The sequence below is a fragment of the Nuphar pumila genome, chromosome 8 (genome assembly GCF_984573655.1).
Source record: "Nuphar pumila chromosome 8, dmNupPumi1.hap1.1, whole genome shotgun sequence".
NCBI lineage: Eukaryota > Viridiplantae > Streptophyta > Magnoliopsida > Nymphaeales > Nymphaeaceae > Nuphar > Nuphar pumila.
The window spans coordinates 35,341,222-35,485,400 of record NC_143256.1 but is presented as its reverse complement, the minus strand read 5'-3'; the positions used below and the strand labels follow the sequence as shown (position 1 = coordinate 35,485,400).

The 144,179-nt window shown below is 36.7% G+C and overlaps 1 protein-coding gene and 1 long non-coding RNA gene across 2 annotated transcripts; both read left to right on the top strand.

The window, feature by feature from the left end:
- Positions 1-33,927: 33,927 nt before the first annotated feature.
- LOC149829895 (2-isopropylmalate synthase 1, chloroplastic-like) lies at positions 33,928-88,895 on the top strand. The gene is made up of 13 exons (XM_090016149.1): positions 33,928-34,594; positions 35,543-35,756; positions 35,855-35,935; positions 38,219-38,311; positions 38,399-38,485; positions 39,182-39,282; positions 66,332-66,365; positions 66,483-66,557; positions 71,003-71,086; positions 71,164-71,298; positions 75,500-75,645; positions 75,727-75,857; positions 88,646-88,895. The coding sequence occupies exons 1-12, from the start codon at positions 33,972-33,974 to the stop codon at positions 75,851-75,853; spliced, it is 1,800 nt and encodes a 599-aa protein (XP_089872275.1). The 5' UTR covers positions 33,928-33,971; the 3' UTR covers positions 75,854-75,857; positions 88,646-88,895.
- LOC149829896 (uncharacterized) lies at positions 50,978-53,293 on the top strand. The gene is made up of 2 exons (XR_016433604.1): positions 50,978-51,125; positions 52,296-53,293. It is a non-coding gene; the product is annotated as an uncharacterized LOC149829896 (long non-coding RNA).
- Positions 88,896-144,179: the final 55,284 nt, after the last annotated feature.

Below are 144,179 nucleotides of genomic sequence, written 5' to 3'. Positions count from 1 at the left end.
TGTCAAATCCATTAACGTTTTATTCTTTCGTTCTGCTATATCGTTCTATTATGGTGTATAAGGCATAGTTGTATAAGGAGTTATATTATTATCAATGCAGAAGGTCTTAGACTCATCAGAGTTATATTCACCTCCTCTATCAGATCTAATAATTTAGATTTTTCTTCCTAGTAATCATTCAACTTCATGTTTATATGTCTTAAACTTTTCTAGAGCTTTAGATTTATTAGAAATTAGGTATATGTATCCATTCCTTGAGTAATCATTTATAAATGTGACACAATATAATTCATTTTCATGTGTTTATACGATTAAAGGTCTATAAATATTTGTGTGCACAAAAACTAGCAAGTCACATGACCTACTTCCCTTAAGAAAAGGTTTTCTAGTCATTTCAAATTCTACATTTTTAAGAGAATGTAACAATTTCATGCAAATTATTCTTTTTATTTTATTGACATTTACATGCCCTAACCCTAAATGCTATAAATATGCATCGACATTAAATGCACAATCAATATAACTAGAAATATTTATTGTATTATTTGTAGAAGTTACATTAAGACGAAAAAGACCATGGTCAGCATCATAGCGACCCTTGAGCTTTATTTTTTCATCTCTCCCAATAGTGACTTTGTCACCCCAAAAGCGGATTTTGATGGCCTTTTTAGCAAAATCTCTCACTGCGAAAAGATTCATTCTAATGAAAGGTACATAAAGTATATTCGTTAGTAGGAGACTTGTCTCTTCTACCTGAAGCCTGTAGGTCCCTATCCCGACCACATCACTATAAGTGTCATTTCTTATATACACCTTATGATCTCCAGGCTTCAACTCTTCCAACTCCACAAGTCCTTCATTTATCTTAGATACATGTCATGCCACCCGTGAATTAATCCACCACCCTGGGAGATCACTATCTGCGATCAATGATTCAGACACAGTGCATACTAATTTTCGTTCTCCGTTTACTTGATTTCCTGCATTCTCTTTATTGATTTTATTTGAACAATTATTCTTAAAATGCCCAACTTTTTCATAAGAGAAACATGCTCCCCTGGTTGCAGTCTTAGAGTTTTTTGTTTGCACTAGACGCTTCTTCTTGAATTTATTCTTCTTAATTTTTTTGAAAAATGTACCTTTAGGCTTAAACTTGTGAGAGGTTGCAGGGAGGGATTCTTTAGGTATTCATAACTTCTTATTTTTTATCTTTTGGCATGTGCTCTTGCTCAAGAGCTAATCGTAGAGAAAACTTAGTTAGATTAAAACTTTTATGGTTTAATCTCATGGCAATCGACACAAATTTCCACGTTGGAGGAAGGTTTTTTACTATGGTGGAGATTTGCATGCACTCGAGAATATCATTTTTTGTTATGGCTAAGTTCTTAGCCATTACCAATATTCGATTTACATGATCGACCACATTGTCTGACTCTTTCATCATGCAAGAGTTGTACTGCTCCAGAAAAAGTTGAATGTGGGTCTCTGAAGTCATATCATATTTTTTTTTTACTTCTTCCATCATTCTCTTCGCAATGTCAAAGTCTTCAAACACTCAGATGAGGTCATCTTGCATAAATGTTAGAATAGTTGCTTAAGCAAGTTGATCATCTTCAATGAACTTGTTATAAGTTTTCTTCTCTTCTTCAATCGATTTATCAGTTAGTAAAGATTTCACATTGTTCAAAACCTATAGGGTCTTGTCATATGTCAATACCTATTCTATTTTTCTTCTCCACATTTTAAAATTTGTCCCATTGAGTTTTTTTGTTTTGGATAACACAACCCTGACTATTCGATTTGCCATATTTCTAATTATAAATAAATATTAGAATTAATAAAGTTTTTTCAATTAATATTTATAAATATAACGAATTTTGATCATTCTAAACTAGTTTAGCATGCAATATGGTCTTTTAAGTATGCAAGAAATTTACAAAAAATGTTAAATTTAAGCACTATTTAACAAAAATAAGTAGTAGGTGGTTTTATGAAACTCAAAACCACTTTTATGCAATTTTAGAAAGTAATATGAGAGGTTCTGTGTAAACAAAAATCATAGAAACCTGTTTCTACAACTTTCTAAGTTAAATGGAAAGTTTGAACCATTTTCTGCAATATCAAAAAAGTTCAGAGACCCTGTTATGCAAAAACTCAATAAAGCAAAATACTTTCTCAAATTTCTGAGTTAATTAGAAAATATAAACTACTTTTCTACAATTTTCAAAAAGACAGAACCCTTTCTGAGCAAAAACAAAAACAGAAACCTAAAAAAGGAAAGTTGTTTAAGTTAAACAGAAATGAAAGGAACCACTTTTATGCAATTTCAAAAAAGTTAGTATGCTATTTTCTGTTTTTTCAAGAAAACCAACCATTTTTTTGAATTTTCAAGGAATTCTTGGTTTAAACTGATTTTTTTATGTAAAAGGGTTTATATGTTAAAACGAAAGGGGGAAACCCCATTAGGGTTCTCCTTTTCGTTTTGTTTTGTTTTGTTTTGAGAAAAGAAGGAACCCGCCCGTGGAGCGACACTGGTTTTTTGTCAAGGGTCCTTCCGGCGAAATCCTCCAGCCTGTCCGATGACGCTCAGGTAAGCAGTACCTTTTCCCCCTTCTCCCTCTTCTTTTCTCTATTTTTTTTTTTATTTTTATGTTTGTCTGTCGCTGTAGGCAAAAAATCAACGTCGGTCTGACGACTGCACATCGCACTTGATGGCACTCGGCTATCAGCCAGTGGCAGGACGTCGCACCAGACTGGGTGACTGGTGGTCGCCGCACGATCTCTGAAGGCCTCCACCGGTAAGGGTTTGAAGGCTGGAGAAAATCTGGCCTTTGTCTGCTGTTGCAGGCGGTTGATCCGTCAGCACCTCCTATCAACGACGTCCCGACAACACCCACGGTGGCTAATCCGACCTCCGATCAAAAGGGTGAACGATTTTTTTTTTGTACTGAGATCACTGAGAAATCTGGTGGTCTGACGCACATAGAGAGAAGTTCAGAATGCTCGGGCCACCACCAGTGTCTGATCACCACCGGTGGTGGTTTTCCTTTCCTCTTTCTAGAAAAAATAAAAAAACCCAAAGAGGCCCGAACCCTCTTCTTATTTATTTTATTTTATTTTACGTAAATCGAGAATGCTTGGTCCGTCGATTTGCCTAAATCAAAAAATATGCACTGACCTCTTATTTTGATTTTTTTTTTATGCATTTTTTCTGGCGATGAGTCGCTGCTGTTACGGGTGTTTGATTTCTATGTAACACGCCTGCATGCATAGGCTGCTTCTGGTACTGTCAGGAATCTTTCAAACCAACTCTAATACTAATGTCAGAAACAGGTACACGGATGCAGAATTTGCAATGGGATGAAAATGTAGTTGTTACGCTCGAAATCGTGTCCACATTCTCAACTCGTTCACAAGTCTGAATGTCTTTAGTAACCGTAACTAATTACGGTTACTAATTATGAATGCTTGTATAATTTCTTGTATTTTGTATTTTCTTAATACCCTTTTCACTGCATTTATAGTCGTGAAGGGTACTGGTTTTGGGATACACTCTGGAAGAAATTTCTTCGTCCACTCAGGAGACACCTATATTGAATTTGAACATTGTGACTGTTGGATGGGTCGGGTCTAATTGGAAGTTTATCAATTTAGATAGTTTGGTTAATTAAAATTAAGAAATCCTCATTTATGTCAGATGAGAGTTCCATGTGGTTAAACAATTCATTTGGGAGAATCATTCTATCGATTTCAGTTGTTTTCGAATTTTCAATTATTTTTCTAGAATTTTTCAGTCTTTCTTAGATAATCATAGTGGTATCTGTGGTTGGGCAGACCACCGAGGTGGTATCCCATGTGTACTGTGTGAAGCTGAACGCCGAGGATCTAATCCCTCTGCCACATGGGGGCGCTGTTGTTCTGGTAGGGGTCCGCCTAACCCCAGCTTGCCTTTCGTAAAAAAAAACTGTGGTTGGGCAGATTTTCCTGCAAATCCTGTTTTGAGTTTGCATCAGTTTGATATCAGAGCCTCTGTGGTTGGGCAGATTTTCCTGCAAATCCTGTTTTGAGTTTGCATCAGTTTGATATCAGAGCCTCACCCCTTGTTGATCACAATGATGCACACTTCCAGGAGCAATCTTGCTGAAAGTATGAAAGCGCGTAGAAAACATGCAAAAACCTACAAGAACGAGATGGATGAGAAACTACCGATCTAGAACAAAAGTTCAATACCATTCATTTTTTTTTTATGTTTGTTTAGCCATTGCCAATGCGATTCATTTTCTCAATTGCATGATTGTTTGAATCTCATGAGATGTTACCAAAAATGTATAGTTTGTGCATGTCTCATTGGTAGGTGGGATTCACAGCCAGAGATTCACCTGGTAGTTTCTTATTTGCAAGTTAGAGGAAAAAATATCCTAGCATGTGCCTGATGTGATTGACGGGTGGAACTGATGCCAGTATTGGATCCATCCTTCAATCTCGCCATGACCCAGTTTGTGTTGTCAAAATGGGGCATGTCAGGGACGGTCAAATTCATGGCCTCTCGAGCGTGACCACTATATATTCGAGCTCCTTTCACTTGTCAAAGTGTGATTCGCGTGATGCACCCACCAGATTGTTCAGTTCTCGCAGCACCGGGCAAGTAGAAAGCCAAGCAAGCCCCGGCAAGCAATTTGATGATTGTTCAATTGTATAAATCTGATACATTTTTGTGTGATTCATGTGCCCAAAACCTGAAATGCCAGTGCTAGACAACTACCCAATTGAGATGTGTTAGGTCCTGCGGTAACGTGAAAGAATAAGACCCCAAATTGGGTGCCTTCTTATCATGACGGACATTGCCTACGCTCTTTTTTTCTTTTTTTTTCTGAGAGTCAAGCTAGGGTTAGGCGAACCCCTACCAGTGTATTACTATATCCAAAATTGTTCTACAAGTGAGAGCATTTAGAAAAAAACAACAATTGGGGACGAGTCCTAAGGCTGGTCTTTCCAACAATATTCAAGAGAAGTATTTGCCATTGTAGATAACATATAGGCAATCTTGTATTCCTGCCTTAATGGCATAACTCACCTGCAGTCTTTGAAACGTGTTCAATGCTACTAAAATGTTAGGGAGAACAAGACTCGACCAACCTCTGCTTTCAATAGAGGTGACTTGAATCAGGTCCATACATGAGGATTCTAAAACTATCCAGGAGCTTGCATGTAGAATCAAATGTTGCTGCTTTTACTCTGTTCTGTTTGCTGGATTTGCAATAATTTCATCAGTTGAAGTAGGTAAACTTATCTCCTATGGTGCATCATGGGCCCCATTCTGTACTATTAGATGTTTATTCAATGTGCATCAGTAATGCTACCTTCTTTCTGCTCTTGATGTATCCTAATCAGTAGTTGCTACATGTACATATGTTTAATAAGCCGCTGTTATTAATCATTGCTTGCTTAATTGTTATTTTTTTGCATGCTTGATCTTAGCATACCTATGTGCAACACAGGAAAATAAAAAGTTGACTTTGGATGTGGATCACTTTCTGCTAAATTTCCAAACTCCTAAAACTCTTTTCTGGAAGCTTTGTTCTTGTTCATTATTATATGTGAAACATTTGGACTGCCTGGTCGTTTCTAAATGCTTCACATCATATGTAAAAGATGCTGCCTCTTTTTATAATTAATTGCTCTTCAACTTGGTGAAGATTAGCATTTCAGATGAAATATAATTAAAGCTATCCAAATTTATCTGAATATCATATGTTGCTGAATAGATTTGCTCTGTAAATTTGGTGGTGTTCTTAGTGGTTACACAATTGAGGCCACAAATGAATCTGTTTTATACTTCGTTCCCTGAAAGTTGTGAATCTCAAGTTTTCACTGACACACTTTTAATTATCTACAGGCATTACCTTTGTTGGCATCTCCTTTTAGAAAAATATTTCTGCTTTTGTCTATTAGGTAACTGATACTGTATCATATCTCGATTGAGATTAACCTCTGTTTTGGTCATGTACCAATAGTTTATATATATATATATATATATATCATGAAACGTTTCAGTGAGTTTATTTTTTCTTGCAGAGTTCTTCAATATGGAAATAAATAAATGCATACGTATTAAGTTCATCAATGGCTCAGTGGTAGAGTGCGATCAACTGTTAACTGACTGGTCGTAGGTTCAAATCCTACTTGGAGAGATTTATTGATTGACATATATATATAACTTAGTTATTAACATATATTCTTATATATTTTAAATTTTTTAAGCAAATGATCACTAGTGACAGCTAATGCCATTGCTGATACTAAAAATGTGTTTTTGAAGAGAATGATCATTAGTGACGGCTATAACCATCACTGTAGGTCTTCGCTTGAGATGGAAGTAACCGTCTCTAGAGTTTTATTTAGTGATGGCTTGACCTGTCACTAAAGCATTTAGTGACAGATATTGGGGCTTTTAGTGACAGATCCTGGGGCCTTTAGCAACGTAAAAGCCTGTTACTAAAAGTCCATTTTTGTTGTAGTGTACCGTGAAAATTCATGAATAATTTTCTTTGTAGCATTGATAGTTTCTTGGGGAAGAAAGGAAGAAAGACATCCAACAGATCAGAAAATTTATCCATACCATAGTAACGATTGAGAAGTCATTACCTTGTAATTACCATCATAATTTCCTTATTTTGTCTTGTAGTTGGGAAAAGTTACGAGTTACCCACCAAGAGGCTGTTCGATTGCTTGGAAAAAATATGTTAAAGGAAAACCTGTGCCTCAATTCACGTTTTGTAAATTCAAACAAGCTTGAGACAAATTCTTCTTAGCAAAGTTGTTAGCTTAGACTTTAGGTCACCTTTTACGAGGAAAAAAATGCCAAAACGTGACGAGGTCCCACTTTTTAATCTCTAAAAAAAAGGGTGTTCTTGTCTACTCTTTTCAAAATGCTTTTCATTCTTTAAACGACACTTGTACAGTTTCATCAAAGAAGACAAATGTTGGCAAACATTACATGGAGAAGGAAAACATACCATAAGCTGCCATCTTTGGTCGAAAGGTACACCTTGGTTTCACTCATCAAGCAACCATGCCTTTTTATTATATAGGAAAAAAGAGTGGGGTCAGAGGTATGACATTTATGCATGTGAACTATTTACATAACCCCCTCCCCCACTTCTTCTTATCGTTTAGTGTGCCTTGTGTGAAACTGGGTCACCTCGGGTTGAAACCGATCCAAAACGTTAACAACAAACTCATACTAATGACCAAATCCCCTACTTGGCAGACAAGTGGTACTAACAAAAAAATAATAATTTGATAAATTGATTCCTTAAGTCAATTGACAGATGGAGGCTAAAATATGTCTTTATGCATTCTCTTCAAAGTGCATTTCACTTTTTAAACCAAATGTCCAAATTTATTCCTTACCTACAAGGCCAACTTATAGTAAGGACAAAATAATTTGCAGCCCTGATCCAAATCTTCCAACACGAGGATCCAGCCCGTAATCGTATCCTTTTGCTGCCCTAATCCAAATCGAGCCAGAATTGAAGAAGGGGCTTATTATTTATGACATGGATTAAATCAAAGTATGCTACATATGATTGGACGGGTCAAAATCAATTTCAAGCCGATTCGTTTTACATTTTTTTCCTCTTAAAAAACCATTAGAGCTTATCTATTGTCACTTTTTAGGGCTATGAATTGATTGGGCTTGTGTTTGGCATGTGCCTCAAATTGAACTCTATTTTTTGGGGTAACGAGTCGGGCAGCCAACCGCAGTTCGGCCTTAATAGGTCGATGCTTGGCATGGTTTTCAGACTTGAACTCGACGGCACAAAAGCTTAAGTCGAATCAGGCCAGCCTCAATCAGGGGAGGGTGTTGTGTGTTTTCCCCCGAAGATGCATTGTTTGCTACAGTGCGTGTTCGGGGGTCCGAATGAGTGCCACATATATAAGTACATGGGGCTTGTATCCCTGTGTGTGTTGGCATCACTTAGCATCGGAGTCTGATGCGATTGCAAAGACTTAAGTACCCTTTCTTGCTATTTTCGTCATAAAACAATAGTTCAAAAAAAGGACAAAAATGTCCTCCATAAAAAAAATGATGGTTCGACAAAAGGATAAAAATATCCTTCATCCAGAAAATCGAGGATGATGTTAACTCTTCAAAGTCCAAACATTTCATTTGCACCATCGGCGGTAACAGGAGCTCCCTTTGACGACACACTCTTTATCGTCATCTGTTATCGCTGAAGCAGCCTTTGCCATCGTCTCGAGCCCAGGTTCTCGCCTAGGTTTTTCGCTTGTGTTACAACACATTGTCGCCTTCTCGTTCCTGCCTTGTGTTACAAAACATTTTCGGGTTCGTTCCTACCCCATGGAGATAACTATAAATCGATTGATTGGTTTGATCATCGGTGAGCGTCATAGGGGCATTTGTCAGCCATCTCTTTTTATGGTCTTCTCTTCTTTTTCGTTGTCGTTAGGTAGTATGGAAGAAATCAATGACGCACAAACATTCCAACAAGTGTCATTAAGGCGTCGTGAGTACCTTTTCATGTCATAATGCTATTGTTGAAAAATGTATGTCGTCGTGAGTGCCATTAAGGCATTGTTTTGTTATTGCAGGTGGATCTTGTCCTTTCGACAGTTGGAAAATGAAAGATATTTGTAAGACGTTGGGACATGTTGACAAGAATGCTTGTTTACAGATGAGAGGAAGGGCCTCTACCCCATCCGGTATCATCCATTCACTCAGTATATGCAATGTATTGCAAATTGCGGTTGCAGTAACATACTACCAATTTGTGAGATATTGTTTTGTTTGTTAATATCGATTTATAAGTTATTATGTTGATTTTTCGTATTGATTTGTAATATATTTTGTGATATGTATATTTATTTATAAGATATTATGTATTTTGTAGTGTCGATTTGTAAGCCATTATGTTGAATTTTCATATCGATTTATAATATAATTTGCGATATGTATATCGATTTGTAAGATATTATGTATTTTGTAGTATCGATTTATAAGCTATTATGTTGAATTTCTGTATCAATTTATAATATAATTTGTGATATGTATATATATTTGTAAGATATTATGTGTTTTGTAGTGTCGATTTGTAAGCTATTATACTGAATTATTGTATCGATTCATAAGACAATGTGTTTTCTAATATCGATTTGCAAGATATTTGTAGAAAGAATTTTAAAATGTGTGTGCGGAAATACACTGTTGCATACTTGCGATGATGATTTTCGTATTCAAATCGCTGCACATTTAGCGATTTCTATTGAAATTGCTTCACAATATCGTAGATATAATTAAATTGTTGTCACGTGAATCACTATCATCAATACACATATACGACAAATCGTTTCTTTTATTGGCATGGTAAGTAACAACTTGATGCATAGTATAAGCAAATAACAAATCGTTGTTGCTTTTATACTGTGATTTATCATTTTTTTTACTTGCTTAACCTTATCGGTATCCGTTGTTATATACATCTTAAATAAATCGTAGTAAACGTATGTGCTGGCTAACGCAAAATGATATCTTGCTTATGACAGTGATGAGCTTATCATCTGGTTGCAATGAAGATGATCTATCTCAATCATTGGAAAGTTATGGAGAAGTAAACATATATACTAATGACGCACCTCAAGAAGTGAACATGTGCACTAATGATGTACATGATAAGAAGGGTTCATGCATTGGATTCACTATTGACTTGAATGTTCCAGGAGAAGAAATGTAATTTGATAATAAGGTACACAATCATGACAATACACTTGATAAAGGTGCGGGCACTGAGAATATACATGATAGTACACTTTACTCTGTTCTTGTAGAAGGAATGCAGTTTAATAATGAGGAAGTTGCATACAAATTTTACAGTGATTATGCCTTAAAACTTGGCTTTAGTGTTAGAAGATATTCTTGATCAAAAAATGCATAGGGTGTCATGGTGAGAAAGACATATATTTGTTCTAAGAAAGGTTAGAAGAAGTCAAGTGGAAATTCAACAAGGAGCAAGCGAGATTAAAGATGTGGATGTCCAGCAAGAATGGTGTTAAGAAGACGTTCGAAAGGGATATATGTAGTTCATACTTTAATCAGTGATCACAACCATGATTTAGTTGCTTCATTTATGACTCCTATGTTAAGGTCACAACGTAAAGTAACTGAAGTGCATGCTGTAATTACTAAAATAGCTGATAGCTTTGGCATTGCACCAAGGAAGACATATAATTTATGCGTGCACATAAATGGTGGTCGCGAGAATGTGTCATTCACACCTATGGATCTAAGAAACCACTTGAGAAGTAAGATGACAGATAACACGAAGAATGGAGAAATATGTTCTTTGGTTGATTACTTACAAAAGAAATCAAACATTGACACTGATTTTTTTAGCGCAATGCAAGTGGATGAAGATGGATATGCTGTGAATATATTTTGGGAAGATTCAAAGTCAAGAGTAAATTATGAATGCTTCAATGATGTATTTATTTTTTATACGACAGTGAAGATTAATATTGAACAATGGTCATTTGCGCAGCTTGTTGGAGTGAACCATCACTCATAGAGTTGTATATTAGGTGATACTTTTTTGTATCATCACACCAAGGAAAGGTTTGAGTGGTTGTTCAGAGTATTTACACATGCAATGAATAGGAAGCAACCTGAAGCTATACTTGCAGATGGTGATCACGCAATTGCGGCTGCAGTGTCTCATGTATGGTCAGATGCACATCATTGCTTTTGTTTGTGGCATATCTTTTAAAATGCAGCAAAGAATATAGGACAAATATTTAATTAGAAGATAGGGTTTGACAAAAAGTTTATAAGGTGTGTACTTGAGAGCGTAGATGAGGTCACCTTTATGTCTAATTGGAATGCAATGATTCAGATATACGACTTTGAAGATTGTCTGTGGTTATAAAATTTATATGCAGAAAAAAAAAAAGTGGTCATTGGATATGGAAGATAATACTTTTGTGCTGGTATGATAAGCATACAAAGAGCTGAATCTATGCATGCCACACTGAAGAAAACTTTGTATTCATGTTTAACAATGTTTTGCTTCATGGAACAATATGAATTTTTTATAGACGGTCTTAGACAAAATGAGCTTGAACAAGATGTGAAATACTTTAATACACGCCTTGTAACTTTGGGCATGAAAATATTGATGTGACCTGCAGATTTGTATACACTAACTGTATTTGAATGAATTAAGAAGGAGGTTATACAGGTCATGAATTGCAACATAAAAGAATGTGTGTAAATCGAAAATATGCACCAATACCACATTATATGGGACAACGAAGAGCATCCGAAAAGGTAAGAAGCACATGTCACGTACAATGTTGACAACAGAACAATTGAATGTACATGCAAAATATATGAATTCAAAGGTATTTTATATCGCCATGCATTAAAGGCACTTAATTAAGAGAAGATACAAGAAATACCTGAGTCATATTTAATGCGAAGATGGACAAGACAAGCAAAGATTGAACTACTGGATACAGATAATGTCAGTCAATCTAGTGTTGATGAGAAGTGCCACATAACCTCCCGTTACCAACAATTGTGTAGGTCACTTATGCATGTTACAGATTTGGCATCGAAAAGTGAAGAAGCCTATGTATGTATGAGAAAATTATCAAGGAAGTTACTTGAAAACGTGCACTTAATTCACCATCAGTCTGTTGCAACTCATGAAGGCCAGTCCAACAATATGGGAGCGAACATCGGAGGTGAAAATTATGCTTTTCTTGACACTCATGAGAAGTTGCGCTGAAGCGTAAACATCATCTTTAATAAGTCAGCAATGAACATTGTTGATTATGATGGAAAAATTCACCTAGCAAAGGGTATCAAAACAAAACTTGCATCTGATCTCAGTTGTCGAAGGACAAAGGATGCACTAGAATTGGTTGGCAAGAAAATGTCTAAGAAACAACCAACCTCTAAGCAAAAGTAGCCAAGTTATTCAGATGAATAGTTATTTAATACATTATATTGCTTCACATGTAAATTGCATTACATGCAGCTTATCAATATCTAACTTGTATAATTTTTAACTTGCAGCAACACCCTACAGATGTGCACTACAACGTTATAACCTTCAATCCTCTCGGCCAGTTTTTTCAGAAGCATAGCTTCAGTTTTATAAGTCTTTTGGTATGTAATCAATGTTGGGAGGATGTTTGCATTTCTTATGAAACTTAATGTAGTGTCTTATATTGTTCTGTTTCATGATAGGCTCAGATCAATTCAAAATTGAGCTATGGAACATAGGAATTGCGTGTGAATTTTGTTTAAGTCTTACCATAAAGTTAGTTGTTATGCCTCTTTGCATGACCCAATTTTTACATTGTCGTATTTGTTAAGAGTTTAACAAAACAAGAGTTAAATATGCTTATACACTAGATGGTCTTATTAAGAAAAGAGTTTTTGGATGAAGCCATTTTCATGAATCGTGAGCCAAAAAAATAGAATTGTTAATATTTATGTGGATCATCGTTCATGAAATTGGCTTCATCCAAAAAGCTATGGAACATAGGAATGGCATGTGAATTCTGTTTAGTAAAGTATCTTTCACATGTATAAATTGTTGTAATATGTATCATTCACATGTATAACTTTTTGTCTCATCTAGCCTACAGAGCTACAATTTTGATACCGTAGGTAAATCGTCATTGCTCAGTGCTTATACAATTAGTGAAAATCGTTGTCTCATCTCGCCTTCACATATACAAATCATTATATATATACTGTAGTTTAATCGTTGAGCAAAAATCATACTTCATAGTTAAAAAAATATCTGCCTAATCTTTGATATACTTCATGACAAATATGCTACAGTTGTGCAACCTGTTAACAAGAATGCTTGTTTACATATGCGAGGAAGGGCCTCTACCCCATCTAGTATCTTCCATTCACTCAGTATATGCAATGTATTGCAAATCACGGTTGTAGTAACATACTACCGATTTGTGAGATATTGTTCTGTTTGTTAATATCAAATTGTAAGTTATTATGTTGAATTTTCGTATCTATTTATAATATATTTTCCCATATGCATATCAATTTGTAAGATATTATGTGTTTTATAGTGTCAATTTGTAAGTTACTATACTGAATTTCTGTATCGATTTATAATATATTATGTGATATGTATATCAATTTGTAAGATATTATATGTTTTCTAGTATCGATTTGTAAGATGTTATATCATGTAGTGTCCTATCGCGATCTACACAATGACGTCTATGTCGGCCATAACTGGATGAAAATCACAATGTGCATGAGTACAAATCATGATAAAATTGCACAGACAAATCATTGTCTCATCTAACCTTCCAATATACACATCGTTGTATAACCCAATCCAATCACTACCCCACCTAAACCCATAATTACAAATCGACGTGAAATTAACCAAAAAAAAATTGAGGTAAATTCAAAGTGATTTATATCATGATACCGATTTACGTTTTATACAGAAACAATATTTTAGTAACAATTGCAAATCGTTGAGTAACTTTAAAACTACAAATTGATGTGATTTACAACCGCAATCATTTATGAAAAAACTTAGTCTTTTTTTACCTGACCACAATGATTGGGCTTAGATAAAATACATGATCATCATCATAAAAAAAACAAATATCATCACCAATAGGTAATTATCAGGACATCTAATTGTATTTATAAAGTAACTGCGACAACGATATGCCTTTGTTTGTTTATGTGAATGATATCGATGTGTAATATACTCATAATGGTTTGCAACTATTACTTAAATCGATTTGTATTTTACTAAGTCTAAACATCGTGTCAATTTGTATACACGTGCATAAAACCCTGCAAAATGTAAAACCCTAATATAGATCTATATATAAAATCCTACCCGACCCAACCCGTTGTTCAGGTCTAAAACCCTAATCTATTTAACCTTTCTTCCTCTTTTCTGCGGCAACGCAGCTTCTTCTTCTTCTTTTTTGTCCTCTGCCTTCATCTTCTTCTTCTCATTCTTCTTCTTCTTGTATTTTTCTTTTCTTTTTGTCTTTTGTGTTCCTTCTACATGTGCTTGATAGATGGGGTTTGATGCTAATAATGTAGTTGTTTCACGTCGTGAGGAAAGATTTGTATAATCTTTGATGATGATTATGGTGGTTATCTTTTGTGTATACATCGATATATTTATAACACATACGACTGTGGCGTATTTGTCATGAAGTATATTGAAGCTTACACATAATATAACGACCATAATCATCTTCAATCGTTGCCGCCATACCGAAGCAAGCACATATATTTTGCATTATAGCAAGGGGGGTGATGTTGAGGTCCATCTATTTGATCTATTCTTACTGTCGAACCCTTCATTGTTCGCAAATCATACTTCATAGTTGGAAAAATATCATCCTAATCTTCGATATACTTCATGATAAATACGTACAAGCGATTTATCATGTAGCCCATCAGCTCCTTCAAGGGGATTGTGCCTGAGCTGAAGTTTATGAAACATATTCTCAAGAGTGCACCATTGCTAGAGTCTCTAAGAATCAACCTCAGTCCGAGGAAAATTGTGCAGTGGGTTGTCATTACTAATGAGCTCATTTTCTTGGAGAGGATGTATCCTCAGCTGCACATAGAATCGCTTGCAGTAGAAAATGAACTCGATGATGAACGATATATATGTGGGTTTCATATTGGTGATGATATATGTTTTCTTTGATGATGATGGTCATGTATTGTATCTAAGCCAATCCATTGGTCATGATGTATTGTAACTAAAAACTAATATTTTTTGTCTATGAATGTAGTTGTAAATCATGTGGATTTGTAGTTACGAAGTTACGATGAGAACAATATGTCTTTATTTGTCTTTGTGAACAAAATTGATTTGTATTTAAGAAGTTAACTTGATTTATATTGTTAAAGTAAAACCCAAATTCCTTACCTAAAACCTAAACCCCAAACCCCAAACCCCAAAACCTAAACCCTAGACCCTAGACCCTTAACCCTAAACCTTCAACCCCAATCGCTCGTAAAAGTAATTAGGAAATATCGTTGACATAGCCCATAAAAGCAAATTGCGATAGCACGTAGCCTTCATACGTCATTGTGTAAATCGCGATGGTACATGTCGTTCACTTAGATAAAACTCAATATCTAAAAGACAGACGTTATTGTGTAAATCATGTTGGTATAACAATTTACACAATAGTGTTTATGTCGACCACAACTGGATGAAAATTATACTATTCATGAGTATAAATCACGGTAAAAGTGCATAGTCAATGTTTGTGCAAATTGTTTCAGTCATTTATCAATGTTTGTGCAAATCATTTCAGCCTTATAAAAATGCTTGTTCGATTTTAATTTACGAAGGCCGATTATTACAATGATTTGTTCAGTGACATTTATGTGTTACACTGATTAAAATAGATTTATACACTTATATAATGTCACATTACAAAAAAAAAAACTCATTTCCACTGTACACAATGCTAATCGCTTTTACGATTTTCATTTACGAAAGGCGAACATAACAGTGATTTGCCTTTACTACAAATAACAGTCCAACTTATTGGCATGTTTAGTAAAATTGAAATTTTATTTATTTCAACCCAGAGAGATTTACATAATTTGTATACATAGTCTTACAGAATTTATATACAAAATTTGGTTATACAGTCTTTAAAATCTATTAGAAGTTGATGTATATCATATTACACCCGAGGGAGGTCGTGTCGTTCGTTGCCTTTTAGATATTCTTGTCGATTGAGTTTTTTTCTCTTTCGCAAATAAAAACTCTGTCAATTTTTTGCATAGTTCTGTGCAGAATGTAGGTATATCATCCTGCAATAAAAATGTAATGTGACACCAATATATAAATTGAGTCCCCAATAATACAGGATAATAAAGAGCATACAATGTCAAAATCAAGTTCTCGTACATTGTATATTGCTTCAATATACTTCATTACAAATATGCCACAATTAACACCATTATTTTATAAAGGAGTATTGTGTGTTGAGCAAAACCTCAACTCGCTAATATCGACACCCAAAATGTCTTTGATGAATCCCACCCGTGGTTAATGCACAAACAAGTAAATTTTTGGCCACCATACTTGATATGATACCCTTATAGATGAAAACTTATCAAATGCAAAATGTCATGATGTACACCAGTATGAAAGTCCAATGAGTTGTAGCACCATATTCATTTTTTTCGTAAATCTATCACCTATAAGACCCAATGATGAGCATTTTGCGAAAGTGTAGGAATCAATATATGCAAATTGACAAAATATTTTACAAATCGATAGTACAAATCGTGTTAAGAAAGTTATTCCTTAACCTTAGACAAAAGGTTTCTTTACTTACCTTTTCACTTGACCAAAAGTCTCTGCAGTGATCATCGTTACTCCAGTATGGTAGTCTATCTTGAAATCCAATGGAGTATGGCAATCGGCAGACGAAACTCTGTTGAACGAAACAGTGATAATAGTAAGGTTAAAACACGAAGCAACAAGAGTAAATCAAAAAAGAAAATAAATAGAGAACTGATATACCGTGAAATAAAAGGTGATGATGCGTCTAGTATTGGTTGTTGTGCTGCTTTGAATATACATGACAAAATCAGATATAGTCTGTTTGCAACAAATATGCACGTGTTAACACACATAGCCATGATATACGTAATATATAACTGATAGTGATTTCATACATACAAAATTACTGATAGTATTTTCTTCTACAAATTCATTTTGCAGCCATTTGATGTTGTCTTGGAGCTCTTTATTGAGTTTTTGGGCACCACTTTTTATGGATGTTCCACTGACATTGTCAGAATATTCAAGAAACGATATTAAAATTCTTTTCTACAGTACACAACACAAATTGAATATACACCATAAAAGAGATAAATTTTGAAGAAACTCATCGCGAGGTTTAGACAATATACGCCTGGTTCGCCATCGTTGGTCATGTCATCATCTCCTTCCTTGTCTCCTTCCTCAACATTGATACCCCCTTTGCGATGAAGCAGGTTATATGCTCGATTCACGAACACATCGTTTATAAAGGAAATATCGGTTCAATTGTTCCTTGTTCACGAAGCAAAGCTAAGTAACACCATCCTCAACTTGTGCGACATGTCATTCATATATAAAGGAAATATCATTTTACATACCGCCAGTTTTCAAAAAGTGCGAGTAAATAAATTATATTGCGCATTAATTAAATTAAAAATGTCATTTTATCTGCCTTTTATAAAACTAGTCAACACGATAGGACGTATCAAGCAAATCGTGAAAGCACGTATCGTTACAGTGAAATTAATTTGCAACTAAGTCTCGATTTATAGTTTACTAAGTCTAAACATCGTATCGATTTATTTATTATTTTTCTAAACATATCGTTCACATTGACAAAGATCATAACAACAAATCGCAATAGAACAAATCATTTACATTACCAATAAACATTGTGTCGATTTGTTTTTTCTTCCTCTTTTTTGTCTTTTAGCAGTCATTGTAAATCACGATAGGAAAATCGTTAACGTAGATAAAGCTCGTCAAAGCAAATCGTGATAGGACAAATCGTTGCACTGAAATCGATTTACAACTGTGACTTAAATCAGTATCAAGTTGTAAATCGATTTATATTTATGAAATAACCTCGATTTTTACTTTATCTATTCTAAACATCGTCTCGATTTTTTTATTATTTTAGTTTTTTGCCTTTTATTAATCAGTCATTTTGTAAATCGTGGTAGGATATATCGTTCACATAGACAAAGCTCATCAACCCTAAACCCCAATTCGTAAAACATAAAACCCTAATCCCTAAACCCTAAACCTAAATCTTAAAACCTAAAACCTAAACCCTAAACCCCAATCCCTAAAACATAAAACCCAAAAACCTAAATACTAAACCTAAACCCTAAACCCTAAACCCTAAACTCCAATCCCTAAAACATAAAACCCCAAATCCTAACCTCCCTAAACCCTAAACCCTAAACTCCAATCCCTAAAACATAAAGCCCTAAATCCTAACCCCCCTAAACCCTAAACCCTAAACCCCAATCCCTAAACCTAAACCCTAAACCTTAAACCTCAATCCCAAGACCCTAAACACTAAACCCCAATTCCTAAACCCTAAAACTAAATCCTAAAACCTAAAACCTAAACCCTAAACCCTAAACCCCTAAAACCCTAAACCTAAATCCTAAAACCTAAACCTTTAACTCTATACCTAAACCCTAAACCGCAAACCCCAAACCCTGAATCCTAAACCATAGAGTCTAAACCCCTAAGATCCTAAAGCCTAATCACGATTATGCATATGATGTTTGTTTTCTTTGATGATAATGGTCATGTATTATATTTAAACCAAACTATTGGTCATGATGTATTGTAACTAAATACTCATATATTTTGTAAATGAATGTGGTTGTAAATCACGTCAATTTATAGTTATGAAGTTATTGCGACAACGATATGTCTTTGTTTATCTTTGTGAACGATGTCGATTTGTATTTATGAAATTACGTCGATTTGTATTTATGAAGTTACCTCGATTTTTATTTATGAAGTTACCTCAAATTATAGTTTACTAAGTCTAAACATCGTGTCGATTTGTTTATTGTTTTTTCTTTTCGCCTTTTATAAATTAGTCATTGTGTAAATTGCGATATGACATATCGTTCACGTAGAAGATGCTCGTAAAAGCAAATTGTGATAGGACAACAAACCCTAATCCCGATTCTTACTAATATATCATTATTATGTAAATCGTGATTTTTATTTATGAGTGTTAAACATGAGATGACAATTTATAATAACGGGTTCTTACTAATATAGCATTGTGTAAATCGCGTTAGGACATCGTTCACATTGACAAAGCTCGCAAATACAAATCGCGATAGAATAAATCATTTCTGCTTTATGTTTGTTGTTGTACAGATCATGATAGAGCACCTTCTATATAATAGTGATAGTGATTTACAACTTTTACTTAAATATTTATAGCAAGTTGTAAATTGATTTATACTTTACTAAATCTAAACATCGTGTTGATTTGTGTACACGTGGGTAAAACTCTATTCTATGTAAAACCCTAATATATATATGTGTAAAACCCGACCCGACCCATTGTCCACGTCTAAAACCCTAATCTATTTAACCTCTCTTCCTCTTTTCTGTGGCAATGCATCTTCGTCTTCTTTTTTATCCACCGTCTTCTTCTTCTTCATCTCCTTCTTCTTCTTCTTTGTATTTTTCTTTCTTCTTTATTCTTCTGTGTTCCTTCTACCTGTGCTTGATAGATGGGGTTTGATGCTGATAACATACTTGTTTCACGTCGTGAGGAAAGATTTGTATAATCTTCAATGATGATTATGGTTGTTATCTTTTATGTATACATCGATATATTCATGACACGTACGACTATGACATATTTGTCGTGAAGTATATTGAAGCTTATGCAGAATATAACGACCATAATAATCTTCAATCATTGTCGCCATACTAGAGTAACCACATATATTATGCATGATAGACAGGGGGTGATGCTGATGTCCATCTATTTGATCTATTCCAACTATCAGTCCCTCCATTTTTCGTAAACCATACTTTGCATTTGGAAAAATATTTGCCTAATCTTCGATATACTTCATGACAAAATGGTACAATGGGAGTATCCTCAGCTGCACATAGAATCATTTTTAGCTCATTTTCTTGGAGAGAATGTATCTGCAACTGCACATAAAATCATTTTACACCAGAAAATGAACTCAATGATGAACGATATGGATGTTTTGGTGATCTCTTCTGTAAAAATTAGAGTCTCTAAAAGATAGATATGCGTTTGACGAAAATATCCTCTCATAAGTAGCTTTTCATGATGTTTTATATCTAAATACTCATTTGTTTTGATTGTTCTATGTGGGCTTCTATCTGGGATGATAATTTGAGAACTTTTGGAATCATTTGATTGAGTGTTAAATTCCCCCCTAGCTAATGATAAATGCATGACCTAAAAGACCATTTGCTTTTGCAGTACATTCCTTCAGCCTTTGCAAGTCGTATCAAGTTAAATAAATGTGCTAATGTGTGATCATCGGAAAATTTTTCCTCTCGTAATATTATCTCTCTTCCTTCTCTAACATTTGTTTTCCTCCTTTTTGAAGGGAGAAGAATAAAAAGATAGAAAAGAAAGAGAGAAGAGAGAAAAAAGAAAGAGAAAGAGAAAGAGAAAGAGAAGAGGAACTATTTTGCGCGGTCTCACTTGACCTTGATTTGAAAAATATTTAGAAATTTAACTCGCCTTCGTTTTGAAATATTGCGGGAAAAATGGAGAGACGGGATTCGCTCGGCGGTACGAGGTTCGACCGTTCCTGGCGCCTTTACCAGGGGTGATCGAACCAAGGATCGAATCTATGCCTTTTGCTTTCCCTAAACATAATCTAAGAATTTATTCTAACTCTAAATGCACAAAGAATCATACTTGTGCAATGCAAGGATGTATGCTCTTTTTGAAAATTTGATTTGGAAATTTCCAAGTATTCTGAGATGAACTTGATAAGAGAGTGAAGAAATGATTGAATTTTGACTTTAGAACTTGAGATAGATCATAGAAGTTCCAAGTTTTTGAAGTAAATCAGAAAAAATCTTGACTTAGAGAAAGAATGATTTGAAGCTTTGAAATGAAAGGAAAATGGAATTTCAAATTCAGAAATGGATTTTGAATGGATTTAGAAGAAGAAGATGAAGTTTTTAAAGTGATATTGAATTTGAATCTTAGAATGAACCTGGGAAAATCAAATGGTATTTAAGAATGGAAATGGATTTAAGAGATTCAGATTAGATCCGAAAATGGAATTGAAATCTAGAATTGGAATTGGATTCCGGATCCTAAACAGAATGTGATCCGAGATTTTAGAATCCAAGACAGACTTGGGTTCTGGATCCTAAAATGGAGTTGGATTTGAAGTCTAAGATCAAAACTAGAATTAGATTCTGGATCCTAAGATGAATTTGGATCTGAAGTCTGAGATCCAATGTAGAGTTGGATTCTGGATCCTAAGGTGGATTTGGATCTGAAGTCTGAGATCCAAGGTGAAATTGGATTCTGGATCCTATAAGGAAATTGGATCTGAGAATCAAGACGGAATTGAATTCTGGATCCTAAAATGGGTTTGAATCTGAGTCTAAGATCCAATGTGAAGTTGGATTTTGGATTTAGAATCCTAAATGGGAGTTGGATCCAAAAATTGGAATCCAAGGTGTAATTTGGATCTAACTTTTGGAATTCCAGACTTGACTTGAGAAAATGAATTTCAAAGTCAAATTAGACTTTGATTTTTTTGAAGCTTTGAATTTGAATTTTATGAATAGCATTTGATCTGAGAAATGAAGAAAAGAATTACTTGAATTTATGAAAAAGAATTTTGAAAATATGATATAATCCTATCCTAAATGATGAATGAATTTAAAGAATTTGAATTGGATGCTTGAAAAGCTATTCCATTCTTTAACTGAATTAAAACAAGATTGAAGATATAATACATTCTTGACTATGGTCATTGAATGTATTATATAATAATCTATATTTAAATTCAGGTGAAGAATGAAACACATTTGGGGCTTTTATAGAATTTAAAATGAAATTAACTCTCAATATACCCTGACTATGGCCATTGGTATATATTTTTAGTTAATTTTAAGTTAAACTCTAATAAAAGAAGAAAATATTTAAGGAAAAACATGATGAATTTTGAAAACGGATCCAGTGTGGATCCAGTATTATTTTATAAAAGATAAAAACACTAAGCCTTGTTTATATCCTGACTATGGCCATTGATGTAAATCATCAACTTAGGATTAATTTACCTCTTATGAAATGGAGCACGTGCCATTCGTGTTTCACCATTTGTGTAGTTTTGAAAGTAAAAGAAAAAAAATGTCTTGAATCAAGTGATTCTTGAAGATATATACATGCTCATGCATTTTATTCTAAGACAAAGAATGTAAATTTTTCATTGTCTCTAACTATTACAATACATGAAATTGAATTTAAGAGCACAAGAGTTTCAAATTAGAAATGAACATTTCTATGCATTTCCTGCAAGAAGAGGGGGGCATGGTTAGCATATAATCAATGACATAAAAAATGAAAACTCCTAATAGATGTATATGAAAAGTGGATATGATGCCTTAAACTTTATTAGGAAATGATTTAAAATATATGTACAAAGTCTTGATTTTGTAGGAGAGCACAAACCAGAGTGTACTTTTGTGCACTAAATGATGATGGGCTCGCTGATAATCAATGTATTAAAAAAAAAATATCAGGCTGAATGCAAGAGATGGCTAACAGTTGGCAGGCATATGTTGTGCCTAATACTGGAACTAGATATGCATGCATATTATGGTAGTAATGCTGATGAGGGCTGAGGATGTTTACTTATAATGCTTTCAAGTATATGCCTCTTATATATATATATATATATATATATATATATATATATATATAAGGTAAATTTGACTGATGAAATATTCACTAAAATGATGTATTCAAGTTGGTTTACACACAGAGCCTGTATAAGGAGCCTTAGGTAACTAAAAAAAAGGAAACTGGACATCTTAAATATATACCTGTTGTTTTTGTGTTATTTGGAATATATGTAGTACAGACTAAATACTGCATATGGGGTTCACATAAAAGAGGCCCAGAGGCATAGACAGTGGCAACTAAATGAAGATACAATATTTTTGACTGTGAAAACAGGTTGGCCAAGTAGTTTGTGACATATGGTTGCATGCTTATGAAGGTGAAACGATGGTGGAATTGGATGTTTGTGAATGATGGGGAGTTACAGCAATGCCAGGCATCGCTATAGGTGTTAGGATTATTGCAGCAATGCCAAGCATTGCCATAAATGCCTACAACAATGCAACACTTGCTGCAAATATTTACAGCAATGTGTTGTATTGCTGGGAAGGTCGTGGGATGAAGTGCAATATGTGGGTAAGTGGTGGCTATGGGAGCTGTCAACATAAGAAAAATGCATGGTATGCAGAGCATATGAGGTTTTTGCACATAGTGAGCAGAGGCTCGGTTGTAGGTGGTGCACAACAGTAGGGGTTATTGATGTTGATGGTGTTGTTTGTAGGAAAACACAGCAAAGGTAAGTGATACAGGCAAAAACAAATGGGGATTTGTTATGAACAACATACTGTTATGGCACTTGGTATGATCATGAAAACATGATGAATCGCAACAATGGTGATGTGAAAGTGGCTGTAGGAAATTACAGCAACTGTCGGGGATATGAATGGTGGGTGGTTAACATTGAAAAATGGCAAACAAATGAATGTCGAGCCATCTGGGTGATGTGGATGACCAGCACCTCTATGGATGCTTGAGCAAAATGGATGTAATATAAGCATGTGCATAGTGGATATAGGTATGCACGGACTATGTGATGTGCATAATACATATATGTATATATATATATACATATATATATATATGTATATATAGATATACTGAGGCAGCATATAAAAGTATTAAGTAAGTATAGTTGTGCAGCAAGAAATATGGACAAAACAATGGCAGAGGTGAATGAGAGTTATATTGATACACTACAAACTGATATCCTATTAATGCCCATGCTTGAACAAGGATAGGTAAATAAATGTGTAAACACAGCTAGGCCGTGCATCTTGCTTAGGGTAGCAGACCACACTAACACCTGATGTTAGTGTACCTCTTTCCAATGTGAAGCACCTAGCTCTTTCAGAAAACTTACCTCAAATGACTGCTCATCAATACTAATTATTTATAACTACTGCTTCAAGCAGGCATTACTAAAAAAAAAAAGGAAAAGAATAAGTAATAGAAAAATAAAGAAAGACGAAATATAAAGAAATGGGTGAAAGCATGGTGGTCATAATCAGCATAATAATTCTGTGAAAGTACCTGGACCAAAGAACACAACATTGTCTCCTTTTTCAGTTTCATTGGAGCTGGTTATCTCTTTTATCAGAGATTTCATCCCCTTTTAAATGCCTCAAGCAGTAAAAAAAAAAATCTTTTGATTTCGGGAATTCCTTAGTAATGAGCATTGACACCAAAAAAAAAAAAAAAGAAAGAAAGAAAAGAGCACTAGAGTTACCTTCAGAATACACCGTGCTTGGTACCCAATGCTCCTACCAGGCTATCAACAGGGAAATATCCATAATTAGTTACCATGAATTCAATGAGAGATGTTAACAATACTAGCACAGACGAATCTCTGACAACTGATTGACAACAGACATTTCTCCAGCCAATGTCTGCAATATGGCTTTATGATTCAGCACTTGGTCGATGATGATTACTCGCTAGATGTAGCAGCTTCAGCACTACTTCTGTGTTTTGACATTAAAATGGGAGGGCAAGGGTCCTCTATTGTTTTGGAGGAGCCGTGACTCATAATGGCAATTGCTGTATTAATTCTTCTGCTATGCAAGGAATAATGTATGATCACCCGATGTATATTACACAATCATGAACATTATCAACTCTTAGATACTTTAACCAAAACATCAATAAGTAAAATGCCACAAGAGGATATACAGGATATGAAATGCAGCAAAAGACAAGACAGATAGCATATACATCCAAAAAAAAGAAAAGAAATATGTATTAATCAGAATGACATTGGTGAGTGGATGATCTCTAAGAATCCTAAGTTAAGTGAATGGTTATGGCTCTGGAGCCGAGGGGATGAAGGGACTTACCTTTCTGAAGGGTTCTTGCTGCTGAGTTAACACAGAAGTGGTTACTCTGCTAACCCGCATTTCTGCTTGTGATGATAAATAAACCATAAATGACCTTTATCGAGGTTTGATCATGCAGAGATTGAAATTTCCAACTCATGTTCAAACCAATAAGCCAATATTGAGAAATTGATTCAACACTCAAGGAAAAGTTATGTTGTACCTAAGTACGAACCTGTGAGATGACATGAATTGGAGGAAAACCGAGGCATGGATTTACACGCATAAGTGAACACAGACCCACAAGGTAACGATTACCATGCCATGGCGAAACATCTCAGATTGGATGTTCATGGGCGAAATAGGATAAAGGGTAGGAACCTGTGAATGAGTGACCAATGTGTCTGGTAGTGAATCAAGGGAGACTTGCAATCAGCAAGACGATCCTAACTGTAAATTGGGAGAGCCTCAGCCATCGTGGGCGTCTTAACAGCAATGATGCTGACGGGGCAGCGATGAAACAAGGCAAGATGTTATTAATAAGATGTTAAAGAAAAAAATGAATGCAGAGAATCAAACACCAAGAGAGATGATTATAATACAAAACAAGAAATCAAAGTTTAAAAGAAAAAGGCAAGGTATAGACAAGCAAATCGATAGTTGACAAGAAGAATCGAAAGAGAAAGATTTAAAACAAAACAGACCTAAATTAGAATGTTATAAGATGGAAGTAGGGATCAAGAAACCTTAAACAGATCGATGAGAATGTTGCTAAATCAAGGTTTTAGGTAGATTATCTCTAGCGACGGAGGTAGGGTAATGAATTATAACCAATAAATAATAAAAATAAAAGAAATAACAAATGTTGGATGTTAAACGAACTGAAGAGAACAATATGTGCAACACAGAAAAAGGTGTTGGAATCTAGGATTCTGTTGATATAGCACGTAGGTAGACCACTGTTGCCATAGGCAACACGATCTTACCTGTGGTGCCTTCAAATGGGGTGATGAATATGAAGATTAACGAAATCAAAGACAACAGATAAGTCATAAAAGGGAAAGAAAGAAAAGAAAAAAAAAAATGACGAAAGCTAACATTATCAGATGAAATTAAAATAGAAGATAGAATCGATGTTTATCGGATTTGTTGATCGAAGCAGGAGCTTTGGCTTACTTGTGATTCTCGGCTTATGAGATCACCCTTCAGTCAACAGGGAAGAAGTTTGTGGCTTATGATCCAGGATTGAGACTCCCGATTTGCGAGATTCCAACTGAAGAGGGAGTGGCGTCCCTCTGTGGGCTGTTATAGCATGAGATCTACCCTTTTCTTCAGCCAACTGGGAGAATATACAGAAGAAGGAGGCAAAGGGGAAGGAAGAAGGCAGAGAAAAAAAAAAGGGGAAGAAGGGAAAATGAGAAGCGTGAAGAAGTTGTGGAGGGGTGAAGACGGTGCCCTTGAAGGTTTGCCTCTGCCGGTTCTTAAAGGAGAAGAAGAAGAATCCCGAAAGGCTTCGGTTGTAGATGGGTGGAGGAGAGAGAAGTTGTTGCAGATTAGTGGTCGAGAAAGGGGGTGGTTGATCCGATGGGTGAAGAAGAGAGAGGGTTTGAGGAGAGGAGACATGGAGGAGTGCGGCTGAGGGTTTCGAGAGTGAAAGCGAGGGGCATGAGAGAGGCGTTGTCCTCCTCATTTGAAAACCCTAAAAGAAGTTTTACAATGCCCCCCCCCCTTTATTTTTAAGATTTTACCAAGAGGGGGGGTTTAACAAAATTTTGCTAAAAGAGTGTTTTTCATGAAACTCGATTTTCAAAAGATGCCTTTTAAAGGCTATTTTTCCGATTTTCTCATTTTTTTTTCTTTTCTCGAAATTTTCTACACATATATTTTTTTTTAGAGTAAAACTCTAGAATGAGAGATTAAACTATTTTTGGATTTTTTTGAGAAATATGTACAAAAAGAGGGGTTTTCTGAGAATTCGGGCTTTTAACTTTGAAATTTTTCTTGGAAAAGGGATTTGGATCCGATTTGGATCAAAACTGGGTCATAGATAAGACTTTGAGTCCGAATTCTAACGAATTCAAGGAATGAATGAAATTTTTGGTTAGAAATTTACCTGGTTATTCAGAAGGCGGAGGTCAGGGGCAAAGAAGGAATTTTTGGATTTTTTGGAAAATTTGGGGTGTTCACATAATGTCACCTTAAACCACCATACAGACAACCCTTGTCATGTGAAAGTGCACACTGAAGATGGTGTCATGTTTCTCAATAATGGTTGGCCAACATTTGTCGCATGTCATTCCTTACAATTTGGAATTTTTTTGGTGTTCAAGTATAATTATAATTTGGGTTTTGATGTTAAGATATTTGCTATAAGTGGATGTCAAAGGGCAACTGCCTATCTTGGTATACGTCTATGCATGGGAAAAGTCAAGCAGCTCTTATACGTTAGGAGGAACACATGAGCACAAGTTTATGCATAATCAAGAGGTACAAATGTGCTGCAAAAAAAACTTGCAAAGAGATAAGGACTTCCATTGGTAGATAGATTTGCCTTCTATCATTTTCAGTGACTAGCGAAGGCTACTCAGTAAACTCAAGGTGCTAGTCGTGTGGGTTGCATCTTCTTTGCTTGTTGCAATCCAAACCTTCGATATACTTCAGTTCTGCCTGAAAGCAAGTTGGATTTCATGCGCACCTAGATTGCACTCGAAGCACATAACTATTTGGACGTAGGGATGATGTTGATGATGATATATGTTTTCTTTAATGATGTTGGTCATGTATTGTAACTAAATACTCATATATGTTGTAAATGAATGTGGTTGTAATGTATCATTGAAGTTAACTCGATTTATAGTTTACTAAGTTTAAACATCATATTGATTTATTTTTTATTTTTCCTTTTCGCCTTTTATGAATCAAGCATAGTGTAAATCGCGATAAGACATGTTCACATATACAAAGATCGTAAAATTAATTCATAAGAGGACAATCAGTATCAAGCAAATTGCTATAACAAGTATCGTTACAGTGGAATCGATTTGCTACTATTTCAGGATTTGTAGTTTATTAAGTCTAAACATCGCGTCGATTTGTTTATTGTTTTTCTTTTCTGCCTTTTATGAATTAGTCATTATGTAAATCGCGAAGAACATATCATTCACATAGACATAGCTCATAAAAGCAAATTAATAGAGAAAAAATATTATTATATTATGATACTTAAAGAATTGTGGTTCTAAGTAGATTTGTATTTATTCGCCCTTTATGAGTCAGTATAAATCACGATAAGATAAATTGTTGTACATATAATGTATTTGAATCATTATACCAGATAATGTCCCAGAACGATTTACATAATGACGTCTGTATCTTCGAAGTTAACTCGATTTGTTCTTTACTAACTCTAAACATTGTGTCAATTTGTGTAAATCATGGTGGAACGTATCGTTCGCTTAGACAGAGCTCGTAAAGGCAAATCGTAATGGGATATTCAAACATATTTGGTTTGATTATTTAATGGGTTTTGGTACCATGGCTGCACAGATCGTGATGTAGCAAAATGCGATAATACATAGTATATATATATATAAATTGTTTTATCCTTTTATTAATGTTTTTATAAATCACGATATGAAGAATGCTCATAAAAGCAATTCATAATTTACGCAGTACACAACGCTAAATGCTTCTTCAATTTTTTTTTATGAAGGTCGAACATTACAGTGATTTATTTAGTGGCAATTGTGTGTTACGCTTATTAAAAAAAGAATTATATATTTATAGAATTTCACTTTACAAAAAAGAATTATAGAATTACAACAAAAAATTATAAAATTATAATAAATAAATATCGGATAAAAAAATTATATAATGTTTATTCAGTGGCACTTGATGACTCAAATGGACTTTGACAGACAAATAGTCTCTTTCTTTTTCTTGGTGGATTATCTTTCCTCGGTGGCCTATTGGTTCCTGCGATCTTATAAAATCCACTAGTAATCAGTACTACCAATGACCACATTTGTCTCTTCAAATTTCTCACCTACTTCCGTAACTTATTATTCTCCCTCTCCAGCATCTCAAACCTTGTGGCATAGTCTATATTCTTTTTTGTGAGTTGTATTTGCTCCAAATCGTGTACTGCAACCGAGGAAATCGTTGTTGTAGCCAGAGGGACACAATGGACATGTTTTCTATGTTGGGAGAGGACGTGATGGGGGATAGGAGGGATGCATGGGTTCCCAACATTTCCACACTTCTTATTCTCAATCCTCAGATTTCGACGCATGGGTTCCCAATAATTCTTGAAATAGTTGGGGTCATATTGTTGTTCTTTATAATCATACGTTATGGCACACACACCTCTTTTGTTTCAGCTATTCAATTGTTCTATGAAGCGATAATGCCAATTCACATTCCTGGCCCCACCAGTTTTCATCTTCATTCTCACTTCCGCAGTCTGCTTTGGGGTAGACTGTCCCAAGCCAACTTGTAGAAAAACTCGACTACCATGTTGGAACTCGGCTTCATAATTGCTAAACAGTCAAATAACGCAAGCAGACAATCTTGCAGCATGAGCAACAATCTCTTGGTCATCGTTCTCCCCATCTTCATACAGTCTCCATATAACTGATACATTGGAGATTATGGTTTAAGTATAGACATAATTATTCATGCTAATGAATGATAAATATTAAAATCATTTATAATAATGAGTGGTAAATATATTACGGTTGTTACTAATGAGAGCTTTATGTTAAAATGATTTACACTAATGAATGCTACATATTACAACGATTTACAAGAACGAATGCTAAATGCTAAAAAGATAACACTTTGTACTAATGAAAAAATAATCCTGCAGTGATCATTACTTAAGAAAGCTAACGATTACAATGATTTACACGTGATAATGATTTGTACTAAGGAATACAAAATTTTGCAATGATCATTACTTAAGAATGCTAATGATTACAACGATTTACACTAATGAAAGTTAAATGCTAAAGCGATAACGTTTTATACCAAGGAATATAAAATCCTGCAACGATCATTACTTAAGAATGTTAATAATTACAACGATTTATACTAGTGAAAGTTAAATGCTAAAGCGATAACGATTTATACTAAAGAATACAAAATTCTGCAATGATCACTACTTAAGAATGCTAACGATTAAAATGATTTACACTAACAAATGTTAAATGCTAAAGAGATAACGATTTGTATTAAAGAATACAAAATCCTACAATGATCATTACTTAAGAATGATAAACATTAGAACGATTTGTACTAACAGAGTGAAAATCCTGCAACGATGATTACTTAAGAATGTTGAACATTTCAACGATTTATACTAATAAATGATAAATGCTGAAACAATTGTAAACGATTTAAAATCATTTACCTCATTTAATTGCAAACCATCTAAAATGAACTTAGCATTATCTTGCTTTACATTTATTTTAGCCCACCGATCGATCTTTGAAAACTCACAAATCGCATGGCCACACTGAGGACGCAATGCGACAATATGTTCCCACAACCAGGCTTACAAAATTATATATATTAGTAAGACTATAACCTTCAACTATCTTAGTTTACAACTACAAAATATGTAAAAAATAATTACCTAGACAAATAGCCAAAACCCTGCGACGGTTTTTATACCATTACTCGCACGGTAAAGTTGATTGTACAAGTGTGTGAGCATAGAAACACCCCATGTAAAGTTGTCAACTTTATCTAAGTCTTTTAAGAATTACAGTCACAAGTAACTTATTCTCGAACCAGACAAATCAGAAAATAAAGTAAGTCCAAAAAAATAAAGACAAAAACCATAAAACTCTTGGTCAACTCTTTCAGATGCACATGTAGCGGACCGACCTTCCCATTTATTGCGGAAAGAATAAACTTTCATCGACGTGGAATTGCTTCCACCATAAATACATTGCCTCTATTCCTCCATCGATATTCCTAGTAAGGTCATGCATTTGTCCCTTGCGGTATAGTTTGAATCCCGTAATAGGACAACAATTCCATAACACTTAAGGTCCGTAATCCGTGACATATCTTCTAGGGTTATGGTGGTCTCAAAAGAATCAAACTGGAATGTGTTGGTCTTATTATTCTACTTATTTATCACGTGGGTCATGGTATTGCAATACGTTTCAAAAGAATATTGATCCAGAAGGTCGCCGAAGTGCATATTTCGCAATCGATCATTCTGATATTCACTCACCTGTTCATACCACGACAGAACTACAAGGCACTGACACCGCCCTCTAAGCTTTTCACCTGATTCTCTATTTCTCTTGTGACCTCCCTGTAACACAAAATAGCATATTATTCATATCAAATCAAAATTAGTCTCACTTATACTTCTACACGTCGATGTACACAGTAATCACTATAAATAATAATCGTTGCACACTCGCTATGCATAGTAAGCGCTATCACAATAATCGTTATACATAATCATACCTATAATAGTAAATCCTTTACAGTAATCACTATCATAATAAATCGTTCATAGTAATCCATATCATAGTAATCGCTATACATAATCATACCTATAACAGTAAATCGTCCATAGTAATCGCTAACATAGTAATTGTTATATATAATAATTGCTATACATAGTAATCACTATCACATTAATCGCTATACATAATAATAACTCTTACAGTAAATCATGATAGACAGGATCAATTTACGTACCTTGGTCACACTTTTCTCCTCTTCATCCCCTCCCACTATTCTCTAACGTTCTTCTTCCTTCCTTTACTCATTTAGTTTCCTACTTTACTTTTCAATTACTTCCTTCCTTTCGATTTCTTTCTCTTCATCCTCTTGCTTCTTCCTTTCCTTTCCTTCTCTTCATCCTTCTGCTTCTTTCTTTCCCTTTTTTTCTCTTCCTCTTCTTGCTTTTTCCTTTCCCTTTCCTTCTCTTCCTCCTCATGTTTCTTCCTTTCTCTTTTCTTATCTTTCTCGTCCTCCTTCTCCTTCTTTTGCCTTTTTTTCTCTTTCTCGTCCTCCTTCTCCTTCCTTTGCATTTCCTTATCTTCCTCGTCCTCCTTTTCCTTCCTTCGCCTTTCCTTCTCTTCCTCGTCCTGATATTTCTTCATTTGCCTTTCCTCTTTCATATTCATCATTTGCCTTTCCCCCCTCCTTATTCTTTCTTTGCTTTTCCCTTTCCTCCTCCTTCCTTTGCCTTTCCCTCTCCCTCTCCTCCTCCTTCATTTGCCTTTGCTTTTCATTCTCCTCCTCCTTCTTCTTTTGCTTTTCATTCTCTTCATCATTCTTTTTATTGAGTGATTGTTCTTTCTCATGCTTCCTTTGATCTCCAGCCTCAATATCTGATGGATATTGCTATGCATAATACAATTCCAACGCTTTGTCCCTTTCTTTATCATTCTCAATCTTCATTATATTTTGGTACCCTTCATAACGCTCATATAGATGAGAATAACAGATCATTTCATTAAGTTTCATGAAATCGAACGACAGGAGATTTCTTGTTTGACGAGCTTTAGACATTACTAACCTACACAACACATAAATTTAACTGCATCATTATATGTTACAACTGCCTCCCCAAGTATATAATATTACAAATTATCCAATTCATTAAACAATCACCAATATTATAAATCGTCGCGATATTTGACTTCATAAGTAAACATCATTATAAGATTTAACAAACTTAAGTACAAATCAAGGTAACTTCATAAATACACATCGCTACTGCTTTAAATGTATAAATCGTTGTTGTTTCAAACTTACAAATCGTTATAGAAATAACAACCTTCATAAGTATGTATCGCTGTAACGTTTGGGTTTCATGCATAAACATTGATGTACGGTTTATCAAACTTAAGTACAAATCGTGGTAATTTCATTAAATCGTTACTACTTCAAACATATAAATTGTTGCTGCTTCATAACAAATCGTGCTAACTGTTTTCCGATGCCGAGATTGTGGATAGGTACAAATCGATTTATTTGAGTATGAAAATATGTGTTATTTAGCATGAATAGTACAACCAGTTGTAAGATTTAGCATTCAGATTTACAAATTGATTTATTTGCATAACGAAACCTTAAAAAACTCACTGAAATGATACGAGATTTGATAATCCGATAGTGAAAGAGAAACACCAAAAAGGTAGACGCAACCAATGGTAGCACCATGCTGCCATTGCGAAATCGTTGTCTAAAGGATGCTCCGGCGACAGCAGACGACGACAAAGGGTGCTTCGATGGTAACAGACGAAGGCAAAGGTTGCTCCGACGACAGCAGACAACGACAAAGGATGCTTCGATAACAACAGACGATGACAAAAGGTGCTCCAGTGAAAGCAGTCGATGGCAAATGAACGTCCGGTGGCAGCAGATGATGACAAATAGTGCGTCATCAAAGGGAGCTCCTGTTACAACAGATGATGCAAAAGTTTACTGTTTAGGGCGAAAACAGAACATTTGGACTTTGAAGAATTAACATCATTATCGAACAAACGTTTCACTTTTATAGATGAAGGATCTTGAACCGCCATTTCACTTTTCTAGATAGAGGATATTTTTGTCTTTTTCTCGAACCGTCATTTCTTGACAGAAATGGCGAGAAATGGTAGTTAAGTCTTTGCAACCCCATCAGACTTCGATGCTAAGTAATGCTGACACACACGGGTATACGAGCCCCACAAACTTATATACATCGCACTCATTCGGATCCCAAATATGCACCGTAGCAAACCGTGCATCTTTGAGGAGAACATATAACCCGCTTAACTCAATCAGGTCGTATTTTTATTTTTATTATTTTTTCTTGTACTTTTACCAAAAACATGGAGAAAAATGAAACTTTTCAAATTTTCACAAGAAAAGGGACGACGTTTTTTATTTACGGTTTTAAACGTTTGTAACCAGCAAAACTTGAGATTCCACTGTCAATTCAATCTGGGTTAGATCCAGATCTAAGATTTGATCGGAAAAGTGGAGTTCCATCCACCCACCGGATCCGTTGTCAATCTGGGTTAGATCCATATCCGAATCCAAGACCGGATCATCACTCACTGCCCCGGTCCCCTTCCCTCTCGCGATAAGTACGAAGCTCTCCAACTCAGTGCGGCCGCCAAGAGTGAGAGGGCAGCACCACTGTTTCGGTGCTCTCCCATGGCTTCCTTAACTCTAAACCCTAATTTGGCCCTCTCCTCTGGGCCCCACCGCGTCTCGAGAACCCTAAACCGGCCGCTCCCGGCCGTTTCCGTCCGTCCGAGGACCGTCCGCTGCTCCGCCAGACCCTCCCGGTCGGAGTACATCCCGTCGAGGATCCCGGACCCCAACTACGTCCGCATCTTCGACACGACCCTCCGCGACGGGGAGCAGTCGCCGGGCGCCACCATGACCAGCAAGGAGAAGCTCGACATCGCCCGGCAGCTTGCCCGCCTCGGCGTCGACATCATCGAAGCCGGCTTCCCGATCGCCTCCAAGGACGACTTCGACGCCGTCCGCACCATCGCCCGCAACGTCGGCAACGCCGTCGACGACGACGGCTACGTCCCCGTCGTCTGCGGCCTGGCGCGCTGCAACCGCGCCGACATCGACGCCTCCTGGGATGCCGTCCGCCACGCCCTCCGCCCCCGCGTCCATGTGTTCATCGCGACGAGCGACATCCACCTTCAGCACAAGCTCAAGAAGACGAGGGAGGAGGTGGTGGAGATCGCCAGGGAGATGGTCGCTTACGCGCGGAGCCTCGGGTGCGAGGACGTCGAGTTTAGCCCTGAAGATGCCGGCAGGTAATTGCTTTCTTCCTCCCTCCCTTCTTTCCGCCCTTTTTTTTTCTTGTTTTTTTTTTTGCTGGGTCATTGTTGGTGCATTTGTCACTTTTTCCATAATCATTTCCTAAAACTTTTTGATTTGGTGTTTTCTTTTCGGTCATGGTCTATTTTTATGATATTAGTTACTCAATGTCCGAGAATTCTCATTTATTTCTTAGACTGTTATTTTCGAAAGCCTACATCCCCCTTCGCCCCAAATCTTGTCTGGGAAACTGTTATCCAACACTATTTTCTGGTTCTGTTGTGTTGTTTCTATCATTTTCTTTTCCCTACTGTTTAAAATTGTTTTCTATTCTCATGTTTACGACGCATGTGTTTACTGGATTTTTAACAAACTTTTTTTGCCTTGGTCATGATGAATGTAGCTTGGCTGAATGTTTAAGATAATGAGTCAACAACTGTTAAATTATTTGCCAAAAAGATTTTTCCTTTTCAGGAGATTTACAAGACAAATATTTTTACTAGGCATTTGAGTTGAGACTATCTTTTCGCTCATTATTTTCTAAGCAATGGTTCCTTTTGTTGATTTTGTCCATATAAAGTTCCAGTGCTACTGTTAAAAATAATGTTTTGTTTGCTAGTTTCTTATGGAATTCATGCACACTGTTAAAAGTAATGTTTTCTTTGCTAGCCTTTTATGGAATTCATGCACTCATAAGAAAACTTCTAATGTGTGTGTGTACGTGCGTATGTGTGCCTGTGCGTGAGTGCGAGCATGGGCATGGGCATGGGCATGGGCATGGGCATGGGCATGGGCATGGGCATGGGCATGGGTCTGTGCATGTGTGTACGTGTAAGACATGAGAATTGAGAGTACTTGACAAATCGTGCTGTATATTTTGAGGCTTCCTAAGGAGATTTCTTTTCCCCTTATCCAATGTCATTGATTTTTTTTTTTTTGGTCAGGTCTGATAGGGCATTTCTTTACCTTGTTCTTGGAGAAGTTATCAAGGCTGGAGCTACTACCCTTAATATCCCTGACACAGTTGGTTACACCTTACCCAATGAATTTGGAAAACTGATCTCCGATATTAAAAACAACACCCCTGGCATCGAAAATGCGATTATTTCTACCCATTGCCAAAATGATCTTGGCCTCTCGACTGCAAACACTTTAGCGGTACGGTGTTTCTGTAGTTGCTAGAGCAGAATCTCTAATATGTTGTGAAACTTTAGACTGCTGTTTGTGAACTCATAGCTTGAGTAATCCAAATCTAGGGTGCTTATGCTGGAGCACGGCAATTAGAGGTTACTATCAATGGGATTGGTGAACGAGCTGGAAATGCTTCACTTGAAGAGGTGGGTTTCAATCATATATGTCTGCACAGACCCACACGTGCACACAGTTTGAGTTCTGGATTTGTTTGGTTGCATTTAAAACAAAACTTGGTTGATAACGGATGGATATACTCATTGCTAACACAATATGGCATTTATGAGGCTTGACAGGCATGTGTATATCTCCAGTTTTTATGTGAATATAATTTTCATCTTTATATTTAGGTTCTTTGCATACTCTTTGATAGTTTCTTAATCACTTTTGAACTTAAGGGTGCGTTTGTATGTCAAAGAAACCAAATCCTCATGGAAAGTAAGTCTACAGGGACCTTAGTTCCTCTCATTTCCTTTATGCGACGATCATAAATACCTTGTTTGTCATATAAAGAGAAAATTGGCATGGATCAACTTTCTAGCATTTGCATGTGCACCAAAAAATATACTATGCAACACAGACCCTTCTAGAAGGCCAATGCACCCGTGTTGCACTTTCATCCTTGCTGGCTCTCATACATATATTGTGTGTATGTGTATGTACATATTTATGTATATACTATGAATAAAACTGGACTTGGTTAAGGTTAACTGAGTCCAGTTTAAGAGAGAAATGGACCCCGGTGCAATTAATTGCACGTGACAGTATGGAAGCTGTGTCCAAGTGTCGCACCTGCACAGATGTGAGTGCGAGACACAGCCCCACACCTAGGTTTTTTGAAACAGCCGTGTTGCACCTTACGCACCCACACTCACACCTGCATCCGCACCCGCACCCACACTTATGTGACATAGTCTTACACATTTGGATTCAAAATTGGATCGTTAAACATCCAAATCCAACTCACGTGTGCATGGATCCAGTCACTATGTACTACATGAGCAATAAATCCAAATCCAACATGGACGAATGTTGTATCTCAACAACATTGCATGCCACCGAATTGGCTGACTATTGCACCAAGCACACAAGCAGTTAGCCCAACTGCTAGTAGTGGCCAGCCCAAGTAGAGGAGCATTTCTCAGATAGTCAAACTCATTTGTGATATCAGAAATCTAATAAAAGCTCAGCAATAACTGGATTCAATTGCTATCCCAATTGATTTTGCCTACATATAACATGCTTTCAACCATATCTGAGATACAAGGTGATTCTACAAAATATTAAAATTATTTAGCAAATAAATCTACGCTCCATTGTTGCTAAGATTTCTTGCTTATCTTCACCCTTCACTTCACCATCTATTATACCTCAACATGAGAATCACTGACCACAAAAAAAGCTAGCAAAGCCCCAAAGTCATCATTCCATCATCTTCACAAGCCAGGGGACGAAGAATGCCAACAAGTTACAACAAAGTCTCAAAACCAACAAAACCTCACAACACCAAATCAGGATAACTGACAACAAAATACCCATGAGGAAAAAAAAAGAAAAAAAGGATCCACGAACCCACCTTCCAAATTGCAACAATCACTCCAAATATCCCAGAAAATGCTAATATCTCAAACACCTAATTGTGTATTCTCTATGCCAGCAATAGATCCCTAGAAATGTCATGCCCTAGATGGAACATCTTTGTCGATTCCTTGACAGATTTCTGGATTGTTGGAATCAGTGGCCACTACTTTGAAGGAAACCTTCAGTTCCCTCGCAGGTAGATGCTTCTTTATTTCTTCATCTGCCTTTTTTCTTCCTAGCATACCCATTCTCGGTGGAGACATACTTCAAATTAACACTGCCTTTTTAAGACCACCACTCATAGGATTTCCTGATTGGGTTCTTTGTCTGCTTTGACTCTCATGAAGTCAAGAGATATTTCTCTAAGCTTAGTAGCATGCCTCTATTGATGCAAAAAAGAGGGTTTGAAGGGAGAAAAAGAGGAAAAGGAAGGGACGAAATGAGCAGGCTTGTCCCAATTAGAGGGGGAACATCATGCACGATTCATTTCCAGACAGGGGTGGTTGGAAAGTGAGTTTGTGCTAAATGGGCCTTTTATAGAACGACATCCTCACATGAAGTGAAGATCTCATTTCTTATGTTTGCATGGTGTTATGAAAAATACACGTTTTCTGTTGTTTATGTATTTTCTGTGACATACAAACACACCCTCAGTATTCTATAAGAGAAAATATGCTGATATTACAAAGATGTAAGGAGTGATTTCTTTATTGTTTTCTTCTTTCGACAATGAGGTTCTATTTGCGACCCATGAACTATCATGGATGTGTCGGATACGTTTTTTGCTTAAATGCTTCTAAGATTTTTTTGACCGCTACATTTTTAATCTATGCTTTCTTTGTCCTTAGGTGGTCATGGCTATAAGATGCCGTGGTAAAGAACAATTGGGAGGACTTTATACTGGAATCAACACTAGATACATCACCATGGCTAGCAAGATGGTATGTGGTAATGGAAGTTAAAAGTGAATTATCATTTCAATGATCCATATGGCATGATTATTGATGTTATTTTTGATTTTGCTGTAGGTTGCACAGTATTCTGGTCTGTCAGTTCAACCGCATAAGGCCATTGTGGGGGCCAATGCTTTTGCTCATGAAAGTGGTATCCACCAGGCATGTGTACAATCCTTCTATATATTTCCTTCACTGGTTTACACTTTACACTGAGGCCCACTTTGTCCTAAAGTTCTTAATGTTTCATTTTTTATTATTGAAGAACATCTCTTATTCAATTGAGTTTTAGGTGTTGAATTAATCTGAAATCTCTGGCTTTATCATGAATGGTAATCTTTGTTATCATTGTTCTAGAAATGGATACTAGCTTGCTGCGTAGTGTCAGATTTTTCTTTGCAAAGTAGTTTTAATCACCAACTCGGGCATGTTTACCCTTATATTCAATGCTTCACCTAATGTATTTTTATTTATGAACATATGCTCCTAAATTTTTCACCCTTCTTTATGTGATCGGTGAATGATCCTTTCGTCTATAAAAGATATTTTTTGATAATCTATCTCTACAATATTTTGCATCAGATGTTCCAAACTGGGATTTTTTTTGTCATTTGCGACTTGCACTTGTAGACTAGCTGATGCTGGGTTTTCAACTTGTACATGATAAATAATTGAACTTGTTAGGGTTCAGAGTTGACTCTCTCTTCCTCTCTCTCACACACAGAAAAGAAAAAAATAGAAAAAATCAATAGTTTGTCGCTTATATTCTTTGCTGCTGTTCATTGGTTATACTTGAACTTGGTGGAACGTGTGTTCCTTGCAAAGGAGGATCCTCATTAACTTTTTTGCATGTTATAGGATGGAATGCTTAAGTTCAAAGGCACATATGAAATCATGTCCCCAGAAGATATTGGATTGTCTCGCTCTGACGATTCTGGTATTGTGCTAGGGAAGCTTAGGTATGATGGATATTTTTTTCAAGTCTTATTGAATTGGGGACCTATATATGGTGAACTATATAATGTGGATACTTATATGAATGTCCCATACCCACATCTCACCGGATCAACATGGGTACTGTTACTGGGTACTTCTGGTTATGGGTTGATTGGATTATGGACCTAAACCAACCTATTTTATCCAATTTATGATATTGTCAACTTGTGGTGAATGCACAGGAAAACATATCTAATGTTAAATATATATTTATTGATGATTAATTGTCAGTTAACTATATATCTTTGACATGTTTGTGATTTTTAGTTCATGATTAATATTCTATAACTTCATATATATAAGATTTTGTAAGGTTTAGCATAATCGTGCTGTTTTATGTGTTTGTATGTACTCATATGCATAGTTTTTTTTTTTATGATGATGAACCCTCGCCAAGAACCAGGTCACTTAATGGGCCCGCCCCCCTGCAAGGTAGACCGTGGGTGGGGTCATCGGCACCCAAGCCCTTACACAGCCCTCAAGTTAAAGGCATCCGCAGACCCGGTGGGAGTTGAACCTGGGATGAAGGAGCACCTTCTCCCCAAGCACACTGCCACTCGGGCGGGTGTTGTACTCGTATACATAGTTGTACCCTCATACGTTTTATAAATTTTTGTATCATAAGTTCATAACCTTCGAACCCTGCATCTGCAATCATACCTACTTGACATAAATGATGAACGACTCTGTAATATACTGCAAATTATTATGATTTCATATCCTCTTTTGTCTGTTTGCTTTTTTATTGGTTTTTAACAACTTTACACCTTTATTCTGGGGAGGGGTATGTCTTGTATCTTTTGTTTAACAAGTTGTGTTGCCACAATGTTTGTCATAGTTTATGCTAATAAAGTGCTATATTCTTAGTTCTTAGATATGTAGTTCTTTGCATGTGTATTTTCTTTTCTCTGTATAATCGTTGGTGCATATAAATTCAACTAGGATGTGAGTGTTCAGAAGATATTGTTTGTTGCATAGTCACAAATATCACTTATATATTGAAGATGTCATAATTCTTATGCAATATATTTAATGGTTGATATTATGATCAAAAGATGCAATATTTAAAAAAAATCATCTATTTTAAAAATATTTCATTTTTAACGTGATAATTAACACATTAAAAACAATCTTTTACAATTTTTTGTATAAGTTATATGTTTATATATGTGTGTGTGCGTGTGTGTGTGTGTGTGTGTGTGTGTGTGTTATATTTTACCAAGACAAACCAGACTTTTGAAAATATCTTGAGATTTCCTGTAGTGAATTTATTTTGAGACCAAGATTTGTGGCTTCGGTGTGTTTCAACAAGTTTTGTAAAGATCCGAAACAACGAGTATTTGAAGTTCTGTTACTTTCCCTAGATGAGGTTTGCAACAAGCTTGGTTTCTGTTTAGAGTTTTAACATTCTTCACGTTGGTGGATGATTAGGTCAAATGTGAAACAGTGAACCTAGAGATTGGCAATGGGTCAGATGTGGGTTGGATCATGTTTACTCAATGGCCGTATTTATTTTGCTAAACTTATTCTATATTTGGGTCCAGGTCCTATTCATAATTTATCACATGTACATTGGATCAATTAAACCAGGTCAAGCATGGATAAATACAAGTCCATTCTAGTGTCATTATATAGGAAAAAGAAAAATAGAGTAATTCTGACATGAGTCCAACTTGGATACAGTTGACACATGATAACAATGTGGATTTTGATCTTACAAGATCTGGCCAAGCATGTACACAGTTTGAGAAAAGAGTGCCCATATTAGACAAGTATAGTTAACGCCCTGGCCTGATTCAGCAAGCCCACATCTTTATTAGAGCAGGGAATCTCACTAAACTCTTTCCCAGGAAAGCGACTCTCATAGACATGATTTTTAAGTCCTAAATTGAAGTACAAAATGCAAGGCTTGTCTCTTGCCGTTTGTAGGTATGAGACCCTTACTTTTATAAATTACATGCAGATTGATATCGAGTTATGCGTGCATATGTAGGAGTGGTGAGGCCATAACCCAGTCAAAACAGCCTGTCTATGTGCACGAGCTGGGCTGGGGGCTCAAAACTTTAGGCCAGAGTCCAAAATGCTATCTTAGGTCCGGCCACAGTCTGCTCGCGGGCCACCAGGCTCAATGCTCAGCCCTACGAAGGATACTTCTCCCTGTTGTGAGAGCTTTTACAAACTTTTTCTTGCCTAACTGCTCGCTAGGCCAAGAATGCCTTGGTTGGTATCATATAATTTGTTAACAATATGCACATATGCTTCACAAGTGTTCTTTCTGTTAAAAGCTTGGAAAGTTGCCACCAATTTGTATAACTTACGAAGTATGGAAGTTGTATATTGTAGCACTAAAACTCAACAGTATGCATGTGAGTGGTGCAAGACACCCGAACCTCTTGGTGCGCACAAGGGCAATGACGGGCGTGGTAGATGGCGTCACGCCCTGCGTGGTGGTGGACTCTTGCAATGAAGTGCAGGAAGTGCTTCATAGTGTCCACAGCCTATGGAGAAGGCACTTCCCACACCACATTGGAAGGTGCAGCTTGGTGGAGATAAGCATAGGGGCATGCTTGCTTGGCATTCTTGGGACTAGGTATCGGATCGGTTGCATGCAACTGGCGACTCGGGTGAGTCAACTCGATCACTCGGGCGAGTCATAGTTTTTTATTTAATTTATTAAAATTAGTAACCAATATATAATGTATAATTTAAAATTTAGAAGATTAACATATAAGTGTGATTTATTATATATATCATGAATATAACTTAAAAAATTAGATAAAGGTGTACATAGTGACAAATATCGAAGATATTTTCAAAATATTGTAAAAAAGCATGATATGTTTGTTCACTATTTTAAATTATAAAATAGTGCAGTATTTGCATATATCATGATATCTTTGATAAAATGTAAAGATCACATTTTAATCACGATATTTATGTTTTAAACATGAAAGTTTCAAAAATGTAGAAAGTTAATGGCATGAGAGTTATTTAAGATGCATTAGAATAATCTCATTTTAGTAAAATCTACCTTTATTCTATTATTAAAATTAATATTATCATTCAGTTTATTACCCTCTCTCTCTCTCTCTTCCCCATTGAATGCCTAATAAATTATTCTCTCATCCACAAACTACCAAAACCAAAAATAGAAAACAATTTTTAAAAAATCCACTGTTGGAAAGTGCTTAGACTAGAAAAAACTTCAAATACCTTCATTTAGTAGGTTGATTTTAAACAAAAAGAACAAGACTTGGCCGAGTCAATGATAAAATCGGCCTAGTCTTGGTTGACTCACTCAAGTCAAATTATTAACTAGGTCGAGTTTGGTTCAAACCAAATCATACAACTTTCTTGAATCTGTTAGGGACCGATCCGAGTCAACTTGGGCGGGTCACGAGTTGACTCGTCGAGTTTGGCAACTGGCAAGGCTACACTGCTTTTGGACAACACTTGGCACCAATGAGACCCATGCACTATAGGTATTGCAGGGATAGAGGGCAAACAACTGTTGGAAGCGCATACATTGCTCAACAAGAAGCATAATACAATCATGTCGCATAGGTGCCCTGCACATCTTGCACAAGCACCACATACTCATTGCATGAACACTGCTTATGATGCAGGTGATGCATGCATGACACACAAGATGGTCAATCCCAAAATTGCGTTCACTAGCAATTTCACGTGCATAGGCAGTTTGAACATGCCCGAGAAGCCCTTGGTGGCAGCAATTGCTAGGTAGAGCATTTTAGGTTGAATTGCTTGGTGGTGGTGTTGTCAGAGTTAGATATTTCTTATGTCACCCAGAAATCGATGTTGGGACAAGGGACAAGTTAAACCAAGGTTGTAAGTATCGTATCGTTACCCGTATTGGTCAGGCCTAAAGTAACACCGTATCATATCATGTTGTATTGTAAGTGTATCATAAATTTTTAATAAAAAATTTCCAAAAAATCCAAAATAATCAAGAAAAATTAGCAAAAATTCTAAAAAAATCATATCACATAAAACAATGATGAATTGCACAAAATACAACCATAAAATTACATATGAAACATTTGTCTCTATGAGTTGCATAAGACATCATCAAATATCAACTATCTCACAAGAACAATGCAAAATATTAAATATCTTGCAATTAAGAACATGCCACTAGACTCATACTTCTATATTACATAAACAAAAATATTATGACAATAGTTGCACTCGATTTTCAATCGGTTTTCACTCATTACTTGAGTTCCCCATTGCCATGCAAAATCATCTTATGCCATCTTCGTTGGAGTGTGGAGCATGATTTCTACCTTTATATAAATCTTTAATTTTTGCGGATCCAACTTCGTGGTAAATTGGTGGGCGGTTATAAGGGGGTATCGCTGTATGAGGCATTTTTTTTAGAGTAGCTTTGTAATTTTACTCATAATAAAGTTTTTTTTTACCTTAACCCATTTTCTTTAGTGGAAAAATGTTGAAAATGCACTTTTTTTTACCGTAACCCATTTCTTTGAGTGAAAAAACAATGAAAATACACTTCTAATGGCCTCTAGACAAATGGAGAAGTCGGCCTTCAAAAGGTATTTAAACCCCAAAATAAAAAAAGAAAACTTTTGGCTTTTTTAAAGTCCACCGACTATATCGTACGATACGACACGATACAAGGGTGTATCATACGATACACCCAATACCTGTACGATACACACTCGTATCGTGCTACATGTGTGTATCGTATCGTAAAACCCAAAAGTAACGATATGTATCGTACTATATTGTACTATATGATACTTACAACATTGAATTAAAACATTAGAAACTAATACAAATACACATATCGTGCATATATTCAATAAAAAATAGGTTATAAAACCAGTTAATAGACATATTTGAAGTTTATTAGTTTTGATCAATGTAACACGAACACTCCATTTGTGGTGCCGTACCTGTGTCGACAAGGGTACCGCTAACAGAAGCAATTGTGGGTATCCCACGGATCGGGTTCCGCACTACGTCTGGTCAAATCCAAAAAAACCCCACCCGTGTTGGTTTTTTTAAAGAACCGTCTGACTCCCTCTCTCTCTCGGCTCTCTCTGCCCTAACCCCCCCGACTTCCTCTCTCTCTCTCGACTCTCTTTGCCTTCGCAGCGCCGCCTCTCTCAGCCCCTTGCAGTGTCACTCAACCCCTCACAGCACCGCTGCACCCTTCGCAACGTCGCCTCTCTCAGCCCCTCACAACGTCACCCTCTCTGCGCAACTCAGGTACTCCTCTCGTCTCTGATCCCTCTCGACTCGCCTCTCGCTTCTCTCATCTCTATCTCCCTCTCGACAAAGACCATATTCTTATCAACGGATTCTCCCTCATGTAGAAAGGGGTTACTGTTGATGATGTTCTAGACAGTAATCATCCACACTTCTCAAACACTTAATGAATTTCTAAACAGAGACCATATTCCTATCAACAGATTGTTGCTCATGTAGAGAGGGGTTACTGTTGATGATGTTTATGAATTTGTGTGACAAAATGTGTGAGGGTTATATGGGGTAATATTTTCTCTATGTTTCACATGATTACTGGCACAAAAGTGCTTTCATTAAGTGTTTAATCTAGCCACCACTTGTCTCTTTTATTTTTCTATTTAAACTATACCACTTGTCTCTTTTATTTTTCTGTTTAAACTAAGCTTTTGTCTCAGCAATGCTTTAAACCTTTATAAGAAAATTATCTATCTGAATATAATTGTTTCTTAAATGTTAATTTGTTAGTTGTAGTTATAGCTTTACTTGTTATTGAATTTTGATTTTTTGAATAAAAGTTGTTAGCTTGTTCATGTTGTCTTGTTAGAATAATAGATTTTGATTTTTGGAATTTATTTTGTATTTATGTAATATATAATATATATTATATATATACCCGCACCCGTACCCATACCCTGTTAAAATGTATTGTGTATATACCATTTGTATTTTGTATATGTAGTTCACTATGTATGTAAACTGAAATACCCATCAAGGGTATTTCAGTCATTTCATGTTGTAATAGGTGTCAGTCCACTAAGGATTGACGAGTTTCTCTTTTTTCAGCTTTTTGTCTTTTTTATTTTCTTTTTGATTTTGATGGAATAGCTGACAGCTGATTGGGAGCTGGTCCAATGGATTAGCCCCATTATGCATGGGAGTGCCTGCATAAAGGCACTCTATATAGTCACTCCCTCTCTTGCATGATTTATGCCTGTTGCAAAGTATATTTGAATAAATACTTATTATTTTACTTGTGCTCTTGCTCTCTTTTGAGAGTTTGTGTATTAGCTGCTCTTTACCTTTGTAGCCATTTTGTGACATTGTATTTGTGCACTTATTGTTTCATTACATGATATCAGAGCCTTTGGTGCTCTTGGACAAAAGCTTGAAGAGGATATTCATGGGATGGGTAGAGCATTAGTTCTTTGGTTTATTGCCTCAACACTTTTTCAACACTTTTTCCTTGCTTTCTTCTCTCTTATCTCTATTCTTTCCTCAACTATGACTGACAAAGAAATTATAACGGCGGTTCCCATCAAATTTGATCGGAAAAACTACAACATGGGGGCCACAACAGTGAAAAGAATCCTCATGGGTAAAGACTTATGGCATTTTTTGTTGATAGATCCACATTGGAACCACAACCAATACTTACAAAATTGGTTATTGGAGCCGATGGTGGATCAAAGGAAGAAAGCTTTAAGGGGATTGAAAAAGAAAAGGATATGATTGATTACAAAAAAGCCTATAAAGAGTGAGATGTAGGCCATGTCAAGGTTCTTTCCCTCTTTATGAGCAATATGCATGAGGAGCCTTGCTCCGATATTCTTGAATTTGAAAGAGCCGATGAGACATGGAAATATGTTAAACAAATGTATACACAAAAAGATGTGGCACACAAATGGGACCACAAAGATAAGGTACATAATCACAAACAAGGTGATAAGACTGTGAGGGATTACTATAGTACCCTCAAGAGGCTTTCGGATAAATTGGCTAAACTTGAGCCTAAATGGGAGACTCCAAATGATGCTCAAGAATTTAAAAAAAATACAAGCACGAGAAACAATTGTTCCAATTTTTTAGAGGACTTAAACCTGAATTTGAACAAGTTCAGGTCAATATTATGCATGAAAAAGTCTTTTTTCCTTACATGAAGTTTTGGCTCGAGTATGCATAGAGGAGACAAGACTTAAATTTATGTCTGAATCTAAGGAGACAAAGGATAATGTGTTAGCCGTCTCAAGATTGGGGGCCAATACAAATATTTACAAACCACCTCATTTTTCAAAGCCTTACAATGAAATCCTTAGATAGGATGACAACAAAAAACGAACTATGTTGACTTGTCATAATTGTGGAGAACAAGTTCGAAGGAAGAGAAAAAAAGGTGGCATATGTATGAGCATCTCACAAAGAAATAAATAAAACCAATGGAGATTCTAAATTTATTGGAACCATGTTCTCTCAAATCATGGAGGCCTTTCATCTACTAATAAAAAATTCTTCTCTCCGGTGCATTGGTCTCTATATCTTTGCCTCATGGTAAGGTTTTGTGGCTTTTGGATTCTGGAGCCTCATTTCATGACTCCACATTCCTCTTTACTTTATGAATGTTGCATTAATTAAAAAATGTTTTTATTGTCGATGGATCCTCTCTTAGTATAAAAAATATTGGAAATTTTGAAAACACTTTGAAATTCTCTATTCCAAAAATTAGACTTGTCTCAAAACTAAATTTAAATCTTTTGTCTGTGTCATAAATTACCGATCATGGGTGTAATGTCTCCTCATGCAAAAAGTGTTTTGTGCAGGTTCTCCGGTTCGAGAAGTAGATTGGGGAAGACTATAGAGAAGCGACCTTTACTACATGAATGGTCTTCTTCTTACAAAAAGCATATTTTGTTATATTGTTCAAAATGTAAATTTAGCTTTATGGCGCCCAAATTGGGACATCCTAGTTTGTCAAAATTATCTCATGTACCCCATTTAAACAAATTTTGTAATAAATTTTTTTATTATGATGATTGTATTATTGGCAAACTGAATGCTCTTTCCTTTCCAAAAAGAACATTTTTCTCTTCTAAACCATTTGAATTATTGCACTCGGATATACGAGGACCTTCTCCTATTTTATCTAAAGGTGGTTTCTCTTATTATTTAATATAATATTTGTTGATAACTATACAAAGATACTAATGAATATATTTCCTTAGACACAAAAATGAGGTTTTGAGAACTTAGATGTTATAATTTTATCAAAAATCAATTTCAGACCAAAATTTCTATCTTCCGCTCTGACCCTGAGGGAGAACTTTGTTAGTTTTGCAACCTGCAGTTCGTTCCACGCAAGAGAGCTGCAAAACAGAGAGAGATAGAGAAAGGGAGAGAGAGGTTTGGGAAAAACCGATACCCTGCTGTGTATGGGTCGGCTGCTGTGTATTCCTTTATGTTAACATGTGATTACAAACAAAATTAGGGTACTAGAATACCCTTTTTACAATAATCAATATTACATAATGCCATTATTGAAGAAGTGGGTGTCACGGGTCTGGATCTTCAGATCCATGACCCGTAACCAGAGAAAACACTTCTTTTCACCCTCCCTCAAGTTGTGCATGATCTTGAATCATGAACAACTTGCCTTTTAATGTCCAAAATCTGTCTTTAGTCAATCCTTTTGTAAATATATCCGCCACTTGAACTGTAGTTCGAACAAATTGAGGCTCAATCTCTTTCTCTTCTACCTTTTGTCTCACAAAATGCTGGTCTATTTCAATATGTTTGGCACGACTGTGATGGATTGGATTAAAAGACATACTAATGACACTCTGGTTGTCACACAAAAGAAGTGATCGAGATATCGATTCTCCTACTTCTGTCAGTAGATGTCTAACCCAAGTAGCCTCAGCAGTGGCGGCTGCCATTGACCTGTATTCAGCCTCTGTACTGGATCTGGCAACAACCTTTTGTTTCTTACTACTCCAAGAAACCAAATTCATCCCAACAAATACACAATAGCCGGATACTGATATGCGTTCATCTGGATCTCCCGACCAGTCCGCATCAGAATAAATAGTGATCTCATGTGCACTTTGCCCATTTGTCTTTCGCTTATATATGAGACCATCCCCAACCGTTCCCTTCAGATATCGTAGTATCCGTTTAACTGCTTCCATATGCCCTTCACATGGGGCATGCATAAACTGAGAAACTTGATTCACCGAGTAGACTATATCAGGGCGAGTAAAAGTAAGGTATTGTAACATACCCACTATGCTACGGTACTGTGTGGGATTATCAAATGGATCTCCGTCTTGAGAGCTAAGCCTTTGATGAAGAACGCTAGGAGTGCTTAAGGGCTTGCAGTCTTTCATACCCGCTTTATTGAGAACATCAATAGTATACTTATGTTGAGTGAGAGTCATTTCTTCAGAGGAACTGTCGACTTCAACTCCAAGAAAGTACCGTAGTTTGCCAAGGTCCTTCATTTTGAACCTCTGATTCAAGAGATGTTTGACTTCTTCAATGTGCTCATTGGAACTACCAGTGATGATGATATCATCCACATATATCAACAACAGAGTAATTGTGTCTTGGTTCTTAAATATAAATAAGGAGTGGTCAAGAAGAGATTTCTTAAAACCATATTTTTGTATTTCAAGAGAAAAGCTGTCAAACCAAGATCGAGATGCCTGCTTCAATCCATATATCGCCCTGTTTAGTCTGCAGACATATTTTGTAGGATTACCTTCTGCGTAACCAGTGGGTTGTTCCATGTAAACTTCTTCTCTCAAATCTCCATGAAGAAAAGCATTCTTCACATCAAGTTGGCTAATGGTCCATTGGTGTTCAATAGTTAAAGAAAGTATGACTCAGATTGTCCCCATCCTCACCACTGGACTAAAAGTTTCATCATAATCCTGTCCTTGCTCCTGTGTAAAACCTTTGGCTACAAGTCTCGCCTTGTATCGCTCTATAGTCCCATCTGGTTTATACTTTATTTTGTACACCCATTTCGAACCAACAACATTTCTGTCAGGTGGTCTTGATACGACATCCCACGTACCACATTCATGTAGAGCTTCCATCTCCTCATTCATTGCTTCAATCCATCTTCTGGAATTTGATGCTTGAGAGAACGTTGTGAGTTCATCTTCTTTATTCAAGGCTGTTAGAAAGAGTTGAAAATCTAATGAGAAATTTTCATAACTGACTCACCTTTCAATTGGATGGCGAGAACGTGTGGATCTTCTAGTATCAACAATGTTGGATGTTGAGGATGTGTCCATGTCTGAATCAACTATGGTGGGTGACTCTCTTTCTCGTCGAGTGTAGACAAAGCCTCTATATCTTCCTGGATTCAAAGTTGAGTCTATATTTTCATGATCAATCAACCCATCAATAGACACAGGTATCTTATACTTTTGAGTGCAATTTGAGCAAGCATCACTAGCTCCTGCGAGAAGTTCATAATTCAACCAAGGATAATAAGCCTTAACTTTATGTTTTGATTCTGAAGAACTAGTACATTGACAATCAAAATTCAATTCATCGAAGATGACATTTCTTGATATTTTGATGCGCTTGCTCACCGGATCATAGCACCTGTACCCTTTATAGTCATCGGCATAACCCACAAACCTGCACTTCAAAGCCTTGTCCTGAAACTTATGTCTCCTTGAACTGTCAACATGAACATAGCATAAACAGCCAAACACATGCAAATCATAGTAGTTGGGGTGGATACCAAAAAGAGACAAGGAGACTTGTTTTCCAAAATAGTCATGGGCAATCGATTTATCACATGAACTGCAGAATGAAAAGCCTCTGTCCATAAAGTGATCGGAAGATTACTATCATGCATCATGCTCATCGCACTCTCAATAATATGACGATGCTTTCTTTCAGCAATCCCATTCTGCTGAGGTGTGTGTGGGCAAGACACATTTTTCCTTATCCCATTACTTTGAAGAAAGTTAGTAAAGTCAATGGAGGAGAATTCACCTCCTCCGTCACATTGGAAACTTAGGATGTTTTCAGAAAATTGGTTTCTGACAAAGGAATGGAAGTTACAGAACAACTTGAAAGTCTCAGATTTATGTTTCATGAAAAATATCCAGGAATAGCGAGAATAACTGTCAACAAATAAAAGATAGTATCTAGTTCCAGACATAGAAGCAACTGGAGCAGGCCCCCAAACATCAGAAGAGATAGTCTCAAAAGGTCTTGAAGCTCTTTTATTGATAGAATGAAATGGTAAAACATGACTCTTACATAAGAGACAACTAGAACATTTGTTGTCATTTACATTTATTCCTAAACTTGACTTGGGAATGAGGTTACTTGAAACAAGCTTTTCAATGAAATTATTACTGCAGTGACCTAGACGACCATGCCAAAGGTTTGACTTATTGATTTCAGAGACACTAAAAACGCAGGTTGGATTTTCAGAAGACAACGATGATTGGAGCTTCAAGTTTGGGTCTGCAGAGCGAATATGTGCTGAAGGATCTTCTTGAAAAACATACATATTGCCTTGCCGTTTTCCCCTAGCGAACGTCTCCTTCGTGCAGAGATCCTTAACAAGAACAGAAGAGGGAGTAAATTCAACTGAGGTTTTGATATCATCAACAAGTTTAGAAACTGAAACAATGTTTTTCTTGATATTAGGGGCATAAAGAACATTTGAAAGATTGATGGAAGATTCGGGCAAGGGTATGATGGAGTTTCCAATATGCGAGACAGAGTGGTGTGATCCATCTCCAGTAACTATACTACTTCTACCAATGTAAAGGAACAAGTTTTAGGAGCTTATCTGCATCACCAGTAACATGAGTCGCTGCGCCAGAGTCCACATACCAAGTACCTTGCTTATTTTGTTTCAGATTCAATTCTGCTAAGGCTGACAACAACAACTCTTTTACTTCTCCGTTGGTCCTTGTATTGTCTGTGCCTCTTTTTGCTTCAGTTTGTGTTGATTTTCCTTTATTTAGGAGATTGAACCAGCAGTTAGCTTTGATATGCCCCATTTTATTACACAGAAAGCAAGTAGGAATTGGCCTCTGTCTTTGTGGGTTGGTATAGGAGTTGGGTGTAGGCAATAATCCATGACCTCCATGACCACTTCTACCTTATGCTCCTTTTCCCTTAATATCATAGTTTCCTCATCCTCGTGCATAAGTGACCCCTGTAGCAAGAACTTCTTGTGCCCCAGCATGCATAAATGATTCTTCAGAAAATCCCTTTAGATTCATCTCATATTGTAACAATTTTGCGCGCAGATCTTCAAAATTGGGCAGCTCAGGTAAACATAACAGAGAAGTGACAATCATATGATAGTCGTGTCCCAATCCACTGAGGGTTTGTTGTACCAAATCTTTATCAGAAATTGTACTTCCAACAACTGCTAACTGATCTGTGATAACCTTCATTTTGTTCAAATATTCCATGATGGTCATGGAATCCTTTCTTAACATTTGAAATTCTCTTTTAAGAAACATAATCCTGGCCTGAGAAACCTGTGAGTATTCTGAACAAGTCTGTTCCAAAGTTGCATGGCAGTGCAATCATCTGGAATGGCTACAAGAACCTCTTCTGACAGTGTTGGTGTAATATAAGCAACAAGCGCTTGGTCTCTTTTCATCCAAGCCACAAATTCAGGATTTCTAACATATACGGTAGTAGATTCCCCTTTGCTGTCCCTTTCTTCTTGTGATATGAACTCAGGAGGAACTGGAATAGATCCATCCAGATGTCTCCTGACTCCTAATGAAAGGGATGATTTGCCTCTTCCAAGTCAAGAAGTTACCATTATTTAATTTTTCAGACACAAGTTGGCTGAGGAAACTTGAAGAAAGAACTGACTGGCTAGGAAGAGAATTCATGTTTCACAGAATGAAGAATGTATTCAACACAATCTACTTACACCTGCAGTTCTGTAACTCTTTTTTTTTTGCAGGAACTAATTCAGATTGCTGATATGAAACAGAAATTGAATGTCAATCAGATTTCTGATTTGTATATGAAATGGAATATCGGATATGAAAATAAAAAAAAAAAAATATCAATGTGAATATGTATTCCTAATGTATCGGCTTGTTAATGGCTGAATGAGGAAATCTGGGCTGAGTCACTCAAGAGACAAAAAGAAAACAGTGGCGAAACCAAGGTTCGGCCACCACCGAAGTAGGAGAAAAGGAAACTGTAGGGAGAAAAGTAATGAATGAATGAAACGTGAAAAAAAAAAATGAGTTGGCTGGGTGAGAAAAGAAGGGGATGAATGAGACGTGAATCCAAAAAAAAACTGAGTTAGTTGGGTCAGTCGTGAGTCCCAGAAACCAGAAAAAAATCTGAGTTGTCTGGGTCAGTCGTGAGCCCAAAAAAAAAACTGACTGGGTCAGTCGTGATTCCAGAAAGAGGCGAGAAACAGACTGAGACTGACTGGGTCAGTCGTGATTCCAGAAAGAAACGAGAAACAGATGTAGGATGAAAAGAATGAGACTGACTGGGTCAGTCGTGATTCCAAAAAAAAAGGGAAAACAAGAACAGACGTACCTTTTTGGATTTTCAGACTTTAGAAGAGGAAATAGAGGAGAAAAGGATCTTCAGACGTGCCTTTTTGAATCGATCCCAGTTTCAGCTGAAGCGTGGCTCTGATACCATGTTAGTTTTGCAACCTGCTTCGTTCCACGCAAGAGAGCTGCGAAACAGAGAGAGATAGAGAAAGGGAGAGAGAGGTTATGGAAAAATCGATACCCTGCTGTGTACGGGTCGGCTGCTGTGTATTCCTTTATGTTAACATGTGATTACAAACAAAATTAGGGTACTAGAATACCCTTTTTACAATAATCAATATTACATAATGCCATTAATGAAGAAGTGGGTGTCACGGGTCTAGATCTTCAGATCCATGACCCGTAACCAGAGAAAACACTTCTTTTCAAACTTATGTCAAATGATTTCAAAACTTATTTTGAAACAATGAAATTATTCATCAAAGATCATGTGCCTATACTCCTCACCATATAAGATTAGCTAAGATTAGCTGAGAGAAAACATAAGCACACAATTGAAACTACTAGAACTCTTTTAATTGCAAAAGATGTTCTAAAACATTTTTGGGCTGAAGCATGTTTGACGACCGTATACCTCATCAATCGACTCCCGTTATCTAAGCTTCAAAACATCTCTCTTTATGAAAGACTTTTTAAAGTTTCTCTTGATTATCTTAGATTAAGACCTTTTGGATGCAAGTGTTTTGTTCTCACTAACAAAAATGTTAAACTCTCTTTCAAAGCCATACTTTATGCTTTCTTTGGATACGAAGAAACTCAGAACGTGTTTAGATGTTTTGACTTCAAAAATAACAAACTATATATATATACCTAAGAATGTTCTCTTTCTGAAAAATGAAACTTTTCTTCAAAATGTGCCTAAGAAAAACTTTGAGTGCTCTTTTTTACTTGAATTATTGCCTCATTGTAAGGGTAATTCTTCGTATGAGAATAATAGAGATGAAGAGCCTTAATCAATTTAGGATGGTGAAAACATTGAAACTAGAGGATCTAGTATAATTCAATATAGAAGACATGACAATGATAGCTAACAAAATGCATTAGAAAAATACTCTAAAAAATCAATAAATTGAGGTAGTGAGAAGATCAGATAGGACTTGTAGACCTCTTGATAGATTTGTTTCATATGAATGCTTCTGAATTGACTATAGGGCTTATCCAACTAGGTTTTTGGCTTATTTTGAACCTACCACGTATAAACAAGCAAAAGAATATCCCAAATGGGTAAAAGCTATGCATGAAGAATTAGGAGTACTCGAAAAATCCATGACTTGGGAAGTCTTTGATTTGCCTAAAGGTAAGAAAACTATAGGTTGTAAATGAATGTATAAAGTTAAAACTAAGAGTGATGGGACCCTAGAAGGAAACAAAGCCCAATTAGTTACTAAAAGATATGCACAAAAATACAAAATAGACTATGATGAGACATTTGCACCAATAGCTAAGATGACTTCTGTTAGGACCCTTATTGTTGTTACTGCTATTAAATGTTGGCCTATATACCAGATAGATGTTAAAAATGTATTTTTAAATGAAGATTTAAAAGAAGAGGTTTGTATGGATTCACTTCCTCTATATGAATTCTCCTCTAGTAAGGTACTTCGATTGAGAAAAACTCTTTATGGTTTGCAAGAGGCACCTAAAGCCTGATATGATTGCTTTAGTTCTGTTATGTTAAACCTTGGTTTTAAGTCTTGTTATAATGATACTGCTATGTTTACTAAGAAGTCTGATCAGAGATTGTTATACGTCTCCTTTATGTTGATGATATGATCATTACATGCGAAGACAAACAGGGAGTAAAGGATATTAAATGTATATTCAAAAAATATTTTGAAATGACTGATCTTGGATTTCTCAAATTTTTTCTTGAAATTGTGGTTGCTTACTCTCCTAGAATATACTTGCTTTCTCAAACCAAGTTTGCTAATGATATTATTGACATGTCAGGCATTACTGATGAAAAGAGAGTGAAAACACCTTAAGATACTAATGCCAAGATAAAGATTAATGATGGTACAACTCTGGATGATTCTCCTCTATATCTCCAAATGATTGGCCCTTTAACTTGTTTAACTATTACTAGGCCTGATATTACACATTTCGTTCGTACTGTTAGCCTATTCCAACATTCTCCCACTATATTTAATATGAGTGTTATGATGAGAATAGTTAGATATTTAAAAACCTCTACTTCTAGAGGTCTTTTGTTATCCTCCTCTTCCTCTTTTGAGTTGATTGCTTTTTCTGACTCAGGTTGGAGAGGCGATCTATATGATCGACCCTACCCATTTGTGTTTTTTAGGTGATTCTCTGGTGTCGTGGAACTGAAAACAACAACAAAAAGTATCATTATTATCCAATGAGGCCGAGTACTCTGCAATGACTACTACAACATCATAGATCATTTGGTTACGAAGATTACTTGAAAATATGAGCGTTCATCTTCAGACACCCTCCAGATTGTGTTGTGATCACAAGAGTGCCATATACATAGTTGACAACCATACATTTCATGAAACAACCAAACATATGGAAATGGATTGTCACTACGTGCGTGAAGAATTTCTGAGGCAGATCATCACCCTACTTTATGTTACTTCGGAGTATCAACTAGCAAACTTCTTCACCATGGCACTTTCGTCACATTGATTTTATTTTCTTCTTGAACTTTCGGTGATCATACCATAAGTTTGAGGAGGGGGGAGGGTGTTAAAATGTATTGTGTATATGCCATTTGTATTTTGTATATATAGTTCACTATGTATGTAAACTGAAATACCCATAAAGGGTGTTTCAGTCATTTCATGTTGTAATAAGTGTCAGTCCCTAGTGGACTGACAAGTTTCGTTTTTTTTTTCAGCTTTTTGTTTTTTTATTTTCTTTTTGATTTTGATGTTATAACAAACAACTGATTGAGAGCTGGTCCGACTAGCTGTTCGACCATCCCCAATGATAGCTAGTTGGGCCAACCCCTTTATGCATGAGAGTGCCTATATGAAGGCATGATTTATGCGTGTTGCAAAATATATTTGAATAAATATTTATTATTCTACTTGTACTCTTGATATCTTTTGAGAGTTTGTGTGTTAGCCTTTAGTGGCTCTTTGTATTTGGCCCATTAGAGGCTTTGTAGCCGCTTTGAGACATTGTATTTGTGCACTTGTTTCATTACGTACCTGAACCCATGTGACTTAGGTTATGATAGTTACAAATCTGTCACATGGGCGTGGGTGCGACACTTTAAAAAACCTTGGGTGCGGGGGTGCGACAGGTAAAAAATATAAAAAATTATATATAAATATAATATATATATATATATATATAATTTTGAAGTTTTAATAGTTAACATTATCATAATATCATTTATCATGCATGTAATATATCAACCTAAATATCAATCAAATAAGTAAAGCAATTACATAAATCAACCTAAATATCAATCAAATAAGTAAAGTAGAAAAAAACTAAATTACATATCAAAAGTATATCCTACAATGTATATGTCAATGAAGTAATGGATCTTAATAATTTTCTTCATCATCATCAAATGCATCATTAGAAGGAATACTAGGCTCGGATAAATCCATGTTTGTCATGTTGAAATCATGCTCTCCCTCGAAGTCACACTCTTCTGGGTTTATATCTCAAAATTTGGATGTTCCTTGTGTGCGTTACAAACCCAATTTGAAAATGTTAAATACAATATAAGTATATTTAAATAAAAAACTACGAAATAATCAAATAACTAAGAGAGCAACTTAGTACCTGTATTCATCATTGGTTCGCGAAAGTAGTCGAAGATTTGAATGAACATATACTAAATCCTCTGCACGCTTGTTGGTGAGTTTGTTTCTTCATGTTGTGGATTTGAGAATATGTGCTCCAATTTCTTTTACAACAAGATGAACTAGCAGGCTGCAATAGCAATCTTAATACAGGACGTTGGAGAAGAGGTGTTTCTGATCCAAATGTTGACCACCATGTGATAGGATCTATATTATCCTCCTCTCTCGCGAATAATGCCGGTCCATATAATCTCGAATATGAAAATTTTTCAAACTCTTGTGTGACTTGATTTAGAAGGTATGCTTCTGGAAAAGTCTTGTCATACACATATTTCTATGTCTTGATAGCTCTGGGTTTAAATTTGGAAGGACACGACCAATACCACCTGCCCGCCACTTATTTGCATAATATTTTGGATTAAGAGAATATGCCATGCAATGCAAAGGAGTGTTGCTCTTATTCCATCTTCTGACTAAAATTGAATGAATATGGTTAAAAATTTTTGAATCATCCATTGCAGATTTTTTTTTCTTCATGCTTGAAAACTACAACTTGTATTTTTTCAATCATATTATCCTACATTTCATAAACTCTGTGAAGCATGAGCAACTTGTATTTTTTCAATCATTTTATTCCACATTTCATAAACTCTGTGAAGCATGAGCTCATTCTTATCAACTTCTCTTAACATTTCCCAAATAGGTTGCGTAAATTGAACGAAGTATACCACTCTGTCCCAAAACTCATCATCAACAATGAATTTCTTAATTTCTTGAGCCTTGTTATCATCATCAACATGATAGAATGTTCAATTTTCATCGGTCACCATGCTAACCAAAGCATTCTTCACTTTTTTAATCCTCTTACCATCACAATGATGGACGTAAAACGTGTTTTAGCGACCTTCAACAATTTTAGGTCAGAATGCCTATTAAATATAACATTAGCACAATGGTGGTTAATAACAAAATTCCTAATGCTTTTGACATTTCTTTCTAAATCTTTAATTCATGAACATAAAACATATGCTTGTGAATTTTCTTCTTCTTTGGGGTTGCAGATGCTCTTTAGGGCTAGATTTAAGCCCTGTGCTACACAGGGAGTCCAAAAAATATGAGGGTACTCACTCTCCAAACTCAACGCTGCATTTTTACAAACTGGAGCATTGTCTGTAATGATTTGTACTACTTTCTGATCACCCACTTCTTTTATGACTTCTATAAACAACCCCTTCAAATACTTTGCATTTTTATATTCTCCATATGCATCAACTGCTTTCAAGAATATTGGGCCATTAAGCGAACAAACAATGAAATTGATCTCTGGATGCCTTTGAATATTTGTCCATCCATCAGAAGCAATAGAAACTCTATTTTGCTCACATGAATATTTTTTAATCTCCAACAACTTCTCCACATTTACCCTCTCTTCTGCAAGAAGTGTGGTTCATAGTTTTTTTTTGAGCTTGGAGGCACGTAGTCACTCAAATTAGAATTTGCCAAAGATGTTATTAAATCCTTCCAATAACGATTTCTAGCCACATTAAATAAGAATTAACTAGAATAAAAATACCTCTCTACTTTTCTATAGATATCCTCCCTTCCATATGTATTGAATGCTGCTTGCATCGTTTATCTACATCCTGCATTGACTTTTTTTTTCAGCATCTTCTTGGTGGCTTTCAAATGACACACTAATTGCACAAGAATCACTCATTGTCTTTTTCTTCTCATATTCTTCTTGTATTTTCTTGTATTGTCTTTGCATTGCTTCATCAACTTTTTTGCATCCTGAAATGCCATGTCCTGGTATCTTCAACAAATGCACCTTCACTCTTATGTAAGACCCAATAAAATTTCTTTCACAGAGCTTGCATCAAAATCTCTTGTTTGCACCACCTCTTTCTCCAGTTTTTGCAAGCTTATCTATATGTACCCATAGTGGCTCCACATTATCACTCCCACAACTATCAACAAAACTAGCAACAAAACTCATATGTGAGGATGAGGATGATGCAAGTTCTTTCCCTTTATCTGTCATTTTTGTCCTGAAAACACAAAAAAATTTATATTAAAATCAATTATGCAGACAATCAAGGTTTATAATATCAAGTCCAGCTCCAGACTCCCGGCTCACAAAGGAGGGTTGAGGGATAGGCTCGGTCTGTCAGACCGAGCCCAACTTCCGACTTGTTCAGGGAAAACGAGGAGGAGGGGGGGGGGAGGGTTGGGGCCTCGCCCCACCCCTGATTGTCGAAACAGGGAGCAGGGAGGAGCTCATCCCCTCCCCTGCAAAAACAGGGAAGCAGTGAGGGGCTCGGCCCCTCCCCTGAAATCAGAGGGAACAGGGAGGGGGGCTCGGCCCCCTCCCTTGAAATCAGAGGGAGCAGGGGGGCTCGACCCCTCCCCTGCCAAAAATAGGGAAGCAGGGAGGGGCTCGACCCCTCCCTTGCCGAAAACAGGGAAGCAGGGAGGGGCTCGGCCTCTCCTCTGAAATCAGAGGGAGCAGGGAGGGGGGCTATGTTAAAAATAAAATTGTATTCAAATACTCGATAAGGGTATTTTTGTCTTTTATCATATAGTACAATCCACTAGGGACTGAAATGTAATTTAGCATTGTTTTAAATAAACTGCCCAACAATCATATTTATGACTGTTGGGCACAATAGTCAAAATATGACTGTTGGGCACAACAGTCATAATAATGACTATTGGAAGGCAGTCCAAAGAGCTGGACATGCCTCCCATGTTCTAGAGCCTCACTCCCTTGTTATTCCTCAATGCTTTTAGAAGCATTTGAGGCTTTTCTCTAGAGTTTTTTTCCATCTTATAGGCTTGTATGCCTCTTGTGTTGTTTGGTATTTTTATCTCTTTTGAGATTGTATTTGGTTCATTTGTGACCAACCTTAAGTGAGTTTATTAAAGCCCTTTGTTGGCATTGTGTTTGTTTCACTATTGTTTCATTGTATCTTGTTTCATTATATGGTATCAGAGCTAGGCTCTTAAAAGAAGGAGACTCCTAGCTCTTAAAAGAAGGAGACTCTCATGAAGGAAGTGTTCTTCGATCATTGATCATTCTCTATCTCCTCCATTCTAAACTCAAGTATTCATTCTGGGAGAAAGAGAGTCCGCCACTATCATCACCTACAAACTCAATAAAAACAACTACTTGATGTGGGCGACGACTATGGAGAATCATATCAAAGGAAAAAAATTGTGGGGTTTTGTTAGTGGTTCTACTAGTGAACCACAACTCAAATTGACTAGACAAGAAGGAGATCAAGTCAAAGCCTTGTCCGAAGAAGAAAAAGAAAAAGCCTTGGAAGAATACCAAAATAAATTGGAAGATTGGGAGGTAAGCAATGCACAAATACTCTCATGTCTTACGAATACCATGGAGTTCAAGATCGCCACCAATATCATCAAATTCAAGAAGGCATATGACGCATGGAGCTTTCTAAGAAGTACCTTTATCCAAAACGATATGACTAGACTTTATTATCTCCAAGACAAGGTACGTAATTCAAAATAAGGAGATAAAAGTGTAAGAGATTTTTACGGTATTTTATCTCCTATTTGGGATGAATTAGCCATGTTGGAATCAAAATGAGAAGGTTCGACTATTGATATGAGAATGTCCAAAATCGAAAGAGAAAATCTTTTCTCCTTTCTTTATGGCTTTTGAGCGGAATTTGAGCAAGTAAGATCTTCCTTACTTCATAGGACCACTTCTCCTTCTATAAGTGAGGCCCTTGCTCAAATTTGTCAAGAAGAGACAAGACTTGGAATGCACAAGTCTAATGATGAGGTCCTTGCCATGGCAAGACCCTTCAATTTTGTGAAAACATATAAACCACCTCACTTTGAGAAGAAGTTCAATGGGGAATGACACAATGGAGGAGGATACAAAGGAAAAATTATTTGTCATAATTGTAAAGAACCCAGACATATAAAAGGTGGCCGTCTTAAGTGAAAAACCTCAAGAATAAAAAAAATGGGGCAACTTCAATAAATTAAATCTTGCTCAAATAGCAGAAGCCGTCTCACAACTTCTTAAGGCTACACCTTCTACATCCGAAGCCGCCATCTCTTCCTCGTCTCCTCCAGGTAAGACCTCTTGGATTCTAGACTCAAGTGCTTCTTTCCACATGACTCATAATGAGTCTCTATTATCCGATTGCACTAAATCATATTTCTCATATGTGTCAACTGCCGATGGTACCTCTTTAAAAGTCAAAAGCTTAAGAAACCTTGATGATATTTCAAAAAAATTCTTTGTTCTAAAAGTGAGAGTCATTCCCAAACTGGATTTAAATCTTTTTTCGGTTTCTCAAATTACTGACTATGGTTGTAAAGTATTCTTCTCATCTAAGGCGTGTTGGGTGTATGAAGGAGTAGTAACCAATGTCCGTACTTGTGGAGGGGTGACAACCAATTTTCCTATAACGGTTGGGTTACATCAAGGATCTGCTTTAAGCCCTTTCCTATTTGCTATAGTGATGGATGAGCTTACGAGATCAATTCAAGAAAATGTGCCGTGGTGTATGTTGTTTGCTGATGATATTGTTTTGATTGATGAGTCTAGAGCTGGGGTTAATGCTAAGTTAGAATTATGGAGACAGACATTGGAAGCAAGAGGTTTTAAGTTGAGTAAGAGTAAGACAGAATACATGGAATGTCGATTTAGTAAGCAACGAAGTAGTGATGGGAGTGTAGTGAAGCTTGGTGAGCAAGAAATACCGGTAGATGATTCTTTTAAGTATTTGGGATCTATCATTCAAAAGTATGGAGAAATTGATGGAGATGTAAATCATAGGATAAAGGTTGGGTGGATGAAATGGAAGAGTACAACTGGAGTGTTGTGTGATCGTAGAATGCCATTGCGGTTGAAGGGAAAGTTTTATAGGACGGCTACTAGGCTCGCTTTACTATATGGTACGGAATGTTGGGCTGCCAAGAGACATCATATTCAAAAAATGAGTGTAGCTGAGATGCGTATGCTGAGATGGATGTGTGGAAATACAATAAAAGATAAGATTCGAAATGAGGAAATACGTAAGAAGGTAGGCGTTGCACCCATTTAAAATAAGATGAGAGAGAATCGTTTACGGTGGTTTGGACATATTCGACGAAGGCCTAATGATGCTCCAGTTAGAAGGATGGAGAAATGGGGAAATATATTAGTTAAAAGAGGTCGGGGTAGGCCTAGGAAGACATGGATGGAGGTGATAGGAAAGGATATGAATGCTTTGAACCTCACCGAGGACATGGCATTGGATAGAAATGAATGGAGGAGAAGGATTCATGTGGAAGACCCAGAATGATTCTCTTTGTTGGTTCATATCGCCGACCCCAATTGTTTTGGGATGAAGGCGTAGTTGTTGTTGTTGTAAGGCGTGTTGGGTGCAGGATCTCCAGTCAGGGAAGCTGATTGGGCAAGGCCATGGACGATGAGACCTTTACTACATGGATTTCTTGTGTTTACCAAAATACTCGTTTTGTAATCATGTCAAAGACATTAATATAGATCTTTCGCTTAAAAGATTAGGACACCCAAGTATATCCAAATTATCTATTTTTCCATTTTTGGAAAATTTTTGTAAAGATAAAAAATTTGTATGTGAAGATTGTATACTTGGAAAAATGCAAATGATACCTTTTGGGTCTAGAATATCTGTGACACATAAAATTTTTGAATTAGTGCATTCGGATATGTGGGGTCTCGCTCCTGTTATGTCAAAAGGTGGTTATTCGTATTATGTTACATTTATAGATGATTTTAGTCGACATACTTGGATTTACTTTCTAAAACTCAAATCCGAAGTTTTTTCATGTTTTAAAAAATTTCATAATCTAGTAAAAAAACAATTTAAAACAAATATTAAAGTCTTCCGCTCCGACTCTGGGGGAGAGTTTCTTTCAAATAAATTTCAATTATATCTAAAAAGTCATGGAATCGTGCATAAAAAATCATGCCCTAGGACACCTCAACAAAATGGGATTTCTGAAAGAAAACATCGTCATATCATTGAAACTACTAGAACTCTACTTATTTCAAAAGAAGTTCCAAAGTAATTTTGGGTTGAAGCTGCCCTAACCGCCGCAGTTTATCTGATAAATAGAATGCCTTCTCAAACTTTGGAAAACAAGTCTCCTATTGAAAAAATCTTTAAAATTTCTCCTGATTTAAAAAGGCTAAGGGTATTTGGTTGTAAATGCTTCGTGCTTCTTGAAAAATATAGCAAACTCTCTCTTAGAGCCATAAAATGTGTCTTTCTTGGTTATGCTGATAATAAAAAAGGATATCGATGTTATGATAAAACAAATGATAAACTCTATGTTTCTAGAAATGTTACCTTTCTAGAAAATGACAGTGGATTTGATTTTGAAGTTCCTAAGAAAGAATCCGAGTATGCTTTCTTATTTGATTTGTTATCCAATAAAGGTATTAGTAATGATATTGAAACCTTCGAGTCTATTAATGACTCAAGTAGTGAACCATCTCAAGATCTTCTTCAATACTCTAGACGAAATACTGGGGAGCATCCATGTGCCCTTGACAGATATAATCAATTGACAAATACTGAAGAAACTAGTGTTAGAAGGTCAGAACGAACACATAGGCCTCCAAGTAGGTTTGTCTCATATGAATCCTTCTTACCAAACTACAAGGCATGTCTTCTAGCCATTCATTCCTATCATGAACCATCCAACTATAACGAGGCCAAAAATATAAACAAATGGGTTGAAGCCATGAAAATTGAATTAGATGCATTACACAAGGCTCACACTTGGGCAATTCAACCTCTTCCTATCGGAAAGAAGACAATAGGGTGTAGATGGGTGTTTAAAATTAAAATAAAAAGTGACGGGTCTCTTGAGAGATATAAAACAAAACTTGTAGCAAAAGGATATTCTCAAGAATATGGTATAGATTATGAAGAGACCTTTGCCCAAGTAGCTCATATGACTACAGTTAGAACTCTAGTTGCTATAGCATCCATTCGAAAATTGCCGATATATCAGTTAGATGTTAAAAATGCATTCTTGAATGTGAACTTAAATGAAGAAGTATACATGGATCGATCCTCCCCCTGGTTTGTCTATTGAAAAAGGCATGGTCCTTTGTCTTCAAAAAGTCCTATACGGGCTTAAACAAGCTTCTAAAGCATGGTATGATCAGTTCAATGGTACGATATTAAAACTTGGATTTAAATATTGTTACACTGACACTGCTCTTTTTGTGAGAACTACATGTATCTCATTGATCATTCTTCTTTTGTATGTTGATGATATGATCATCACAGGGAATGATCAAAAGGAAATTGAAGATATTAAAATTTTGCTTAAAAAATCCTTTGATATGACTGATCTTGGTTTTTTGAGATACTTTTTAGGAATTGAAGTAGCCTACTCACCAAGTGGATACATTTTATGTCAAATCAAGTTTGAAGCTGATATTGTTCAGCGTTCAGGAATCACTGACACAAAATATGCTGATACTCTTGAAGTAATAAATGCGAAAATGCGAGCTGAAGATGGAGTATTATTATATGATCCAACCCCTTATCGACAACTTATTGAATCGTTGATGTACCTGTCCATTACAAGACCAGATATTGCGCATGCCGTACATTCTGCAAGTCAATTTCAACATGCGCCCACAACCATCCACTTGAGTGCAATATTAAGAATAGTTCGATGCATCAAGGAAACTATATCTAAAGGACTAGGAAACTATATCTAAAGGACTATTCTTATCTTCTTCCTCATCTTTAAGTCTTATTTCTTATACTGATTCTGACTGGGGAGGAGATCCCAATAACCGTCACTTAACCGTCACTCAACTACTTGCTTTTGTGTGTTTTTAGGTGATTCTCTCATTTCTTGGCGATGCAAAAAACAACAGAAAGTGTCTTTATCCTCTACGGAAGCTGAGTACAGGGCAATGGCTACCACAACCACTGAAGTTGTGTGGATGCGAGCACTACTTTCCGATATGGGTGTTGATGTCTGAGAACCTTCAAAGCTATGCTGTGATAATAAAAGTGCCATCTATATAGTCAGCAATCACACATTTCACGAGCGAACAAAACACATTGAGATGAATTGTCACTATGTTCGCGAAGAATATTTGAAGGGGACTATTACATTGCCATATGTCCAGTTCGAATTTCAGATTGCAGACTTCTTCACCAAAGCTCTTCCACTGCCTCATTTTTTGTATCTTCTTAGCAAACTTTAGGTGATTTCCCCATAAGTTTGAGGAGTGTTAAAAATAAAATTGTATTCAAATACCCGATAAGGGTATTTTTGTCTTTTATCATATAGTACAATCTAGGGACTGAAATGTAATTTAGCATTGTTTTAAATAAACTGCACAACTAGACGTTGGACTGCCACCCAATAGTCATAATAATGACTGTTGGAAGGCAATCCAAAGAGTTGGACTGCCTCTCATGTGCTGGAGTGAGGCTCTATAAATAGAGCCTCATTCCCTTGTTATTCCTCAATGCTTTTAGAAGCATTTGAGGTTTTTCTCTAGAGTTTTTTTTTCATCTTATAGGCTTGTATGCCTCTTGTGCTGTTTGGTATTTTTATCTCTTTTGAGATTGTATTTGGTCCATTAGTGACCAACCTTAAGTGAGTTTATTAAAGCCCTTTGTTGGCATTGTGTTTGTTTCACTATTGTTTCATTGTACATTGTTTCATTACAGGCTCAACCCCTCCCTTGAAATCAGAGAGAGCAGCGAGGCTCGGCCCCTCCCCTGCCGACCCAACAAGAGAGCGATAGAGAGTTGGGGGGGGGGGGGGGGGTTGGGAAAAGATAGAAGAAGGAAGGGGACGAGGTTACCTGAGAGGAGAGGAGGAGGTGGCTCTGGGCATCGTCGGGGTTGCGGGTGAGGTTGACGTCGGCGATCGTCAAAGGTCTGGGACGAGGGAGAGGAGGTGGCGTCGGGCTCCCTTGAGAGACGTTGGGAGGAGAGGAGGCAAGCAAGAGAGCACAGCTGCGTGGGAGAGGAGAGCCGCGAAAGAGGATTAGGGCAAAAATTCTCTTTCGCAACCCTTTTGATCGTGGAAAAAAATTTTTTTTTTACGTCCGAAAATTGGATGAAAATAACCCTAGGTGCGTTGACCTCACCCAGGGTCGTGTTGACCACACCGAGTGTTGCACCCGCATGCGCACCCGCGTCGCGTCGATGTGGGTGCGGCAGCTGCTTTGCCGAATCCGTGTGACTTAGTTACAAATGGATACACACTCTGTTTATGCATGCTTGTGTATGTTGTGTGCAAGTGCCTTTGTGCATTCATGAGGGTGTTTGCCATTGTTCGACTCTGATGCCTGCAGCTGTCAATTTCTTTTAGTAAAAATGTTCTCATTAATCACTACAAATTGACTTTTTGGTTCACTGATGACTGTAGCTGTGAATTTCTTTTAGTATAAATGGCTCATTTTGTCTCTTTGCATTAAAAAAAGGGCTCATTAATCACCACAAAAATGCCTTTTTGTTTACTGATTTCTGTAGCTGTTCTTTTGCTTTAGTAGAAATGGTTCTAATCTTTGCATAATTGTGTTTTGTTCTTTTAATTGATTTAAGCTGAAATTTCTTTTCATTTTCGACTTTCAACAGTGGACGTCATGCCTTGAAGTCTAGACTTTTACAGGTGGCTACTTCTCTCCTTGCTTTCGTTTTCTTTCTTTCTTTACTACATTTAGTGAGTATTGCTAAGTAGGTTAATTATGGTTATGTTGTATATATAAATTGTGACTTTCCTCTCCAGCTTGGTTATGAATTAGATGGAAGGGAACTGGATGATGTCTTTTGGCGCTTCAAAGCTGTGGCAGAGAAAAAGAAGGTTTGTGCAAAATGATAAAACTTTGTGCACTTATCTTTGTTTCGTGTCTTGGTCTTCTTTATTGTGACCTCCATTTCTTATGCAATTTCAAGTCCACTGTTTTCTTGTTTCAGTTTCTTGGAGAAACATAAGTTTAATGATATGTCCCCTCTTTGCATTGAGTGTGATGGTTTCTAAAAGATACCTAATTAGACATGGTGATTTGACAACCATATACAGCTAGTTAGCAGCCACAAGAAGTAATGTCCTTTAAAGCATTACATTGATAATCAATATGTAATCGTATTGATCTTAGAAAACGATGTCTTTGACATGAACAAAGCTCCTGCACATTGTGTAATGCATTCCTTGTTTTTTCCTTTCTTTTACATCATGGCTTCTGTATTTAAAGTTACTATTTCTGTTATAAAAATCATTGTTGAGCTACATGTTGATCACTCAAACTTGTAACCAGACCAATTTAATGTCTGGCCTAATTATGTATGTTTTCCAGCTTTTGGTACAATTTGAATTTGAACAAACCATGCTTCTTTCTTTTATCTTATTAATTTCCCTTTTTGTCTTTATCTTTATTCATTCTTTTTTGCTCCCCCCGCCCCTTTGAACTGTGTATAATATCTAGATCTTGGAGATCAGTGATTTCCCTGAGCTTGATTTATGGTCAGATTTGCATGTTGTGGTGGCCCTAGTTGGAGATGTGGGTAGCTACTGGTATGGAAAATTTCATGGGCATGCTGGTCTGTTTGATAGCATCTATTAATGTAGTTGTTGGAGTTAGCTGCTGTGTACATAAAATAGTTGTTGGAGTTAGCTGTTGTACTTTGTGGAGCTGTAGAGTTGGTAAAACATATCTTTAGTATCTCTTGTTTGTTTCTGGCTTTGATATCAAGGCTGGCCAGATGATGAGCTGCTTCGAAAAAAATAATAGAATAAAAAACTCCTCATTTTTTGGAAAATGGCAAATGGATGAGATGGTGAAGCCTGTGTCTGTTTGCTAGAACATTATGCCATAATCCATGAAGGGACCCCAGATCTAATTCATCCACCTAAAGATCAAATAAGGGATTTGCGTGTGCAGGCTAGCGGGCATGGTCTGTGCACTTATGTTGTAATTACTGACTTGTGTTTTTCGCTGATTCTCACTTATATTTTGTCAACTGAATTTTGTTTGCATGCATGTGTTCGTGCTTGTGCGTTTCTGCATGTTTGGGCCTAAATGTAGAGGACCATTTAGTAAACAGGCTGGACCTAGGCTGAGGTTGTTTGGCTATAAGGATTTATTGGGCCTGGCATTGCCTACCCTTACTTGGCGTTATATGCCTAATAGACCTGGTTCTTAGGGACGATAGGCCTTGCTCATACCAGGAAATTGGAAGGATGCATGCGTATGTTCTGAATGCCATTGTGTGTAAAAACAACAACAACAACAACAACAACAACTACGCCTTCATCCCAAAACAATTGGGGTCGGCGATATGAACCAACAAAGAGAATCATTCTGGGTCTTCCACATGAATCCTTCTCCTCCATTCATTTCTATCCAATGCCATGTCCTCGGTGAGGTTCAAAGCATTCATATCCTTTCCTATCACCTCCATCCATGTCTTCCTAGGCCTACCCCGACCTCTTTTAACTAATATATTTCCCCATTTCTCCATCCTTCTAACTGGAGCATCATTAGGCCTTCGTCGAATATGTCCAAACCACCGTAAACGATTCTCTCTCATCTTATTTTCAATGGGTGCAACGCCTACCTTCTTACGTATTTCCTCATTTCGAATCTTATCTTTTATTGTATTTCCACACATCCATCTCAGCATACGCATCTCAGCTACACTCATTTTTTGAATATGATGTCTCTTGGCAGCCCAACATTCCGTACCATATAGTAAAGCGAGCCTAGTAGCCGTCCTATAAAACTTTCCCTTCAACCGCAATGGCATTCTACGATCACACAACACTCCAGTTGCACTCTTCCATTTCATCCACCCAACCTTTATCCTATGATTTACATCTCCATCAATTTCTCCATACTTTTGAATGATAGATCCCAAATACTTAAAAGAATCATCTACCGGTATTTCTTGCTCACCAAGCTTCACTACACTCCCATCACTACTTCGTTGCTTACTAAATCGACATTCCATGTATTCTGTCTTACTCTTACTCAACTTAAAACCTCTTGCTTCCAATGTCTGTCTCCATAATTCTAACTTAGCATTAACCCCAGCTCTAGACTCATCAATCAAAACAATATCATCAGCAAACAACATACACCACGGCACATTTTCTTGAATTGATCTCGTAAGCTCATCCATCACTATAACAAATAGGAAAGGGCTTAAAGCAGATCTTTGATGTAACCCAACCGTTATAAGAAAATTGGTTGTCATCCCTCCACAAGTGCGGACATTGGTTACTACTCCTTCATACATATCTTTAATTATACTAATGTACTTGAGAGAAACACATTTCTTCGTCATTGTCCACCAGAGAACGTCCCTAGGTACTCTATCGTAAGCCTTCTCCAAATCAATAAAAACCATATGCAAATCTTTGTTCCTCTCTCTATTTCTCTCAATAAGTTGTCTAAGAAGATGTATAGCTTCCATAGTAGATCTTCCAGGCATAAAACCAAATTGATTCTTCGATATCATGACAACCTTCCTCAACCTAGACTCAATCACCCTCTCCCAAAGTTTCATAGTATGACTCATGAGTTTTATACCACGATAGTTTGTGCAATCTTGTATATCACCCTTATTCTTATATAGAGGCACCAACGTACTCTTCCTCCACTCATTAGGCATCTTATTTGTCCGCCAAATCTTGTTAAAAAGATTTGTCAACCATGCTAAACCTTTCTCTCCCAAGCATTTCCAAGCCTCGATAGGTATACCATCTGGGCCAACTGCCCTTCTTGCTTTATTGTGTCTTATATATAATTAGTTAGTTTCATATCTAGAACACATGTTTTGGAGGTGGTGACCAGTGTTGTTAAAAGCGTTCCTTGAGGCGCAAAAGGTGCGCCTCGCCTTGAGGCGAGGCCTTCTGCGCCTCAAGGCACCGGCCTAAGGCGTGCTTTATCAATAAAGCATTTTTTTAGTATTTATTTTAGATTTTCTATTTTTTATTGCTTGTTGCTTCATCAATAAAGCATTTTATTTATTTATTTGTATTTTTAGATATTTTTTATAGTTTAATCCTTAGTTTTTTTTCTAAGTTATATAATCAGGTTCATGTTAATATCTCATATTTTTTAGTATTTATTTTATACTTTTTAGTATTTTATTTTAGATTTTCTATTTCTTATTGCTTGTTTCTTCATCAATAAAGCATTTTTTTATTTATTTGTATTTTTAGTTATTTTTTTATAGTTTTTTTAAGTTTTCAAAATTTTTTGAGGCTTACGCTTTATGATAAGTTTCTTAGTTACTTTTACATGTTAATCTCATATTTTTAGTATTTATTTTAGATTTTTTATTTCTTATTGCTTGTTGCTTCATCAATAAAGCATTTTATTTATTTATTTGTATTTTTAAATATTTTTTAAGTTTTCAAAAATTTTTTGTAGGCTTACGCTTTATGCCTCGAGGCTTATGCTTTATGCCTCGAGGCTTACGCCTCACCTCAGTTTTTGGTGGAGCCCCTCGCTATGCCTCAACGCTTTTCACAACATTGGTGGTGACTGTTCTCCACTCATCAGATTTTCCTATTTTCCAACACATTTGACTAGGGCAGGAAATGGCCAGCCTAGTGGCACATCTGGCTGGAACTCAATGCTTTAATATTTGATCACCACATTTTTGCATATGTTGTATGTTTGTGAGACATGGTGATTACCTTTTGGTATAGCTGATTGCTCAATCTTCTGGCAATATGTGCACTCAAAATATTCTTTCCTTTTGCAGTTCTTTGTTGTCCGGATCCCCCTTACTTTGTTCTTTGCCTCAATAAGAAAAGCTTTCCTTTGTAGGTTATACATTCTTCTGATTGTTGATGAATGGTAATTGAAACATCAAACTTGACATGGTAATAATTATTTTTTAAAGCTTATTTATTACCTATTTTTGAATAAAAATTAATCATGGCCAACCTATTTAGTTTCTCCTGGTTGGTTTTAAAAACAGTTGTGATTCACTGATATATGAATTTCCTAGTAGGTTTCGTCATGTTAGTTTGATACGTATCCTTTAATGTTCATGCTTATGGAACAAGTAATATACCTAGTGGGACAATTCTCTAAGACTCAGAATAGTCAGCTTCTGTTTAATATTTTTAACTGGTTAAGACGACAAATCCTGTCTATTTTTAATTTGTTGGCTTTTATTTCTTGAATGATTCAGATGAACGTTAATCTTATAGTAGCTATTTATGTTCTATCACAGATAATTTTTCATTAGATTATTTTCTCAATCAGGCTAATAATGTAGTTAATGTGGCAGCATCTAACCGATGATGATATAGAAGCTTTGGTGTCTGATGAAATTTTCCAGCCTCAAGCAATCTGGTCTCTTGGAGATTTACAGGTAAAATATATTTTGCTTGGATCTTTGAAAATTTTCCATTGTGAGACGGTTGTTACTGATAAGCCTTTTACATGCAGGTAACCTGTGGAACGTTGGGTCTTTCAACATCAACTGTTAAATTAATTGGAGATGATGGAGCAGAGCATGTTGCATGTTCGGTTGGTACTGGTCCTGTAGATGCAGCATATAAAGCTATTGATAGCATCGTAAAGGTAGTCTCCGTTGAAGATTATTTATTCTATTATATTAATGGTCCTGTAGATGCAGCCTATAAAGCTATTGATGGTATCGTAAAGGTAGTCCGTTGAAGATTATTTCTTCTATTATATTTTTATGACTTCTTTCCAGGACAAAATGGACTCTATATATGATGGGAGAGCCTGCCCTGAGTGTAGGGTTCTGACAATATTCCTTTATCAAAGCTCCCTGTCATAGGACTATGAGATTTGGTGAACCAGAGTTATTCAGCAGTCAGAGAAAAATGATAGAGAGAGAGAGAGTTAGGGCTGTATGCAATCACGATTCCCAATATGGGCCATGTTCTATGCCTTTCCATTATGTATTGAAAACAACTAATTTACATGACAAAATTACCACTGCTAATACAATACACAACTTTACATAAAGAGGGGTAAACAATGTAAAATGACAATACAAATACATAAACACACATGGATCAGATATACTAGTCCAGTTTCAGACTACGTTATATCCCAATAGCCTCCCTCATTTAACAATGTAAAAAGATATCCTGTTTGCACTCTGATTATCACAAAGAACAAATCTTGGAATAACTTCACCCAAATCATTTAAAAGATATCTAACCCATGTAATTTCACACTACAGCCATGTATCGCTACTTAACCTTGGTGCTGGACCTAGCCACTGCCTCTTGCTTTTTGCTGCTCCATAAAACCAAATTATTTCCAATGAAGACACAATATCCAAATACAAATCTTCTTTCATCTAGATATCCTGCCCAATCTGCTTCAGAATAGATTATTACAGTCAAAACCTCCTCTTCATTTGATCTTCTCCGATAACAGAGACCATCCCCTATGGTCTCTTTCAAGTATTTCAAAATTCTCTTTACTGCTTCCATGTGAGTGTACTTGGGCTCATGTATGAATTGGAACGGTTTATTAACAACAAAAATAATATGGACAAGTAAATGTGAGATGGTGCATCATACCTATGATACTTCGGCATTTGGTTTTGCACCAAGTTTCTGATGTATGGGGCTAGGTGTAAGAACTGACTTGCAATCACTCATCCTTGTTTTAGTGAGATCAAGCATGTATTTATGCAAAGTTAATATGAGTTCTTCATCATCCCTGTCAACTTCCATTCCAAGAAAATATCTTAGTTGACCAAGATTCTTTATCTTGAATCTTTTTCTGTTGTTCAGAAAAAAATTCACATCACTAACATACTGATTGAAACTGCCTGAAATGATTATGTCATCCATATAAATAAGGAGTAGAGTAATAAAGTCTTCTCCCTTAAAAACAAAAAGTGAATAATCTAAAAGAGAATGGTAAAAGCCATACCTTTGAATTTTTTGGAAGAAGCTTTCAAACCAAGTACGAGAAGCTTGTTTGAGCTCATATACAGATCTTTTTAATTTACATACATGTGTTCTTGGGTTTTTTTCATTATAGCCTAATGGTTGTTCCATATAAATCTCTTCTTTCAACTTTCCATGCAAGAATGTGTTTTTAACATCCAACTAACTCAACTTTTACCCATGATCAACAACCAATGATAAAATGATTCATATCGTTCCCATGGGTGCGGGTGTGGGTACGGGTATGGATACAGAGGGTACAACTAGGGGCGGAAGCAAGCTTCTAACTTAGGGTGGGCACAAATGCAAAGTAAAAAAATAAAATAAAATAACTACTAATAAATTATACTAATTCATGAATTAAAAAAAATAAATCAAAACTCTAATCCTACAAGCTTCATAAATTATGCATTTATGCTAACTGATAAAAAACCCTAATATTCTAACCAAAATCAAATCAAGCAATATCCATGGATTCATAATTAATGGTGATTAGAAAAAACATAAAAAAACTTAAAACCACAACTAAACATTTATGTCATTCTAAAAAAACCAAATCAAAATCCTAATTCCTACAAACATCATAGATTATTCATTTATGTTAATTGATAAAAAAAGCCCTACTATTTTAACCAAAATCAAATAATGTAATATTCGTGGATTCATGCCTAATGGTAATTTAAAATATAAAAAAAACTCTAAAACCATAATTAAACATTTATGGTATTCTTGAAAGTTCAAATCAAAACCCTAGTTCATGCAAACATCATAATATTCATTGGATTTATTAATTTATGTTAATTAATAAAAAAACTCCTAATATTGTAATTGTAATAAATTCATTTAATATTCATGGATTCATGCCTAATGGTAATTTAAAAAAACACAAAAATCCTAAATTCATAAACTAAACATTTATGTAATTCTAAAAAAACCAAATCAAAACGCTAATAGCTACAAACATCATAAATTATGCATTTATATTAATTGATATGAAAATCCTAATATTCTAACCCAAATCAAATAAAGAATTATTCATGGTTCTTGCCTAATGGTAATTAAAAAAACACAAGAAAACCCAAAACAATAACCAAATTTTATGTCATTCTAAAAAAAAAACAAATCAAAATCTCAATTCCAACAAATATCAAAAAATATGATTTATGTTAATTAATAAAAAGCCTAATATTCTAACCAAAATCAAATCACAATATTCATTTATTGAAGGGTTTTTGTAGACAATACAACCCCTTTATCATTTTTGTCTTCTTGAAAAATAAATTTTGGTGGGATGGATACCGACCCATCCAGATGACCAGAAAGACTGGCTCCTATTGAAAGGAGTGATATGCCTCTTTCAGGTAAGGAAATTGTTATTATTCAGCTTTTCGGAAACAAGTTGATTTAAGAAGTTGGATGACAGAGGTGATTGGAATGAATTTGAATCCATCAGAAAGTAAGAAAGACATAAAGAAAGAAAATAATACAAATTTAAAGTTTGGTAACAGTTACGGGTAGAATCCGGAACCCACAGGCACAAATTCGGAAAACATAAGCATGAAACAAAGCTGAATAAAACCCTTAAATATCAAATCCCAAGGGTAAAACAAAATAAATATATATGAGAAAAATAACTGCCAACCTGATTTGCATTCTTTTTGTAAATCCTTCACAACTTTAGCAAAAAGGGCAGCAACAACTCAGTCTGATCATATGATCAAAGTCAATATAGAATAAACTCAGATGCTCAAAAGATAAAGATCTACTTGTGAACAATATACACCCAATCAATTCGGAAGACAATATAGTCAAAACTAAAAATGGGTAACAACAAGAAAACACGATTGAGAATAAGGAGGATATTTAGAGAAAACCCAAAGCAAAATACTCAAATGATAATGGACGATTTAGAGATAATCAAATAGGGCACCGTTTGCGAGAAAGAAAGAATAGTATGGGACAATTGAGAATCACTAGAACCAGCAAACAATGGGAAATAAGAGCGAAAGAAAGCAACAATTAAAGTAGAGGATGATTAGGAAGAAAAGAAGTGGAAGAAATATTTGAAGAAAAATAAGAAAAAGAAGAAAAAGGAAAAGAGATTATCTTAGAGCAGAAGACAAAACTTGTGGATCCCAATGGTCATTCAGATCAATGGCAGCCAATCCCATAATCTCACCTGCTCTGACACCATGTGAGATTTGGTGAACCAGAGTTTTTCAACAGTCGAGAAAAATGATAGAGAGAGAGTTAGGGCTGTATGCCGTCATGATTCCCAATATGGGTTGCATTCTATGCCTTTCCATTATGTATTGAAAACAAATAATTTACATGATAAAATTATCCCTGCTAATACAATACACAACTTTACATAAAGAGGGGTAAATAATGTAAAATGGCAATACGAATACATAAACACACATGGACCAGATATACAAGTCCAGATCCAGAGTCCAGACTGCGTTATATCCCAATAAGGGCTACCATCATACTTACAGTTGAAGCTCTTCCAAGTTTTCACAAGGGGTATCGAAATCAGAACCTCTTACTGCTACATTTCCTTTTGTGATGGTAAGTCTCTTGTTTATGAAGCTAAAGAAAAACAAGGAGTTGCTTCTTGTTCAAATCACTGATAATATCTATAAAGTGCAAGGTCAAGGTCTCTATATGAGTTTTGTCTTCACTAGAAGATTGGCACTAAAATATAAGAGAGTTAATTGGGTGTTTTTCAACTTTCTACAGTTTCTATTTTCATGTTTAATTATTTCTGGCTTCTTTATTTTGGTGTCTTACAGAAAAATCTTTTTTTTGGATTTATTTGTAAACTTAATTTCTGGTGATTGAAGGTGCCCGTAACACTTCTAGAGTACTCCCTCAATTCTGTCACAGAAGGTATTGATGCAATAGCCCATACACGAGTAGTTATACGTGGGGAACACGGTCACACATCTACACATGCTCTAACTGGAGAGAAAATCCACCGCACTTTCAGGTTTGGAAGATATGCTCTGCTGTCTGTGACTAACTTTTGCTTAATCCATTCAGAAATTACAATTATGTGTTTCTTTCTCAGTGGCTCGGGAGCAGGAATGGACATCGTTGTCTCCAGCGTTCGAGCTTATGTGAGTGCCCTAAACAAGATCTTGGGCATCAAGTCTCGGTCACCGCAAAAGGTTTCCACTAGCAAACAAGTTTCTTGAGAAGGTATCTCTGACATAGACTTGGTTATGAGTAGGGATGTAAATGGTTCCGATTTGGGTCAGATGTGGCCAATACCGGTTTTGACTAATCAGATATTGGCTAAACAGATTCAAATTCAGATTCAGACTTGAATGGTGAAATGCTCATACCGTATCTGTTTTTTTTTACATGCAATCAGATTCGGATATCTGGCAAACCTGGATATCTGTCGGATTCGGTAGCAAAAAATAAAAACCATAACTGCATCTGATTATAACCAGATCTGATTTTGGCTTACCAAATTTGACTATACAGAGTCAGTTTCGGTCGGATATCAGATAAAATCCAATCCATTGGCATTCCTAGTTATGAGTTACACTCCATGCAATACATTAAAGCATAATGGATGCTCACATGTAGAGATAAGTGGGTTGAGTAAGGGAATCTGAACTGAAAAAACAAACTGGTTAGTCCTGTCTGACCCATGGTCCAAAACCTGGATCCATTCAAAATGGCTAGTTCTTGGGCATGAAAATTTTAGACACAGTCCTATTTGTGCCTTGCATTTTCTATAACTAATGTATATCCGTGCCCATAATAACCTGAATCAACAACAGCCGTAACCTATTTATGCCTAAATGGATACATATCAAATAGATCTGTACCTGAACTGTTTTAAGGGCTGCATGAGTTCTGCTAAATCATATATATATATATATATATATATACCCAATAGGGGTATTATAGTCTTTTCAAAATTGTTTTATTAAACAACTAATTTTTGTTTTCTTTATTTTCTGTTTTTTCTTTTTTCCGTTTTTTTATTTTTGTTATTTTATTTCGCGCCAAATAGGTTGCCCACAATAGAGTCGTTGGGCCCCCCAACGACTCTTTGGGAGCCCCCTTTTGACCTCCTTTTTTGATCCCATTTTATTTGTATAAATAGGGGTGTATCCCTTTGTATCTCTTTAAGCCTTAGTGCTCTCTCTCTCTCTCTTAATAAAAAGATTTTATATTTTAGCTTGTGCTTTTCTTAAAGTTTGTGTGTATTGTCCATAGTGGACTTGACTATCATCCTCTTTGTGTATTTGTCTATTGTTGGACATTGTGAATGTTTTTTTAGCATTCTTTATCCTTCCACATACTTCGTTACATGGTATCAGAGCCATTCGGTTCATTGAAGCAAAGGCGTGACATTCATTTCTTTACTCATTTTCCTTTTTCATCACACACTTTGGTGGCATCATGGAAGCCAAAATCGATCTATCCTTCAATCTCAATAGAAAGAACTACATGAAGTGGGCATCGACAATGGAAAACAATTTCAAAGCTAAGAAACTTTGGGGTTATGTAATGGGTTCTATTCTGGAACCCCATTTAGAGCTCACCAAGATTGAAGGAGACTAAGAAAAGGCTCTTGAGGGAGATGCTCACCTCAAAGCTATTGAAGACCATCAAAGGAAAGTTGAAGATTGGGAAAGCAATCACGCCAAAATTCTTGCTTGGTTCATGAACAATGTCGAACTCAAGGTACGTGCAAATATAGCTAAATTCCGCCGAGCCAATGAGACTTGGTTTTTTATGAAGGGTATGTATACTCAAAAAGACCTCGCAAGAGCATATTTTTTGCAAGAAAAGATTAGAACCACCAAACAAGGTGATTCGAGTATACAAGATTACTATAGTGCATTAAACCCACTATGGGATGAGTTGACTCTTTTAGAGCCAAAATGGGTTGCTATGGAGGATGTTGAACTAAGACAAAAACAAATGGAACAAGATCGATTATTTCAATTTTTGTTTGGGCTACGCCTCGAATTTGAGCAAGTGAGGTCATCACTTCTCCATAGGTCTATTTTTCCTCCAATATAAGATGCCATAGACGAAATCACACAAGCGGAAACTTGGCTTGGCATGAGTAAGAATATTGATGAAGTGCTTGTCGTATCCAAACCCGGCAACAATGTTAAAACCTATAAACCACTCCACTTTGGAAAACAAGGAAACTATAGTAGAGGAAGAAAGATGATTGTATGTTATCATTGTTATGAGCCGAGTCACATTAAACTCGCTTGCTCCAAGCTAAATGGAACATTCAAACCAAATGTGACTTTCCTTGAAGAATCCACCACCAAAGAAGATGAAGGCAAGAGCGACGACCTCAAAGAAACTCTTGGTCAAATCTCTATGGCTCTACAACAAATTCTCAAAGCCACTTCCTCCACATCGGGTGCGACCATTACATCTACTTCATATCCCGATACGTATTCTTGGATCTTAGACTCCGGAGCATCTTTTCATATGACCCCACATGATAATGCATTAACCGATGTATGCACCAATTCAAAAAGTTCATGCGTTTTCCATGACCGATGGAACTTTTTTAAAAATCACAAGTATTGGAATACTTAACTCTAAAAATTCTCAAAATCTTTTTGCTCCAAAAGTTAGAGTTGTTCCAAAACTAAATTTAATTTTTTTTCCCGTTTCCCAAATCGCCGACCATGGATGTGAAATATCTTTCTCATCTAATGGATGCTTTGTGCAGGATCTCCAGTCCGAGAAGTGGATTGGGCAAGGCCATAGGAAGCGGGACCTCTACTATATGGATCATCTAAACCTTCCTACAAAATTTTTTTGTACTTATGTCCAAGATAAAAGCATTGAAACTTAGCATAAAAGACTTAGACATCCAAGTTATTAAAAAATGTATATTTTTCCATTTGGAAACAATTTTTTAAGGAAAAAGACATTAATTGCAAAGATTGCATTTTTTGAAAAATGAAGTCTATTACATTTCTAACTAGAACTTTTCTTTCTACAAGACCTTTTGAATTGGTGCACTCGGATGTTTGGGGTCCATCTCCGATCATGTCAAAGGTGGGTTACTCTTACTATGTCACTTTCATAGATGACTTCACTAGATATGTTTGAATTTATTTTCTTAATCATAAATCGAAAGTATTTTCCTTCTTTAAAGAATTTCATATGAAAATTCAAAATCAATTTCAAAGCAATATATCCATTCTTATATCCGATTTCGGTGGAGAATATTTATCTACCGAATTTCAAATATATTTAAAACTAAATGAAATTTGTTATAAAAAATCGTGTCCTAGAACTCTACAACAAAATGGTCTAGTGGAAAGAAAACATAGGCATATTATTGAAACCGCTAGAACATTACTTATCTCTAAAAATATTCCAAAATTCTTTTGGTCCGAAGCCGTCTTGACCTCAATATATTTAATCAATAGAATGCCTTCTTCTAAACTAAAGAATGTCTCTCTATATGAAAAACTTTTTAAATTTTCTCCAGACTTCAATCACCTTCGCATCTTTGGTTGTAAATGCTTTGTCCTCTTATATAAGAGAGATAAATTATCTCCAAAAGCGATTGAGTATGTCTTTTTAGGCTACAGAGAAAATAAAAAAGGCTATAGGTGTTTTGATTTAAAAAATAACAAACTATATGTTTTAAAAGACGTAACTTTTTTGGAAGATGAGAATGGATTTGAAGAACTCGATAAACCAAATGAGATTGACTACATGTTTTTGCATGACCTTATAGATGATATATGTGATGATTCTATGAATCATCCTGAAAATATAGAGGATACTTGTGATGTATCCAATATTGATATCTCACAATGTAATAGTGATATTCGTAATGAAAATATTAATGTTTATACCCGAAGAGAACAAGAAAGGCCTATTAGTGCCTTAGAGAAGTTTTCTGAACTTACCGAATCTTTGGAAGAGACTTCTGTTAGGAGATCTTCTAGAGAATCAATTCCTCCCAATAGGTTTATGTCATATGAGTCCCCTTGCTCCTAATTATCGAGCTTGTTTGATAACACTACATTCATATTATGAACCTGCTTATTATAATCAAGCCAAAACTATACCACATTGGGTTGATGCCATGAAGATAGAATTAGATGCCTTAAAAAAGGCCAATACTTGGAAACTAGTCAAACTACCTTCGCATAAAAAACCTATTGGATGCCGATGTATCTTTAAGGTTAAAACCAAAAGCGATGGATCCTTAGAAAGATATAAAACTGTATTAGTTGGTAAGGGATATTCACAAGAATATAGGATTGACTACGAGGAAACATTCGCTCCTGTAGCTAGAATGACAAGTGTTAGAACCTTAATAGCTGTCGCATCAACCCCAAAACGACTTATATATCAACTCGATGTGAAAATGCCTTTTTAAATGACAATCTAAATGAAAAAGTACATATGGATCCGCCACCCGGAGTTAACATTGATCAAGGTCAAACCCTTAAACTTTTAAAAGCTTTATATGGTTTTAAGCAAGCTCCCAAGGCTTGGTATGATCAATTTAGTGATATCATGATTAAATTGGGATTTCGTTCTTGTTATACTGACACTGCTCTTTTTGTGAAAAGTGTAGGGACGAATATTGTTATCTTATTACTTTATGTTGATGACATGATTATCATAGAAAATGATCAAAATAGTATTGTTAATGTTAAAAATATGCTAAAAGATAGTTTTGATATGTTTGACTTAGGCTTTCTTAGATATTTCCTTGGTATTGAAGTTGCATATTCTCCTCAAGGATATATTTTGTCACAGATGAAGCTTGCTGCAGATATATGTACTAAGTCTGACATTTTAGATGATAAAAAGGTGGAGACTCCAGAAGTAATAAATGCAAAATTAAGGTTGGAGGATAGAGCTCTTCTAGAAGATCTCACACCCTACAGACAACTCATTGGATCTCTCACATATCTGACTATCACAAGATCTGACACTGCTCACATTGTTCACTCCGTTAGTCAATTTCAGCATGCTCCTACAACTGTGCATATGAGTGCCATGCTCCGGGTCATTCGATATTTCAAGAACACCATAACTAAATGGCTATTTCTATCCACATCTTCTTCATTAAATTTGCTTGCCTATACTGATGCAGATTGGAGAGATAATCCTAATAATAAAATCTCAACTACTGGTTTTTGTGTCTTTTTAGGAGATTCTTTAATTGCTTGGAGATGCAAGAAGCAACAGAAAGTCTCACTATCCTCTACTGAAGCCGAATACCGGGCTATGACAACCACTGCAATGAAACTTGTTTGGTTTCAAAGTCTTTTCAAAGATATGAGGGTTAAAATTACTGGAGTTTCAAAGCTTTGCTCCGACAACAAAAATGCCATTTATATTGCCAGCAATCACACCTTCCATTAACGGACCAAACATATCGAAATGGACTGCCACTATGTTCGCGATGAGTATCTACGTGGAACAGTTTCACTGCCATATGTCACATCAGAATACCAGTTAGCAGATTTTTTTAACTAAAGTTCTTCCGGATCCTCGCTCCATGTTTCTCCTTGGCAAACTTTTGGTCATCTCCCCATAAAGTTTGAGGGAGAGTGTTAAATTATATATATATATATATACACCCAATAGGAGTATTATAGTCTTTTCACAGTTGTTTTATTAAACAACTATTTTTTGTTTTCTTTATTTTCTTTATTTTCTGTTTTTTCTTTTTGTTATTTTATTTCATGCCAAATAGTGGCCCCATAATAGAGTCGTTGGGGCCCCCAACGACTCTTTGGGAGCCCCCTTTTGGCCTCCTTTTTTTATCCCATTTTATTTGTATAAATAGGGGTGTATCCCTTTGTATCTCTTTAAACCTTAGTGCTCTCTCTCTCTCTCAATAAAGAGATTTTATATTTTAGCTTGTGTTTTTCTTAAAGTTTGTGTGTATTGTCCCATAGTGGACTTGGCTATCATCCTCTTTGTGTATTTGTCCATTGTGAATGCCTTTTTAGCATTCTTTATCCTTTCGCATACTTCGTTACAAAGTTCATCTGCTACACATATATGGGTGTGGGTGTAGGTTATGAAGGGTGAAACACGAAAATTTCTAAGGGTATGGGGTGTGGTGGCACATGCTCACACAATGTTAATAACATTAAAGCAAAATGAACAATGACTTGGTCAATGTTGATTGAGTCCAAAAGTGGACAAATGATCATGTGCACACCTTACACTCTTTCAACCCATACTCTAGCATATTCCCCTTTTGTAGACATGTTCCACCTTGTTGAAGTGTGTGTATGAAAAGTGGTAGCTGCCTACCACTATTTTGGCCTACTGCCAACTTACCGCAAGCAAACATGTATTTTCGGGTTGTTTTTTGCAAATCCGACCTTGCAGATGTGTTCGACATGGTCAATTTGCTAGGAAAAGATACTTGGATCATGTTTTTTCAATAAAAAGCATGTATTTTTAAGCCTTGAATATTTATTAAAATCTTATACCGTTGATTTTTAAACTATTGTATTGGAATTGGATGATCTAAGAGTTGATTCCTATAAAATCAAGCATGTTGAACCAAGGTTGTCGGACAAGGAAGCGGAAGGGGAAGCGGAAGTGAGAAACGATGCACTTTTAAAATGTATAGGAAGAAGGAAGCGAGAAATAAAAAAAATATAATAATTGAATGAGAATCAAAATGGAACACAAACAAAAACTAAAATAAAAGTGATTATTCTTAAATTTCATGATTTTCTAGTGTAAGAAATAAATTTTTAACAAAATCTAAAAATGATGATTGTCAATTTAGAGAAAGCACATAAAATTGAGTGAGAAACGTGAGAGAAAACACATAAAAACATGAAAAGTAGAGTAAAAAAACATATAAGAAGAATAAATGAAGCGTGGGAGAATCATGATTTTCATCAAGTTTTGGAAGTGAGGAGTATCACGCTTTCGAAGTGAGTTTCCGGGAAGCGGGCTTCCCACCTATCTAAGAAGCTTCGGGTAACTCGGTGTTGAACACATCAATACTGTCAGATTTAAGGAAAACATGAAAAATCCTTCAAAAGTCCGGTAGGCTAGAAAAGTGGCAGACAACTACCACCTACACACCCACTCTCTCTCTCTCTATATATATGTATATATAGTTACTAAATATGAGAACTGAAAATGTGATGTGAACCACGATTTTCATGGATTTTTTATTCCTTTCTCTTTAATCTAACTGTATGGATGTGCATGCTTGGTTATAAGGACCAGTTCTTGAATAATCTGACTATGATACATAAACGAGATTTTTTAAGGCTTTAAAATCAATGACTCATAATCTTCATAAATATTCAAGCATCACAAAAATCGTAATTTTTCCATCAAAAAGACACAATCCAACAGCTGATTGCTAGCAAATCCACAATGCCAAACTCATCTACATGGTTGGATTTGTAAAAAAAGTGTTGGAAATGCTTGGAAGTACAAACAAATTTTCAGATTTCTTTTTTTAAGATTTTTCTTCTATTTTTGACCTTACAGATGTGATCTACATAGTGTGGATCAGTGTTTGGATTGCCAGATTCTGACATTTGTATGATTTTCCTGTAATACCAAACTTGGTGGTTGCAAATGCACCAAAACTTGTCAAAAGAATGTATTTTTTTGCTTAAAAAACACGATATGTGGTTGGATCCCCAACAAATTCACCATGTGGAACTCATCTATGGGGTTGGATTGAGTCAAAACATCTTGTACCATGAGATCTTAGGTCGTTTATATATACAAGCTTCTGTAGCAAATATTTCACACACACACACACAATATATATATATATATATATATATATATATATATATATATATATATATATATATATATATATATATATATATATATATATATATATATATATATATATATATATATAGTAACTAGAATATGAGAACTACCATGTGAACCTTGATTTGCATGGATTTTTTGTTCTTTTCTCTTGAATCTAACCTTATGGATGTGATCTACATGCTTGGTTTTATAAGGACCAGCTCTTGAATCGACTGATTATGATGCATAAACAAGTTTTTAAGACTTTAAAATCAATGGCTCATAATCTTCATAAATATTCAAGCATCCAAAAAGTTTATTTTTTCATCGAAAATACATGATCCAACAGTTGATTCTTGGCAAATTCACCATGCTGAACACATCTACATGGTTGGATTTTCCCAAAAAGTGTTGGAAATGCCCAGTTTGCATGGTAGTTCTCATGTTCTAGTGACATATATATACATATTATGCTATGTCAAATGAACTCTTCTAACAGGGCACCACACCCGCATCCATGTGGGTGCCATACTTGGACATGGCTTCCTTTGTGTTAGGTAAAGTCAATCACAGTGAGATCCATTTTTGTCCAAAAGTAGATTCGGTTAACCCTAACCAAGTCCAGTTATATCTACATTATGTATATAAATACATAAATGCACACGCATACACGTAGGGTTAACTTAAAACTCTTCAAAATTATATATATACCCTCCCTGCACCCCCGCACCCAAGTTTTTTTAAAGTGTCGAATCACCGTATCCGCATCGGCACCTGCACCTGCACCTGCACCTATGTGACAGATATTATGTTACTTGGATATTGACATGGTGGAGAGAGAGACCTTTCTATATAATAAAAAAGGTATGCAGACTAATTTTAATGCCGTTGGGACCCAATAAAATATATAAAAAAATGGGATTTAAACAAGGTTGACACAAAATGCTTGACATTGAACAGTTGCTATATAAGACATTCAAAGGCATCAGACACATGGCACCAAGTGCCTATTTTACCTTGGACACTTCTATGTTGAAAAAATGAAGTGTCTAGGAGTGTTGGTGTCAGTTTCCAGGTGTCCAAGCATTGAACACTGACACATTGGCCCTCCAAAAGTGTCTAGGTAACACACACACACACACACACACACACACACACACACACATATATATATATATATAATGTGAAAAATAGTGTTTTCTACTAGATTGCATGTACAAAGGATTGTAACAAATTTATATCCTTCTATAATATAATATAATATAATATAATGTACAAGTTACCTAATCTACATTTTGGCAATTACCTTTCTTGAATGCTAACCACCCTTAATTTGATGAAGTTTCCTAGTCAGGTTCAATGCTGTTAACCTAGTTTGAGCCCAAGGTATGTATTTGGCCTGCTGCTATATTTTACATGAAAACAGCTGCCCATTTTGGTCTAAAATAAATAGTGTACTGGAACCAAACCCATACCCCGTTCATGCTGGGTTAGGTTTTGGGTCTAGTTTTCAGACCCTTTTTGAACCAACCCATTATCTCTATTCACTTGCATTTTATTTGTTAGAGAATGTCTAATGTTTGGTCTACATATGTTATGTTGGTAGCTATACAGCTATGTCACACGGACTCTTTAAAAAGGCTACCGCACCAGCGTCGAGATTTTGAAAACACAGAGAAGTCAGGGCAGAAGAAATGGTTCAATCCTCTTATTTCTCGTAGGACGAATTATAGTAATTTGTTCCAATCCAAAACATACACAGAGGGATAATATTTATAAAAAGGAACTTAACTTTCTAAGAGACCTAATGTACAATACAAATAAATAAAGGATTTGTTTTCACATGAAATGGATATATCCACTCATATTTATGAGATGATAATAAATAGAATATGACGAAACTCAATCAATTTTGACCGAGTTCATTTTGGTCCAATTTTTTAGAAAATGAAGTTGGGGATGGGGTTAGGGCACGATCGCGCCACCCCCCTTCCGACCCCGACTCCTCTCCCCCCCCCCCCCCCCCCCCATTGCTCCTTCAACGGTGATGATGAGGACGAAATCGGCGACGATGAGGTGAAATAGGTACGTCTCTCTCCGTGCCTCTTCTTTTTCCTCATCTCTTTCTTCTAATTTTGTTCTTCTTCCTTCTCCACCTCCTCTGTTTCTTATTCTTCTTCCTTCTCCTCCTCCCTCCGCTTCCTCCTCCTCCTCCTCTCTTTCTTCTTCCTTCTCCTCCTCTCTTTCTTCTTCTTCCTTCGCCCCCTCCGCTCATTGGCGCAAGGGCTGAACCCGAGGCCTGCTTGGTTCGGCTCTGGTGAACCCAGGCTTGGGTTCAACAAAACTTAACCAAGGTCTGCTTCAAAAGGGACTCTGGCCTGGGTTCACCAGAACCAAACCCAAACTGATTGGGTTCGACTTTGGTGAACTCAGGCTTGGGTTCACCATAACCGAACCCAAGCTTGGGTTGGGTTACGAGTTCGGCCAGTTTTTTTTATGAAATTTATTTTAATAAAAATTTTAGTTTTTGGTTTTAAGGAAGAAAATGTTATTTTTTGCTTGACTTGTTTGATTGTTTCTTGTTTTCTTAATTCACTTAGCGTAGCCATAATATATTTAGGTTGATTTAACTGTGGTCTTATTTTTTATTGATGAGGAATAACAATTAGATTGTTAATTTAATTTGTTGCATGAATTTATGCATGATAAATTGATGATATGATAATTGTTTTTATTTCATTAGTGTCTTCTTAAAACTATATATATACCATCTCTGCACTCCTGCACCCACATTTTTTTAAAGTGCCGCATCGCCGCACCAGCATCTATATGACATAGCTGTACAGTATTTAAGATAATCATTAGAATTCCCTTGTGTGTTTGCTGTGTATTATGATGGTATGGATTGATGTTAGTCAAAGCTTCTCTTCAGATAACCAAATATTATGTAGAAAATGGATCTGGCTCAACTGATGTACTATACAAATAAAGAAGGCAACACTACCCAGTTAGAAGATTTTGATTGTAAACCTTGTGGTCCAACTAGCGAAGGATGATAATTATATATAGTTCCTGTTAAGCAAGTGTTCCTCGAGTATCCTGTGTTATATCAAGTAGATTATAGTATCATTTGTTGAGTAACTCAGTTTTGCCCATAAGGTTGTAATGCATTCTTAGTTGCAAAACCATTTTCTATTTGATCATTTCTATGAAAACTGAAAAGAAAGATGAAACCTAAATTGTGCATCAACTAAGCCATGATTTTACTTTCACCATCAAGTCCATGAGATTTGAGAGCTATGTTGTCAAAAGCCCGGCACCGACTAGTCCGCTTAGTCGGTTTAGGCTTAAGTAAAACGCCTAGGCTTTGCAATTCCTAGGTGGGTACCTCAAAATGTACCAATTTTGCTAACTAAGGTGCCTAGTCAGCGACTAAGCTTCCTCCGCCTAGGCATGAGGGCAGTTTAGTCATTTATTATTCCTATATATATTTTGTTATTTTTTGTATATATGTAATTATTTATATGTGTGTGTGTTTGTGTGATTTGTTCTTTAAAATCATGAAAATGTGATTGAAAGCATGCACAATTGATTTTAATTGATTATGTTTTTTGTGTGTTTCTGATGAATTTTTCTATAAAAGCCTAAACACATGTTTAGTATTATGAATTATGTAATATGTTATTTATATATGTATGTGTTATTGTGCTTTTGTGAAAGGTTGAAAGCATATTTTGTTGATTATACTAAATATATTCTAAATAATTAAAAAATAAATATATATTTGTGTGTACAATTATATATATGTGTCTATATTATATTAATATATTTTGTGAAAGAATGTGTAATTTTGTACTTGCGGAATGAAAACATCTTATTAGTAAAAGAATTAAACATATTTTTATGTACTTTTTTATATTTTAATTGGGGGTACGGTCTAGTCCAACTAGTCTTTTTAGGGGTCTACCAACTAGGCACTGCCTAACGCCTTTGACTACATAGTTTGAGAGAGCCAAAGGTGTAAATCAAGGACAGGAGATTCTGTATATCTTGTCTCTGATGCATATGCGTTCACATTTATTGTTCTAGGGACCAAAGATCACAAAGCAGGATACATTTGGACAGGAAAGCAGGACTGGGGGACATGACAAGGTGCATGTGCATCAGAATTCACTAAATTCTACAACATTTTGCAGATGCATTTGTCGTCTGCTGCAAAGAAATGTCAACATCTTATTTGGTTGACATTTCTCGAAGATAATTATGCTGTTTTTCAATCTGCGGATATCTTTGCACAGCCTCTTAGGGACCCTTAGTTGATCCACTTTTTCCTTTTCCTTTTTCTTTTTTCCTTTTTTGAAAAAGTAAATCACATGTGCAGGGTGATTGGGATGGATTCACATGGACACCGTATTAAGGAACTCAACCCTACCTTAGCCAACCTCCCCTCGAAGATGTAAAACGTCAGAGTATCCTGCCCCTGCCCACCGGTTATGTCTCTCCCCTGTTTTGTACTTGGGACAGGGCTGCACACCAGGGACATCGAACTTGCTACGTCCTTCAACTTGGAACATCTTTAGTAGACTCACTAGTCAGGTGTAAGCAGCCCTAATGGGCTCAGTGGACCCACTTTATGGTTTAACTGGTAAAGTTTTTCGTCTACCTTGAAATGGGAATGCTGAGGAAATGGCCTTGCGTGTGTCTCGGTGCAAATTCTAACTTGTACATCTGAAGAATTGATGACTGGCAATAATGCTTTGGACCAGAGCAGGGTCAGATCTCACAGTTTCCCTTGGCTCTGTTAGAACCAAGCACTGGGATTTGGAGTTTGTAAGGTCCATAGTCTTGCTTTTGTAACCTAATTTCTTTACGGTCAACTTTTTAGAAGTTGCTGCATACCCTTTTAGACGACATCACTTAAAGAAGTGGACCAGAGTGCTACTCGTGGAATGACGATATACTATAAGCATTAGATTAATCTTATTGACTGCATGCTCCCGTAAGCCTTCAGTTTTTATCTTACTATTTTGACCCATGGGTAATAGCTTGATACAAGGGCCGGGTGTGGGACTTGTAATGTGCTCTCTCTGTAAGCATTCATGTAGATGAACTGTTAGTTTTTTTTGTCCCTCTCTTTTTGTTTCAGAAGTTTATGAAGATAAAAAGGTTTTAACACCACCTTTTTTTTTTTAAAACAGGTGTAATTTGTTTATTATCAAAACTGAGAAATTGCGAACTCGAACAGTTCTGGGAGATGAGCAGACAATGCTGGTTGGTTGTACTCTTGCTTATCTAGCACAAATTTTGTTTATAAGGTGACACAATTTAACTGTTTTCATTATATTGCAATCATCTACTGTTCTCGTTTGGGAGTTCATTAATGACAATCACTGCGACGTTGTAATGTTATGGGATGCCATTTTCAAGTAAACCCTGCATGTTGAGCCAGAATCTTTTCATTTGGAACATGGATATTTCTAGCTTGGATCTGTATTAGCGTGTATTTTTTGCAACCACCTGGTTTTCAGGGTCTTCGTTCCCCCTCAACTCTTGACATACTTTTGGTTTTCTTCCGTCTCTCCATTCGAATTTGGTGATGTGGGGATCATTCTCAAATTCACTTAATACATTTCTCAAAAATGGCTACCAGACCAGCTGATTTCAGACGTGAAAATGATGATGTGAACATATTATTAAAAGAGAATCAGATGCCAGGCTCTTTTACCTATTGCGAGTGGGATTCAATAAAATGATCACATTTTTAATCTAGTCTGTGTGTGTGTGCATGGAGAATCAGATGCCAGGTTGTTTGAGCTATTGAGAATGGGATTCAATAAAATGATGACATTTTAATCTAGCCTGTGTGCGCCCGCACATTCACTCCTGTTAAAAGGTTTGCAATTTATTTCCTAAAATTTTTATAAATGCCAGTGGTTTATGCATACTGTCACCGCTAAAGGTATTTTGGTGAAGTGATTAAAAGCACATTAAAGCATACCTTGCATTGCTAAGTTTAACAGATTGATGAAATTACCTAAATATCATTACTGGTTTCGGATAAAAAAAGTACATATCCACCTGTTTTTTTTTTTTAAAATTAATTATGGACAAAAAATGTAATAAATTCTTGAAGAATTCTTAGAACAACCTTCGCAGTACATAAATGGTGTAACTACGGAATTTATGGAAGTGCAAAGTACTTTTGTTTTGAGTTTTTAATTCTAAGTGATATTTGTTCAATTGCAAATCATTTATGCGTTAAAATTGCAACTTTTTTTGATGAATTTTAAAATGCAATTTATATCAGCTTTCACCAATTTGGCATTTTAAAATTACCAAAGCAACTGCTTTGACACACGCAAAAGATCCATTGTGCGACAGAGGATGTTGAGCAGTGAACATGAGCAATGTTTTCAGAATCAATTTCTAAATAGAACCGGTCTTTCAAATAAAAGCTTAATGGTCTGAATCTAAATGAATTGAATAATCTTGAATAAGTCTATTAACAACTATTTTTAAAATAAAAAAATTAGAAAATTATGTAATATATATATATATATATATATATATATATATATATATATATATATATGAGAAATGGGGTGGTCCATCCACATGTCCTCCCCTTCAAAATTTGCATCTAGATTTGTTTTTTGGCAAATCTGATTGTACACGTGATCTCCATCGAAGTAGATTCTTGGATAAAACTTTTTTTGTAAGTAGCATTTTACAAGGATCAAAAAATTAATGGTTATGAAATTTCTGATTCTTTTTATGTTATATATATATATATATATATATATATATATATATATATATATATATATATATATATATATATATATATATATATATATATATATGGGAAGTGTTATAATGCAGAACCATTCTTGCGGCGATACCTATGATTTTTTTTGTTGTATTCCGACGAGGTTGCATTATCCTTCTGTGAACATCCCAAATTTTTTAAAGTTTTGTAAAAATGACCCTTTTGCCCCTAAGTCCGTTTTCTGAGAAAATCAAGTCATTTCTTCAGATTCTCTGAATTAAAATTCATATTGATATATTCAAAATCAACTCCGGATCTGAATCCAGCACTTTAAATCCATATTTCCTCAAAATCCTGATCAAAACCCATTTCTAAAGAAATTTTCTCAAAATAGTTTTTAAATTCTCAGAAAAGTTCCTTTTGTAAATATTTTTGCAAAAATACAAAAAATTAGTTTTAATCTTTGTTTTCTCGCAAATCTTAGGACTTTTACTTAAATACAAAAAAATTGGAAAAATAACACCCAAAAACCAAAAATTGGGAAAATTTCGAGAAAAATGAAGGAGTTTAAGACTTTTAAATCGATATTTTGCTAAAAGCCTCAGGAGCCCCCTCTTTGTAAATTTTTGAAATAACAAGGGGCCCCTTCTGCAAAACAGGTTTTTTTTTTAGGGTTTTCTTTTTACCCTTCGTAAGGAAGGAGATGGGAGAAGAGCTCAGCCGCCACTCCCGAAACCCTCTCCGTCGCCCAAGCCCTTCATCGCCAGCCTCCACGAGCTCCTTCCATCCTCTCCTCCATCGCCCACCGATGGATTTCCTTCCGTCGATCCCCAACGGCATGGCCCCTTCCCGAATCGTCCTCCCCCTCTTTAAGAGGGGCACGATGGGGAAGCATTCGGGCACCGCTTCTTCACCTCCCCATTCACCATCCTTCTCTCTCACGATCCGTTCTCACCCCTCCATTTGGCATTTTTCTCCTTGCTTCTTTTTTTGAATTTTTCGATCGATTGAAGAGAACCCACAAGAGGCTACCTATGACTTCGAGATCTCGGTAGGATCAAGCATCGCATCCCTCTTTCACGAAGCAGTGAAAACCCCTCTCCTGCTTCGATTGACGATTGGAATGAAGCTGTAAGAAGGAAAAAGAAGGGAAACTCCATTTTGCAGAGGTTCCAAGCAAACCAAAGGAGTATCTAGAATCATCCAGAGGAAGCACTGCCCGATTGATCGAACCATGGGTAAATTTCTTTACTCCTTCCTTTCCATTTTCCTATTTTCTTTGTCGTTATCAGATTTTCTCCTCGTTTCCTCTTGGTTTTTGTCAAAGTTTTTGAAATTTCCTCCATCAGTTAAGCCACAAGCCTCGTATACAGCACCAATCTGCATATAGCAGTTTTAGTCTGTGTTTGGCAATAACAATGGAGCATATTGGCTCCAACATTCCTTTCTTTTTTTTTTATCTTTTTTTCTCTCTCTCTTGCCATTTACCTCTGAATCTTTCTAATTTTCACAAGTTTGAATATTCGTTTACACTTGATTCTCAGCTTTTACAAGTAATCGTCCGATACGTACCATTTCATGTTTATGGTTTCAGACCCCCTTAACACTCATTCTGACTATTGTTCTGCATTTTAATTTTTTTTTTCTTATTTTATTAACACTGGATCCCCCTTTTGTGTTATATCACAGCTTCCTTTGTCTTCGGATTTGCCTGGTTTTCATTAAATTTCATATGATGCTTCTTGGTTTACATTCATCGGATGCCGTTAGTTAATCATTTCTTATTTTTCGCCTTGAATCTCTCTGTTGTCTATATATTTCATGATGTATTTCTGTAATTCATCTCTGCAATTTCTGAAAATACATACCTAATTCACAAGTTGAAGCCATCAATCCCTTCCGAGGTGGGTATTCTCCTGAGATCATGCTTCCATAAAATGGCAGTTCAAAAGGATGATCCCTCTCAGCGGTCTATGTTCCCTGGAGTTATAATCCTGCAATTTCCCTATAAATTCATACTTATGCTCTGTTGTGATAGAAATATGTAATCTCATCCTTTGATTATGTCGCATACCTTACCTAATAATTACTTTTGTTATGTCTTGTATCTCAGGTCATATTTTCATTCAACATTTTCTGGTGGATCAATTACTACAACTTTCTATCTTTTAAATAAATGCTTGTTGTTTGAGCCTGATTGATTGCAGGAAACTCTGAGCGATCAAAATCTCGATCTGATCGACATCGTCCCCATTTTCTGATGATGGAATCTGGCTATTGTTTGGAATATTCAATCGATGATGTTGTTGTCTGTTGTTGTTTGAATTTGATTTATTGTTTCCGATCAAAAATCTGCAAATTGAAAATCTCTGAAGCTGTCACTATTTTTCGGTAGAGGATGCCTGCTGTTTGAAATTCCAGTGGACCCCGACCTATTGTTTACTTTTCCAGTGAATACTGATTCGATCGGATGTTTGAATCTGAGGTAAATGTCAAGGTCTATTGATTTTTGAAACAGTGATTATTGTATCCTAGCCAGTTTTGATTTCAAAACTGATCTCTGGGCAACTGTAATCGATTTCTGAATATTGTGTTCCTGAGCTTTGATGGATTCCTGAGTACTTTCCATAATCTTCAATCATAAGAGTACTCTTGACAAAAGAAAAGTTCATAGTCCAGTTCATTGAGTTGATTATACTTTATCGGAAAACTAGTTATTCCGAGGTAACTGTTAGCCTGTAGCTTTCATTGTGCCTCCAGTTGCTTGCAGCATTTGTAATATCGTGCATTGCTATAATGTTTGTCCTTGGTCATTGTGGTGGTATTCCTTTTTATTTAGGCATTTCGGGGCGGGTAAGCCTCTCATATGCTGCTCTATTTGTAACTCTGCTGAGCAGTTACTTGGCTAGTCTTATAGAAATAGAACAGAAGATGGTTTCAGTTGAAAGGATAATTATGTACATGAATGTTACAGAGAAAGTCCCCAGTGGCATAACAACCAGTGCAGGAAATCAGGTTGGAATTGTTGGAAGAACCGGCACTGGTAAATCCAGTGTGCTGAATGCTCTATCCTATCTGTGAGGAGCGCATCTTATTGGATGGTGTAGAACTAGCTTCTGTGGCTTTTCGCTGCCTGGCACGGATGGCCAGAATTGCGATGAAGATGGCATCAACAATGATGATTCTCAGCAGCTTGACTGTGAGAGAAATTCCAGACATCTGCAAAAGAAGGCTAAAAGGGGTTTTCGGTTCCTAATTACTCCCTAAAATCATATGACTCAGACATTACGAGCCATTTCGTTCCTTGGTTATTAAAGTATCCTAACATATTAAAATTGTGCAGGTCCACGATACTGCTTAGAAGCGCCTTTTGGAGATAATCAAGCTATAAACTTCTAAAAGGGAGGTGGAGATAAACCTCAGCTCATGTGTGACATAGGCTCCTCACTATGTTCCAGCGCAAGTAAAGAGATTTCACATCAGACTCAATAAGGAAATAGTGCATGGTGAGATGTAAAGTCAAGTTGAAGTTCGTATTATGAAGATACTTGACCTGTTTTGAACTCTGAAGTATGAAAGGTCAGTACTCCTCTTTACTTGAATTTCTAAAAGAGGTGAGGATCATTTATCTGCTCTGTACTTCCAGGATTTGAGGTATGTGCCTGACATTCAAAACTTTACTTCCCCATTTCCTGTGTTAATTCCTTGTATTTAGTCCACCCAGTAGTCCAACGTTAACACATATACACTTGCATGTTTTCTCTTCTGCAGATTATACTGTTTATCACACTTTGCACTCCATCTGTGCATCCCAAACCACCATCACACACCAACTATTTGAATTACTTCACATCAATATAATATCTTGCTGCAATGCTTCAGTTCACCCTATATGTACAATAAGGAAATAGTGCATGGTGAGATGTAAAGTCAAGTTGAAGTTCGTATTATGAAGATACTTGACCTGTTTTGAACTCTGAAGTATGAAAGGTCAGTACTCCTCTTTACTTGAATTTCTAAAAGAGGTGAGGATCATTTATCTGCTCTGTACTTCCAGGATTTGAGGTATGTGCCTGACATTCAAAACTTTACTTCCCCATTTCCTGTGTTAATTCCTTGTATTTAGTCCACCCAGTAGTCCAACGTTAACACATATACACTTGCATGTTTTCTCTTCTGCAGATTATACTGTTTATCACACTTTGCACTCCATCTGTGCATCCCAAACCACCATCACACACCAACTATTTGAATTACTTCACATCAATATAATATCTTGCTGCAATGCTTCAGTTCACCCTATATGTACAAGCATTTCATGGCATTCTCAATTTTATATTTGATATTCACAGGACCATTAATCTCCCTGAATTTGTATCTCCTATGTCACGGTTGTTGCATACAACCAACTCATTTCATAATGAATAGTTACTTCAAGAAATCCAGTTGCAGAAATTGATCTGTCAGTTGATCTTATGGTGTTTTGTGTCATCAATTGATACAATCAACTTACTTCAACCGACTTGCTGAAACTATGCAGACATGTGGCATCGAGTTGATTGAATTAACTTGTATATTTGATCTTTGAGTTATGTAATCAATTCAATTTACTGGTTAAGTAACCAAGTTAGGGAACCTACTATATTTTCACAGTGGTTCACAATGAACCACTTTGTCCCCTTTTCTTCTATGATAGTTTATTAAGAACTACCATAGTTGCTGCGTATTCACAGTGGTTCACCGCGAACCACCGTGGTCTCCTTCCTTTATAGTAGTTCATCAGGGACTACTATAGTAGTCATCTTTTGCAATGATTCACAAAGAATCCCTGCAATCCTGCTTTATTATAAGTAGTTCATCGAAAACTACTATAATAGTTTTCCTTTCATAAGTAGTTCACAATGAATCACTGTGTCCCTTCTTTCTTATGGTGGATCATCATAAACTACCTTATTTCATCTTGGACCATCCTGGTTCTTGACTTCACCCATGTGTATATGCCCTTCTCATTCAACATAAACATAGCATCCGGTGTTAGAATCAACACCTTCATTTTTTTTCTCTCTCAACAAAGTGTTCTCTCCTGCATTATGCTAATTCGTTTCTTTACAGTGAATATATGGAAAAGGCTATTTCTTGGATTTATATTTCTATTTTCAATTTGTGTAATGAGATAGATCTTGAATGAGAATTTACATTTCCTGCTTTAGATAGAATGAATGAGCATTGTAAATATCATGAATTACTTGTTCTTCATGCATTTTTTTTCTTTATTTCTCAAAATCTCACAATGGTGAAACACGAATGGCACGTGCACCATTTCATAAGAGGTAAATTAATACTAAGTTGATGATCCATATCAATGGCCATAGTCAGGGTGTGGACAAAACTTAGTATTTTTATCTTTTACGAAATAATATTGGATCCACACTGGGATCCGTTTTCAAAATTCATCATATTTTCCTCAAATATTTTCTCCTTTTATCAGAATTTAACTTAAAATTAACTCAAAATATATGCCAATGGCCATAGTCAAGGTATATTGAGAGTTAGTTTCATTTTAAATTCTATAAAAGCACCAAATGTGTTTCATTCTTCACCTGAATTTAAATATAGATTATTATATACTACATTCAATGACCATAGTCAAGGATGTATTATATCTTCAATCCTATTTCAATTCATTTAAAGAATGGAATAGCTTTTCAAAAATCCAATTTCAAATTCTTCAAATTCATTCATCATTTAGGGTAGAATTGCATCATATTTTCAAAATTCCCTTTCGAAAACCCCAAGTAATTGTAAATATCTCTTCTCCAAATTCCTATTTCAAATCTATCTCATTTCCAAAACTTTGAAATCAAATTCAAAGTTTAAAATTCAAACTTGAATCATTTCATAAATTCCAAACTCAAGTTCAAAGTCCAAATTGACTTTGAAATTCATTCTCAAAAACCAAATTTTGAAAATTCCAAAAATCCAAAAGTTAAATCTCAACTTGGATCCGGATTTCCAAGTATGAATCCAACTCTACTTTGGAACTCAGATTCAGATCCGAAACTTCAATTCTTAGGATCCAGTACCCGACCCTATTTTGGATCTCAGATTTCAGATCCAAATCCATTCTAGGATTCAGAACCAACTCTACTTTGGATCTCAAATTACAGATCCAAATTCCATTTAGGATCTAAATCCTCATTTTACTTTGGATCTCAGACTTCAGATCCAGTTCCAATCAAGGATCCGGAATCCAATTCACTTTGGATCTCAGACTTCAGATCCAAATCCATTCTAGGATCCAGAATCCAATTATACTTTGGATCTCAGACTTCAGATCCAATCCCATCTTAGGATCCAGAGTCCGATCCTATCTTGGATCTCAGATTTCAGATCCAAATACCACCTTGGATTCCAAATCTTGAATCCAATTTCATTCAAAATTCCAAAACCAAAATTCCAAATCTTAAAACCAATTCCACTTCAGATTTCAAATCAAGTTCCCATTTCAGATCCTAAATTCAGAATTCAATCTTGAAACTCTATTCAGAATCCAGATATTGGATTCGGATTTCATCTTGAAAATCCAACTCTTAAATTCCATTTCTCAATTTTATTCAAATTTCCCAATTCTATCTTTCCTTCTGATTCCATCCCATTCCATTTCTATTCTGATTCAAAGTCCATTTATGACTTTGAAAATTCCTTTTATCTCAAAACTTCAAAATCATTTTTCAAAATCCAGATTTATTTTCCCAAGCTCTTGATTATTCTAAAAACTTAGGACTTTAATCTTAAGTTCTAAGTTAATCATTTCCTCACTTTATCAGATTCACTTGGAAATTCTTCAAAACATTTTTCAAAAAGAGCATACATCTTTGCATTTGCACAAGCATGATTCATTGTGCATCTAGACTTAGGATAAATTCTTAGATAATTTCTTAGCAAAGCAAAAGGCATAAATTCGACCCTTGGTTCGATTACCTCTGGTAAAGGCGCCAGGAACGGTCGAACCTCGTACCGACGAGCGAATCCCGTCTCTCAGTTTTCCCGCAAAAATTTCAAAAATGGAGGCGAGTTATTTCAAATATTTTCGAAATCAAGGTCAAGTGAGACCCGCAAAAGAGTTCCTCTTCTCTGCTCTTCTTTCTTTTCTCTTCTCTCTTTCTTTCCGTTCTTTTATTTTTTCTCTCTTCAAAAAGGAGGAAAATAAGAGGTTGGAAAGGAAAAGAGAAGGAAGAGAGAGAACATTTCGAGAGGAAAAATTTTGCGATGATCACACCTTCGCATTGACTTCCTAGGTTAGTTTGAAATGTGAGTTTCATAGCCCCTTGCGTATTTGTGTTATTTTATTTCAAACTTTTTATTTTGTTTTTAGATATGAGCATTTAATAACTCCATGTGTATTTATTTTTGGTTGTTGGAGATCGATACTTATAAACATAAAGTGAAACATGGCAGTAGAAAGGGATGCAAACTCCTATCCCCACCCCCAAGCAAGGACCCGGTTGTGCTGCCTGATGCATAGTCAATGTCCTGAGTCATATGTATATACAACCAATGGTATAATTTTATATATATGTTTATATTCATTTCTTAATTGGGGATGAGAACATGTTATTGACAAAAAAAATTAAGGGCCATTAGAATTGAAAGAGCATGGATTTTACGAAAAAACTTTGTTGGCAAGTAACATAAGTGTTAGGTTTGCACGTTCATTTGTTTGTTATGCTTGTATGTACACTCATTTGAATCTAGCAAGAATGTATCACATATTTCTCTTATATAGCATATAACAAGATTCATAGAAAAAACTTGAAACAACCCACAAGAAGGACATGATAGACAGAAAAGAACTGCTAAAGACCATTTATGTTACCACCTATTTCTCCGTAGGTCTCAAAAATGAGGTTTCTGATATTTTTTTACCAATTAATAGAAACTAACTGGTAAACATTAATTGTTCACAACAAATGTTCAGAATTAAAGGGATGCAAGACAGGGTTCATGGATGCTTGAAGACAGGTAAATTGCAGTATCCTTTCTTTGAATCTGACAAGGTATCTTTTGGACAACTTTACATACTTACAAAACATAAATTTGCACATACACGACTTTAAACTTGATTAATCTTGTAGATCTTAATTTCTGTCATCTGGAGCAACCAACACTAGGTTATTTAGGAAATTGATATGAATGCGAAGGATCTCAAGCTGTACAATTCCATGAGTAACACAACTAATGAAGATAAGAACCTAAAAAATATAGTACGATAACATTATTTATTCAATAATATGCTTATTTCTCTCTTATACTCAGTAGGTTTAATGTTGACATTGCAGGTTCATTTCTTTGCAGTGTAGATTGGTTACATCTGTTATATCGATTAGATTACCTATCCCATGAACGATATTCCTCAACAGAAAAATGAGTAATTAATTTGCTTATGTTTATTAACTCAATTCGTACTTGTACATGTGTTTGACTTGGTATATGATTGTTACATGTATGAATATGGTATATTTTTTTACTGTACATGCAATACTTGGACAAAAATATGAAATTGAACTTTATGCAGGTATATGTTTATATATCTCATTTTATTGTGTTTTTAGGATATAAGCTATAGTTAGTTGTTTGTAAATAACTCTTTTCTTATAATGAGCTAACAAAGTACATGAAGTGTATGATTCAATTCTATAAACCCATGAGGGAGAAGACGACTTCAGAGGATGCCAAAAAAAAGGTTGAGAAGGAGTAAAAAAACAAAAAATGACCGTAAAAAAAAATATTCTCAAAGGGCAAACAAAAGATGAGGATGAGAAATTGGACAATCAAGTGTCAGAGGATGAGATATCAGACAATTAGGCGCTAGAGGTTGAGATCTCAAAAGTTGAGTTGTGAAAATTTCTGGGGACTATACATTGATTACTATTATAAACATTGGATGTAAATTTGATAGATTATTGAATGTAATTTTGATAGTTTTTTTATGTTTTTTAAATTATTGATGTTCTTTTAATATTCGATGTCCTGCACATTACATTTTGTAAGTTTCGGGTGTACATTATGTTTTGTAAGTTCAGGATGTTCCTTAAACATGTTTGTATGTTTAACTTCATTCTAGGTCATTATAAATCATTAAGTCATTGAATTGTCTTCGGTTGAATTGTGTATCTACTGTAAATTAAATTCAAATTCAGTAGGTGAACTTGAATATAACATATGAATTATGTAAACACTGTAAATTAAATTTAAATTGAGTAGGTAAATTTGAATGCAACATGTGAATTATGTAAACGATGTAGATTTGAATTGAGTAAATAAAATTATCAATTTGTGAGGATGAGGAAGTACAAAAAAATTATGAAAAAAGATAAATTCTTGCAATGAGGAAGTTCACAAAAAATAATTCACGAACAATAGAGCTAAGATTTGCAAGGATGATGAAGTTCACAAAAAATATTTATAAAAAAAATCATTAATTGTGAGGATGAGGACGTCTGCAAAAAAGATTTGCGAAAATGACCAATATTTGTGAGAATGAGAAAATTCGCAAATAACGAACATGCAAACCTAACACTTAATTTGCAAAAATAATTATGCGCATAATGATCAATGTTTACGAGGATTAGGAAGTTCACAAAAAATAATTTGCGAACAATAGGACCATGATTTACGAGGACGAGAAAATACACAAAAAAGGTTTTTTAAAAATGACCCATATTTCAGAGGATGATGAAGTTCACAAATAATGAACATGCAAACCTAACGCTTAAGTCTGAAAAAACAATTATGAACAAAATGACCAATATTTGCAAGGATAAGGAAGTCTGTAAAAAATAATTTGCTTTTGAGACTATACTGTATGACAAATATTGGTCATTGTGCGCATAATTTATTTATAGACTTCCTCATCCTCGCAAACATTGATCATTTTTTGCAAATCTTTTTACGGACTTTCTCATCCTCATAAATATTGGTCCTACTATTCATAAATTATTATTTTTTAGACTTCTTAATCCTCGTAAATGTTGGTCATTGTGTGCATAATTTTTTCTGTGGATTAAGTGTTAGGTTTGTACGTTTGTTATTTGCTTGTTATCCTCACAAATATTAATCATTTTTCGTAAATCTTTTTTTTCCAGACTTTCTCATTCTCGCAAATATTGGTTATGTTTTACATATCTTTTTTATGAACTTCCTTATCCTTGCAAATCTTGGATTTATTGTTCATAAGTCAATTTTTGTGAACTTCCTTATCCTAAAAAAAACTGGCCATTTTTTTATATTTTTTTACTGACTTCATTATCCCCACAAATTGATAATTTTACCTGCCCAATTCAAATTTATAGTATTTACATAATTCACCTGTTGCATTGAAATTCACTTAATTCAAATTTATAACATTTACATAATTCACCTGTTACATTTAAGTTCACATGCTCAATTCAAATTTAATTTACATTAGATACACAGTTCAAGATAAGGCAATTCAATGATTTAATGATTTATAATAACTAATATATTTTGCAAATGTCTTTGTTATAGAACATTAAACATAGAATTCAGTTAAACATACAGACTTATTTAAAGAACATTAAGAAATTATAAAATATAATGTATATCCAGAACTTACAAAACGTAATATACAAATCATCGAATATTAAAAGAACATCAATAATTTTAAAAACATCAAAAAATTTCTCAAATTTACATTCAATAATATGTCAAATAACATCATAAAATTTGTCCAATGTTTTGTAATAGTAATCAAATTTACAATGAGCAAATGTTGTGATTTATAATTCAAATTTATTGTAGATCTACAATTCAATGATTTAATGGTTTACAATGAATTACTGTTATATATATACAATTGCATACAGAAGTCACTGTTGTGGATGCGTCAGGCACCCTCATAGGTCCTCAACGATCTGATCCTTGTTAGCGATGAAGTCAGCTTGAGTTCGTATAATATACTTATGTGCTTGAAGTAGCTCCTTCAACATGTGGTTTTCAATCAGTGCAAGAGCCAACTGGTCATCCACTCCAATTCTAGTCTTTATGTGCTTTAGACTCTTCGTCTCAAGTTCCTTCTCTTCGATGACCCTCTTTCCGGAGGGACGACTTGCAATCTGGAGGTTGATAGAAGTTATATTCACATCATTGCAAGCATGTATCATGGATGACAAGCCAATATCATCGCCACCTTTGAATCAGTCTTTAAGTTTGGAGAAGAAGATTGTGGGGTAATCCATCGTCTGATCCTTTGTTATACATAAGAATGTTATGTTAACAACACAAGAGTGATTGGGTGGTTGTTGAACAAAACCGAATTGCCGAACTACTCAGTTGGCCATTTGGCACATACTTCATTCATCTTATACAAACAAATGTTCCTCCTCACGACGTCCTTTGCTTACACAACCACATCCAAGTGGTCATCCTCTGTGTCTTCGTAGGGGCACCATGTTACCTATAGACCAAATTTTCATTCATGCATGGTTAGTCCTATATTGTATTATTTATAAAAATTGTAAGATTATTTGAAGAATATTTACATGTGCCTTGGTCAGCCTGCGTAATGATTCAACACAATGGTCCCTTCTCATGTGAGGACCTAACACTCTTTAATCATAACCATTTTGTTTGTTGCATGACCGACTTCATATTGCAACACGTAAAAATCCAGAAAGACGGTCACATCTCAAGGCCCTTCTAATGGATATGTGCTTCTATATCCAAACTTGCAAAGATTAATATAAGGATCAATATAGATTAATACACAATATAATACATCAACAATGTTAAAAAATATTTGAGTACAATAAAAAAATAAATACCTCCAACAAAACTAACATGTCGACCATGTTTCTTATTTCATGCCTCATGCTACTCAAACTTTCATATAAATGTGTAAGTAAGGTTTCTCCCAATGTGTATTCATCAACGTGATCCAAATCTTGCAATAGTTGAATATATGAGTTATGTATAATCTTTTCACCAGTATCGATGAATACACATGTGCCAAAGAAGTAGAGCAAGAATGCTCTCACCTCCTTGTCCGCCTAAACACTGTCCTTTTCTCCAACACACAACAACTTTCCCTTCATTCTCCTTGTTCTGCTATAGTCATAGTGGTTTTTTAGCCATGATAACTTCAACCTTTCACATTTAAATACATCCTTATTCGCTCTCAAATAAACATCACATGTGTTTAAAATCTCTGCACCAATGTGCACTCACTAGCTCTCAATGACACTTAAATCTAGATTCATGCCACGTCTTCCAACGTGATGGTCATCTCAATATCACCAAACTAGAATGTGTTGGTTGTCGAATTCCATAACTACACAACGACCTCTAAGAGATTGTGACTAATGTTTCATGGTGTGATCTCTAAGAATTTTCAAAAATGCATTCAATCCAACTAGTCCTTCGCATCCTTCATTTGTGTTATGAATTAGTCATGTTTTTTGAACTAGTAGAATCAATGCATGCAACATATTCGATCATCTGAATCTTAAGAATGTGAATCTTACAGTTAGAATTAATTTTGATGAGATTAGTCAAATTAATCATTTAATTACACACCTAGATATAACATTTAAAAGATTAAAGTGGAATATATATTTGATAATTTAATCATTGATTAAATGTAAAAGTGTCATTGATTGCAAACATCTTACAAATATGTATATACAAAATAACAAATGAACAAAATATCTATCCGTGAGCACTGAAACTAGTTTCCCACTGCGAACGCCTCTTCGGAGCACCAAACCTTATTTCTTGCTACATTCGATCATGTGCACTCTCTATCGCATGCTCAACATTTGAATGAATATTTGATCCACCCACCTCCATTTTCTGAGGACCCTCACTCACCTCTACTTCCTGAGGGCCCTCACCTCTACTTTCTGAAAACACCTGTACCCCCATAAAACGGGGTCAGACCTCTTGCGAGGTGGTGAGAAATCAACCACGATAATCCATAAGCCAAACATAGCATTCATCACATGACATGCATATTAAACCACAGTAAACCTTAACCATAATTAGAGCAAGTAGAATATCTCAAACAATGCATACGTATAAGTGAACATGTATGTGCATCATGGTGATACAATTAACATATCTGAAGAGAGGAATCAAGTATAATTGCGATAAGTAGTGGAAATATCATTTAAATGCAATAAAGAGCATTTCATCAATTGGCTATCTAAAGAAAGACCTCTCTAAAAATACATCGCACGAGATGCACTTAGAAGGGAAAAAGTACGTATGACATCACATTGTTATCATTAGTGAGCTCGACTCACAAAGTGGGTCCACCGCCCACACTAACTTGCCACGGAGTTCTACCATCCCACAAGTCTTCAAAGACACGGGTACTACAATCTCATCGACATGCCTAATACGTAATTAATCATCGTCACATGTCATTATCCCAAGTTATCTTGCATATTGAGAATTTCCATGACTATGCAACACAAGTCATGTGCGTCGAGAAAATGAGCAGTGTCAAGTGGTATGAACGCCTATTGGGAAACATAGTGCCCAACTCATTGAACCAATACTTTCAAATAATTTCACTTAAGTGCGAAAACATTAAGCACGTGATTTGCTTGTTTTCCATTGAATCATAACATTGCATATGATATTAATTTGCTTCACGTATTTCGCAAACCACACATTTGCGTAAAGAGCTAACTATTATGCACGTAAGTGATATAAGTGAAATGTCATCACACGTATGGAAAATATATATAAATACATATATATATTTTTGTTACCACGGCCTCAAGAAAAAACATTTGTGAAATGGTGATATGGCAAAAGTCATCGTGCTTTTGAGATGTGCAACTAAACCAAACGTCTATTGAGGCCACGATACGTGAAAAACCGCAAAATAGCGAGGATGGGACCCGACAACATGTTGCCCCTAACTGCTGCAGCAACCTCATACACAGGGTTGCACCAAGGCCTCACTATGGCCGCGAAACTAAAACACACCAACACAAGCTGCTGACAAATTGCCGCAGCCGCACAACTAGGCACAACTCAGGAGCGATGCCTCCCAACCCACCCACGTAGGGTGCTGCTGACACGCAGGTCTTAGTGGTCCACAGGTCTGGACAGAGATCCCACATAGTGCAGTGCCTTACACAGAAAGGCAAGTCTTCGGTATTATTGACAATGCAGCTGAAGAAGGGTGTCAAGCATGGAGAACAAACATTCTTAGTTGCAGTGCGCGCAAAAGAAGGGAAGGTAAAAGTAGCAGTGCCGTCGACCCTAGCCCCACTATTGGAGGAGTTTCGGGGGGTGATGCCTCCAGAATTGCTGAAGCGTCTTCCACCAAGACGTGAGGTAGACCACAAGATAGAGTTGACCCCAGGAGCAAAGCCTCCTGCAATGGTTCCATACCGTATGGGGCCAGCTGAACTGAAGGGGCTACGCAGGCAGCTAGACGAGATGTTGGACGCAAGCAATGTTTGTCCATCAAAAGCTCCATTTGGTGCCCCAGTCCTTTTTCAGATGAAACATGATGGCTCCAAACGGTTATGTGTGGATTACTGTGCTTTGAACAAGGTCACGATGAAGAACAAGTACCCATTGACACTGATAGCAGACTTGTTCGATCAGCTAGGCAGTGCCCGTATCTTTTCTAAGCTAGATCTGCAATCGGGTTACTGGCAGGTGAGGATTGCTGAAGGTGATGAGCCGAAGACAACTTGCATCACCCGCTATGGTGCTTACAAATTCCTAGTAATGCCATTCGGGTTGACAAATGCTCCAGCCATGTTCACGACTTTAATGAACCAAATCTTCTACCCTTACTTAGACAAGTTCGTGGTAGTCTATCTGGATGATATCGTGATCTACAACAGTAATATGGAGGAACATGTTGGGCACTTGCAAGCAGTGTTTCAAGTGCTGAAGGAGAATGACCTTTGTGTCAAATGAGAAAAGTGTCTTTTCGGACAGGAGGAGATCAGCTTCCTTGGCCACGTTGTGGGGCGTGGTGTGCTGCGTATGGATGGACAAAAGATAAGGGCCATCTAGGAATGGATTCCACCAGGCAAAGTGCCAGAATTGCGATCATTCCTCGGTTTGACAAACTATTATCTGCGTTTCATCGAAGGCTATTCTCTCATTGTTGCGCCCCTCATAGATTTGTTAAAGAAGAATCAGGTATGGCTCTGGACATGAGCATGCCAAGATGCCTTCGATAGCTTGAAGAAAGCCTTAGTGAGGGAGCCAGTGCCGCAACTGCCTGATCATTCGAGACCTTTTGAAGTCTACACAGATGCCTCAGACTATGCCATTGGCAGAGTTATTATGCAAGATGCTCATCCAATCACATATGAGAGCCGCAAGCTGAAAGATGCAGAGAGACGATACATAATGCATGAACGTGAGATGACTACCATTGTGTATTGCCTCAGGACCTTGCGGCACTACCTCTTGGGTGCTGAGTTCATCATCAAGACAGACAATATGGCCATGAGCTATTTTCAAACACAGAAGAAGTTGACACCTAAACAAGCTCGATGGCAAATATTTTTGGCTGAGTTCGACTCTGCTTTAAAGTAAAAGGTTGGAAAGACCAATGTTGTGGCAGATGCCCTGAGCCGTAGGGCTGAACTGGAAGCTGCGCGCGCAGAGCCTTCTAAAGTGCACTTGAAGGGTGCATTCCTGAGCTGCATCCGTGAAGGTACGCAGCAAGATCCGACTGCACACCACCTTGTTTCTCTAACGCAGACATGGAAAACTCGACAATTTTGGCTACAGGATGGCCTCTTCGTAACAAAAGGGGGACGCATCTTCGTACCACGGTGGGGAAGCTTTCGCCGAGAACTACTTAAGGAGTGCCATGATACACTATGGGCCGACCATCCTGGTCAGGAGCGGACCTTAGCACTCCTTGAGCGCAGCTACTATTGGCCGTAAATGAGAGACGATGTTGAGGGGTATGTGCGAACATGCCTCATCTGTCAGCAAGATAAGGGGACAATCCAGAAGGCTGCTAGTCTCCTTGAGCCTCTACCAATTTCAGAACGTCCTTGGGATAACATCTCCATGGACTTTATTGTTAGTCTGCCAAAGGTAGAGGGTCTCAGTTTTATTTTGGTTGTGGTGGATCGTTTCTCAAAGTATGTCACCTTCATCCCAGCTTCCAAAGAATGCCCTGCAGAGTTGTTCGTAAAGCATGTGGTGAAGCAATGGGGCATACCAAAGAGCATTGTGAGTGATCGCGATGCTCGTTTCACAGGCAAGTTTTAACATGAAGTATTTCGGCTACTTGGCTCTAATTTGCTGTTTTCAACAAGTTTCCATCCGCAGACAGATGGGCAGACAGAGCGCATCAACGAGATACTTGAGCAATACCTTAGGCACTTTGTTAGTGCCAATCAGAAAAATTGGGTGAAGCTCCTTGATGTGGCATAATTTTGTTACAATCTACAGAAGAGCGAGTCTTCAGGCCACATCCCGTTTGAGATAGCCACGGGGCAACAACCACTGATCTTGCACACTCTTGCCGCACAAGAAAAGGGAAGGTCATCCTTCGCCTATCAGTTTGTTCGTGACTGACACGAGTATAATGAGTTGGTGAAGGCATTCTTACATAAGGAGACAAAGAGAATGAAGAAGTGGGCGGACAAGCATCGTCGGCTCGCGGGGTTCCAAGTTGGGGACCAAGTGTTGGTGAAACTATATCCTGGTCGTACAAGCATCTTCTGCGGGTGACACTGCGGACTGCTCAGAAAGTATGAAGGACCCTTCACCATCACATAAAAGGTGGGCAAGCTGGCATACAAGCTGGAGTTGTCCCAAGACTTCAAGGTGCACCCAGTGTTTCATGTGTGCAACCTCAAGCAGTTCCATTCAGATGATGAAGACCCAGAACGCAGTGTGCCACAACGCGCTCCCATCATGCAGAGGGCCCCGACAACACAATAGGCCGAAGAGCACCTCAGTCAGATCCTTCGCCACAAGGTCAACTACTTGGGGGAGGCGAAAAAATACTTGGTGCAGTGGGAGGAAACAACAAAACCAATGTGGGAGCCTGCAATTCCGAATGAACAACCGCTACCCGGCTGAAGTCAGAGCTTACCATGAAATAGATGGCGCCGAGGACGGTGCATGATTTGAAGGGAGGAGCATGTTTCCTTGCGACTTACATTATACAATTGCGCTTAAAGTCTGTTTTGCTTTTGTTGAGTCTGATGTAAGCTGCCCAGTTTAGGTGAATCAATACCCCGAAGGGGCAACCCGTATACTTGAATTGTAATAGTCTGCGGGCAAAATTGTGAATGAAGTAAACGCGTTGAGCTTTCTTTTATTCACCCTCATTGTGATTGCTTCTTGTGATTGCAATTTCTCTCCTATTCTCTCTTGCTCTCTTGCACTCTGATTACAAGCTTCCGCGATCGGCAAGCGAGCTGACAAGTAGGCTTGCGACGGTGAGGAAGGACCGTCGCGTCGCGCTGGCCCATTGAAGGAAATAAGCCCGTGTCAACAGTGCCGCTGCATAAAAATAAAAAGTTAAGGTGGGTTTATCTATAATCCCATAGATCGGAAAGATTATGAAAAAAGTACCCTAGTAAAAATGATTATGATAATATATATATATATATATATATATATATATATATATATATATATATATATATATATATATATATATATATATATATATATATATATATATATATATATATATATATATATATATAGGAAAATGAAAACCTCCCTAATGAAAAACCCTCCCAAACTTCTTAAATGGACATTTTATTAGATTTTTAGTGTTTTTTTTCAAATTTTTGACCATACAGATGTGATCTATGTGGTTGTTTTGTTTTTATAGGAATCAGTTCTTGGAGCATTTGATTCCGATGCATGGATAGCTTTTTATAAGTTTCAAAATCAGCCGCATATACTTTTCATAAATTTTTTAGGCTCCAAATATCATTTTTTCTATCCAAAATTCATACTGTCTATTTATAAGGTCAGAATTTTGAAAAAAATACCAAAAAATTTTCACTGGAAAGGTTTCCATATATATATATATATATATATATATATATATATATATATAGCTGGGGTGGGAGACAATTTTTTAGCGAGCCAGGTTGGCCCATCAACGAGTTACAGCCAGTTTAGGCATGGATTGGGGCTTGAAACCCTGACCCAGGCGTGACTCACTTAGGCTGGAACATGGGCAGCCCACAGGTCGTCTGTCTTCTCTCAATGGGCTGGGCACCAACAAACTGGAGGTGTAAATGGGTAGGACTCAGGTTCGATATAATAGGTTGCCGAGTTGGATTGGGACACCAAACTGGAATCCAATTAAAGTGCTCAGACTAATGGGTCATTTTGTTTGAGGCCAAGCGGAAAAGAGAGAGTGGGGCCCACACATTTTCCACCCAAATAAAGAGTTTCAGTGGAAACCCATGTCACACCTTCGGGAAAACATTTTCCTCTCAATGGGAAGGCTTTGATGAGATTTTTGTTCCCACTGATTCTCCTTTATGCAAGGGGCACATTTTATGCAGCACCACTGAAGGTTGGGTTTGCAGTGTCGCTGCCCACAACCACCCATCTCGCTAGTCCTCGAGATGGGCAGTATCCAACCTCGGGTTTGGTTTAAACTCATGCGAAAGTAGATCCAAACCTGATTTGAGATGATGATACTGGATAGGAACCCAAGGCTAATCTGACCCACCATAAAAGGAGCCTTACATGAATCCTATAAAGATTACATGAACCAGACCCAGACCATACCTGATAAAAAAATATTTTTTGTCATTTTTACATCAAAAAATTGCAAATCTTAATCAAAACTTGGGTTGGGCCTGGGTCTGGTATGAAATTTCACAAGCCATACTCAGACCCTTTGGATCTGACCCGGATTCTAATGGGGCCATCCTATTTATCACCAAACTCTGACCCTGTAGGGTTTGGTACGGGTCTGGGTCCGGGTCAAATCCATACATTGACACCCTTATTTGCATGGTATCGGTAACACCCAGAAAGAATAATGAGAAAAAGGAAAAAGTGAAGGGGCATCTCTGTCTGTCTTTACAAGGTCTTCTACAGATTCCCACGGCGATGTTGTCACGGAGCTTCGACCAATCAATTTTATTAATGATGTCAAACAAATTTTGAGGGTGTTAGAGGGATTTAATCTTTTTGGGTATAATAGTTATTTTCAGAAGGATCAAAATCTTGACCCATCCAAGCATGAATAATGCAGATAACTGATTCGAGGGTGAACTACAAAATTGTATAGCTTGTTTTGCTTAGGCTGTAATAAAAGGCCAAACAAGATCCAGATGGTAAGGTGAAGGAAGAAGTAGAACTGACATCCATGTGAGAGTTGAAGAGGATGGTGGGGAGGTGGGAGTTGAAGCCAGACCAACAGAAGAGGAGAGGCTTGTGGGTTTGGGCTACAAAAACGAGGAAGGCCGCGGCTGCTAGGTGTTGCCACTGTGGTACTCTTAGAACCATACCATGAGATGATGGACTGATGATGTTAGGGTTAAGAGGGATAAGGAGAGTTACTAGAGAGAGAGAGAGAGAGAGGGCTATCACCTTCTCCTTTTTCTTCTTATTATTATTATCATTTTTGTGGGTGTAACCGGTTGTCGCATCCGGCCCAGCTGGATGAGTAATGCACATATTGAGGATGAGTGAGATGGGCGGTTTCAAGCAAAGATGTTGTGGCCTTGGCCGGCACCATCGCTGCATAAAATGTGCCCTCATCACACCAGGGTGTTTATATAATGATGTTGTTACGATCCAAAATATGATAATAGATCTATATCTAGTGCTTATGATTCAGGCGCTACTTTCAAAACTTTACAGGGGTCCTCGACTAGCAGAGTGTGAGTAAAAGGTTGATGAAGTGACTGTTAACATGACTTTCTTAATGGTTGACGAGTCAAAGATCCAAAGTCTTAGTTAGGAGCACGAGAAGCCGAATATGTGTCAAGCTTATAAGGCATGCCAATTAAAGAGTGGGCTTTACCTAAGGGATGTGCTATGCTAGAGAGTCTTATGAGATGTCTCCTAGTTCTAAAAGTTAATTAAGTTAGATAATTAATTACAAGAGAGTCTTTTAGTTGATTTGTTCTTGTGAGGAGTCCTTAACTAAGGAGTATGGTCTAGTTGATTTCTTTATATAATCAAGACACAATTCAAGCTCTTCTTATATAAAGAGGTCTTGTGGAGCCATATTAGACATTGATTAATGAAGTAAATTTTTCAACAAGCCCTAACCGTCTCCCCGTGGATCCTTGCTTATTTTTTAAAACAAACACAAGGGTTTTCGCTAAAAGACTTTGAAATGGGTCCAAAAAATCAGTTCCAAATTTAACGGAGTATAGGGTCTGCTCTTGAAGGTAATGTTCATTTCCTCATCTATTGAGCATGGATCAGCCTAACCAGGAACTATTGATATTCTTTTTTGGAATAGCAGCGTTGCAAAAACTCATACCTCTTACGCAATCCTATGAAAAAGTGAGCCTGGTGGTGGAAACCACCAAAACTTAAAAAACACAGGAAATAAGTAATAAACAAAAATACTAACAAAACAAAAAACCAAATCTCACCTAGGGCTTAAGTAGCGCTTTCCACAGTTGATGAGCGCGATGGAGCACATGCGACACTTCGGCTAGTAACAAACTCCAAAAAAAGGCTGAGATAAGAGATCTAGGTCCTAAGCTAGGCTAGACTTGACTTGATCAGCTAGGGTAGGTGGAGATTTTGATAGAGTGACAATGCAAATTTCATATACGGAAATAAGCGGATGCATCCCTATTTATAGTTTGTTAGGTAGATCTGGATATGTTTCTTACGTATCCGAAATTCATCTAGATGGATAATTGCTAGGTAAGCTGTTTTAAATAGATATGGGCTTTTGTTTTAAGAAAAGGCAATTTTGGATGAGATGACTTTTCATTTTCGAGTTTGAAAGGTTGAGAAGACAAATACCGTCCAAAAGGTATGCAAAAATGGCAGCGGACAATGAGTTGGTATTGAGAAATGCTAACGAAAACTCACACTAATGACAAGGAGCATTGACGATAACTCTAGTGTTAATGAAAATTTGGTTGTTATTAGAGTTAGTTATTGACAACAATTCGTGATACAAGCCAAATAAAGAAAATAATCGGTGGGGTCCTGACGACAACTTGAGGTGTTGTCAGGGGAGAATGACATCATCTTTCTTAAATGAAATATCTTCTGACGACAACTTAGGGACAATAACGACAATTCAAGGATGATGATGTAGACAAAGCAAGTATGATAATTGGTGTATGTTTTATGAAATAGATTTTAAAAATAATATTTTCAATAAAAACAGTGTGAAAGCTAGACACCAAATAATAAAAACTGGCTCGCATGAGTGGTGGAGTCTGGGTCGATCCCAGAGAACGGGAGAAACACTTTGTATTTCACAGAAAACTAATCTACTCTTTATTGCTTTGAAAATAAAAAAATAATTAATTAAATAAATGAGAGTGGGGCCCTCTGCAGAGGGTTTAAACAAATAAAAGTAATAAAGTAACCTTATTACAAACCCAATGAATTGAATAAAACAAACCCTAAGCTAAAAATAAAAGAAAAGGCTTCTGTGCTCTAAGCTTTTAGTCCCTTTTGATGCCTCTGCTTTATTTGATATTCTTTTGCTTATTGTTGAGGCCTCCCTGAGGAGCTTGAAAGGCTGTTTGAGGAGACCTTTTGAGAACCTCAGAGAGCTCTTTAAAGGTACTTTTAAGAGCTCACCAGACGTCCAACCGCTTTCCTACAAAACAAAAATATAAAAACGAACAAAACCACGAAAAAAACCAATACCAAAATCTAATAATTCAATTAAGAAAAATCAAGAAACTACTCTTACAATCTTTAACACACCATGACTAACATGTAACAACCTAAGAACTAACATGTAACAAACTAAAGTACTAAATGACAAAATAACAAAACTAATTAACTAACCAACTAAATAACAAACTTAATACCAAACTAACTACTTAGAACAAATACTAACTAATTCAAAATAAACAACTAAACCAACTAACTAATTTTAATTCAAGAAAAGTGTGAACTAATAAAAACAAACTAACTAATTTCTAACTAAATCAAATCATAACTAAACTAACTAATGCAGCAATTTACTGTGCTACTTAACCAAATCAAACATATCAAATCATGCCTAACTAGCTAAATATGCATTACTAATTTATCGGTTAAATAAAACATGAAAGCAAATCAATTAGCTACTACCGTGAGACAACTAAAAGCTGATTCAACTAACTTAACTAAATTTTCTGCACGTGTAACTAACTATTAACATGATGCAGGCCTAGCTAAAAAAAAAGAAATTCGGTTCAGATTGGATCAGGCAATCTAAAGAAGCACTGCAATCAACGTCCAGCGTGAAACGCTATACCAACCTGTGATCAATACACTGATTACTTGCATTCTACTGAACTGTGAAAACTTAATTTAACAGTGTAAATTTGTAGGTTAAAACAGATTGCAAGCTATCGGACGGGGAAAGGTTGCAGATCAGGCTGGGCAAGATTGAGAACACGCTGAATCTGGCAGCAAACGTATTTTAGTGTGGATCTGCAACAATACATGATCCGCGTGATTTCAACGCACTACTGTCTATAGATTCGATATGATCAGAATGATGGCAGACCGTAACCCGCAATGCACAGATCATGCACAGAGCAATGAATGTTTACTTCACGATTCAGAACAAAATATCCAGTTTGCGTGCATAAAGAAAAGAATCACGCAGCCTGGTTCTTGCTGGACTTTCAATCTGCGTTTTTGTGTTCACGCAGATCTGTGTGATGTAGAAAGTCACGCAGATCAGCCTTGCTAGACTGGTTACACGCTATGTATGATCCAATCAAAACAGTATGCGACACTGATGACAAATAGTAATCTATGAATTAACTATTACAGGAATTAAATTTTTAATCTAAACTAACTAACACAATCAAGCAAGAACTGATTTACGTTAGAAAACTAGAAATTATTTTAGGTATTAAAGAATAAAAAATAAATCTACCTAGATGCTAATCAAATAACGAGATGAGGGAGAAGAAACGTACCTCGCGGTCGCTCCTGACAGAAGGGTTGAAAAAAAGAGCAGTCTTCCATTGCAATCACACGCGTGCCACCATCTCCGATGATGGGGATATGAGAAACCAACGATGATGAGGGTAAGAAGAGAAGAGAAAGAAGAAAGAAGAAAAGGGAGAGGAGCCGGTTAGAGAAGAAAGAGAGGAGAGAGAAGAGAGAGCAGAGGTAGAGGATAGAGAGCAGAGGTAGAGGAGAGAGAGAGAGAGGGACATGGATCTCAAAAGGGAAAAAATATCCCCTTCTGCTGTAAAACAACTATTTATAGTTAGTGGTTAGGTCTAATTAGGTTTTTAGAAGACTTTTCAAAAAAGAGTCCAATTTTTTTTCAAGAATTTCAAAAGACTTTTCTTTCTAAAAATATTTTCTAAAAACTCAATTAGCTTTAAAAAAAATACTCAAAAGAGACTCAATTTGCTCAAATTATGATTTGATAAAAATCAATGAAACTACAAACAAACAAGCATTTTTAAGCATTTCTCGTAGGTAATCATGCATGTAAACCTGTAACATTATGCATGATCAAATTCTTTCATGCTTATCGTTTGCTAGTCCTCGAGCAAACTGACTCTGAAAAAAATAAAGATAAACTAAAGAAAACAAAACCCTAACTCACTTTCGTAGGAATCACGGTTGCATTTAGCGTATGCAACAAGCTCTTTAAACCTCTGTGTTACTCCAGTGGACAAGTAAGGTCTCGTGAGGGTTTATCGTGATGCTACTCACAAACATCTCTGTCATGTATGCATAAAGATTTTAATTTAAGAAGTATTAGGCAGTTAAGGAGTTTGTTTTCACAAATATTTCATGCCATTACATTATCAAAACATAATTAGAGTATTTTACATGCCACCATAGAGTAAATTTTTTTCTTTTACTTTTCTAAATATCATAATCATTTATGCTTTATTCTTAAAAAATCAAATATATATACATGTCATTATTTACTTATCCTCCCTCATATATTTTCTGTACAGGTTTCTCAAAAATTATTCCTAAGCAGTGAACTTTGTCTTTATGCTTTTGATTTTCTTTCTTTCACTTTTTTTCAGATTTTCAATTTTTTTCACACTTTTTCTTTCTTTTTGTTGAACACTATATCAAATTTCTAGTTTTTGTGACCCGTGTAACAAGCTTTGGGTCAGTGACTCCCAGGCCAGACGACCTCAGTGCACCATATACAAAGTATCTTTCAAACTTAATTGATCGAATCACTAGACCTTCCATTCTTATAGTTTACGTATAACTTGCTTCTTGTCATGTGCAATGTCAACATCCATTAGGCTCTCTATAAAGTTCATATAACGGGCTTTCGAGCCGGTGGTTCTCAAGCCAAATGACTTTAGGGTACCAGGTATAAACACCCCTAAGGCTCTACTTGCTTAAACAAATAGGCTACATATATCAACTTAGACAAAGAAGTGATTTCCTTCGTTATCCTTTTTGACATGGAACTAAAATACTTCAACTTATGTCTGAGCCCAGGTACTGGTAAATACGAAGACATCCAATAACTAAACGTATGCTCTTTTTTACTTTTTGAGCTCTTATTTTTAATGTTGTTCATTTGCTTAGTTTTCAAAAATAAACTGTGCATATTCATACTTGTAGTTCAAAATAAACTCTAACATGCATCTATAACCATTTATTTGAAATTCACATAAATAACCATGTTTTCTAGATCAGTGTCAGATTTTTTTTTTGCGAGCCTTAAAAATTCGCTAAAAATATTAGATTATGTAAAGCATTTATATAAGATCAAACTCCTTCCTTAAAAGCCAAATTTTTATGAGTTTTCATCAATGTGCAAGTACAAAGATAAAAAAAACTTTGACTGTGCAAACTACACCCTCCCCCATGCTTGAATGACACTGTCCTCAGTGACACTCCCCCATGCTTATATGAAACTCTATGAATGCACATGAGAAACAAAAGAACTAGCAGGAAAGTAGTATAAGTCTTCTGATCCAAACTGTAGAATCTTACCTGATGTTGCACTGTACTGGCTCTACGAAGATTCTACCAGTCTCAATATTTATAACTCATAAAAATGCACCAAATATAATGCATACATGATTTAAAATTCATGCTCATGAACAAGAAAATAAACAAACACATCCTAAGAAAACTACGAAAGAACAAAAAATCTAATCCTAAAAAATACAACATACAAACACTGTGCACTGCCTCACACATGAACGAGGTCAATGACCTCGATATCCTGACTAACCCTAACATCAGGAATGTAGAGCTTCAATCATTTTCCATTGACCTTGAACGTGCAGCCCATTTGTGGGTCCAAAATATCAATAGCCCCATATAGAAAGATTGTCTGGACTATGAATAGGCCATCCCATCTAGACTTAACTTCCCTGAAAATAGTTGGAGTCATGAATTGAAAAGCTAAACCTTTTGACCAAGCTTGAACTGTTTCCTCAAAATATGTTGATCATGAAAATGCTTAGTCTGAGCCTTGTAGATCTTGGCACTCTCATAAGCTTCATTTTGCAACTCCTCAAGCTCACTCATATGTAACTTGAGCTTTGCACTAGCTTGGGCCATATCAAAATTGAACTTCTTAATCACTCAGTATGCCCTATGCTCAACTCAACAGGGAGATGCCATGACTTCCCAAAAACCAATCAGTAAGGAAACATGCCAATCAGAGTCTTGAAAGCGGTCCTGTATGCCCATAATGCATCGTCTAAGCACTGAGACCAGTCCTTTTGGTCTGGCTGAACCGTCTTTTCAAGAACCTGCTTGATCCCCCTTATTGGAGACCTCGACCTAGCCACTCGTCTGTGGATGGTATGGTGTTGCAATCCAATACTATACAAAGTACTTTCTGAGTAAGGAAGCAATATGCACATTCTTGAAGTGCTTATCCCCATCACTAATCATCGCTCTCAGGATACTGAACCTACTGAAGATGTTCTGCATGATAAATCAAAGCCTTTCTTTATGATCATTGGTTCGCGTGGCCACGACCTTGACCCATTTGGACACATAATCCACCACCACTAAAATGTAAACAAACCTGAACGATGGCGGAAAGGGACCTATAAAGTTGATGCCCCAAACATCAAAAATCTCAACGACAAGAATGGGAAGAAGGGGCATCATATCGTGCTTGAAAATGCACCCTGTCTGCTGACAGCGTAAACACGATTCTTGCATCCACTCTTATCTTCAATCTCAAGATTAAATTCTTGTGGCAGAAGGATCCATCAGATGAAATGCGGTTTGATATTCTTTTTACTCATCAAATACCGCAAAACAACATGATTAAAGTAAACGATAACCTTAGAGCCCAATAAATATGAACGAAACTTTTTGAGGGCAAATACGATAATTAACAGTTCCTTCTCAGTGATCGTATAATAAATCTGAGCATCACAGAGGGTCCTGCTAGCATAATAAATGACATGACACCTATGTTCTATTTTCTGACCCATAATGACTCCTACTGCATAATCCGAAGCATTGCACATGATTTCAAAAGGTATCAACCAATCAGAAGATCAAAGAATAGGTACAATGGTGATGCAGAGCATCCAGAGGTTCAGAGTTTAGAATCGGAGTTGGATCCCAATCCAACTCTCCAGACCCGATCCGGGCATCGCTACCCAAGGTGATCCACCCACTTGCAAGACGTCCCTTGTCTTAGTGGATCCGCAATTTAGTCGATGCTCGCTTTGATACTTCGCTTGATTTCATTACACTATTCATGGAATCATATTTTAGACATTTTGTCATCAACCTTTATTTTATGTAACTTTATTTTTTTTAGGTGCCAGATTCTATGGATCCGAATAGTTCTAGTGCCTTGTAGGATTGTTTTACGATACTAGAGGGTGTATGGGGTATTCAGGGTATTTTTTTTAAAATAAATTTTCCATGTGTGTTTTTATATGATCCACTTTGTAATGAGTTTGGATCTTGCCCAATATCCAAATTTGTCAAAACACAAGTGACACCCCCTAGTAAACGATTTTGGCCTTGGGTTCAAATCTCCATTTGACTCAAGAGTCAAATGAGGTTGAAGGCACATTATGAAGCCTTTTGCAGGATGCATGTTGATTGGTCAAGTGGGCGGTAGCTTAGGAGAAGCCCCCCTCACTAATGAGTAGCTGAAAGGAGAATGGAGGAGGGGCAACAACCTTGGAAGAAGCCCCCCTCTCTTATGGGTGAATGGGGCTGGTGGGCGGCCTAATAATGGCCACCTCCTTGAGGGCTTAAGACCCTCATGGAGGTCGACCATGGAAGAGGTTGTTTTTGTTTTGAGAAAAAGAAAAAAGAAGCGACAACAAGTTTTTTTTTGGGAGAGAAAGAGAAAATCGGGTTTGAGATGAATCCCCTTGTGGGCGTGAAGATCGACTAGTGGTTGGCTGTGGCTGCTCTAGTTCGTGGGTGCTGGAATCTGGAGAGGCCAAAAACAGGTTGCTACGCAAGGAAATCGGATGGTGTCAACCGCTGATCAGCAACACTCCTTCTTGGCCTTCACACGGCTATGGTGTTTGATTCCATCATCACTCTTTTTGACGATTGCTAATATCACTGCTTGATGAATGAAATCTACCCAAATTTGTTATTGTTATCTGAATGCATGCGTGTGGTGTGTGTGAGTTACTAAGTGAGACTCATGTTCGTATTTTGTGGCTGAACCTATCGAAATTTTTTATTTCAATTTCCTCTCAAAACAAAATTTTAAATTCTTGAATCCTAAGTTGTCAGAGACAACCCCAAAGAATTGGCCATATCTACCTAGATACTGTTCCAATTCTGGTGTTCTTGGGCTTTCTAGAAAGACAAGAAATATACCTTCAACTTTACTGTTAAGGCTGCGGCCTGATTCGGCTGTCAGGGTCCAAAAAATTCCCTATCAATCCATCGGTCGAACAGAGCCTGTCAACTCTTGTCCCATCCAGATATCACGGTGAACAGTGTTCTGTATTTTCAGGATTCCTCCCGACTCCCTCCATAAAAAATTGATTTGTTTGATTCTGTAGAAAGCTAAGACGAAGATCTATAATTTTCATGTTTTTTATTTTAACCAATTCAGCATGTAAGTAGTTTGAAAAAATCTATCTTTCTGAACTTGTCTTAGGTCTGAATATGATATACCCTATTATAGTAGTCTGTGTAAGGTTTCTTGATTTTTGAATATCTGGATATTTATGATGTAAAATTAAAATCTAAAAGTTAGTCTGCTTAGCTAACATCTGTCTGCACATTAGTGAAGTTTGGGGTTTCTTCTGAACCCCTCATCCGAGTGATCGAATTCGTGGTGATTCACGTGGCCAAATAGAACCCACTTATCAGGTTAGGCTAGTTAATAACTAGCTCATCAGGGATTTCCTGTCAAAAAAAAAATCAAATTACTGAATCCTGAGTTGTCAAAGACAACCCCAAAGAATCGACTGTATCTGCCTAGATACTGGTCCGATTATGGTGTTCTTGGGCTTTTTGGAAAGCCAAGACATAGACCTTCAACTTTACTGTTAAGGTCGTGGTCTGATTTGGCCAGAAGGGTCCCAAAAATTTTCTGTCAAACTGTCAGTCAGACAGAGCCTATCAGCTCCTGTCTCATCCAGAACAATGTTCTGTATTTTTAGGATTGCTCCCGACTCCCTTCATAAAAATTTGATTTGTTTGATTCTATGAAAATCTAAGACGAAGATCTATAATTTTCATGTTTTTTATTTTAACCGATTTAGTCTGTAAGTAGTTCAAAAAAATCTATCTTTCTGCACTTGCCTTAGGTCTAAATATTAGTACTCTGTGTAAGGTTTTTTGATTTTTGAATATATGGATATTTATAGTGTGAAATTAAAATTTGAAAGTTAGTCCGGTTAGCTAACATCCATTTGCACATTAGTGAAGTTTGAGGTTTCTTCTGAAACCCTCATCTGAGTGCCCGAATCTGGGGTGATTGACGTGGCCAAATAGAGCACCTTTATCAGATCAGGCTAGTTAACAACTAGCTTGTCAGGGATTTTTAAAATTCAGTAAAGGCGCGTAGGATTGCTCAAAATTTTTGAGCTATAGCTTTCTGCTAAGGTCTGAATTTGGCCTTCATTTCATCTGTTGAGAGTTTTTGCAAACAACGTCGTCTGAGGAGTCAAAAACCTCTTCGAACAGGCTGTCCACTGAACCCGGAGATCCTGTCATAGACTTGACTACCAATCCTCATTTCGAGTCCATAGAGCAGGCATTACTGACCCAAATCTGGTGATTTTGGATTCATTGGAAAGGCGTGTGAGTCGCTCATAAGTTTTCTTTGGACCACCTCTATCAAAATAGAGTGCATAGGTCCCAAAACTCTCTTTCCTGGAGTCTTGTTCAGACTCACTCTAGTGAAATACTTCCACGTGTATCGAGTTCCATTTGGATCTTGGATCGTAGATCGGTGCTTACCGACTCTACATCAAGTGGTGAGGGCCTTCTTCAGAGATAAAAATGCTTTCAGATAGAAATCATCAAAACAAAACGGTTGATCTTTAGAGAGCAGGTTGCATAACGGTCTAGAAATCTTGCTAAAATCCTTAATGAACCATCAATAGAAACCTACATGTCCTAAGAATGAACGTACCTGCCGCACAGAGGTAGATGAAGATAATTTGGCAATCAACTCTACTTTAGCCTTATCTACCTCAATCCCTTTTTCAGATACAATATGTCCAAGAACAATCCCCTCCTGTACCATAAAATAGCTCTTCTCTAAGCTAAGCACGAGATTTGTCTCCATACAATGTTTAAGCATGTACAATAATTTTTATAGACAATCATCAAATGAAGAGCAATACACCAAAAAATTATTCATAAATATCTCAAGGACGTCATCGACCATATGAAAAAAAATGGTCATCATGCACCTCTGAAAAGTTGTCGGAACATTGCAGAGCCCAAACAATATTCTCTTAAATGCGAATGTGCCATAGGAACATGTGAAGGTAGTCTTCTCCTAGTCCTCAGGGTGAATGGCCACCTGATTGTATCCTTAATACCATCTAGGAAGCAAAAATAATGCTGTCCTATGAGTCTCTCCAAAATCTAGTCGATGAACGATAATAGGAAATGATCCTTCCGTGTTGCACTATTAAACTTTCTATAATCGATGCACACTCGCCACTCCATGGTAGTCCTCATGGGAATGCTCTCTTCCTTCTCGTTCAGAGCAATGGTGAACCCAAATTTCTTGAGGACAACCTAGGTGGGGTTCACCCACTGACTATTAGAGATGAGATAAATGATCCCTCCGTCCAGCCACTTGACCACCTTCTTCTTCACCACTTCCTACATATGAGGATTCAACCTCCTTTGCATCTCTCTTGAGGGCTTGGCACCCTCATCCATAATAATCTGATGTATGCAAAAGGAGGAGTTTATCCCCTTCAGATCTGCCACCAACCATCCAATCGCCTCTTTATGCTCATACAAAACTTGAAGGAACTGACACTCTTGGGTGTCATTCAGGTCCACAAAAATGATGACAGAGAGAGTATGATCCTTGCCTAAAAAGGCATACTTAAGCGAAGCTGATAAGGGCTTTATCTCAAGTTTGGGCAGACTCTCAATAGAAGGTCAGACATGCTTCTCTGCCAACTCAGAGAGTGGGTTGAAGTGCCAGGTCTAATTTAGCTCACCAGACCGTCTATCAATCAATCTAAGGCTATCTCCCTCAAGTGATTTGTCCTCCTTCTCATGAGGTGGATCACTCAACATCCATATCGGCTCTGCTTCGACCAAGTCCTGAACCAAATCAGCCTGGAAAGAAGCATTTTATCCTGCAGGACCCATTGCAGTGTTGATAATGTTCAACCTCATCTTCCTGTTACCAAACAAAACATCCATCGTACTAGTACGACAATTGATGCATGCATTGGCAGTAGCCAAGAAAGAGTAACCAAGAATAATGGGTGTCTGCCTCACTTCATCTACGCCCTCCATATCTAAAATGATGAAGTCTACAGGGAAGTAGAAGTCTTTCACCTTGACCAGAACATCCTCAAGAACCCCTCGCGGGACCTTGATCGATATGTCTGCCAGCTGCAGCGTCATAGGTATCAACTTCATCTCCTTTAATCCGAATTTGTCATAAAAGAAACCTGACAAGATATTCACACTTGCCCCAAGGTTGAGCAAATCATGCTCAACAATGATGTCTCCTATGACATACAAAATAATTGGAGTCCTCGGGTCCTTGAGCTTCAGTGGAGTTTGGTACTGGAGCACTGCACTCACCTGCGCAGTAAGATAAATCTTTTTTGGCACATTAGACCGCAACTTCCGTTTCTACGTACAAAGCTCCTTCAAGAACTTTGCATATGCAGAGACCTACTGGATGACATCAAGCAAAGGGAGGTTTATCTGAACGTGCTTGAATATTTCAAGCATCTCCTATATGTTCAGTCCTTGCTTGCTAAACGACTTTGGCCTCTCTAACACCTTAGAAAAGGGGGATTTGGGTATATAGGACTTGGAAGGCTCAGATGAGGGAGCCTTCTTGCTTTCCTGAGGTATGACAGTAGAGATCGGCTGCTCAACACTAGATCTCTTACTTTCTTCTGCAACCTCCTTCAATTGGTATTGCTTCCCACTCCTAAGAGCTATAACCACTTGAGCCTGGTCTTGATGAACATCTATTCTATACAGGCCATGCATCGGCTCCTTACCCCTAGAGTTAACCACTAACTAACTAGGCAGTTTCCCCTCACTCTGCCTGCTTAGCACCTCAGTGAGCTATCCCATCTGCATTTCTAATTTGGCAATAGACTACGTGTGAGAGCTTAGTTTCACCTTGATATCTGAGAAGGCCTGCAATAGCTTATCCTCGAAGGACTGACTGAATGCAAGCTTCTGGGGTAGAGGCTGACTAAACGAAGGCTGGGCTGAAGGAAAACTAGATCGCTAGAAACCAAACGCATAACCGCCTTGCCTGAGTGGGTTCTGGGAAGGTACAGAGGGATGATGTGGATTCCTCAATGAGAAATTGAGATGGTTTCGCCAACCTGGGTTATAAGTACTGGAATATGGATTGGGCACGAGTTTAGCGAAACCTTGCACCATCTGAGCTTGCTCTTGGACAAACTCAAAGTACTGTGGCACCACTGGGCAGTCAAACACATGGTGTGCTGAGCTAGTACACAATGCACACACCTGCATGGCTAGAGAGGGATTTGACAATAACTGATCCAATTTCTGGGTCAGCATGTCAATCTTGTTTTGCAACTCAAGATGTGTCCCTATCCCATAAATGCCAGCCTTCTTCACTCCATCTTGTGCAGGTGCAACTCTCTCAGATCGTGAGGCCGAAGCGTGGTGCATCAAATTCTCACTCAGAGTCTCAAACAAGGCCCATGCCTCATCCTCACTCTTCATTATGAAAGCGCCCTCACAGGCTGCATCAACCATCTGACAATTTTTTTTTGTCAGCTTATCATAAAAGTACAACATCAGTTGCCAATGGGGCACCTGGTGATGGGGACACTTTTGGAGAAGATCTTTCATCCTCTCCCATGTCTTATAAAACTGTTTCCCCTCAATATGTGAAAAGTTAGTGATAACTTTTCGATACTTGTTCATCTTACCAATCAGAAAGTTTTTCTTGAGGAACTTTCTTTTCATGCATTGCCAAGTGATAATTTGAATTATATCTAAGGCCTTTAGTATAAAACCTACATTTTTTCAGCAAAAGTTCTCAATAAATTCATGAGGCATTTTCATGTGAAAATAGCATATGACCCCAAAATACGAATCATATTGATTTCTACGAACCAGTTATACTTAAGATATTCGTATCTTCACGAATATATGCTTACACAGTCAGGGAGCCATAACTTCCTCCATGAGTAAAATTAAGAGATTTGTATGAGCCAACTTTCTTAGTTATATCAATATGAAGAGAACAACATACTTAGATTTTTTTGAAAAAAAAAATCACCGAAAACGCAAAATTTTTGCAGGACCCAAAAAAATATTGGTAGGACCTATAAAAATATTCCTCAAAAAATATGTTGTAAGACCTACAGAATATTCTATGAAATATTTCATGTGGGCCCCACACCAAAAGAACCTCTTGTCTTTATCCAAAAAGCCAGGGGCAGAATGGAAAGAAGAAAACTTGCTTCAAGTTTTCTTGGCTATAAATGGCTCTCCCATCTCTCTCTTCTCATAAAATTGCCCCCCCCTCTCTCCTCTTCTCTCTCTCTCTAAAACCTCCCCTACCTAGCCTATCCCTTCTAAGCCTACCTCACCTGGTCTGAGCCTACCTGACCTAGTCTAAGCCTGCCTGACTTGGTCTAAACCTACCTGACCTGGTCCAAACTTAGTTGACTTGGATTGAACCCAGTTGAGTCTAGTCAAAGTCCCTTTTGGTTCCAAACCCATGTTTGATTCACTTGACCCAAACCTAACCTACTTGGGCCCTTTCACAGATAATTTACTATGCTTGAATGTTTGGAGAAATGAAGTAGATTCTATACCACACGGGATATTTTCACTGCCTAATTGCCAAAAGAACTGCCTTTAAAGATGTTTCATTGCTATAGTCAATATCAATTCATTTCTAGCTTCTCAACATCATTGAATTTTTCCTTTGCCGACCATACCGAGGATTTTTCTTTCAGTCCTTTTAGTTGACCAACAAAAAAAAGCTTATATTTTTTTCTTATTTCACAAAAGTTTCACCCTTTTAAAAGAGAATACAAGGGGTAGTTCAAGGTGAATCCTTGTGCAATGAATAAAAGTTTTTGAAATCAACAAATATTCCTGATAACATATTAGCAACAAATCTGGTGATCTTTTATGAAAGAATTGCTTGACGTCAAATTAATGAAATCCTTGACTTGATTGAACCTCTCTCTTTTTTTCAAAAAGAGGCTCAGGTTTGACCCTTACCTGAACAGAGTGATAAAAAGGACTCTTCTTTTCCCTATAGAAGAGGTGTTTGCAAAACGAATATTTCAAATAAAAATTAAGTTTTCATCAAAACTCCTTCATCTTAGGCTTTTCTTTTTTAAAGCGGCTAATAGTAAAGGTTGAAAAGGTATCATAGAGGAACGAGTTATATCACACTCTTCCCTAGAAAAAGGAATCCTCTATGAAGGGGGAGGCCAAAATAAGCTAACAAGGGGGCCACAAAGAAAACGAGTCTTCGTCGAAACTCTCCCTGGAAAAAGGGTTCTTTGTGTAAGACAAAGGTTGTTTTGCAAATGGCTTCGCGAAGAAAACAAGTTTCCTTCAAACTCTCTCTAGAAAAAGGGTTCTTGCGAAAAAGACAATGGTAGCAAAAGGAGTGAGTTCCCTCAAACTCTCCCTAAAAAAGGGTCCTTTGTAAAAGATGATAAAATGATTGAAAGTATTGAGTCATTTTGAGAATTGGTTCAACCCGAAGGTTGGATCTTTGAAAAAGATTGGCATTGATAAAAAGATCAATCCAAAAGTTGAATTTTAAAAACAAGCTGAATAAAAAGCTCAACCTGAAGGTTGAATGGATTTGATAAAACATCAGCCTGGAAATTATATTATAAAAGACCAGCACAAAAACTGGATTTGAAAGACCAGCATGAGAATTGGATTTTGAAAGACCAGTACGAGCACTGGATTTTGAAAGACCAACACGAGCACTGGATTTTGAAAGAACCAGCACTGGATTTTGAAGGACCAGCATGAGCACTAGATTTTGAAGGACCAGCATGAGCACTAGATTTTAAAAGACCAGCACGAGCATTGGATTTTGAAAGACCAGCATGAGCACTAGATTTTCAAAGACCAGCACAAGCACTGATTTTGATAAAAGGTGATCAACCCAAGGGTCAAATTTGAAAAGGATTGGTTTTGATAAAAGAGGATCAACTCGAGGGTTGACTTTGAAAAGGATTGGTAGAACTAGTTTTTGAAAAAGAAAGCTCACCCTGAAGGTTGGTTTTAGAAAAGACCGATAAAACTAGTTTGATGAAAAGATTTCAACCCTGAAGGTCGATTTTGAAAGGGATCGGTTCAAACTAATTTTGATAAAAGAAGATTAACATGAGGCTTGATTTGAAAATATCGATAGACTAGTTTTTGAAAAAGAGGTTTGATGCGAGGGTTGAATTTGAAAAATACCAGTAGAGATTTTCAATGTGAGGGTTGAATTGAAAAATGATCGATGAAAACCACTTTTTGAAAAGGAGGGCAACCTGAGGGTTGAAAAGATCTGTGAAAACTGGTTTTTAAAAGAGAAACTCGACCCCAAAGGTCAAATTTTGAAAATGACTGATAAAAATTGGCTTTGATAAAAATATACTCAACTCGAGGGCTGAATTAGAAAGAGACTGGTGAAAACTAGTTTTTGAAAAAGAGGATCAACCCAAGGATTGTTTTTTAAAAGACCGGTACTTTGAAAATGCTTGGTGATCATGATGGGGATTTTGCAAAAGTTTTCAAAAAGGTTCACAATTTTGGACAAACCTCTATAGGTAGTCCTATCGCTCCTATGAATGAACTCAGGATTGTCCCGTATCCGGCCATGTACATTAGATGTTCTGGGCGAAAACAAGATTTCATAATAAAAGATGCCTTAATATAGCAAAGGAAAGGAATGTTGGACAAAAGAAAGAAGGATAAACAATCATAACCAAGAATTTTTTTGAGATTTTTTGAAGGAAGGACAAAGAATAGGTAAGAATCTAGATAATATTAAAAAATATTCATAGGGAGAAATAACAAGAATCGGGTCGTCAATTAGAAATGATATCTCATTACTGGAAATTGGGTCATCACTGAAATTGTGACAATTGCGTTGTTATTTCGTGAGAGGAAATAAACAACTAAAATGTGCCTTGCTACCCAGGCAAGGTCATCGACCATGATGAAAATATTGTTTTGAAAAAAGAATAGTTAGATAAATGAAAGTTTTGAAAACATTTTTAAAGAAAGGATAGTGAATAAGTGAGAAGACAGAAGGACAAGGAACAAGAATTGAGTTGACAATTAGAAAGAGTATCCCAAAACCAGGGATTGGGTCATCACAAAAATTGCGATAATTGCATCATCACCCCTATAAAAGAAGTAAACAACTAAAATATGCCTTGTTACCCAAATAAGGTCATCAACCACAAAATGAAGTGAAGATAAATAAAATGGAGTCATGAAATAAAGAAACAGTTGACAAAAATTAGGCTGACAATTAAGCAAGGGTGTTCCACTAACAGGAACCGGGTCATCACTAAAATTATGACAATTGCATTGTTATTCTGTAAGAGAAAATAAACAACTATAAGGTGTCTTGTTACCTAGGCAAGGTTGTCAACGAGTTTGAAGATGCCAAAGTTTTGAAAAAGGAATGCTTTTTGACAAACGATCCATATGAGAAAATAAGAAAACTTTATTGAATATCATGGACAAAAAGAAGGTGAGCGAACAATTTCCCACCACTCTAGATAGACATATTGGGTCCGGGAAAGATAGAGAAAGATTGATAAAAGGATGCCAACTGTATTGAAGATGAAATATGGCAAGAGCGAGATCTGATTGAAGAATCGAGATCCAAGATAACAAGGAGTGAAAAAGACACCCATGGAGTTTTGAAAAGAAACAAGGAGGAATTTAGAAAAGATTTCAGGTTTTGAGAAAATTATTCTGAAAAATCCAAGTAGAAAGCAAATAATAAGGATCGTATAATCAAATTCACATCATAACAAAGTTGCACAAACAAGAATGCGCATACAACACTCCCTAAAGGCTGACTCTATCATGCAATTTAAAAAAAAAAAACTTATAGGTCTCTACCCTAACTCTAAGGGTTCAGATGATTTGTATCCAATCATGCTATGCCTATATACTCGAGCTGAGGCTCAATGTAAGTGGCATAAAATATCTCCAAGGTTCTAAGGGTATGGCTCTTGACATCCTTGAGTGCCTGCTGATATACTTTGGACTATGGTCTTTGGTACATGACAGGGGGTATTAGCCCAGATAAGTGGCCTAGTTGTAAAGCTTTATCCCAAACTATGGTTTAGGGAGAAAGCCCAGCAACGTGGTGGCCGAGACAACATAGGTAGGGGATGACAACATAGGTAGGGGATGTTTTAGAAATATGAGTCAAGCATGAAAGAAATCAGAGAGCTCTAAGGCCTAAGAAGATAGAGTTTTGAAAAGCATGAGAGCATACACTTGCATACAGGGTTTGCATTCAAGCCTAGATTGAAGAGGGTTGTATTTGACCTAGGACTAAGTGAGCATGAATAGGCCTCCTCAATCGGTCCTACCAAACCATGCCTAAGCCTACATGCACTATGTCAACTGGGTTAGATTCCGGCTCCTAGGTTCACAAATAAATGGCTGACATTATAAAATAATAATTTAGATAGTTCAACAAGGCAAGGCATAAGTTCAATCAATTTGAAGGAAGATAGGTCCCATCTCAGTCATCAAACTTGTTATCATGCAAAATTTTACTTCTGCAAGTCAACTGACCTTTTGAAAATGATTTTGAAAACTAGATTCCATTTTGAAAATTATGGGAAAATTGAGATAAGGGACTCGCTTGTCGGTACGAGGTTCAACCGTTTATGGCACCTTAACCAGAGATAATCGAACCAAGGATTGAACGATATGCCTTATTTTGTTTAACTGTCTAAGAAATTATTCTAAGTCCTAGAATGCAGAATGAATCAAACACACATGTGATATGATTTGGAAAAGAAGTTCATGAAAAACATGATGCATGTCTGAAATACTTTGAAAAGGAAGATATTTTGAAATCGGTTTTCTAAAAGGAGCAATTGATTGGGCGTGTGACCTTATGGGCTCCTGCATGGTGCAACCTAAGCTAAGTCACCACCAAATTCTGGAGCTTGGAGCACTACTGCCCAAACCTTTTTGTTGATGATAAGGTAAGGGCAGCGAAGTACATGCTCGGATTGAAGGTCAGTCTCTGAGTACCTATGATAATGAGTCATCCTATGTCGTTCAGTGATGTGATCAAGTCTGCATTCATCTAGAACGAGGAGTGAGAGCGGTTTAAGGATAGATCGCAGAAGAGGGGTGGTGACAGAAGCAGTACTAGTGACGAAGCGAGGAGGAACCCACCTGCAAGCGGCAAGGCACAAGTAGGCAAGACAAAGAAGCAGTGGATACACCAGGTGAGCCAGCAGGTTGCTCAGCAGAGTCGACCCCAATAGAGGCAGCAACAGGGAAAGGCTCAGTTCATGTGTCAGAGGTACAACAAGAGCCACCCTCAGTGTTCTTGTCCACTCTTCAAGGGGGTCTGCTACCAATGCCAGCAGCCTAGACATATCGCTACTTATTGTCCAAACAAGTCGGCGGCTAAGGGAGGACAACAACAGACGCAGGGAAGGACAAATGGAAGAGTATATGTTGCCACAGCTGCCATGCAGGGTGATCAGTCTGACCTGATCAAAGGTATTTTTGTAGTTGTTGACCACTATGCTCATGTGATGTTTGATTCAGGTGCTACCCATTCTTTTATATCGTCTTCTTTTGTGAGTTTGTTCGACCTTGTTCCGTCTAGCCTAGAGAAGTCTCTTGATGTGATGTCTCTAATGGGTACATCTTCTTGTTGTGAGAAATATCTTCCAGTAGTTTCAGTGATCATCGAGGGGCATGAGTTGTCTATCAACCTGATCATACTGGACATGACCTTCTATGGCATCATTATCGATATGGATTGGTTGTCCAGACAGAATACTACCCTTCAGTGTTGGAGGAAAAAGGTTTTATTGGAGTGCTTCGACTTGTCTGCACTACTGTTTCAGGCGACTAGGCCAATGAGTGAGGTGAAGATCATCTTGGCATTAAAGATCTTTAAGTACCGCAAGCAAGGTTGTATGGTTTTCTTGGCCAGTATGTCCATGACGAACAGTCAGGCGACACTTTTGGTCTAGTTGAATATGGTTCGTGAGTTTTTAGACGTCTTTCCTAAGGACTTACCGGGTTTGCCACCTCACAAGGAGATCGAGTTCTCGATCGAGCTAGTGTCTGGCACGACACCAGTTTTATAAGTGCCTTATCGCATGGCACCTATAGAGTTGGTTGAGCTGAAGAAGCAATTGGAGGAACTTCTTGACAAGGGCTATCAGTGTAACGTGAACTTCTTGACAAGGGCTATCAGTGTAACGTCTCGGATTTCCAAAACAAAGCTAAGTTAAAATTTTCATGAATTTCTTTTTTTTTCTTTGTAGCGGAACTTAGAAAGCTTTTAGTAGCGGAATCAGACGATAATGAGTCGTCAGTTTTAGAAAGCTCCGGGCACATCACATGTATGTGGCCAAACACCCCTTGACCACCAAAGTATTCCATTTATCAAAACCACTTATTTATTACAAATATCACTGCTTGAAAAAGCAATATTGGTTCAATAAAAGGAAGCAGTATAACTCTGTCTAGAGAAACCCTAGAACTCGATGTCGCCTTGCTCCGCATATCACAACGTAGGTTCAACACCTGAAATCCCCATTAAACGGGTCAGAACCACTGATGGTCTGGTAAGCAAGCAATCATACATCCATTCAACTCAAGTAAATGCATTGACCACTCAAGGTCACAATTCGCAATAACGACGCTCAAGTCTTCACGACTTGGCATATATCACAAGAGCCTTCTCAGGGCTATGAGTTGAACATCTCGCTCAAGTTTTCATGACTTAACGCAAGCCTCTTCAGAGTTGTGATTTGAATAACCGCTCAAGTCTCCATGACTTAGCGTTGACCTCTTTCAGGTCTCAATTGGGATGTCAAAGCTCAAGTCTTCATACTTGGCACATCTGTATCTTACGAGCCTAAGGCGCAAGCTCCTCGAGCTTCGCTTAGTCGTGTAGATACAACATGGGTATTTGCCCGATCTGTCCAGTAGTATACCGACCATGACACCTTTCATAAGGTTATGCAGGACTTGACACAACAACATCCATCTACTCATATATTCAAGCATCGTTGAACCTAAGCTAATGCATTGTTTCGATATTAACCCCTCCCCTTGGTACTTAAGAGAGGTATTTGTCTAGGCATCAACATGACGTTCTGGGGGGTAATTATTCCATGTATTTTAGATACACCAGAGGTCTGCTGACCCTAGTAGGACGGTATGATCCATACCAGAAGAAGTCCCTACTAGGTATTGAATGTATCCTGCTACTGCAGTAGTTGGGTTCAATCCTCAGATATTTAAGGATAACCATGACCTCAATGCCCCTGAGTGACTGAGGTCATCATGAACTCTATCAGGTTCAAAGTTAATATATGTCACTCATGGTTGTACCATCACCGTCAACCTTGGTGAGAAAATTCTGAAGGGGTCCGCCAGTTTACCAATTACTTGTCGGTCATTGCATGTCTATAGGGCAGGTGTTGAGGAGATGTACCTGACCCCATTCAGTATGCCCCTAACACAGTCATCAACTGCAGGGTCTTTTACGTTTTATTCATATGCATGCTTGACTCTGCTCTCGGCACTGCGTCCATCATGAGCATCTCACTTCTTTCTAGTGAACAACGTATTCTAACGATGCGGCCCTTACGAGTCTAGTTGTATATCAGTCTTTCAATAAGCATGCATATGACACAATCTCATTGGATCAGTTGCTCGACGAATATCATTGCAATGAGCACTTAGCCTAGTCAAGGCGCAACCACTACTTCGACGCAACGGCCCTTACGAGTAAGGTGCTCTTATAGGAAATAGGGAGACAAGTCATTCTGGCATCATTCCAATAACTGGCATCGCCATGCCATTCAATTGGCTTTGACAGCTCTTTTGTCAGCCATTTCGCCAACACTTCCCTTGCTTCAACGGTAGAAGTGTGACGATCATTTCTACATTGTCGAAAGCATTCAATGAACTGAGTAGCACCTCCTTTGTATGATGGAGTAATATGCTACGTTCTTTCTGAGTTATTTTTAGCGTCTTCGAAAAATTCAACAACACTTCCTCTCTTTGACGGAGAAAGTGTGTGTCTCTTTCTAACCATTTTAACAGCATCTCCCCTCTTTGGCGAGAAAATTGCTACGCTTAACTGAGGGATGAGTGCACACCATTGTGCGTACTTTGCATCTATCGAGGTTCGATAGAACCTTTGGTCATATCTAGGTCATGCGCAAATGACTTAAGTTCTTACGAAAAAGTAGTTTTGCACAAAAGCGAAGCCTTTCCAATAGAGGCTTCATTCGTCAAGCAAAATCTTGATCAAGGAGCGGCAAAGGAATCACATTGGCGATTTGAAGTTGATCTCCATTTGAACGCTCATTTACGTACACTATATTTAGTATAAGCAGAAGTCTGTGCTTTATATGGCGGTGACGTAAAGGAGTGCATATACATATTGTTCAGGAGGTGAAACCGAACAAAATATTATACGTATATACTTGCAGAAAATAGGAAATCCTTGGCATCATACGACGCGACGGCAAGACAAAATGCATAATTTAAGTACATAATTGGAAATTGCAGAAAGCAGGGAGCCTTGACATCATACGATGCGATGGTGAAACTTAAATTATATTTAAGCAGGAGCCTTGGCGATATATAACGTGATGACAATCTCAAGATAATATATGCGAGAATCGGCATCAAACGATAGTTACAAGGCGATCGTGTAAACAACAAAGTGTCCTAGAGGGATCAACCAAGGACTAGGGCGAGATACCATTTTTAAGAACGCATATATTGCGCATTCGAATATATATATATATATATATATATATATATATATATATATATATATATATATATCCGATGATAGTTACAAGGCGAGTGCATGAACACCGAAGTGTCCCAGAGGGCTCAACCAAGGACTATGGTGAGATATTACTTCAAAAGATATAAGTTATATACAAACAAGCAAATACTTGAGAGAGAGAGATCAACGAAGCGAACTTACTTCAAATTGCGGAAGAAACGGCTCCGAAATGCTCCGACTGCTTCGAACGAGGTTTGATCCTTCCTTCGAGAGGTCAGATGAGGTTGACCTAGTTGAGGAAGAGGAAGAGCAGGATAAGTTGCTAATCCTAGGTGGTTTGAACTAAACTCAGTTTGATCTAAGTCAACTAGGTCAAGCAGGTTCAGACTTAGCTCAAGTAGGCTGGGTCTGGGTCAAGTGAACCAAACCAGGGTTCAGGACCAAAAGAGACTTTGACTTTGACTTCAAACCCAACTAGGTTCAAGTCAAGTCATTTTGGTTTGGACCATGTCATGTGAGCTAGGACCAGGTCAGGCAGGCTAAGACCAGATCAGGCAGGCTCAGACCCACTCAGGCAGGCTAGGCTAGGCTAGGTAGGGGAGGGTTAGAAGAGAGAGAGACAAGGAAAAAGGAGGGGGGGTGATTTTTCAAAGGGAGGTCTCCATTTATATTCAAGGTTACTTGGCCCCCAAGTAACCTCCTCTTTCTGGATTTTTCTAGAAAAAGTTAGAAAAATTCAAAGGCTTCTTTTCCCTTCCTGCCCTTTCCTTTCTGAAATTGCCAAGAGGTTCCTTTTGGTGTGGGCCCACATGAAAATTCCATGAGATATTTTTTGGGTCCCATCGGATATTTGTTTAGAAATATTTTTGTGGGTCCCACCAACATTTTCGTGGGTTCTACAAAAAATTTGGGTTTTTGGTGATTTTTTTTTGAAAAATTTTGAGTACGTCATTCTCTTCGTACTGACATAACTAAGAAAGTTGACTCATACAAATCTATTGATTTTATTCAGGGATGAAGTTATGACTCCCTGACGGTTTGAGCATATATTCGCGAAGATACGGATATCCTAAGTATATCTGGCTCGCAGGAATCGATTCGTTTTACATTTTGAGTTCAAATGCTATATTCACCTGAAAATGCCTCGTGAATTTATTCAGAAAGTTACTGAAAATTTTGTGGGTCTTATAATCATGCTGAGTGTGTTCCTTTGGGGTGCACCTATACTCTTTGTCAAGAAGAATAATGGGTCAACGCCACTCTGTATAGAATATTGCATGCTGAACCAGGTGACGGTGAAGAACAAGTACACTTTGCTTAGGATTGATGACTTGTTTGACCAGTTGAGGAAGGCAAAGGTGTTCGCCAAGATAGTTCTTTGTTCCAGGTACCATCAATTATGGATCAGGGTAGAGGATGTTCTGAAGACTATATTCAAATCTAGATATGGACACTATAAGTTCCTGGTGATGTTTTTTGGGCTCACCAATGCCCCTGTAGCATTTATGGATCTGATAAATTGGGTCTTCAGTTTGTGGCTGGATTCATTTGTCATTGTGTTTATCGATGACATTATGATCTATTTTGATTCATTTGTCATGAGTCAAAATCTTTCGTCATAGAGGAAGAAAGTGTGACTGAGAATCTTATCGAAGTGAAAGATCTTGAATTTGTTGATGCGATGGAAGATTTTGACTCATCTAGCTCAGCAGATATAGACAATCAGGCTTAGATGAATTGTCCATATTATGTCATCAAGATTTCTTAGGAAATTGAAATTCATCATATCTCTCTTGAGAAAAAAAAAAATTCTACTGATAAGATTTCTTAGAAAGTTCAAATTTCTCATGTCTCCATTGAGGAAGAAGAAAGCTTTATTGATGAAACTCCCCAAGATGACTCAAAATTTGTCAAAGGAAGACGCGGCCTTATTATTCCCATGTTCATGTCATTCATCAACCTTCTGATCCCAATTTGGATCATGAGTCACTTGCAGCCTATTACTGGGGCAGATCCAAAGTGCACCTTGTTATCTACATTGAGTCATAGAGTTATAGGAGGTAAGACTACACCATCTACATCAAGTTTTCTTTCAAACTCTTGCAGTGCAAAGTCATGTGTCCATCATTCTCACATTTTTTGAGAATATGAATAAGTTGTTTGATTGACTTTTGTAAATAGTTATTTAAAAAAACCAAAAAAATGGACAATCTTAAAAAATACAAAAAAAAAAATGAAAATCAAAAATATAAAAAAAATAGAAATTCTTAACAATCCAAAAAAATCAGAAAGTTTCAAAATTTCCAAAAGGAATCACCTCTTTTGATGTAAAATTTTTGTTATTTAAATGAATTTTGCCAAAAAGTCATTGCATTTATAAAAAATCTACATGCACTTCATCTCACTTCTTGCATCATTAGCAATGGTCGGTTTCTTTTTCATTATTTTGAAGAAAAAACTTGAAGGCAGAGCCTTTTATGGGAAGCAACACAAGATAAAAAAGCTTGTAGTGAAATATAGGGATTAATCTCTTTATGAAACCTGAAAATAACAAAGGATGGATCATACAGAGGCATGTATAGACTCAATTCTATGGTTTAAAACCATAATGATTTACTTAGAGAAAAAAAACTCTTCAAGCTAAAAGATTTCAAGACTAACTTATGTTTTATCTTTGCTCTTTATCCCCTTAATTGGTCAATCATGTGGACTTATTCATATTATGCTCGGACACCTATTTTCTCGTAAGTCTTATTTTCAACATCCTTGAGAAGGACTAAGTTGATCATCTCATTGTAAAACGCAAAACCTACCCATTCAAGCCTTATCCTGGGTCATTTTTTTTTATAAAGAGGAGCATAAAAAAATAAAGTTCTCATAAAAAATGCAAAAAAAAAGGTACTAAAAAAAACATATGAGAAAACTTAAAAAATTTTAGTGCTTCCTCTGTAATCGAAGAACTCAAGTAAGAGATGCCTTGGATCCCTTTACCTTGGTTGTTTCTTTGAACCTCACATTCAAAAATATTGTGTTCAACCTTCATTGGTAAAACTTTTTAGCCTTATGATACCCAAAGTTAATAAAAAAACAAAGTCATTATCATTTTATCCCTTGCCATCATCATTGTCATGCACTTCATTTTTCAAAGTTAAATAACTCGTGTCCTCTATGTTTTCTTCGGTCTTTAGAAAATGATTGGTTACTTGGAAATATTCAATATGAATCAATTTGATGCAAGCCTTAGAGTGAGAAGATTAAAGTGCATCATATTAGAAAGTCTCAGGCTTTTATGTGCTTGGAACTCTCATTTTCAGGCTTACATTTCTAAAGAGTCTTGATCATTTCAAAGTTTCTAGAGTATCAATCTTTGTAAGATTAGATTGACATCTATTGAAGCATGAGCTTATACATGCACTAGTATGACTAGTTGCTTTGAAATGTGAAGGTCAAACAAAAAATTTATTTTAGTGAAGAAGAGTGAGCTTGTTTATTTTATGATAACTTCAATTAGGGGCAAAAACTAAAAAATGAAATTGGATCAATAGTGGAAAATAATCAAATTGCTTGCACCCACTCTTCTCATGTCTGCAACACTTTTCATGACAATCATCTAGTCAAATAAAAATATTTATTTCCAAATTTTGTTTTCAAAAATTTTAGCAAGGGTGAATTCTTTTTTCTTTTGAAAAAAAAATTAGAGCATCATTTTTAGACTTAGGTCATCATGTGCATTGCATTTCATAAGTCTCACCATGGCACTCAACACTAGGTCATACACCATTGTCAGTTATAAATGTCGTATTTGTCTTGTTATTTGTTTATCATGAAGTTCTTTAGCATCATGATTTGATTGTTTCATCCATAACATTTATATTGTAGTCATTCATTCATGGCATCTCATTTGACACACAAAGGTCTACAAGTTGGTCTTATAACAAAAAAAAAATTTGACAAAAAAATTTGAAATCTTTATGAATTTTATCCAAATTGGGTTTTTCACAATGCATGTATTATTAACATAGCCTTTGCAAGAAGTGTCATTTTAAGTCAATCTTTTAAAATTATATCTTTGTCTAGATACATTTTGTCTTGCTTGTTTTGTCTTAAGATCGATGGTTGGTTATCGACAGGACCTTTCACTTTGCACAATTAATTATGCCGAGAAGACCCTCCTGTAAAACAAGGTTCCTTCTTTGTCTTAAGACCTATAGTTGGTTGTCAGCAAGACCCTCTCACCTTGAACAATCAATCATCAAGTCGGAGAGTGAGGAACATTTGAAAATGCATTATGTCAATATAGTCATTTTTTGTAAAAGAAGACAATATCAACTTCAAGCAAGCTAATGCCAAGTGTCTTTTATATTGTTTTCCCAAAAATTTGATCTTCCATGCATAAAAAAAAATTAAGAACTTGCTTCAGGATCACCTTGATCAAATCAGACCATTTCACCATGCATTATCATGTCATGTCATGTCATAAATTTTTTTTTTCATATTACTAACAAGTTTTCTAGCAGACCCAGTTATCCCATGTCTCATTAGAAAAATCCAACCGAGTCCTATCTTAGGATCATCCTCTAGATAGATTGACATTAGGTCTACAAGTTGTCTCACATATTGATAGAGCAATCTCATAACCCATTTAGCGAGCGCATCAACCATTCTAAACCCAATCCTATTTCCAAAGGCGCATTTTTGAAATAGGTATTGTTTCATTCTATCTCGTCAAAAAGTCAAAATGTCTCAATCTTCATTTTCCAAAAAGAAGTCTTGATCTTTGTCAAAATTGTTATTCTTTAGTGCGATTTCAAGCGACAAGACACTTATGTCATCTTCGTCTGACCTCATTCAGCAAGAGTTTCTACTCACAAGAATAAGTTCAAGGAAAAGCCCTTATGTGAAACAAGGTACTAGCTTAGTCTGCAGTCCAACCGTTTTAGCCAAACCTCTCTCACCAGTAAGTGTTTGGCACCATAGAGAGACCCTCGTGTTGAGTTATATATATGTTTTTAGCTAACATCAACTGTTAAGTTGTCTATGGATTTTGTTAAAGTTCTCTTTTAAAAATTGTTTTGTCATAGCCAATCCTTTCTTCTTTTCAACAGCCAGTGTGTCTACTTTGTTGTTATAGATCGAGCCTCACACGCTCGACAACAAAGAGGGGCATTTGTAGACACACAAATTTTGATCGAGTCATTTTTGTCAAAGTTTATCAAAATCCAGTGCTTTTGGCCTATTTCATGGTTTTGCTAGCTTCAGATTTATTTTTGGAATGTCGACACTAACTTATCATCAACCACCCTTTTTTGCATGCCTTTGGGATGGGATTTTTCTTCTCAGCCTTCCAAATTTGTATTTGGAAGGCCACCCTTTTCCAAAATCTCCTTTCTTTAAGAAAAATACCCATCCAAGGCAATAAACCTTAGATGAATCATAGTCGTCTATTCAAAAGCAACCACCTAGGAGTCATTCATTATGATGGATCCCGAATACACAGAAAATATATCCGGGTTCATCTAGAAAACTATACATAGAGAGTCTCTCCACCTTATTTCAGTATCTAAAATTTGCGTCTACACTCTCTCAAATTCTCTATAAGATTTATCATAGCCGACCTAGCCTAGCCAGTTGAAAATTTCATGATTTTTTTTCTTTGCAACAGAACTTAGAAAAGGTTTTAGCAACGAAAATAGAGAATAATGAGTCATCAATTTTAGAAAACTCTGGGTAAGTCACAAGTATGTGGTCAAGCTCTCATTGACCACCAAGGTGTTCCATTTATCAAAATAATTTGTTTATTACAAACATCGCTGGTTGGAAAAGTAATACTTAGTTTTAATAAAGGAAGCAGTATAACACTGTCTCGAGAAACCCTGAAACTCGATGTCGCCTTGCTCTGCATATCACAACGCAAGTTCAACATCTGTAATCCCCATTAAACAAGGTTAGAACCATTGTTGGTCTGATAAACATGCATTCATTCATATATTCAATCAAGCATCAACTCATGCAAAGACCACTCAGGGTCACAGTTTGCAACAATGATACTCAAGTCTCTACAACTTAGCGTATATCGTGAGAGCCTCCTCAGGGCTTCAAGTTGAACACTTTGTTCAAGTCTCCATGGCTTGGAGTGAGCCTATTTAGAGATGTGATTTAAACATCTCGCTCAAGTCTTCATGTCTTAGCGTAGACCTCTTCAGGGTCTCATTTGGGATGTCAAGCTTAAGTCACCATGACTTGGCACATCTGTATCCCATGAATCCAAGCATGATCTCCTCGAGCTTAGCTTAGTCGTGCGGATACAACACGGGTCTTTACCCTATTGGTTCAGTAGTATACCGATCATGACACATTCCTCAAGGTTATGCAGGATTTGATAGAACAACGCCCATTCACTCATACATTCATACATTGCTGAACCTAGAACTAATGAATTGTTTCGATATTATCTGTTCACCCCTTGGTATGTGAAAGAAGTTTTGTCCAGGCATCAATGCGATATTCTGGGGGTTGATTATTCCATGTATTTTAGATACCTTAGAGGCTTGTTGACTCTATCCATGGTAGGGCAGTAGAACTCATACCCAGATAACCCTACCAGGTCCGTTCGGATGCATCCGCTACTACAATAGTTGGGTTAAATCCTTAGATATTTAAGTATAATCATGACCTCCATACCCTCTGAGTGACGGGAGACCCTCTTGAACTCTATTAAGTTTATAATCAAATACATGTCACTTGCGGTTGTACCATCATCATCTACCATGTGAGCAATAGTTCTGAAGGGGTCTGCCGGTCTAACCATTACTTGTTGGATATTTGCATGCCATTTGGGCAAGCTAGTGCCTCCTACGCTGAAGACATATGTACCCGACCCCATTCAGTATTCTCCAGCGCAGCCAAAACTGTGGAGTCTGTGACCTTAAGTCTTATTCATATGCATACTTGACTCTGCTCTTGGCATCTACGGCCATCACGAGCACCTCACTTCTTTTGGGTAGGCAATATACTCTGGTTCTCTGGCCCTTACGAGTTTAGTTGTGTAACAGTATCTAAATAAGCATGCATATGACATGATCTCAACGAATCGACTGTTTGACGTATATTACTACAACGAGCACTTGGCCTAGTCAAGGTGCAACAACTATTCTAGCTCTTTGGCCCTTACGAGTAAAATGCCTTTATAGGCGAACATGGGAACGAGCCATTCTTGCAGCGTTCTAACAACAGGGCATCCTCGTGCCATTCAACTGGTTCAGGCAATAATTTTGCCAACCATTTCGACATCACTTTTTTGTTTTGACGGTAAAAGTGTGACAACCCTTTCTATGTTTGTAGAAAGTACTTGACAGAATTTGGGCAGCACCTCCTTTGTATGATGGAGTAACATGTTACGTTCTTTCTTAGCTTTGTTGAGCTCCTTTAGAAATTTATGTAGCACTTCCTCTCTTTGACGGAGAAAGTGTGTGTTTCTTTTAAGCTCGGTGAGCATCTTTTTAGAAATTTCAGCTGAATTTTCTCTCTTTGACAGAAAAAATTCAGCATTCATCGAGGTTCATTGAAACCTTGGGCCATAGCCAAGCCATGCGCAAGTGACTTAGGTTTTTAAGAAAAAATGGTTTTACGCAAAAGCAAAGCCTTTCCAATAAGGGCTTTATTCATCAAGTAGAATCTTGATCGAGGAGCAGCAGTAGAATCACATTGATGATTTGGAGTTGATCTCCATTTGAATGTTCATTTATGCGCACTATATGTAATATAAGCTGGAGTCTGTGCTTTATAATACAGTGGTGTAAATGAGTGCATATTTAATGTTCGGTGGGGAAAACTGAACTAAATAACTTGCAGAAAGCAAATACATATATATTTGCAGAAAGTAGGAGCCTTGGCATCGTTCGACACGATGACAATCTTAAATACGTAATTTAAATTACAGAAAGCTGGAGGTTTGGCTTCGTTCAATACGACGACAATCTTAAAAACATAGGCAAATACATATATATGTAATATGCAGAAAACAGGAGCCTTGGCATCATTCGACGCGATGGAAATCTTAAATACGTAATTTAAATTATAAAAAGCATGAGCCTTGACATCGTTCAATGCGACGACAATCTTAAATATGTAATGTAAATTACAGAAAGCAAGATCCTTGGCATCGTTCGATGCAACGACAATTATATATATATACAGAAACCAATATCCAACGATAGTCACAAGGTACGCGCGTGAACACCGAAGTATCCTAAAGGGTGTAAACCAAGGACTAGGGCTAAATATCATTTTTTAAGAATGCATATATTGTGTATTCAACATATATATCTGACGATAGTCGCAAGGCATGCGCGTGAACACCGAAGTGTCCTAGAAGGCATAAACCAAGCACTACGGTCAGATACTACTTTAGAACGTATATGATATATATCACAACATAAATCAGCAAATACTTGAGAGAGAGTGATCGATGAATCAAACTTATATTTTGATCGGTGAAGAATGACTCTAGAACACTCTGCTTGCTTTAAACTAGGTTTGAACCTTCTTTCGAGAAGTCAAACTAGGTCAGATGAGTTCAACCTAATTAAGAAAGAGGAAGAGCAGGTCAAGCTGCTAAACCCAAGTGGTTTGGAGAAAATTGGGTCTGGTCCAAGTCAATTGGGTCAGGCAGGTTCAGACTTATCTCAATTATCGCCAAGTTGAAGGATGATATGAGAGTTTTAGATCTCTAAAAGACAAAGAAGACTTGGATCATCACCAAGTTGAAGGCTGATGTGATGAACTTCCCCTACCAAAATGCTTGCTTTATGCTACAAGAAACAAATTTTTAACCAAGAAAGGCACAATATGTTTGTAAGAGGGGAATTCTCAATTGTCACCAAGTTGAAAGTTGACATGAGAGTCTAATCCTCAGGGACAAGAAAGGCTCTGATCATCTCCGAGTTGAAGGAGAATGTGATGTGCCCTTCTAGGGAAGATTTGAAATATCTCCAAGTTGAAGGTTGATAGACCGAATTTCCTGCCAAACCCCAAAATGGCTTAAATCTCAATTTTATGTGTCGAAAGAATGCAAAGAGATATGATGGGTAAACCTCGTATATCAAACTGCCAGGAATCATCTTCACTTATATGAAATTCTTTGTCAACATCTTTTCATTCGCTTGCTTCTATGAAACTGAGAACGATTTCTCTCTTTTCATATCAAGGAAATCGATAGCTTCCTTGAAGAAACCCAATAACAACAATTTGAATTTGATTCTTGATTATATGAGTTAGCCTAATTAGAGGCAGTACTCTAGGTGAAAGAGGGAATACCTTTCGCACATACGTGCATATTTTTAAACATCTTGATCAACTATAATTTCTGTTTTATTGGCAATTTTTCTTGGCTATCCTGACATGAAGCGAGAGCTTGACTTTCTTTTGATGAATCCTTGCACCTTTTTACTATCCCTCTTCAGGATTTGAAAATCTAAGTTTTTAAAATTCCTTTCTTTCTTTTTGGTTTGAGTGCCCAGGCTCTCAAATCTTTTGCATAATCCCTATTTTTTCCCACTATTTCGCCATAGACAGTTTTAGCTCAGGTTGAGGTTGAGCCTGAATCTTCGCAAAAGGTTATTTCAAAAGCTTATTTTGTCTCAGTCATGAGACCCTCCTTTACAAACTTCCCTTTTCAAAGCTTTAGAGACCCCATTTTTTTCACCTTTTGCAACCCCTTTCAGATTTCGTGAAAAATCTGGAGGTTCTATCAAGGTTTTCTCACTCCCTTTTCAATTAAAAGCCTTTTGTCTTCGAGGATTCCATTCTTTTCAACCCGTTCAGGTTAAGGGATAAACCTAAATCTTTGGTCGCAAGACCACCCCTTTGTTTCAAATTACCCTTTTCTCAAAGGCTTATAGGAAGTTTGTTACACCCCTTTTTGGGATTTCTCACCTTTTTATCCAGCCCTTTATTTTCGAGGATTCCATTCTTTCATCCCGTTCAGGTTAAGGGTAAAACCTGAAACCCCATAAAAGGTCATTTTTAAAAGCTCTTTCTATGTCTCAGTCATGAGGTCCCCCTTATCAATCTTTCTTTTCAAAGCTTTTAGGGATGCTAATTTTCTTACCTTTTGCAACATCTTTCGGATTTTGTGCAAAACCCGAAAGATCCATCATGGTGTCCTCACCCCTTGTTATCAACGTTCTTTATTTTTGAGGATTCCGTTTTGTTCAAAGCCATTCAGGATAAGGGATTAAACTTGAATCTCATCTCATGAGAGATTTTTCAAATCAATTCTTTCACACTCAGTTCAGATTTTCTAACTGGGGCATTTTTATTATTCCAAATTTAGTGCATTTTTCTTTGCCACTAAGCTCAGCTTTCAACCTGCTTAGTAGTAAAGAGGGGCATCTATAAACACTCTAAATTTTCTAGGTCCATTTTGGACACCCCCTCACAGATGTCGACCCTCTGTAGTATAGTGTAGGAGTCTAACCCCTAGGTCTATTCCAATTTAGGTGTCATTTCATCCCATTTTATTAAAAAAAATTACCACTTTACCCCTAGGTCACCTTAGACCCTTATTAGTTAAACCCAGTCAAGCTCATTTTAGGCTTAGAAGAGTTAGAATGTCAGTCATTTCTAGCTCCCTTGAGCTCACGATGAGTCGTGTCATTTCATTTTAGCTAAATTTGGTTCATTTCATGAGAAATGAACTCATTTCTAGCTCGAATTCCATCCAATGTCTATGAGTCAGTCAATTCCAGTCGACCCCATTTCTCTGTGTCTAACTTGAGCTCATAACGAGTTTAAGTGGTCCAGTTTTAGTTCAAGTCCATTTCCCACATTCTTGGAATTCGTTTTAGCTTAGTTTAGCTCATTTAAGCTAGAATTGAGCTAACCCCAGTCAGCCTAGTTGGTGTTTAAGCTCCAGATTTAATTCATTTTAGTTTAGGTGACCTTCATTTTAGCTCATACTCAGAACATTTTTGTTACTCACTTCATTCTATAGTGAATTCTTACCATTTCACTAAGAATTGTGTCTATTTTCGATCACCTGGTCCAGAAATCTAGTTAAGTTAGTGACTTTTTAGTTCATCTGAGTTTAGAAACCCTAGAACTCAGTTTAACCTTGTTCAAACACTCTTCGCCTTACAGGGCAAAATCATTTTTGATCTCGGTCATTTCTACTCAAAATGGCCATTCAACCATTTTCTAGCCCAAACTTGGATCAATTGTTTTTCTGAAATCATATATATATCCAAGATCCAATTCATATTCTAATTTGGATATTCGATCGACTATTGGATCTGATATCCGATATCCATTTTCTATCCTGGACTTGGATCTTTTATTCAATTCATTCTGTTATCTATATCCATGGTCCAATTAATTTTCTAAACTTGGATTATCTCATCAGATATCCAGGATTCAATCATTTGTCATTTCGGATCCATTCTTCAATTTTCATATCCAGGATCCATTTCCATCACATCATTTTAATCTAGGATCCACTTTTTAATTCTATCTTTGATCCATGATCCAACTTAATCTTTTCATTATCTGGAATCCATTTTAAGTATTTTATCTTTGATCAAGGATCTTTCATTATTTTCAAACATGGATCAAACTCATGGTCTGAGATCCAGATCCATTTGTCATTTTAAAACTTTGAATCCAGATCCGAATTCAAACCTTTTTCTAATTTCAAACTTGGGTTCAAAATTGATCTTTATATTTTTAAATCTAAAACCTAGTGCTTTACATTTGATATTTTGAAATACTTTTTCAGAAAAACATCTTGTTTTTGATATGTCGAATCTAGATCCAGATTAGATTTCTGATTTGGATTTTTATCAAACCAAAATTTCAAAATGGATCTTAGATCCAATTCAAATCCAAAAGACCCACCATAGGTGGCATCACCTATTTATTCCTCTTTTTATTTTGGCCTTCTTGTTATTTTAAAAATCTATTTGATTTAGGATTTTGACTTTTATCTTTTGATTTTATCTTTAACCTTTTAAACTTTTGTTTTAAATAAAAATCAAATGTGGGGCCCACCTAGGTGATGCCACATTTGGAGATTTCCAAATTCACTTAGGTCTATTAGGTACTCTAATTAGAGTCAAATAAG

Bases quoted from the DNA above. Each gene is read 5' to 3' on its own strand.
- LOC149829895 (XM_090016149.1), top strand. From the start codon at position 33,972: ATGGCTTCCTTAACTCTAAACCCTAATTTGGCCCTCTCCTCTGGGCCC. The intron at 34,595-35,542 runs GTAATTGCTTTC...TTTTTTGGTCAG, and splicing joins AGCCCTGAAGATGCCGGCAG to GTCTGATAGGGCATTTCTTT. The intron at 35,757-35,854 runs GTACGGTGTTTC...ATCCAAATCTAG, and splicing joins CGACTGCAAACACTTTAGCG to GGTGCTTATGCTGGAGCACG.